General features: G+C 40.3%; 9 protein-coding genes across 15 annotated transcripts in view; 4 read left to right on the forward strand and 5 right to left on the reverse strand.

Moving 5' to 3' along the window:
* Positions 1-9,519, forward strand: part of etnk2 (ethanolamine kinase 2) — a 20,610-nt gene extending 11,091 nt beyond the window's left edge. The window contains exons 4-8 of the mRNA XM_072666307.1: positions 996-1,138; positions 1,371-1,454; positions 2,673-2,833; positions 3,130-3,203; positions 5,732-9,519. Of these exons, the coding sequence (XP_072522408.1) occupies positions 996-1,138; positions 1,371-1,454; positions 2,673-2,833; positions 3,130-3,203; positions 5,732-5,804 (535 nt within the window). The 3' untranslated portion in view covers positions 5,805-9,519. The remainder of the gene's footprint in view (positions 1-995; positions 1,139-1,370; positions 1,455-2,672; positions 2,834-3,129; positions 3,204-5,731) is intronic.
* A 3,508-nt stretch (positions 9,520-13,027) lies between these two features.
* On the reverse strand, positions 13,028-51,249 carry sox13 (SRY-box transcription factor 13). Of its 3 annotated transcripts, none has more exons than XM_072666099.1 (14): positions 51,014-51,249; positions 35,203-35,425; positions 34,731-34,836; positions 34,017-34,103; positions 33,248-33,420; positions 32,318-32,386; positions 32,027-32,138; positions 28,875-28,951; positions 28,471-28,612; positions 26,137-26,258; positions 24,359-24,461; positions 23,643-23,810; positions 20,195-20,411; positions 13,028-16,947 (listed from the first exon to the last, which is right to left on the reverse strand). In XM_072666099.1, exons 2-14 carry the CDS (start codon positions 35,422-35,424, stop codon positions 16,707-16,709), a joined length of 1,839 nt encoding a protein of 612 aa, XP_072522200.1. In that variant the 5' UTR covers position 35,425; positions 51,014-51,249; the 3' UTR covers positions 13,028-16,706. The 3 variants fall into 3 exon arrangements, with proteins under 3 accessions (XP_072522200.1, XP_072522201.1, XP_072522199.1); XM_072666100.1 differs by having other exon boundaries at positions 32,036-32,141; XM_072666098.1 differs by having other exon boundaries at positions 32,027-32,141; positions 51,014-51,248.
* A 16,084-nt stretch (positions 51,250-67,333) lies between these two features.
* snrpe (small nuclear ribonucleoprotein polypeptide E) lies at positions 67,334-72,324 on the reverse strand. The gene is made up of 5 exons (XM_072665902.1): positions 72,150-72,324; positions 70,193-70,219; positions 69,887-69,949; positions 67,637-67,715; positions 67,334-67,546 (listed from the first exon to the last, which is right to left on the reverse strand). The coding sequence occupies exons 1-5, from the start codon at positions 72,201-72,203 to the stop codon at positions 67,491-67,493; spliced, it is 279 nt and encodes a 92-aa protein (XP_072522003.1). The 5' UTR covers positions 72,204-72,324; the 3' UTR covers positions 67,334-67,490.
* A 766-nt stretch (positions 72,325-73,090) lies between these two features.
* Positions 73,091-76,334, forward strand: yod1 (YOD1 deubiquitinase). Its single transcript, XM_072666026.1, has 3 exons — positions 73,091-73,143; positions 73,929-74,153; positions 74,337-76,334. The coding sequence occupies exons 1-3, from the start codon at positions 73,095-73,097 to the stop codon at positions 75,032-75,034; spliced, it is 972 nt and encodes a 323-aa protein (XP_072522127.1). The 5' UTR covers positions 73,091-73,094; the 3' UTR covers positions 75,035-76,334.
* Positions 76,335-81,849: 5,515 nt separating this feature from the next.
* Positions 81,850-86,379, forward strand: LOC140543268 (specifically androgen-regulated gene protein). Its single transcript, XM_072666330.1, has 3 exons — positions 81,850-82,523; positions 82,659-82,854; positions 82,945-86,379. The coding sequence occupies exons 1-3, from the start codon at positions 82,425-82,427 to the stop codon at positions 84,141-84,143; spliced, it is 1,494 nt and encodes a 497-aa protein (XP_072522431.1). The 5' UTR covers positions 81,850-82,424; the 3' UTR covers positions 84,144-86,379.
* Positions 86,380-88,140: 1,761 nt separating this feature from the next.
* kif17 (kinesin family member 17) lies at positions 88,141-100,396 on the reverse strand. 3 transcript variants are annotated; one of them, XM_072665709.1, is made up of 15 exons: positions 100,273-100,396; positions 98,736-99,012; positions 97,993-98,139; positions 97,677-97,778; positions 96,615-96,804; positions 95,585-96,037; positions 95,358-95,458; positions 95,076-95,232; positions 94,142-94,221; positions 93,940-94,043; positions 93,283-93,511; positions 92,673-92,931; positions 91,415-91,497; positions 90,247-90,367; positions 88,141-88,766 (listed from the first exon to the last, which is right to left on the reverse strand). In XM_072665709.1, exons 2-15 carry the CDS (start codon positions 98,964-98,966, stop codon positions 88,609-88,611), a joined length of 2,415 nt encoding a protein of 804 aa, XP_072521810.1. In that variant the 5' UTR covers positions 98,967-99,012; positions 100,273-100,396; the 3' UTR covers positions 88,141-88,608. The 3 variants fall into 3 exon arrangements, with proteins under 3 accessions (XP_072521810.1, XP_072521809.1, XP_072521808.1); XM_072665708.1 differs by having other exon boundaries at positions 91,415-91,494; positions 94,142-94,224; XM_072665707.1 differs by having other exon boundaries at positions 94,142-94,224.
* A 222-nt stretch (positions 100,397-100,618) lies between these two features.
* Positions 100,619-110,689, reverse strand: sh2d5 (SH2 domain containing 5). The gene is made up of 10 exons (XM_072665869.1): positions 110,544-110,689; positions 108,086-108,161; positions 107,844-107,924; positions 107,659-107,733; positions 106,325-106,471; positions 106,030-106,230; positions 105,058-105,238; positions 104,540-104,645; positions 102,945-103,101; positions 100,619-101,682 (listed from the first exon to the last, which is right to left on the reverse strand). The coding sequence occupies exons 2-10, from the start codon at positions 108,134-108,136 to the stop codon at positions 101,488-101,490; spliced, it is 1,194 nt and encodes a 397-aa protein (XP_072521970.1). The 5' UTR covers positions 108,137-108,161; positions 110,544-110,689; the 3' UTR covers positions 100,619-101,487.
* Positions 110,690-114,931: 4,242 nt separating this feature from the next.
* hp1bp3 (heterochromatin protein 1, binding protein 3) lies at positions 114,932-121,527 on the reverse strand. Its single transcript, XM_072665722.1, has 12 exons — positions 121,461-121,527; positions 120,440-120,512; positions 119,830-120,061; positions 119,542-119,692; positions 118,999-119,145; positions 118,829-118,897; positions 118,526-118,674; positions 118,216-118,306; positions 117,849-118,008; positions 117,570-117,681; positions 116,458-116,652; positions 114,932-116,263 (listed from the first exon to the last, which is right to left on the reverse strand). Exons 2-12 carry the CDS (start codon positions 120,501-120,503, stop codon positions 115,924-115,926), a joined length of 1,710 nt encoding a protein of 569 aa, XP_072521823.1. The 5' UTR covers positions 120,504-120,512; positions 121,461-121,527; the 3' UTR covers positions 114,932-115,923.
* Positions 121,528-128,864: 7,337 nt separating this feature from the next.
* The window catches only part of znf831 (zinc finger protein 831), a 14,201-nt gene continuing 2,237 nt past the window's right edge, over positions 128,865-140,828 (forward strand). Inside the window, exons 1-4 of one of the 3 annotated variants that reach the window (XM_072665819.1) lie at positions 128,865-129,660; positions 132,101-134,871; positions 136,276-136,719; positions 140,816-140,828. The exon at positions 140,816-140,828 is cut by the window's right edge and continues 154 nt beyond it. In XM_072665819.1, the coding sequence (XP_072521920.1) occupies positions 132,147-134,871; positions 136,276-136,719; positions 140,816-140,828 (3,182 nt within the window). In that variant the 5' untranslated portion in view covers positions 128,865-129,660; positions 132,101-132,146. Of the gene's footprint in view, positions 129,661-132,100; positions 136,720-140,815 lie in introns of all 3 variants that reach the window. The other 2 variants (XM_072665818.1, XM_072665817.1) reach the window with 2 other exon arrangements.

Consider the following 140,828-nt stretch of genomic DNA (forward strand, 5'->3'; position numbering starts at 1 on the left):
ACAGTCGTTTTTAAGGTTTAAGTCATTGTGTTTTGGCTGTGTTTTGTAAGATGGGCTGTATGTTGTGGAAAGGCGAAATAAGCTGAACCCTAGCTAATTTAACTCTCCTTCATTGTTGGGTAACAATTTACTTGGATGGTCAACTGAATGTAAATGATAATCTATTGAATCTAACCCTAACCCTAACCATAACATTACCCTTTTATGGTTAAGTTCAGGGTTGGATTTAGATTTAGGTTAAGGTAAGGGTTAGGATTTTGGGTTGATTCAAGGATAAGGTTAGGGTTGAGTGCACACTGTTAAAAGTATAAATTCCTTGAGAAACTTTTAGGTGTTCTTCAATTGGAAACTGTGGATGCTTTTTCTTTTAAAACCTTTTCTTACTCCACTGTTTCAAATGAAGGAATCCATAAAAGGTCCTCAAGAAACCTTTACTTTTAACAGTGTGTGGTTACATTCAATAGACCGTTATTTACATTCAACTTGCACTGCTGTTCCATAGAATATGACAAAATATTTACCCACATGTCAATTTGCACGCCATTCATATAACCTGAGGCTGTTTTTACGGCTTGTTTTAAAAGGCACCAGAATCTTTGTTGGTGTGGGTAACATTTATAATCACTAAGAAACTCTCATAATTGCGCTACCCCAACTCCCCATGTAAAACCAATTCTGTCCAAAATGAGCTTTACTGTAAGATAGCAGTAGGAGAACTTAAAGCTAAAACCCATTTTTCTTAATTCATTGAGACTGTACATCTGTATCATCGTCATGTTTAATTGCTTAATGGTCCTAAGTGTCTCTCTTTTTAACTTGAATTAGCCAGCATTTGTTTATGCGTGAAATTTGAATAATCGGCTTTGTCAGCCCGCAGTTCTGCCGATATCTGCAGCCGATATTCCAATGTTTATTGCTGTCTGGCCATATCCAGGGAATCTCACTGCTGGTGGGTGCCAGAAAAGACTCAACTGTTTATGTATTCCCTTCCCTAGAATCCGTCAGGAAGTCCCGAGTAAGGAAGTGCTGGAACAGGAAATGACGTGGATGAAGGAACACCTGTCCCAGCTGGGCTCTCCAGTGGTTCTCTGCCATAATGACCTGCTTTGCAAGAACATTATTCACAATGTGAAAGAAGGTGAGCAGTAAACACGGTTACACCTCTGTTAGTGAAACACATTGTTAGATGGTGGTAAAGCATGCTGTTTCTTGTAAATGGTTTTGGGTGGGTCATGGCCGTTGGTTGAGTAGCGTTTGCTTACTTTATTTTAGACCACCTATGGCTGTATAATGTATAACATTAACATGTGGTTCCCTCTGCTGAAACGTCCTGTTAAATGTTTTCATCCTGTTTTCTGCTGCTTTCCTAGGTCACGTTCGGTTCATAGATTACGAGTACTCCAGCTACAACTACCAGGCATTTGACATTGGGAACCATTTCAATGAGTTTGCAGGTGAGGGCACACAGAAAGAGTGACCAGGAACTCAATGAAACATGGTTATTTTATGTAGCTGAACAGATCCAAGTAGAACCTGCTTCTGTATTGATATTACATCCTCCAAACTGCAGGGTTAGTTTTAACAGTTAGTTAGTTGTAAAACTTCTAAGGTTGTAAAAGTAAAGCCTTCTAAAGTGTCCATATCCCCATAAAAATGTGAGACGATCACCTAATTAATTTAATTAATTATTAAATTAAGCTTTCATGCACTGATTGGAAAACATACTAAAGCTGACATGTAAATAAATATAGAAAAATATGTGCTGTTCAACCTGACATATTCAATTGTGCAGGGTGGTGCAGTATAATTGTATAGCAAGGTATTTAAAATATTAACGGTATCTCCAAAGGAAGAAACTCTAAATTATGACTGTTACAACTAGCTACCTTTTTTATTTATTTAAACCAAAAAAAAATAAACTTTAGATACTTTAAATATTAGTTATGAAAAACTATATAAAACTGTGTTTTCTGCTTGTACTGCTCCTTCGTATCAAGATTTCGATGACATCCCAGACATATGCAATGTAAACTAAATAAAAAAAAATAAAAAAAACAATATAAAAGAGCATGATTTGGGTTGTTCGCAGTAATGTGCACTATCAACAGTATTGGAAAGTGACGCAAGTCATAAAAATAAAAATGATGTAAGATATAAAGTGCTTAGGGAAAAGGGCTGTTCAGTTTGCAAACAAAGGCAAAGAGGTTCTGTGCTTCAGACCATATGTAAAAATGAATATGTGACCACACTGTAAATGCTCAGGTTGGAATTCAAGTGCTCCAACAACGAACAGTTGAGCACTGTTTGGAGCCAATTGTCTTCACGTCAGATTTAGCTGCTACTGAGACAACTTCCTCCTTCCTGCATAGAGCATTTCATAGGTTGTGAAAATAGGGGCTTGTGAACAAAGATGGTGCATTATACATCTAACAAAGAGCCATTTGTGATTTACTTGGTGCGCATAGATCTTTACTGGACCTATAGTGTACAGCCATAGTCTCATTACTCCGAGTGCACTAGGACGATGGGAGTCATTTGAGATTCAGCCGTAGTCTGATGTTTTATCACATAGTTTGATGGTTTAATTGTGAGTTTATGTTTATATATATATATATATATGTGTGTGTTTGTGTGTGTTTGTGTGTGTGTGTGTGTGTGTGTGTGTGTTACAGGCATGAGCGAGCTGGACTACAATTTGTACCCCAGTCGGGAGATGCAGCTGGACTGGCTGCATACTTACCTGAAGGCCTACAAGCAGTTCAGTAAGAAGGGGGAGGAGGTGAGCCAGCGGGAGCTAGAGACCCTCTATGTGCAGGTCAACAAGTTTTCTTTGGTAAGTAACTTGATAGTGGGAACATGCGGAGGGAAAAAAGACACTGAAGTAGAGCGGGAAGGTTTCTAATTGAAGCGATAGTTTGACAAAAACTCAAACTGACAAACAAACAGACAAAATGCAGGACTCAAGATGGCTGTTACTATTGTACATTTAGGCTTTGAAACATACCTTTGCCCTGGAAATGGCCTGTGCCTTGGAAATGAACGGGAGGGTATTATGTGTGTGGGAGAATGAGAGAGAGAGGAAGAAATTAGATTAACTTTGGCAGTAACCTCTTGTTCCTCTCTTGACAGGCGTCACATTTCTTCTGGGGTTTCTGGGCCCTCATCCAGGCCAAGTATTCCACCATCGACTTTGACTTCCTTGGGTAAGCAGTCCGCTCCAAAAGTAACCAAGTTTTCTTTTAGATAGAAATTATTTTAATGCAGAAAAATAAAGATGTAGAGAGGAGACAACCTTGTGATGTCTTTCAAATGCCTGGGTTGGCATTTTAGTGTTTACAGTGTCCAGCCAGTCGTCTAATTTGCTCTGATAATACTGTTTGCATCAGTATTGACCACAGTAATTGCCCAAGACTTTTGGCTATACAATCAAAGGTCCTTTGCATCTCCTTTAATAGCCTTGCAATGCCAGCTCCCGCTCTGACCTGTGTATGTGATCAGGATATGTAAATGGCAGCCATAGAGTTAAACACTCGCACTGAGACTTTCCTGTATAATATTCTCAGTTAAACTCTGCAATGCAAATAAATCAAAAGCGTGTGTAAATGACTATGATAAAGATGCAAATATCCTAAATAAACAAAATGTTTTTTTAATATATATATTTCCATAAAGCACATCTGGTGCAGACCATGTTTGCATTTGTGTACAATTGTCCTTACCAAACACCTACTGGACGAGTCAATAAATCCTAGAAAGCATGCATGTGTAGATAAATTCTTTACTAGCTAAAGGTGTACTAGCAGGAGAGACTCAAGTTCAGGATGCCCCAGGATTAAATTCACCCCCCACCCTTAAACTAAACTTCAGTACTTCAGAAATAAGTGTACTCCAACCAAGCCATCTACGGGACACCTGACCTGAAGTGAACCTGGCCCCTCCTGTGTTAATGACGGCCAGCGAATGTAACATTAATGTCTTTTTTTCATCTTAAAAATGCATTGACTGGATCTGCACTGTGGGATAGTATTCATGAATGAAGGGCTCAATGGGGGGGTGCTGCTTTTCTCTGAAGCACCCCTGTGGCTGCAAATAAAAGGGGTGTAGACTGCTGTGGCTACTGTCAATAGGTACCGACGGTGTCCGTTTGCAGGCCGAAACACAGAAACGTGAGCCAACAGAAAGTGCAGACATTGGCGCGCCACCCCAGCGTGTCCATGGCAGGGTCAGTGTTGTCATCTAAAACAAACTCTCAGTGACGAAAATAGCCCCGCATGATTCCACACGCAACATAATAGCTCTCTCTACTGGCCCAGCAGTGACGTCAGCTGTCCGTGGTGTCAGGATTTGAAAGTGCTGCCGTCGTAGGAATGAAATGTGCTGTTTTAGGTTGTTATGCAAGTGCTGCGTAGCACAGGATTAAATGGGATTTGGTGATTTGTTTGTTTTTTTGTTTTTTCCATCCAAAGGAACCTACTGCCCCATCATTGGTTATTGGTCATTGTATTGCTTTTTAGATAAAAGATCTCTTAACAAAGAAAAAAAGTGGATGAGAATTGGTTCAAACACTGGTACCAACGTTCATATCTTGACCAGGTCATGGCTCGACAATCTGAGAGGAACAAAAATAAATGTATAAAAAGGTTATACTTCTCAGCAACAGTCATAATGTTAAGTGATTTTACATAAATAAAAATACATAAAATTAATTAAATGAAGGTTTAATAAGCTATGATGATTACAGATTAAGAAATGGATCCTAAAAGAGTAACCAGTAACCAGTGTAGCTTTAACTAAACAGGTGTAATGTGACTCTTTTACCTAGGAATCATGCTGCTGTATGTTGTACATGTTGGGGGACATAAAGTCTAATGCAGAAGTTTGGGCAGGCTGGTCAAATGCTACAGTTTGCTGATTTTTCAAAGCAAAAATAAGTCAGTTAAAATATGTTGATGTCACCTACCTTGAAAAAGAGAGTGCTTTCCTGTGTGTTTGGCCGGACGTGATGCAGCAATCAGCTTGAACTCCACTAGTTCATCTAACTTGCTTTCCCTAGAAAACAGTCCCTAACTAAAACACACTGAAATATTGTCCACCTTAAATGGTCCAGAACTTACAGAAGGCAGAATGCAACTGTACCACTGTTTTAAGCACAGCAAAGTGCACAGCAAACTTGTTTAATTCTTTTAAATAATTTTATAATGTATATTTTTTTATATCAGTCAGGTCGAGAGAACGCATAATTTGAATCATGAAGTGTCACCACTTTATTAAAACATGCAAAAAACAGGCACTGCCAATTATTCTGCGATCTGACACGCACTCACAGTTCTGAGCAGGCTGCAGCTCCCAATTATCAGCATTTAACTATGAATAAACTGCCTTAATATATAAATATATATATTGAATACTACAGTGGTAAATGCTTATTCTGTGGCATATCTATATCTATATAGTTTGAATTATATTGTCAAATTTTTAAAACCAGGAATCAGGCTTTAATATTTTCATTTCATCACATCAAGGGATGTGACCTTTTGTAGAAAATCAAAACAAGTAATTAGATCAGGAGTGCCAAAACCTTTGCATCTGAATATTGTATAAACAAAATGTTTTGTTGTATTAATGAAAACTAAAACATGTATAAGATGATTTAAGCAAACCAATTAAAAGAATTGGTGCTCCATTAATGTTTAAACTAATTTTACTCTGTTTTGCTTTTTTTTTTTTGTAGTTACGCTGTGTTGCGCTTCAATCAGTACTTTAAGACCAAGCCCATGGTCATGGCCCTCAAGATCCCAGAGTGAGGAGTGTGGAGCAGCAGCACTGCCAATAGACCTTTGACCCTGGAAGCAGAGGCACTTTTTTCAGCTTGGTTTGGGTGCGGGGTACTGCAAGGGTGGGTACTAGGGTGAGTCGAGTTTGAGTCAGGCGAAGTTTCTCCACCATACTGACAAAAAAGCAATCCCCCTTTTTTGATTTCTCACTGACAAACTCGATCCACCCCACTGTCTTTACTTCCAGTCGATCAAGATTCCATCTCTAATTAAGGCACTTTTTTTGTTTATTTTGTTTTCCAATGTATCTTTTCTTTTCTTTTTTATTTCTCCTTGCTTTATTTATTGTGGAGAGCAGTTGCGCATACGTGTACCTTTCTTCCCAGTCAAAGCAGCCTATGACGACGCAAACGTACAGTAGATTCTATGCAGTTAGAATGGCTTTGAGTTTGCCGTGGGCCTTTGCGGTGTGCGCACCTTGGAAAACATTTAAAAAGAGGTTTTCAGAGGGGCCATCGTGGAAACTGTGCTTGGAGCAAAAAGAATAAAGAATCAGACACGTACAACTCGTAACAACACATCTCTGCTGCGTAGGGGGGAAAAGAACCAAAAATGAGTCAGCAGACCTGAAGTAGCATTTTGTAGGTGTGAGGAGGCCGCCAGGCTGATCGACTGACCGTGACTTTTTTTTTTTTTTTTTTTTCCTCTCTCTCTCTCTCTCTCTCTCCTCTTTTTTTTGGACATCTTTCCAGAACATTCCTTAGAAGTTAGGGCCACAGGGGCCATTCGCACTCCACTTTCTAAGGACCAGGCCTTTTCTGCCTTTTAGGCTTTTATGGTAATTAGCAGCTCTGTTGAATTTTCCATTTGTCACAGGTGGTGGAAAATCCCAGCCACCCTCACCTCTTGCCCTTGCATCACCTGGCGAGGAATGTACCGGCTAACTAAAAAGCTTCATCCGTTCTGACGTCCACAATGCTTAGCGCTCTTGGCACGCACTTCTGAAGCCTGAGCCCTCTCCATAAAAAGTGTGATCTGGCCCGCAGTTTCCCAAAACAGGAAAAAGACTGAAATTATATAAGGATGTTGCATAAGTTGATCCAGGTCAGCAGATGCTGAACCTTCGCGTTGGCTCATCTTCCTCAAGCATTAAGTCCAAGATTACTGTTTCTATGGCATCAGAGACAATGGATGCTCTCAAATTTAACCCCTTGATGATCCAATCCAATCCAACCAATGATGCGCAGAGCAGCCTGGTGTAAAAGAAAAAAGAAGTCATCCAGGCTTTAGAGTTGCATCAGGTTTAAAATGGTCTATGTGTTTGGAGCCATCAAATCACCTGGAGTGCAACCAACAGTGATAGTTCCAGCTAACTGTTTTCACTGTCAGCCTTTTAGTACCTTATTTTAACGGTTTTGTTATTTAATATTTCACTAAACATGTTTTTGCACATATTTTTATTTTTGTTTTATTTCCTCCCTGATTAGAACATTCCATCATGTACAATGTTGTGAAAAGTCAGAGACCACCCATCATTTATTTAATATCCCGTCATAACAACTGTTTGGTACGAGTTATTCATTTTTCTAAGGAGATTAGATAGAAGATAATCCACTTGCGTAAGGAACAGAAAAGTTAGCGGAAAATAAAAAAAAAATAAGTCTCCAAAACTGGAGCTTAAAAACTATTTTTATTTTCTTCTATAAGACGAGGAGTTAACACTGTGGTTCTGAAAAGATGTGGAGCAAACGGTGAAAAGAAAGGACAACCAAGAGTCCAGACCTCAACATCATTGAATGTGTTTGGGATGTCTTGGATGTTGAGAAGCTAAAGAATGCTTCAGCTTCTAAGAAAAAAAAACAGAATGAAATGAAGGGTGGTCTCTGAATTTCACACATCTCTGTACTTGCTCCACAAAATCGGCTTCGTTAAAGTCGATTGCTTTGGAGCAGTTCCCAGAAGATCATCTCCAGTGTAAAAGATCTGTGGTGGTTTGACCAGGAAATGCACAAATGTAATTTCTCCTGATCAAATGTAGGCATGCGTCAATCAATGTTAATCCTTGTTTTTGCACCCCTCACTCCCTTCTTCCTGACCCCCCCAAGCTGCATGTTGAAGTGGTTTAGAGTCTGTAGTCAGTTCTGTTTTACACTGAACCCTTTGCTTTAGGCAGTTTCTCCAACCCAAGTGTCCTTCCAGCTGGAGGCCAGTTCAAATCCTGTTCCTGCTAAAGTTCAATGGCATTGTTTTGAAGGTATATAAAAGTGTTCTGATTCTGTAGGCACATTTTAAAGGCTCTGAGCTCAAGCTAGCCACGCTTTGCTGCTCAGGTGCACCCACACTGTCGTACGTTAATGGTTGATGATGCTAGTTAATAATGAAGCAGCCAAAGCTCCCGGCAATAACTGGAACCAAGAGGCACCATGAATAATTTTGTAGCTAGTGAGGCACTAAATGATCCCGAACGACCTGACGGCGCGTTGCAGACGGTTTAGTCTGGCTGCTTCTTCTCTGTGCTTCTGTTCCCATTTTATAATGATTGAAGAGCTTTACAGTCTGCTTTCTGAAAGAGGTGGCCTGTGAACCCTGCCCAAGGTTCTAGATTCCCTCAGGATTTCTCATGAGTGAGTTCAGCTTTGAATGAGGCTTCCACATAATCGAAAGGCAACAGCATTGCTTCAGTGTTTCCTGTAGATGTACATATGTGAATGTGGCCCATGAGGATTTCCCAGAAAGGAAAATACTAAAGAAAGGCTCCACCTGAAGATGCAACAATTGCTGACGGTGAATGACAGCTAATGGGGACCAGTCTGTATGATTCTGATGGACATGTTCTAGCTTTTGTTAATTGCTAGCAACCTATTTAGAACTTTAGGTGAAGCGTTTCTGTAACGTGAAACCTAAAAAGAAAGACCCAAAAATGAATCAATCAACCGATCAGTGAAGGTGTAATTGGGGCACCGGATCGTGGCTATTTTATTAGTTCACTAGCTTACGGTTCGCAGCTCAGCGTGCTTGGCCTTTTCTACAGTAGACATTTGATTAAGGTGACACGTTTAGTAACGAAATGGGAGTGTATTCTGAACTTCATGAAGGTCCAGGTTTTAAAAAAGCCAACTTGTACATGAAGTAGCAGTATTTTAGTAGAGTGTTAAAATCATTAATATAACTTATTATATTTTATTTTTTTAAATAACCTTGTAAGCATTTATTTTCCATGACCGTGTTGGGAATTATCACTTGGGTAGGTCGTTTGTTTGTTTGTTTTTGTTTTTTCTTGCCTGTTTGTTTTCCGAGCATACCAAATGAATTAGTTTTCACAGCTTGCAGTTCTTTTGAGATTACTTTGTGAATGTACTGAACTGACTTGAAACCATGTACAGATAACAGTTGTGTTTCTTTAAATCTCTAGAGACATACACACACACACACACATATATATATATATATATATACATACACACATTTTTTGCAGTTGCCTGAACTGGACTGGACTGAATGGTCTCTGGTTTGTTGCATTGATCTGGGCATAGGCTGCTGCGTGGCTTATCATCCACCAGCAGAGAGCGCCATTGTTTTAACTGTGAAGGGCACAGGTGGTGGAGAAGGGAATGTAAATACTGTGAAATATTGTGAAAAAAACAATACTGTACTGTACAATGACCCTTTTCACTTCTGCTTAAGTGCTGGGGAGAGTAACATTTTGTTCATGAATATTTCCATTAAAAATGCTGTCTAAATTAAAGTATTTTTGTCTTTTGTTCTGCCAAAATCTATTCATCATAAACCTTGAGAATTAAGAGCCACTGCCAGATTCACATTATGAGGAAAAAGGTAAAAAAATGTAGATACACATGTTTTTGGGGTTTTTTTTACACAGTAGTCTATATTTATACATTAGTATTGTGTGTACACTCCTGGCCAAATACCCATCTTGTTGATTTTTCAAAATAGCTTAAATATGAAAATATCTTAAATATGTCAGTTTTGTGGAAGTTTGTGAGTGTGTGTGTGTGTGTGTATATATATATATATATATATATATATATATATATATATTTGGGGTTTTTTTTAGTTTTTTTTAAGAATGCGAAAAATACTATGTATTTTTTTCCTCCCCTCAAAGGTCAGTTATTACTAGTTGGTTGTTTATATCCGTAAAAATCCAACTAATTAATCACAAAAAACAAGGTTTTCATTGTGCCATTACCTTTTACTTTTTTAAATCAAACTGATAATATTATGCAACTTAGTTCTATAAGTCAGAAGTTTATATATATATATATATATATATATATATATATATATATATATATATCTCATATCTCATATCTTTGAAATGTTCACATGAATTTCTTAGTATCTGGTGGTGCTTCCCCTTTTTGAATTTGAATATTTACCTAGAAGCTGTTCTTTATCTTAATTGTGCATGTGGAGTTTTAGACCCCTTAAATCATCCCATCTTAAATGTTAGTTAGAAATACATTTGTATAAAACTAGTTTGGACACCCTGTTCAAACTGCTTCTTTTATTGTTTGTAGATCATGATTTCAGTCTATTTGCTGTAGTTCACTGGCTTACAGTTTTGCAGCTCATGATAAAAGGCTTTTTTAGTTGTAGTTAGTAACAAAATGGAAATTAATAAAGGTCCACTTTTTCATAAAGTATAACTATTTTAGGAGTATGTTCAAATCTTAACTTATTAAATTTTATATGTATAAATACCTTGTAAGACTGGGGGAATTGTCAGTTTGATAGGTCATTAGTTTTTTGGCTTTATGTTAAAATTTCTTAGTATTTGGTGGTGTTGCCATTTTCATTTGAATATTTACCTATAAATAGTGCAGAATCTGGAGTTTTTCTTTTGATAAAAAATTGTTTTACTTTTTAATACTTTCATATTTCATATATACGATTATAATATATTTTATATATATATACTATTTTCATATATAGATATATAAATAATATAGGACCACGGTGGAAAAAAGAGTAAAATCCAACCTTTAACTCAAGTGAATTTTAAGGGGGAAAAAAAATCCCTGACTAAGAAAGAATTATTCTTCATAAAATCACCTGTTCCACAATTATTGGCACCCCTAACATTTCTTAGGAAATAAATGTAATTAAAGTATTTCTGTCAATTCTACAGTAGTTTACGAAGTTGATCAGAGTATGTAGGAACATTTAATTAGTAATTCACAACTTTCGATTTCCCTGGGGTATAAATATGACGTGACAGAGGCCATTTCTCTTCAACATAGGAAAGACAAAGGAACATACCATTCAAGTAAGGCAGATGTGTGTTGACCTCCACAAGTCAGGCAATGGCTACAAAATAGCCACTCACCTACACCTGTCCATATCTACTGTCAGAGGAATTATTAAGAAGTTTAAAACAACTGGAACAGTGGTAAACAAGCCTGGACGAGGACACAAGTTTATTTTGCCACCACGCACAGTGAGGAGGATGATAAGAGAAATAAAAAGGTCTCCAAAGCTCACTGTTACAGAATTGCAACAAATGGTAGCTTCTTGGGGTCACAAAGTCTCCAAAACAACCATCAGGCGCTATCTATAAATATTAAATTATTTTTTTATTCATAAATATATTAACTTCCAACTCCATGATCAATAAACCCTGCTGCATGATAATTTATGTAAAGCTTCTTACAAGTGTCAGAACGGTCCACATCAGCCGTTTAATAGCATTTCCGAGTAAACACTTTAGTTTCCTCATTGAACTTTTGCCTGTCTCCCCCACCTGATGACCTGTGTTCAGTCCCTGCGGCTCGGAAGGAAAGCAGGGGAAGTCTCCTATTGAGGATATCCTGAATAAAACACATGGACACACAATCTAGCATCCTCAATGCGAAGGTTGCCACTCGCCCACTTTTACACCCACTTGGTTTGACTTATTACAACAAGAAGAATTAAAACATTGTGAGTTTAGTGGATTATAGAATTAAGAATATGTTTTAAAAATGGAGATAGAAATGTCCTACAGCTAATTTCAGTATTCAACAACCATGAGATCATAGTTTCTTTAGAATGCCACATCGATGCCAGGAACCATGTAGGTACACTTAATCTTTAGCTGCATGACATTACCCTACAGCAACAAGTGCTTTCTTTTAATGTTTTAATGTCTAAATACAGTACGTTTTCTGTTTCTTGTGAACTAAAGGCATTGTGTGTAAATGTGGTCTAGGTTTAGGGTGAGAGCAGCGTACTTGTACATTTAGTTTTTTGCTGAATCTTTTTTTTAAAGCACTGAGCAAAAAAACAAACACAACAAACAAAAAAAACGCATTGACTCATTCGGAGTAGTTTGGTGTGAAATGCACCCTTCTAGAGAAACTTACCCAGTTAGAATTGTTCACAATAGTGGTGAATGGAACCACATGCCTCAAGAGTTAAAGTTACATCACAAAGTCATTAGATTAAATGGTTATAAATATGCTGCCTTGGCCTTTTTAATTCTGGACTTATTATTATTATTGTGTGTGTGTGTGTGAGATATATATATGTCATGGCAAATACACCATTTGTTTCTTTGGTAAACTAAATGCATTTTGTGTAAACATGGTCTAGATGTAGCACCTTTCCTATAAAATGATTAAAGACTCAATAAAGAAAGAAGTTTACCTTGTCTATTCTCTTACAGAAAACCATCACTAAACAAACTGAATTTCCCTCACTTTATTAATATAAAGTTTGAAGTGATGTACAGTAAGTACTATTAAAAGTTACAAAACACACAATTTGCTCCCCAGCCCATTCAGTCAACATATGTAAGCTAAGCTGTAAGAATTTGTTATTACTGATTTCACAAGAACCAACAGTGCCTCCACCATGTTTGACATATGATATGGTATGAATTGGATCTTGAAGCCTTCCTTTCCTTCTTCATACTCAATTAAATCATGGTTTTATCGGTCCAAATAAATGAATTGAGAAACACTGTAATTGTGATGCTTTCAAGAAGAAAACTCAGCAGTAAAAACCGAAAGAAAAAAAAAGCACCAAAGTGAAGAAACCCTACATTTCCACCTTCTGGATGGGCTGACTGAAAATGAAGAGAAAGCTTTCACTTGTGGTAAACTGGGGGCCACATTTACATTACCACCTTCTACAGTGTGAGACACTGTTGTGCATTTCCTTGAGGTAATGTGAAAGTAGTGAACTTTAGGCTTTGGCACCAGACGTTTACTTTTAAGAATGTGAGTAAATACCACGTAACCAAACCAGAGTGCAAAAGGAACACGACAGTTTTATTATGCTTCAAAAAAACAAAACAAACCACAAAACAAACAGGGAAAATGTACACCTTTAAATTATACACTTTTATAAACAAAATAAAGTCTATCTATATTTACAACAGCTGGTTTTCCAACAGTAGACCAAATTATGACTCTTTTTTTTGTTTCTCTCATTCAACAAGTAAGATACAAACGTTATCAGTTCCTATTTGAAGTTATATACACACACACACACACACACACACACACACACACACACACTTCCAGCATTTTGTTGTAAATGCCAGCTGATGATAGTCCATTTCCTCTGCGTTGCTTTAGTCACTTAATTTAAATTATGCTTTAAAATCTCATGGCATTTTAGTCAAACTTTAGCTCCCACAGCTTGGGCACAGTCATGAACGATGAGGTGGAATGATGATTCAAACGGTTACATACTTAAACGCAAACTCACACTATATACACACATATAAAGAGAAAGGAAAAGAAAATGCTGGGACAAAAAAGCTAGGCCTCAGTTTAGAAAACTTTGCATATTTACATCCATGGGAAATTTGTACTCGAAGTTGGGTTTTGCGGGTCTTAAAAACAACGATTCAGGGGTTTTTTGACTAAAAGTGCATTCTGCATGCGTGCCTCAGTTTTCACACCAGCACTGAATCAAGATGGGCTGATAAGAAGCGATCACAGATTGGCAGATGAGTAACGAGCCACTTTCAGTGCAGTACCCATTCTGAACAGCAAGAGGGCGCCATTGACATTGAGACAGATGGTCACTGACAACTGACTGAGGCAGTTTTGAGACAGAACTTCTAGACAGAGGATATATATATATTTCTTTTTTACAGAAAGCAGCTAGTTGAAGCAAGGCTCCAAAATTCTCCAGTTTAAAGTCAAGGGGATTTAATGATTCCTGGCCAAGACCAGAAAGAAACCTCCATTCCCTTTTTCTGCACAGAAAACGTGTCTGGATGTTTATCTTTCTGCTCTCCAGGCGTGGAAAGTACCTCGGCTCACTCTTAACAGGAACTCTAAGTTAAGGCAGGGGAAGTGTTTGCCGGAAAGCCTTGGTGGCATTAACAATGGTAATAACGCAGGACCAAGCAAACCGTAGCTTTAACAGCTTCATTTGGCCCAGCATATCTTAAAGGGGAGTTCCACAAGTGCTTCAGAATTTTTGTATAATTTAATTATCAAGATGAGAAAAAAAACACAACACAAAGAAGTCATTCAGAGTAGGTTTTTTGTGAAATGTACCCTTTTAGAGAAACTTGTCCAGTCTGAACTGTTCGCAGTAGTGGTGAAAGGAAACCAAACGTCTGGTTTGTGAAATGTTTTTTTGCCTTTTTCTCCCAATATGGTTCTGCCAAACAGCGCACCCATTCATAGCTCCCCCTGGCACTAGAAATGCTCCCAACTGCTCCCAATTTGGAGGGTAAGGACTTAACACGTCTCTTCTGATGCATGCAAAGTCAGCCTCTTTTCGAACTGCCGTCGATGCCGCCAAACATCCCTTTAAGACTAATAAGGAGAGAAGATAAGGGGGCATGGCCCATTGTGCTCTCTCTGACTCTGGCCGCTGATGGCAAAGAAGCATGGCTTGGGATTCTAACTTGCGACCCCTGGGCCATAGTGGTTACATAGTTCTTGAAAGCTACATCACATTACAGAAAATCATTAGATTACATGGTTAAATTAATATGCTGCCTAATTCCTGAATCAGTATTTACAATATTTTTTTCTTATTAAGATTTGGACTAAAATTTTGTTGTTTTTTTTTTAAATCAATCACGGCAATAGGTACAAGCAAGGCACTATAAAGCAAAACCGTTGCTACAGAAACCCATTTTTTGTGATTGATCACTTTATCACTATCGATCTGACATATAAAAGCAAAGACATGTAAATTCACTGGTAATTTTGCATAGATAAATAAAATATCAGCATTTGTGTTGTTAATATCACAACCCCTGGTTCCTGTCACCACCACTGTAAAGAAACCAGAATCGATAAGTTTACCCACAATTAACCCTTTCACATCAACCCACTCTGAAGGTCTCTGGTTGCATCTCCACTGAAGTGTGTAGAAATGTAACAAAAAAAAAAAAATACTTTTTAAACTTGTAGATCACTCTTAACTGTTTGTAGGTTTGGAAGTTTTTGCTTTTGTTTTCAATCTTAAAAAAAGAAAAAGAAAAAAGGTGATATTTCACATACTGCTGCTCAACCTCCTTTTACGGTCAGATTTTTGCATATATATATATACACCCAAGGGAAATTTGTACTCCGATTTGGGTTTTGTGTGCCTAAAAATGATTCAGGTGTTCATCACTGAAAAGTGCAATTTGCGTGGTGTGCCTTAGTCCTAACTTCTAAAGGTTCTGCATGAAAGTGGCGAGATTACTGAAAGTTTAGCGCTGTGGTCGGAAGTTTACTTACACTCATCATGAATATGAATGTTACAGCATTCTTGGGCTTTCAATTACGTCTCTGGGTGGATTCTTGGGCAGATGAGTGTACAATGTACATCTTTAATAGAAAAAGGTACAAGAAGTTGGTGTTATTGGGGGGAGGAGGGGGGGGGGTCTGAAACCTGGCTGGATATTTGGTCACTTTATCCATTCCATAACCACCTTTGAGGTGTATCTGTCCCCTTCTTTATTACTCATTCCACTAGGTGCAATGTACCAGTTGTACTGGCAGCAACATAGCCCCAGAGCATGATGCTACCACCACCATGTTTAACAGTTGGTAAAGTGTTCTTGGGGCGGAACGCCTTACCTTTAACTTCACCTTTACCTTCACCGTGGCCCAACAACCCAACAATCTGATGAGTGCTCTCTATATGGTCACAGAGAGGCTACCAGCTGTAGCCAATCATGATCACTAACAGGAAATTAAACATTCAGTCTTCTGACCATATGTGTATAATTGTGATTTTAGAAAACCGAGAAAAGTAATAACACAGCGCCATATTCATTACTATGAATGCTGTGCACTCATTCTGGCCCAGAAAAAGAACAGTTCAAAGAATCACAGAAAGCCCAATATTGCTATGACATTCATGTCCATGATGAGTGTATACAAACTTTTGACCACATTAGTAAATTAAATGGCTACTGATGTGTGTGTTTTTACTCATGTGATTAAGATCTGAATAAAACAACTCATGGTACAGTGACATCCTCTCAATGTACTTCCGTATCAGTATATTATACAGTACTACTGGTTGCCTGAATTGTTTTTTACTCCATCACCACTAAGCCTGAAGGGTTTCACGTTTATCCCTTTGACAAAATAAACAAGAAAAAATGTGATGGTCATCTGCATTTTAAAGCCCTCTTAACTGAAGGTCTTAAAAAGGCTCAAGAGCTAGCCATAGTCAACAACAGGTGCAACTGAATGTTTGATAAACGCAGTAAAAACCAAACCTTGATTTAGCAGGCTTTGGTCAGGCTTCTCGGCTAATTACAGCTTCCCTGAACATCGGTCATTGCTGCTGGAGTTTAGTAACATAGTCTACGTAACGTGAAGCTTCACTCCTCGGCGAACTGATCCTCAAATTGAACCACTTCAAAAAGAACCCCCCACCAGCCACCCAAACCAAAACATTTCCTCACAGCATGTACAGAAAGTCTGTTTCCTTTTTCTCTCTCTATATATCTCTCACTCAGTCAGTGAGGACCACCAGCTCTCCTTCGCTCCGTTCTCCACCGTCGCTGTCTTCTCCCTCGCTGTAAGGCTGTTTGGCTCTGGCCTCTGGCTCATCAAGGCCTCGGCTATGCGGGGGCTCCAAGGGACGGGGCAGGTAGTGCTCCAGCAGCGCTGGGTGCAGAGGCAGGGCCATGGAGACCGGGGTGCTGGGGTACTGACCCTCGGCTGATGGGTAGTGCAGCTGCTGCTCCGATTGGCTGGAAGGACGTGAGAGAGAGAGAGAGATAAATTATAATATCCACCCACATGCCTTTCAAGTCTTTACTTCAGAGCAAATTCAGAGTAGTGTATGACTGATCCAACATTTACTACATTTGTAGTGTATACAACAGAAAGTGTTTTTTAACCTGTGGGCTGCAGCTCCCTAGTGGGATGTAGTGGTACTGAGGTTTTTTTCTTCTTCTTTTTTTCAAAAATTTTATTGTTGTGATAATTATCCAAAAAAACAAAACTACCTAGAGGTTTATATTTTCAGAGCAAGTCAACGGTTCATGTTTATTTAAATAAATACAAATATTTAAATGGTTATATTTTTATATTTAAATAAAAAACACAATAACATCAGACATAAAAACAGATGTCAAATATTGTAATTTTTCCATTCTGCTAAACAGATACAAACTAGGGGTATAACTGTTCACCTCTTTCAAGGTTCAATAGGTTGGTGCTTGGCAGTGTTAATTTTGGCAGTCAAATTAATAAAAAATGTTGACTAAAATATTATATTAATTTTAATATCTGTTTGCAATTTAGTAAGTTTTAGTTTTAATCAACATTTTAAGGTCTAGTACAGTTCTTTAATCCAAAAAAATATTTTGGCTAACCTTTTAATCTAATATCTAATATTCAGTGGATATTTGCATTTTGCCCCTCCTAGGTTTCAAGACTTTATAACAAAATACCAACAGGCTCCTCATCTCTGTGCATGCTTCACGTTTTTAAACAGTCCGCATGCGATTCCGCCTGTTTTTATTAAATGTACTTACAGAAATGGAAAGATCTGGAACTAATGATAATGAATGTAGTTTGTTCTCTGTTTCACCAGATTTAGAAAATGTTTTAGGATGTTGTTTGTGGAGAGGACATGGAACACAAACATCCAGTTTCTACATTCTACATTCTACATCCAGTTCTACATTTTCTCATAGTTCTCTTTTATGTGAATGTGTCTCTTTCAATGTGAAATGTGTCGTTTGCAGACTAATAGACTTATTTCTTAATGCTCAGTACAAACTGGGTACTGTCAGGACCTTTATGACAAGTTCCAAGAAACTATGAGGTTCTTTATTGAACATGTGTCGGATACCAGTCCTAGTGGGTTAAAACACTGCAGACTTTAGTGTTCCTCCTCATTTCACACACCTATTTTAACTCATCAGCTAATCAGGGAGGCTTTTGTGGAAAACGCTAATCTCCACAGTGCTGTGGCTTGACAAGAAACCACAGTTTGTCACCAGAGATGTAATGCTTGTTCAAATTGTAACTGTTAAGTTTTATTTGTTTTACAAGATAAACTATTGGGTTGGTTAAATCTTGGGAGGCCTTTTGTGGCTGTGTGGGCAGCAAGCGGCAAAAGGTTAGGAACAGTGGCCTTAGACAATAATTTCCATGTAAAAGCTGTTGACTCAAAATTCACTTATAATAGAAGCCTGTAGGCACATGCTTCAGTACCTGCTCATTAGCTTCTATTATAAGTCTGTTCTGAGTCAAATGTTTTCCCCCCCACTGTTTTTGTGCCAAGTACATGGAAATTCTTTAATTTGATCATCAGTGGGAACAGGGGTTGTGCTACAGGTGTAGCGGATAGAGATGTTTAGGAGAGGTTTTACGATATTAAAAGTACTCCTTTAAAATACTGTCTTAAATTAAATTTACACACTCGTACAAAGCAATCCGTCAGTCAAGCCATGTTTGGTTAGTTAGGTTGGCTGTGTCTGAACTTTGCCCATTAACTTTTGCACTGGAGTTTTAAGACCAATGTAGTCATGAAAGTGTATGTCCCAGCAATAAATTGTCATGCAAACTGCATATCTAACTCCATACTTGCCTCAAAAGACACTGTTTGGATAAGTAATTCATTTGTGCATGAACAGGAGGACATATTTACTTGGACAGAAGGCGATTACTCCTTCATCAATTGGGGAGTCTTCAAACAACTGATTACATGTGCCTTGCTTGGCTGGAATGAAAACCTGCAGCCACGCCAGCTATAGCCAAGCTCTTTGCGGATAAGACTGGACACTCCTGATGTAGACCACAAGCAAGCCACATTTACAGTGTGTGGAGCTTATAAGACCATTAGCATCATGAGGTTTCTCACCATAACTTCAGCAGCTTACTGTATGCCCTTCGTGAACTTGCTCTGCACATGTATAAGATGCATTACCAGCCCAAAGGTCACATCAGACCTATGAATCAGTTTAACGGGCTTTCATTAGGCATAAATCCCACCTGCAAACTGATTTTATTATTTATATATTTATATCTTCTTCCTTCATTTATTATTTCGTGCCCCCCCCCCCCACCAAATTACTCAGTCAGGCTAAACCCAGCCTACGTCTCACACTACACACAGGTGCTAACACCATTTACGGCACTAAAAGCATAGTTTATGTCCAATCTCAAACACCATTACACAGCTAAACATGTATGTAAAGCAGTATGCTAGGTATGAGAGAGAGGAGAGGGGAGGGACGAATCACTCAACGCCGCTGAGGTCTGTCCCTGCAGCAGAACTGTTTACTGAGCAAAAAATAAAAATATGATGCAGCAGTTGAGGCAAGCTGTGTGGTGAGCGAGCTCATCACGAAAGCAAGTCGTTTACAGAGGGACAGTTTCTGAAAAACTGCATGCTTCAGGCTGTGCATATCCTGTACATAGAAAGGTGACTTTACTTAGAAGTGTAAGCCTGACCGCAAAAACAATGGCAGTGCAGATCAGCGAGTTGTCTGGTGACATTTATGATGTGCATTCAATTCAGTGCCTTTTTGCTTGCACTTAGTGAGAGTACAGATGCGAATGCTAATGATCAACTCGCTATATTTGTCAGAGGAATAAATTACTTGCCACGAAGAACTGCTATCTTTATGTCCAGAGCATGGAATGTCTTGGAGTACCACTAAGGACATGAATGAGGTCACTGATTGTGCATCATGGAAAGAGAAGTTGGAGAGAAGTTTTTCACAGAAATATTTACTTCCAAAAAGACTCCCTTGGTGTTGGTGTTTTGCCTGGATAACTGCCCCGAGGAAATCCGAGTTGGAGACCCCTGCTGTAATGTATGAAGTAATGAATTAACTAATAAACCATATGTGAAAGTTAGTAATTAGGATAAATTAGTGAATTGCTGCCCTGAGCCACTCTAGATTTGTCTTGTCTGAGCTCCTGAGCTCTTCTGAGCTAACAAAATGTTCCTTTAGCAGAACCTATATCCAAATCTCTCACCTGGGTGGGTATGAGGCGCGCTGCTCCTGTCTCCGGCTCTTCATCATGGCCTTATACTCGCCCACGCGCAGCCGCCTACCCTCTACGATGCAGGTGCGCTTGGGCCGGGGCTTGTATTTGTAGTCCGGATATCGCTCCAGGTGCTGCCGGCTCAGCCTGGCCTGCTCCTCATAGTAGGGCTGCTTCTCCTGGTTGGACATGGACTTCCAGCGTGAGCCTGAAGAGGGTGGCAGAGAGGTGTGAGTGAGCGAGGCCAGGTAAAGGAGGAAGGGACCTCAGAGGAGGAGTGCTGAACATTTTTCTATAATTATACTAGTCACTTAATAATAACTATAGTCACTGTTGTGCATAAAAGTCATCTTTCTAGGAGGAGGAAAACAATCTTTAAAAATTGTATACATTCAAGTCATTTCAAAGTATTTCTATTGGTCTGTTCATCATAAAATCTTGGTGCGATGTAAAGAACAACTGCCAGATTCACATTATAGCATCATTATATATATATATATATATATATATATATATATATATATATATATATATATATATATATATATATATATATATATATATAAATAAGTGAAAAATGCCAACAATGGAGATATAAGGTTTTGGGCGTGACAGCAAAGAGATATATATATGCACAAAACAGTCATGTGACCTTTAGCACAGCAAGCTAATTAATAAAGAACACAATGCTGGAGAAGAATGCAACAGGGAGTGTATCCACAAAGACAGACACACAATGCGCGCTCCGGGACAGATGAAAAATGCGCTGCAGGCTAAGAGTGAAGATGATTGAGGGGACGATAGATAAGTAAACAGTTCAAAGGATCTGTATAAGCGCAGAGGCTCTGGGACTGTGACTCAGACGTGCTAGTAGCGGGGGGAGGAGGTTTAGAGGTGGAGGGCTGGCGTGAGTGTTTCAGCTTTAGCACAATGGAATGGAATGTGAGTGTTTTGTCAGAGGAAGAAGGGGAGGAAGGCACCGGGAGAACAGGGGGGTGGCTCTGGGTGTTGTTTTCCTGTTGCCCAGGGAGCCAGGTGGCAGTTCGTGCCCCTGCTGCCCCACCTCTGTGCTCTAAAATGAACTTTTTTCTTGCCACCTGCCACTGAAGCAGGTAACTTTCCACTCTGAAATCTGGTTAACAAGTTAGATGCTGTCCTTGTCTCTTTAACTCCTTCCCACTCTCCATTTGTCCAGTTTTTCTTCCATACTGTCCCATACAGTTAACTTCAAATGTATATGTACATGTAAATTAAGCATGTTTGTTGTAGTAAAACATACCAATTCTGTACAGTGGTGGTGATTGAAACTAGTTGTCAAAATGTTTTGAAATCAAACACAGCAATTTTATTTACTATCCAAAACTACCAGTAAACCCACACATGTCTTTGAGGACAATTTTGCTTTTAGGCCAAAAATATTGTCAAAACGATCATAAAACAATTATTCGTTCATCATTTTTTATAGCTTTTAGAGACATTAAACCTTTGCGTAGGTGAGCTCTGGCTGGCAGTGAAGTTCTGCACAGGGTGAGTTCTATTGGAGTTCTACAATGTGACGTTAAATCAGCAATTCAGCTGTACGTCATCTGTAGAACGATGTGGGGAATCAACAGGCAAAAAAGAACTGTGCAGAAAAGATCAGATTATCAATACTGTGGCTTTTTGTTTTTAATTCTTCTAGATGTTTTTTGCCAAGTTTTATAAATTAGTGAGACTTCATGACTTTGATTCATGTATTCACTGGATCTGACTGATGTATACAGTTTAAAATGAGATATAAAGATATAAAGAATGCAAGGTTTGCCATGATTGCCTTATTTTGCAGCATGAAGCTGACATTCCAGCTTAAAACACGTTCTTGCGCCCATAGCTTCTGCACAATTGAAGGTGGAGCTACAGAATGACTCCTCGTGAAGGCAGCCGTGTTTGTTTACATCGTCCTAAATCAACTCTGAATCAGCACTTTATTTCAGAAATGTTCTACTGAGGTTGTGTGACGGGGTGGTTAAATGATCACAGGGAAAGCAAAAGTTTTCTGTGCTGTTTTAGCGAATAACGAGAGAAACCCATCACTTAAGAGTATCCTCGAGCACACAGAGGTCAATTAGCATCTTAGATAAACTTCTTTAGCAAGTGTGAGACCGGTATGACTGGCAAACGTCTGTTGAATAAATCAGGTGTTTGATGAACCAGTGGAGTAAAGCTACGCCGAACATGCCAATCCAACGAACAAATCATGGTCCCACTGGCGAGGCCGTATTTGCTAAAGGGTTAAAGACGCTTTAGACGCCTGATTCCATTCAGCACCTTTGTGAACAATTCTGACTCATTTCCGTTCTAGAGAAACTTGGATGGAATGACTCTGTAAAGGTCTTATTGATCTTTATTCATGCATAATGCGTTTTATTTGTGCAGAAACTGAATTGTGGAATTTCCCTTCAACATTCCCCTCTATATCCTCATATTTAGAAGAAAACCATTTCCTGTAAACACTGTTAAAGTTACTCACTGTAACAGCAATGATATAGAAATACATACCCTCATATTGGCCAAGTTTGAAGCAACAAATATTTCAAAATTTCATGACTGCTGATCTAAGTGGCAACACTTGCAATATTCAAAATATTGCACTGTGGTTTGACTTTAAGTAATACAGAAAATGTCTCCGCCTGTGTAGCGGGGGACAAGACTTGCCAAACCCCACAATTTACCCACACTGGGCAGGTGGTGGGTGTTCATTTCATACACTGCCCACCTCCCAGTCTCGAATGCTCAGTCGGTTTTAAGGCGGCAGCAGGTGACACGCCAAAATAGAGGACCATTTACACCCAGATCAAACAATCAGCAGGCAACAATGTGGGGCGAGAGGTGTGGTGGGCGGGGGTGGGGGGGGGTAGGTGGGGAAGAGAAAGAAAAGATATAGAGATAGAGAACAATACATTTAGCTCTACCAAGACGGAAATAAAGAGATGGAATGTGGCCAAAACAGGTGCTGAGGTGAAATTCTTTCAGGGTTAATACGCAGCAAACAATAAGGATGAAAGAAAGTGAGAAAGAAAAACAGAAAGAAGACCGCAACTACTTTTAAGGATTAAAAACTTTAAGAAAATAATTTCGATCAATCAGTAGAAATGTAATTTTTATAAATTAATAAAATAAATAAATGTTTCTATCAGTTATTCAGTTAATCAACTAATTAGACCATTATGTCTTCTGAAGCTGCTCTCTGTGCTTCTGTGATCATTCTGTAATCAGTTAGAGAGCAACAAAATATATAAAGCTTCTTCCTCTAGCAGACCGCAATCTGTCGGAATCTGTCTCATAGATCACCTAAATGTTATAAATTATTCCAAATTTTATCACACTGTCAGATAGTCGCTGCTGCCCTACTTAAACTAAATCAACTATGCTTTGACCACGCTGTACTTCAAGTTCTTACCCAGGATTTTGCTGATGCTGGAGTTGTGCATGTCTGGAAAAGCCTGCAGGATGCGGCGGCGCTCATCTTTGGCCCACACCATGAACGCGTTCATGGGCCTTTTGATATGTCCAGAAGAGGTGGTCCGGCTGTCACTGTAGCTCCCAACTCCAGGAACGGTAATCTGCCCTAAAGGGACATGGTGAGAGAAGTGAAATCAGTCCCAGGTGCCTTTTTTGTAGCACTTTATGTTCGTTCAAAGCCTCAAACTGAGTCTTTAATTATCACCCTAAAGCCTGTCATAAATTCCAAGGCAAATTACAGGTTTTGAGGTTTACCCTTTGTTTTGCTATTACGAAATAATAGGGTACTTGAGTTAACCCCTTAAAAAGGTTCACATCTTGTTTTTTTTTTCTCCCCCCAAGGCCCACTAGTCCTAATTCATAATTTTTTTCTATTTTTTTTTCATATTTCTTTTTTTTAGTCCTTTAAAATAAAACAGCCTGTTGTTATTGTTACTGTCCCTTTAAGTATGTAAATTAATTATGTTCTGGTTGGAATTATTCAGTAACTGCTATGGGACAATTATGTAAAGGATGTTGTTGGACAGGGAAGTCGTTAAGAGTTTAAGGGGTTTATTTGGAAAGTCTAATCAACAAATTGGACTCGGACCAGAAAGCAGAACCAAGGGACTGGTCCCCCAGCTAAGCAATATGGTAGCTAGGACTATTCTTTACCCTCAGAATCACTGCTGAGGTGCTCCTCGTTCGTTCGCATGGACTGCCCATCTTCACTGCGGTGGGGAAGACGGTCAGCTCTGGACACCTCCTTATAGTCAGTCTGCAAAAATGCCAGGAAAAGTATTATTAATATACAGTCATGAAAAGTAAAAAAAAAAAAAAGAAAGAAAACCAAACACGCACAACTTGAAGATACCAGGAAGACGTTTCACAAACTTCTACAACTCTGTCATACAGGCACACCTACACTCGATGACTGATAGAGCCCTGAGGGGGAAAAATGCTCAAATATCGTATCAAAGAATCTCAAACAAGCAGCACACTTTTTTCCTGCTAAGGACTTCGGCATATTTGGCTCAGCATGGCCACATTGTTTCAGGAGGGCTTGAAGACATTGTCTAAATGGTGACGGGCAATAAGAACAGGTTTGAGAGGAATGCTTAACAACCCCCATTCACGACAAACAAAGGGTAAATTATTGTCATATCTTCCTGCGGTTAAAATTGAAAGCACAGCGGGAACAAAGTGTATTGCTAACAGGTGTCAGGGCCTTTAGAAATTGCCACGCCAACAACAACACAAAAAGTAGAGGCTCAGAGTGCGGAATAGGACCAAACCATTTGCGCCGCGAGGTTTAAGAACAGCTGGTCCTGCTGGAGCTGTGCAGACACAACCCCTATTAAAGAGATAATGTGACCCAGTGTAAACTTATATGCAACCCTGACCCCAACCCAAGATTTCTCCAATGGTGGCCTGGCCTAGGTTGCGTGTTCAGTGAGAAAGGCATTAACACCATTAACACATTCTTGGCTCTGAGTATTGGTCTTCGAGCATGACCAGCAATGACTAACTGAAAGCTCCAAGTGTCACTGATGAGTCTTGGAGGGCTTGGAGTGTGTGTGTGTGTGTATATGTGTATATATATATTAGATTGTGTGTTTGTTTTCATACATTTGCAGGACAAAATTTTCTGACAAAACAATTGAGACCTTCAGGACCAATAAAATATATATATATATTTTTTTAAATTAAGGGCAAAAACTAGTTATTTGCTTACTTACTAAAATTTGAATTAGGTTTAGGATTAGGCTACACTACACTACTACACTGTACAGACAAAAGTACTGAGACTCATATTTAATGTTTCTTCTTAAATAAAGGGTATTAAAAGAGCTTATACTGCTTTTGTTGGAGTACCTTTCTCTAGGCTTTCTACTACATTTTGGGTCATTGCTGTTAGGATGTGACTGCAATCAGCAACAAGCGTGTTTGTGAAGTCAGGATCATCCCTAATTCAGCACAATTATTCCAGAGAACGCAGTTCCACTGCTCCACAGCTCAGTGCTGGGGGCTTTACACCCCTCTAGTCCATGCCTGGCATTAGGCACGGTGCCCATAGGTTCCATCTGCTCCAAAGAGTCATATTCTATTGGCAGGACTTCTCTACTGGGACTAGACAAGCGTGTGTGTGTGCATTTGCACATCTGTGGCAGCAATGGGTTAAAATCTTAAAGTACGTGAATGCATTAATTAGAAGAGGTGTCCACAAACATTCATCCACTCAACACTGTTAGCATTGTGTGATATAAGAAGACACACACACACACACACACACACATATATATATACACATGTACATGTACACACACACACACACACACACACACACACACACACACAGACCTTAAACAAAAACAACCCCCTGTGTGTATCTGGGTGTATAAGACAGTGTGTGCATGAGACACAATGCTTGCCACTTTAAGATGCTGACTCACCAGCCTCGTGCTGCTGTCCCTATCTCTGTCCCTTTCTCGGCCTGCTGGGCCCTGGCCTCCACGCAACAGCTGCTGGGCATCATGGATGGCTTGGGTCACAACATCCCCCTCACCCAAGAAGCCTGGAGAAAGGAGAGAAGAAATGGGGGGCGGGGGGTTAGTGGCAGAGAAAGAAAGAAAGAGAGCAAGATTTACACAAGGTCACTCTCCCATCCTTTCCTTCCAGCTAATACCTAATGAACTTATCTTGTTCTTCTTTAGGTAATGCAGGGGCACATGTTGGCGCACCGTCAAGCTTGTTGTCTTTTAACACTTAGAAGCCCGGTGTTGTTACTGCTGCTGTGAAATGCAATTTCCCAAATAGATTCCTTTTATTTACTGTACTGTTGATTTGTTTCAATCTACGATGGCGCATCAATCTTGTGCCGGTGGTGGACAGTGTTAGCACAATTAAACCAAACAACTTCCTGGTGGTCCAATCACAACTTTGGTGATGATTTCTTTAACTCCCCTTGAAATCCACCAGAGGACAGTAAAGTAAAACTGTGTAGAGTGTAGAATTCGAGTTTATAAAATATAACCAGGTCTACCTTTATAGTTGGATGCACTTTCCCCCCTTAGGTCAGTATGCAGGCTTGTTCAGAACGCAAGGAGGAACACTAAGCACTTACTATTGTTCTGTTGATTTAGAGGAACTATAAAAAGTTGACTGACGTGACCTATTTATGCGTTTTTCTGTTGTTCAAAAATGTAGTTTAAGACATAAACCATTTTGTTATATACATTTTTGACACATTGTCAGCTTTGTTGACACAGCACTAAGAAATAACTGACCCCCAATCGCTCTTATGCAGACATTTCTTCATAAAACAGACTTGTTTGCACAAAGTTTCTAATAGTCACCAGTGTTTTCTTTAACATTTGTTTAAATTTTTTACATTTTGTTCAATTTACAAGGACAGTGGGATCCATACTTACAAGAGCAGAGCTGTGAACAATTCTGCGCTTCAAAAACACTTAAGAACTCAGACAAACATTTTTTGTTTGGACTTTTCTCAAGAGCAAATTCAAGACACTTCCTAGAAAGATATTAATAAATGAGGCCCAGTGTTATTAATATAGAAGAGCACATTAACAGGCAGAAAGATCCCTTTTGTTGGACTTGAGAGGTAAACAAGGCATGCCCAAGGAGAGCGGTGCATTCTCGTCAAGCTCTGGAGCAGGTTTTCTGGGGAGCTGACAACTGCCTGCAATGCCTCAAATACAGGCATGTGTTGTAGTGTGAGGAGAATAGTGTCTCCTCCAGGGGCCCCAAACACTCCTCCAAGCCCAGCCCTCAAGGACTAAACACTTAAGCTTGGGTACAGATGACACTTGGATAACCTCTTGGGTAGTATCAGATGGTGAGGAGATATTTTTCCATGTCCCTCTCTCTCTCTCTGCCTCTCGTTCACTCGCGCGCTCTCTCTCCCTCTCTCAAGTACAAATACTGCTCATCAACTAAGATCGCACAAAGAGTAGGAGTTCGACGAGCCGTTACCTTCTCCATCTCTCCTGGGTAAAAGAGCATGTGCTGATGGAGAGAGGGAGCTCAAGAAGACGAAACAAAGAGAAACTCAATACTGATAATTCCACATGTCAGACTAAAACGGCTCTTTAGATCAGAACAACAAACAACAATCAACATCAATCAATGCCCTGATCAATACGTGATACAATACAGTGAGGAGGCAGTAAGGACACTCTTATTGATTGTGTATGTGGACTGCTGCACTTCTGCTGTGAAGCTGTAATCTTTCAGGACTGCAGAGCTTTGTGCAAGTGAGTAAGTGAGTAAGACTGATTTGCTCGCTTTGCAGCATTAGGCGACAATTGTTTTTTCCCCTCTTTTGGTCTCCCCCTACGGTCGAAAAGTCTAAAGGACATGCTTTACACTAGCATTTCTGGACAAGTGGAGAGGTACAGAACCATACCTAAAAGTGGAAGGATCATGTGGAAAGGGATTCACAATAGAAAAAACTAATTCTGACCAACATTTTAAAAACTGGAAAAAGAAGGTAATTTTGTTATTTCAGATGCGGAGTGGTCAGAAATAAGCGATCTTCAGTGGACGTACACAAATTCATGTTTGGAGGGTTTGGATGGAAATTTATTTTCATTTTTTAATTAGGATGTATGGAAGACATGAGTCTAGACTTCTATGCCCTGTAGTTGAAAGTATGATTCAGATGTGACCAATGTAGTTAATCTGATGAAACAGGCTCAGGATTAGATTCAGGAGTTGGTATGCTTAGATTTACAGTGGCATTACATGTCTGTGTGTCTGTCACCCACCCAGGCTAAGCGCAGGTCTGGGGGGGCTGTGGGGCAGCTCTCTGGGCCTGTAGCTGGACTGCAGGTGGGCAGAGGTCAGTTCCAGAGTCTGTGGACTGGGAGTCTTGGGTTTAGCTGTGAGGTTCAGGGGCTGAGTGCTCTCCTATAATACAAACAAATATTGGAATTTTAAATTCAACTCAGTAAAAATGTAAATCCCTTAAAACCACAAGGCTTTGTCCTCATAAATGATATATTATTTAGTAACTAGTTAAGTACGTTAAATATGAACAAGTAGCTAGTATGAAACTCTAGTCATAAGATCAACAACTGAATTGTGAGCTGAATACAGTTTAAGTTTAAGATGTTAAACCCATAAATGTGGTGGACCGAGTGAGTACCATTGGAATGAATTGACTCCATACCTGTCGAAAGACTGTACTGCTGGATCTTTTGATAGGAGTGGAGTGGGGGTTCGGGAGAAGCTGCATGGGGTATTCAACTGAAAATGGAGAAGAAGATAAAAGCAAATTATTCAGAAAGTGTTTTTTAAAGCAAACATTAAACTCACAGTGAAATAACATGAAAATATAATTCTGGACCATTTCTGTGGCTCCATTTATTGTGAAATTCTGACCCATATTTCTGTGCATATATCTGTCAAATTACCAATCCATCTGACCAACTCGTAGCCATATCCATCCACCCATCTATGTATGGATCAATCCAACCATCCATCATTCTACCTATCTGTCAATCAGTCTATCCATCCATCAATCTATTAGTTCACCCATCCATCCATTAGCTGCCTAATCATAAAATCCATTTGTTCATTAGTCTATCCATCCATACATCAGTATATTTATCTATCCATCCATCTATTCTCTGCATCGGGTTCCACTTATGTCAGCCAAGAACAGAAAGCTGAGGCTGCAGTGAGCACATGGCTCCCCAAAACTGAACAGTTGAAGACCACCAGCCTGGTCTGATGCATCTCCATTTGACCTTTGATGGTGTGAACCCATGGGTGCAACCTGCTGTGTGTCAATTGTCCAGGCTGGTGGAAGTGGTGTAATGGTTTGGCACACCTTGGGCATGCTAATACCAATCAATTATCTATCTATTAATTCATTAGTCCACCCATCCATCCTTTCAGCTGCCTAATCAGTCCATCTATCCATATGTCTACTAGTTTATACATCTGTCTATCTATCAGAACCTATTCATTCATCTATTCATATATCAATCCATCATCCTATCAGTATATCCATTCATGCATCTATCTAATCACAAGGACATAAATGTAAAGAATAAGGAATAATGCAAGATAATGTGTTTTTTGGGGTTTTTTGAGGGTGTTTCTGTAACAGTGTGACCACAAAGACACCATTAGCTCAATGTAGCTCTAATGTCCATAATACCAGGCCCTTCTGCCCCAGGCATCAGCAACACAAAGCAAAAGTCCTTCAAAAGCAAAAAGCATCGACCAGCTGCTACAGTTGCACTACTGTGTTGTGTTCTTTGAATACATCTTTCAAAACATAACAATGTGCATTTGCTATCCATCAAGATCATGAATCCAGCCGTTCTTATTTGAAGGAACACGCCGTACCGAGCAGAACAGGGATGCTTTAACAATGGCATTCTTGAAAACGGAGCGGGCGGAGCACACTGAGCCCTGCTCAAGCTCCGCGTTGATCAATACACACTCCAAATGAAAAGACAACCCTGGGCCTTTGGTAGGCGTCGCACTGCACATATGCAGAGAAGTGTTTCAACTTTGCTGACCTCTAGACAAGCTTGTCATGTTTGCATAAGAGAACCAAAAGCGGGACACTGGCTTCGGAGCATTAATGCGCACAATGAGCACTTCCATTTAAAAATTAGACCTTGAGATGAATGTGTAGGAGAGGACAGAGAAAGAGAAATCGAAAAATTCAGATGCGCTCAGGTCATAAGCTCAGATCATTGTGAGATTTTCGTTTTTGTTCCTGAGCAAAATAGAATGCCTACGAACACCTGGGGGACGTAGCTTGTGCCGAACGTTGCGACATGCTAACAAAAGACGCAAATCGCAGCCCATGACCTTTGCCCATGAGACACCAGTACAAACAAGAACTTTAAAGGCTTGGGGGATGTTAATATTTAAGGTCAATCTCTCAGATCTTTTAAGGAGAAAGCATTTGATCAGTGCGAGAAGAACAGGCCGCTGAAGCCGGTTCCTCCGCGGACTTGCAGTGTGAAAGCTAACAGTTACACAACAAGGCGGTCAAATATTCTTTGACATGAACAGTATCAGGATGTGGGAACAAAGGACATTTATTGAGTGATGGGGAAGTAGAAAGAAAGATAGAAAGAAAGAAAGAAAGAAAGAAATTGTATCTTGTAGGAACTGAGAGTGTTTCTAAACAGCCTCTACACTGTGTTTGCAGTAAGATACATCAGTCACGACTAAAATAATGCACCATGATAAAGTCACATTCATTTTGTGTATTTTGTATCAAGTCTACCTTGCTCAAAGATTCAGATTTAGGCAGTTACTTTGTTATAGATACATGACTGGACTGTTCATATGAACGTCACTAAATTTCCGCAGAGTAAATTGTTCCATAAGTTGCCAGATGTCACCAACCTCAAGTGAGAACAAAATGTACCAGTAGATGACATCACATCATATATACAGTCAGTGGCTCAGCTCTACAGTCAGTGTTGCTGTAGCAACTTGTTAAAGTGTTAAAGTGGAGGTACTAGAGTGCTTTATAACTGTTGCCTTTGTAAATTTTCTGTTCATTAATTTATCCATAGGTCTCTGATGAGTAGTCCCCCCATAGCCTGCCATAGGGTTCAGAATTTTGAGTTTGGTAACCAATACAAACTGTGTTTCAAATAGTGTTTACTATAGCACACAATACATTGCAGTCATATTAATTAAGAACATATTAAGTCTATTCATTGACTAAATTAACCATTATTATTAATCAATCATCATTGGTAATCATTTTAGTCTAGCCTAAACCCTGATCCAGGGGTGAGACTGGCTAAAAATGCTTACCGCTTATAGAACACAGAAAAATATTTTTACAGTTGGACACACTCACTCAAAAAACTTAAAAATATTAATAAAGTGGTCTAGCAAATTTTCCCAAATTGGAATTTTCCCACCCGTTTATAGCCCCACTAGCACTAGCAATGCTTCCGATGCTAGGAGGGTAAGGACTTAATACGTCTCCTTGGATGCATGCAAAACCGGCCACCATCTCTTTTTTAAACTGCTGCCAACGCAGCACCACTGGACAACCGACACACTCTGAGGAAAATGCTGAGTCCCCAGCTGTATTGCACCAGCTAACAGACGTCTGTGCCAGCCAACATTGCTTAACAGTGATGAGAGGACAAATGTGCTCTCTCCGACTACAGCCACTGATGGCAAAGCAGCATGCATCAGGATTCAAACCTGCGACCCCTGGGCCACAGTGTTTTTTTTTTGTTTTTTTTTTTGTTCTGTATTGTCTTAGTCTGGGATGCATTTCAATCAGGAGAAGCTAAAAACCCAATGTCCCGTATTAGAGGCGCTCACCTGGCTTACATGGAATGGGCTGAAGGGGCAAGCCCATCTGTGCATCAGAGGACACGGGCAGTGGCTGTGTGTTCGGGTGGAAGGCAGGGATCATCACATAGGGCAAGTTCACCTGCTGAGGCGAGGGTCAAAGAGCACACAGTCACTTCAAACCAGTGCTTTAAAACATTTAGTGACTACTAAGACGCTATTGTGCTGTAAGTTTTTGTAAGTTTTTGCATTTGATTGAGGAGATAAAGGCCCACAGTCCTGCCTCAGGGTGTTTTGGTGAGTAAATGAAGCAGGTCTTACCTGGATCTGCTGCTGTAGAAGGTTGATCTTATGCTGCTGCTGTATTAGCTGCTGTTGCTGCTTGGCAATCTGGAAAACATTATGTAATATATCTGAAAATGAGCCTGTGTGTGTCAATCTAGGATCAAGTTCCTTCACTTGTGAAATGCACCTGAATGCTTCAGGTAATGTTCACATAAACCATCATAAAGGGGGAATAATGTGATCAACAATCATGCCATCTTCAAAATGACTGAGGTGTCAGTCAGGTAAGGTGGTTTGGGTATTTCTAGAACTGCTGTTCTCCTGAAATTTTCATAGCAACGGCCTCTAGAATATACTCAGAATGGGTTAATTAATGGTGGTTCGAGCCACCTATACAACCGAGGTGAGCATAACAGCATCTTGTAATGCACAACACATTAAACCCTAAGGTGGCTGGGCTACAACAGACCATGTCAGGTTTCACAAATGTCAGCCAAGAACAGAAAGCTGAGGCTGCAGTGAGCACACAGATGTAGCCTGGTCTGATGAATCTCCATTTAACCTTTGATGGTGTAAATCCATAGACACAACCTGCTTTGTGTCAACAGTCCAGACTGGTGAAGGTGGTATATTAGTATAGTATTCCTAATAAACTGCTTGGTGCAGTACTGAAAAGGGTTATTTGACCATATAGTAATTTAATCCCACAACAGTGGAACCCCTTTTTGGTCCGGTGTAGAACTATTTTGAAAAGGTTATATACTGAAACATCTACATGATCATTTAAATGGTTATTGAAGTTGTCATACTGACAAATACTCAATTAAACAGAAACAAAACAAACAACAGATTACTCAAATAAATGAATAAATAAATAATAATTTGTTGATACTATCCCCTTATTCACTCCGCTCATGCTCCACACTCCTCACTTCACCCATTCCCATTGTCACAAAGTTTCCTCACCTGTTCCTGCTGCTGCCGTGCCAGCTCCATCTGCTGCTGCTGTTTCTCCAGCAGCAGAGCGGCCATGTTCCTCTGCTCTGAGTGCGCTCCCAGCAACTGCTCCCTCAACCCAGACAACTGGTTAATCATCAGCAACAGCTGCAGCTCCTTCTCAGCCAGGCTCTCTGGAGTGCCTACACACACACACAGACATACATGCATACACAGGTGGTCAGTCGAAAAGGCTGATTTAAAGTCAGTGCACTAGCTCAACATATTAGACTAGACTCATCCCGATACATGGACTGTCTGAGGTCTACTGCTATTAAAGGAAAGGTTCAGTGAATAAGCACATTATCTGCCATACCCCAGATGCAGTCTATCAGCCAAGACCTATTTGGTATCTGAAATGTGCTTCTTCTTTAAGTTTAGAACATGCAATGCTAGGTTAAGACTAGTCTAGATTTAGACTAAACTATATTATGTGGTTTGAGCAGGAAAAGCATAAAACCATGCAGTAATCCAGCCCTCCAGGACGGGAATTGCCCAGCTCTGCTCTGAAAGGATATTCAGTTTTTTTTTTTTTTTTAATTATGTGTCTTCTAACAGTAATTTAGAAAATAATTATTTGGAGGAACCTGTCCATCAAATTGTCCGTTTAATAGCAAAAAAGGTTGACCGGTATCGTTTTCTTGCTCAACACAAGAAACAATTAACAATTTAAAAAAAAAGGTCTCCTAACCATGTAAATGTAATGTATTTCCACAGCACGTCTGGAAGTTTGATTCACCTTTGACATTGGCAGTGCCTTGGAACCCCTTCCCCAAAATCTTCTCTCTCCAGTCTGCATTCAGGAGCTTCTCAATGGTGGGTAGAACTGACCAAACAAACCAGAACAAAAACAGATACTAAAGATCAGGTCATATGTTATTGTTGTTCAATGTTTTAATGAGGGTCCGGCTAGTGTCTTCATAATGAAGGAGAAATCTGACCATAAGACATTTTGTTAACTTCCTTCTAATGAACATGGCCTTCAACTTAACCCTCTGTTATACAATAAGCAAACAAGTGACAACAATGCACTGAGCTTACTGAGCTCAAAAAAAGAAAAGAAAAAGAAATTCAAAGAGTTGAGCATGTTGTGGTGCTTGCTTCAAAGACGGTTGGCTATTCACCACGACCTTCAAACATTTTGTACAGACTGTAGTCCATGAAAAATAATTTAAAAAAAAACCTAAAACAAATGGAAATATGGACCTTTTTTATTATCCTTTAGATTAAACTCACTGCCTCTCAACCTGCCACTGACATAAACAAACCACTTGATTCCACAAGTGCCTGTGAGCTAACAGAGACAATGGGCTTTCAATTTAACTCCAGATGTCTCTTGAAATTCTCATGCTTGTGGCCTTGGTTCATTGAGGCTGGAAAAATGCACTTCTTTTACGAATGAAAATTAACAGCACATCAAGATCTTCTTTTAATTGTCAAGAGTGCTACTTACCTTCGCTGACGTTCGGCTGGGCTTCAGGCCTGTCCTGGACCCTGTTCGCTCCATCCAGACTGGAAGGACTGAGTGTGTGAGGTCGCTCTTTTCTGGGAGAACTGGCCTGTGTGTGGTATAGAAACTGTAAGTTTAGTCTTCAGAAATACCAGTAACCTCATACAGTGCAATCATGCCTAAAAAGGTCTAGTTAAATGAATTTAGAGTGTCGGCATGAAATCACCTGTTGGACAATTAAGGGTCCCACCAGGGTCAGTGACGGGACAAGGGAGGGATTAAATATGGGGCCCATTTGGGAGGCCCAACTGAGTTAGTAACAACACAACACATGTACAAACTCACTCAGTGCCCATGCCCACTTGGAACCCACCTAGCCCACATTCCACCCATGTGCAGTTAGCATCAGTTGTTGTATTTTTCCTCCTTCAAACGAACAACCTAAAGAGAAAACTCTGAAAAGCAACAGCCTTACCAAAGGAGATCGAGAGATGAGGGGAGTTGGCTTTTCGCCGTCGCCTCGTTCGGTTGGTTGCCGTGCCGACCAGTCCGAAGAGGGTGAAGATTGGCGTGACTCGCGCTCTCGGACTCCACCTCCCTCTCCAGACTCCTCTTCCTCCAGCTTGACTCCGACGCCCACCATGGTCACATTACCGTTAGCATGGGGATGTAAAACAGGAGGGCTGGGCTCACACATCCTGCAAAAAGTAATGGAAAACCGATGATTTAGAATATTAAACATGTACAAGGTTCCGGGGGGTGGGGGGGTGGGGGGGCACACTGTCGGTACAGGTAGGCGGCAAAGGTTACTACTGTAATTTCAGGGTGAATTATTTGCAAACAGTGCAACAAACAACCACGAGAGTGAGGAAGTTAAGCAAAGATAGGTTTGTTAAGAGTTTAGAGGGGTAGAGCAGGTAGACAGCGAATGGTTCCTTGTGTGATATCAGATTGAAAAATCTCTAACGGGGCATTCCAGTGCTGTAACCCTGGCTATCTGAGAAAGAAGCCAAGCCAACAGCTGACTGTTTTGCATGAGCAACAGAAGGGCTTTGTGGGCACCAGCACAGGCCACCCCATTCAATTGCTTTTCAACAAAGCCCAGAATAAGGTAGCACTTCAAGAACTCCAGGGCTCTGGAGCATGCAGGGATGGAAGGAGAGCTGTGTGTGTGTGTGTGTGTGTGTGTGTGTGTGTGTACTTCTCAAGGACTCAAGTCTATCAACACAGTGGCAGAAGACAGATGGAAGACTCAAGTTCCACCTAAAACTCGTCTCAAGTAGCCCGCCAAGTCTGACCGTGATGAAGGACAAGGGGGAAGACACAGAGAGGGAAGGACTGAGCTTGAAAAAGTGAGAGATTTTTGAAGTGGCTAAACTCTACAGTGCTGCTCCTTCTTCCTTGCTTTTCTGGTTCTAAAGAAATGAAAAGACAGGAGCGAAACAAGACAAACGCAAGATACATAGATAAAAATACTACACGTGCACATAGATGGGTATATACAAAAAATAAGGCTGTGTTGTTGCCTAGAGGGAACAAAGGAAGCCCGAACAATGGGAAGGAGACGGACAAAAGCAATAGGCTGCAGGGAACGGCGCAGGGTAACAATGCAGCCAGAATGTGCCGATGGGCCACGGCAGGGGGAGAAAAAAAAATAATGCGGAAGACTCTCAGTGCTGCCAAGAGCACAATGACTCCAGTTCCTCCTGCACTTTTTTCCCCTTAACTCTGCCAACATAAAAGCTACCTATGTGTTAACGCCACGGCGTGTGTACAGGGTCTTGACCGATGGCTCCTGAGAAGCGGCTCTTCTGCAGAACAGCACGCCTGTAAAATGTAAAGAGGCCTTTTTAAAGAAAACTAAGAGCATTCAGTGCAGACAGCTAGGACCATTCAGGTATCTGCAGCATTGCTACTAAACTGCACAGGAAGCTTAAAAAACAGAAAAAAGGAAAGAAAGGGGGGGGAGGAAAGCTCAATAAAAGGGTCTTTGACTTTCTGAGCATTTCTTACACAATCTGAGAGATACAATCTAAGACCGGGGATGACAAATGCAGATACCTCAGAAAATGACGAGTGGAGGAGGTAGATTTTTTACAAATCTTTAACTCTAGCCCAATTTTTCAGTTTGTAAATCTTAAAGGGAGCCCTAGGTCGATTAAATTTAGCTTGATGTCCCTCAATCAGCAGATGAGAGACAGAGTAAGAGCATTTTATCTGGTTTGCTCAACTGTATTGGATGTATACTCAGTGTTGAGGCACCATACTGAGCTTAAAAGTCAGGCTTTAAGGCCTAATATCCAGGAACTACATTAACACACTGCTGCAGTCTTAAAAAAAACAACAAAAAAAAAAACAACAAAAAAAATATCTGTACAATACTAAAATTATGTTAAAAAATGAAAAAAAAAGTTTAGAGATTATGGGGTTGACATAAATAAGACAACTGGAAGAAGGTACAGACCACCCTCCTTCCTCCAGGCCAGAACGGACACTGACTGGAGGCACTTGGGCAACTCTTCGGAGTCTGTAATAGAAAAGTATATACAAAGGAGACACTACCATTAAGTTTCCATTGCTATGCAGTTAAGGCTATTCCGGTTCTTTCCCAGTCATTGGAAGCAGTGGTCCTTCGCCAGGTGCGGGGAGTGCGGGGACTTAACGGCTCATTCCAAGTGCACTTGCAGCTAAAGAGGCATGCTGGGTATTTATTTGGAGGGGGGAGGACTTAAGCTGTTGAAAGTCAGAACAATGAGGCTACAAATGGAAGGGGGGGGGGAGACAGAGAGAGAGAGAGAGAGAATATGCTCTTTTCAAGGTCCTACACAAACTCTTTTCAGTGCAAATTGACTCTAGGAACAGGTGGACGGTCCTGCTCCAAAAGTCTGCGAGATATGATTTATGACGAGTTGACTGACAGATATGCAGAAGACCAAGAGAAATTGACCACCCACAGTGCTCACAAACGGCCATTCGCTAACTTTCAAGAGTGGAACATCCTGTTGCAGCAGAGTTCAATATTACTACTGGATAGACAAGACTCTGTGGGCAGAGGTTAAACAATCTCTACAGTTGTCTCAGGTCCTGACAATGGGAAGCATGAACGGAATTCTTTGAGTTGTTAAAATCTCTGCTGTTAGAAAGGCTTTGTCTTGCCTGGCTCTCAAATTCCGAGAATGTGCAATCAGTCATGAACTGCAATACAAAATTAAATATCAGATTAGAGTCAGAAGGCTTGGCGTAAGCAAGTCATGTGAAATTCCGAAATGTGAAACTGTGAAAATTGTGAAAGTCAAGAAGCACAACAGCAAAGCAGCTGCTCCATGCGGACTGTATAATAATAATAATAATAAATAAATAAATAAATAAATAAACAGCCTAAACGAGGCAAGTTGATTTCAGTTCATCTTACCTGTTGTTGGGATGAGGAGCCATTTTTTCCTTTATTTATTTATTTATTTATTTTTTCAACGCAACTTAGAAGAATAAGGAGTCACGCTTTGCGAAGAGAGATAACATCAGATTCAGTGGCTTTATGAGCTGCTCAGCTGAAGCTCTTCTGAAATTGAAGCCTTCCCACGGCCAAGAGGCGCACGAGTGAACACCAAGTTGCCAAACAAGTTGTAACGCGTTAACCTAACATTCTGCCCCTGGCACCACCAATGCAAATGCAGCGTTTGCACCACCCCCTCTCTCGCCCCCCAACCTTCATCAATTCCCTCATTATAACATGTTTAGTTTAGAAACAAAGTCAAAACAGCTCGGCCAAAAACTGTGCAGAGAACAATTCAAGAAAATGAGCCTGAGCTTAAGAAGAGAAGTTGGTGATCAACTTGAGTCAAACAGTGTAGAGTAGTAATAACACAATTAACACACGGCCTGTTTGAACTTGCACTGTGAGCAAGACGGGATGTTTTCTTTTTTTTCCCTCTCTCTCTCTCTCGCTCACTCTCTAATACAAGAAACAACCCTGACATTTCGCCTCCAGCAAATAACACGAGAAACACTTCTCAGGCAACAATTACATGCACTTGAAACTTTTTAAATACCTGTTTGTTTGTTTGTTTGTGTTTTTTTTGGTGGCTTAAATATGGGTTCCCCCATATGATTACAAAACTGACTTGGACTTTAAAATAAATAAAAAAATAAAAAGATCTGACGTTTGAGCCCATAAGCTTGCATTGCCAACAGTGTAAAGCCCAATCAGCTGTTGAAGCCCAGCAACAACTCCACCTGCTCACAAGTGCACTCCAACTGGGGAGTAATTCAAACCATTCATCGGCCTTGACCCACGCAACGGGTCTGTGTCCACCAACCTCAGGAATCCGCAGTCAGCTCTCATGGCCCATGGCTTGTCTTGCAGATGTAGCGCTATGCGCCGGTGCTGGAAGGTGGTAGGGCAAGTCATGCTGTGATCAGGCACAAAGTAAGCCCTCCCTCCACTACCTCTGCCACTACTACTGTGCCCCCCAAATAAAAAAAAACAAAAAAACAAAACACCCGACCACCTCAAAACGGAGCTGCTCTTCAGCCCTCAGCTTTCTTCAACCTCTGCCTCGTACACTATGCAGGATGCACTGAACTGTGGTCGCGAAAGCATGCCTTTAACCAAAGCAAACAGCGACATTTGCATGAAGTGTTTTTGCCAATGTGACTGATGTGAATATTATTTGCAGATGGTTATCAGGCGCTATAACATAAATGGTACTTATTTCCAAGTAAACTCTGCCTGAATAGAATTGAATAGAAGGAAATCTGTCAAATTTTGCACAGCGATTTTATTTTATTTCATTTATTTTTTATTTATTCTGTATTTTTCCGCAATCTGCAAAGTACTGCCTTGCCTCGCAAATCTACAATGCCGTTTAAATTTCCAGTTAAAACAAGACATGCTATTTTCCTAGCTTACTCAAAGGAAGTATTTAAAGCTGTTTGTATAGAACATAAAAAAGGGACAGAAAAAAATGTCTTCCTGCTTATTTAAGCAAAATTAATTAGTCATTAAACCCCTTTCCACAAATACATTGTAAATGATTACAAACATTTATAGTAATTATTCATCAGGTGACCTTTAAATCAAACACTGCTGCCAGTAAAGGCAACCCAGTCGTTATGTCAGCTATGTCAAGAACGAGGGCGCTTGCACTTCGCTTTAGGTCTGTAAGCACATTTCTCAGAAATGTGTGATTTGTCCAACCTTTTTAACGCGCGACTGACAAACCCAGGGCGGCCCACCGAAATCTAGCCTGTTCATCTAATCTATGCCATCACCACACGTGTGAATACAAAAATGCATCGGGAGAGAGGGAAATCAGCTCAGCATTATTTGACACTGACGCACAATAGCGGACATTAGTGACTCTGCTTTAGGCCATAATGGGCCCTTTTTTTCATGGATTTTCCTCTTCCCTGCCAGGGACAGCCCCAAACTGTCCCCTCCACACAGGTACGGGAGTTGTGTTTTGAATGAAGGAAGGAAAAAACAAATGCAAATCAACAAGGATCTGAGGGGAGACAAAACCCAAAAGACAGTTGCCTTGTGTAGAAAAACAAACAAATTTTCCATTGCTGCTTTAAATTTACAAGCGGGGGTGGTTGTGGTGGCGAATAAATAATAAATTAAACAAACTAAACCAACACTGTTGGAACAAAGGCTTGGAAATAATAATGTTATACTTTTTAAAAGGATTAAAAGCATTACTTTCATGCAGAAACATGGTATCTCCATTTTTCCCCCCATTTTTCACGTTTTTTTTCTGGCAGTCGTCTTTACATATTGGCGAACATTCAGGACAAATGGATCAATATAAATACTCCAAAATGACCTGGAATAAACAGTTTTTTACATTGACTTCCCCTGAAAGTTAAGAAGGGGGGGAGGGGGGGTGCACACATTCTTCTCCTGTAAAGTTAGCACTTTGGAGATTCAGAGTTTAAGTGTGACAGCAACAACTGTGATGGTACTATACAAAGGTCTCATTTCATAAGTGTTTTTTGAGCCATTTTCTAAGCTCTCCTCAAGAAGGCACAGCACTTCCGGCTTTCATTAAGTCAGGTGAGCTGCTGGTGGAACTCAAAACCAATCTATACAGTGGTTGGAGTTCACAGAGCCAAACCTGTGTTCTTCTAACAACACATTCAGACTAGTGTGCTTATGTTTATTCGTATTTATTCTAATGTGAGGCAAAAAACCACACTTACTGCAAAGATAAACAAGAATTTCCCTGACTGCCTAGGCCCTGTGCTACTGTATATCCTCCATGTATATCGTCACAATGTCCGAAATGGAAAGAAAATAATAATAATAATAATAATAATAATAACAACAACAACAATAAACATCAAGCTGCAAAGTTAAGCAATGTAAAACGATTTCATTCCAAGACATTAAAGGTTTCTAATAGTACATTCATCATGACATTGACACAATATTTAAAATAATTAAATAAATAAAATAACCACCAGATTTAAATAATACCCAAAAAGGGAAAAAAATATTTTTTTAAATAAAAACCCACTGCTTAAACACCTCAGCCAGCCTGCGTGCGAACCCATCTACATACATCTAATTAAACTTGTACAGCACTTTGCGTTAAACACCACAAGTAACAATAATTAGCATGTGCGTTTTTCACCCGCCCACTTCATAGACAGCATCCCAACAAATCAGCATCTCCACCACTGCCTCAATTCAGCCATCCGTATTTATTCCGTATCGTCCCCCAAACAAAGCCCCGATCAGATCTTTGGGCTCGTGTTCTTTTGAGACCTTCTAAATAAGACGTCTAAACAGGACGATGACACAAGCGCGGTCTGAACACAAAAAAGAAGGGTTGGGGAAGGGAGGGGGGGTTTGGTGGAGAAGAAAGGATTGTAGCGCTGCTGCTGGGTTTTTTTTCTCTCCTCCTTGTGCTTTTCAGAACCTCGAGGTTAAAAAGCAGACTCTTTCATCGTGGCTCTCCGGGCCTGAAACAGTCCAGTTATTGTGCCGCCGAGCGAAAGGCTAGTGTGGCATTTATCTGAGACACAAGAGGGGAGGGGGTGGTGGTGTGGGGGGAGCGGGGGGCTAGTGAATGAGGGGAAGGCACAAACACACTCCGAATAAAGAAACATAACAAGAGAAAGGGAATAAAGGATGTTTGTGAAGGGCCCCTTTTCAAGCAAAAAAAAAAAAGCCCCACAAAACCAGCCCTCCACCACCACCACCACCCCTTCAGGCAAAGCAAAGAAAGAAAGAATGAAAGAAAGAGAGAAAGAAAGAAAGACAGACAGAAAGAAAGGGATAAATATTAAAAATGCTGTATTCTAAGGGAGGCACACTTTTATATCCAGGCCTGCATTAGATGCACTACTTTTGTTCTGTGTGTTTGTGTGCATGTGTGTGTGTGTGTGCGCGCGCGTGTGTGTACGGACTGGTGCACAGAGCTGAGAACTGGGTTGTCGGAGAGAAGGACCATAAACAACGCAGTCACTACCTTCATAATACTCGACCCTTTGCCGGCGTGTCCTTGAACCGCAGGATAAACAGAGAGATCTTTAAGACAGAGAAGCCGTGCATCTGTGGCGTTGCCATGGAGACCAGGCCATCCTCTTTTGTGCGGCGAGGAACACAACAGGTAATTCTAAGCAACTGCTGGTCCCAGGATTGAACCCGCTGCAGAGTGTGGTGGGCAGGAGGAGAGAAAGTGAGGCTGAGGATAAGCTCATGGTGGCTTCCAACAACAACAGCAGCAGCAAAATCCTCCAATAAGTTGCCGGGAGGAAGAGTGCTGATGTGTTTGCTGACCACTGAGAGAGTGCAAGTGGTAATAAAGGGCTTAATCTTTTCAAATGAAGGGTAAGAACATGAATATCAATTTCACTGCAATTTGAATTGACCAAGATCCAAACAGTATTATTACATCTACCAGAGCAATTCTCTCTGTATTACACATTATGGCTTATATACAGTGTATTTGTATCTTAGGCCCCGTTCACACACAACTTTGATATTATCGAATCCCAAGAAGCGTTTCTGAAATTCTCTGTCCACACGAGAACGCAAAAAAGACTTGCACTTTAATGTCTTATTGAAATTGTGATACAAGCGAGTGTCTTATGGATATCATCAATGCTTAAAGAACACTGACCAACTGCACATTTCCTCACAGAGTGTAATTAGTGCTGTTTAGATGAAATGCTTTCTTGATGGATTTTTTGCTGATTTTGACTGTAAATCAGAATAGGAGAGTACTTCAATAGCAGTTTTTAAGAATCTACAACTACGGATACATTTTATTTGCCTGTCAAAATATTGTGATATATATTGTGTATCGTGAAACTGTCTTTAAATATTGCGATAAGATTTGTACCATATCGCCCACCCCTACTTCCATTGGGTTGTTCGCATTGCCTTGTGGCTATCCAACATGCAAAGTTTTGGACTATGTTTTTGTAGCGCGGTGTGTTCTCAATAATCTCATCCGACTAAACCTAACACCTAAAAACGTGTGGACAGGTCCTTAGAAATGAAATGAGGCTTTATCTGACATTTTTCAGATTCAAAAAGAAGCTAATGAAAGTCTCCCACAACAGTCAGTCAGTGTAAATCCATCATATACTGTTTGTATACAACCAGACTTTACGTCTTTAGCGTTGGATGCCTAAATGGGAAATGCTGAAAAAGAATCTTCTCAAAGAAGGGAAAAAAATAGTCTTAACCACTCTGAACAATAAAACATCTGAATTAATGTGGTAAGATTGAATTGCACAGAATTCTGCATTTCTATTGGTCATGATGATATATTATAATGAGAAAACAAAAGACATGACTTCCAGGACCAGCATCACTTGATTCATGTTTAAATCCAGGGCTTTTCTAAACCAAATCAAAACATTCTGCGGCTGGTTAGAACAGAGCAGAGTGAGCGGAGATCCAATTCTCTGGAGAAGGTTTTTGACGTAGGGGGGTAGGGGGTACGCCCGGAGGAAGAAAAGGCGAAACCTTCACCTTTCAGGACATCCTGAGAGCGGCCAGCTCCCTCCCCACCCCTACGCACCATCCATTTCTCCAGCACGTGTTGGCCTCCTGCAACAAAACAGGATACATGCTCTCCACAAGCCTGGGCAGGGAGGCCGAGAGCAAGAGCCGGGCCGAGAGAAAGCGAGGGACTATAGAGGAAGAATAAAAGGCCACTAAAGAAGATTAGAAAGGGCTAAAAGGAAAAAGAGAGGTAGCTTATGAGAGGAAGGATTAAATAGGCGAAGGCGGCTGATGCAAATCAACTGGTTCCACGACAAACCTTCTTGTCAGTTGAGGGAACAGGTTTATGCTCGTTTTCTGCAATTACAAGACGAAAAAAGAAGTAACTACATCCACTTGGATGAGCATTACAGTGGAATGCAACTATTTTTTTGCATGTTTGCAGTACAATGAATAAAAGACATGTATTTTAGTGATTTAGCTTAACAACATCTAAACATTCTGCTCTTCCAGAATATCGAATACCTATATCAATGATTTCATTTGGACCAAACCTAGTAAACCTATTAAGCAGGTAAAAGATGAGAGCAAGTAAACACACAGACTTGTAGTTTCTAGAGATAAACTAAAAAGTCAGAACAACTCTGATAGATTAATGAGATGAAGAAAGGTTCAAGAAAATACGATATTTATATATATATATATAAAAAAAAAACACATTTGTGTAAGTGTTGAGACAGTAAAAATAGAGGGAGAAAAAAAAACAAAAAAAAAACAAAGCCGATTGGAAAATATTTTTTTCTGCGAACGGGTGCGAAGTTTGCACTTCTTGACCACATCAATAAGGGAAAGGAATCAGTGTAAGAACATCTCCGCTGACGCACCCCAATGTCATTCTCATACACACATAGACTCCCCCAAACATCCTCAACTTTCACATATCGCCCCCAACGATTCTAACTTCTAAGAAGGCACAGATATTATCTGACTTCTGAACCGTTTTCGCATTACTTCGATGAGGCACATAATGAACTTCCTAAACACCATACGAGAAGCGCAACGACCAATGCCTAAATAGCTAGCACGCTGACTTTCCATTCAAGAGATGTGGGCTAGAATGTTTAAGCACTGCCCCATACTTCAGAAATCTGTAGCATTCTTGTCCCACGTACTGTAGGAACAATCTTTTTAAAAAAGTACCCAATTTTTGAAACCGTACTTCCGCAAAAGCACACCGAAAAAATGCAGATTTTGTAGATTTCAATGACGCACAACTATGAACTATGAAGGAAGAATTTCAGCCCACACTTCTCCTCGATTTTACAATGAATTTTTCGCCCTTTCACTTGACACACACTAATGATTACATGCTTCAATCACAGTGTCGGATGACTCAGTCGAGGCTGTCTAAGAAGCGACCAAACCAGTTATTTCTTATTCACTTCGAGTGTGATATTAAGCCAGCAAAGTACAATAATGGGCACGTAACTGTCACTCTACAAATCTAATTGATATGATGCAATAAAGATTTTGTAATTGAGTTTAAAGGATATGATCAGAAAGGAAAAAAAATATATATTTACAATAACAATAATTCAGTCGTCTGGAGGTCCCTATTAGCAAACTACAAATTGAACTCCCACATTCTCGAAGTGAAGCCTATTGCGCCTAATGATCTATGGTTCATTTGAACCAAATCATGAGGCTCTAGTGGTTTACTAAGTTATTAGACTATACGAATAGTGTTCTGTGTTTTGGTCTGCATGCAAATCCATGCGGTGATATTTCCATGCCGCATTCTTTCTGAGTGAAAGCCCTTGCTGTACTAAAAGGACTGTTGTGAATTATTCAAGTTTGCGAGAGGGATGAATGCACAAAAAAAACGTCTCATGTCAAACCAAATGAAGGCCAAACAAATCTGTCTGTGAAAAGTCGCACTGACACCCTTAACGATCTAAATCAGAATGATTGCGAGGTCTGTCTTCCTTATCTTATCGGCCCTAACAGTGCCGGGCATTGTGCAGTATTTTTGCCAGATGAAAAACAGCATATTTGTTTGCGTGTACGCTGTTGGGCAAAATACAAGCCCATGCAGCAGGTTATCGCATCTTCATCAGGTAGAGAGGTGTGTTTTTCTTCATATAGCAGATACAAAAGATGAATTGAGGGGAGGAAAAAAAAAAAAAAAAAAAAAAAAAAAAAAAAGCATACACCTAATCACAATACAATTTAAGAAAAAAAAAAAACTGTAAAATTGGCCCACCTGTAAACTATAACAGATAAAAAAATGAGAAGTCTAGTACATGTTACAGTATATTATAGAATGCACTGTGGCTTCATTAACAGATCTGAATACTGATCTTTATAAGATGAAGGATTAACATCAGCAAGTTTTTCATTAAAAAGAAAAGAAATCCACATCGTCCTTATATAGCTACAAAAGAAATTACTGAAGCCCTCCAAAGTCATTCTGCAAATGTGCTGCACTCTATTCAACTACATGGTTTTCATTTAACGTGCAATCACGCAACACACCCAAAGCTAACAACTTCAAAATCGTGTTCAAGCTTGCAGGTTGACTTTCACAAACCTTGCCATCACCTTTGCACACCTAAATAAACTAAAAAGCATGGGGCATGAAGGGGAAAAAATGCTGAGTAAATTGACCAGTCCTGCCTTCTTTATTTGGACAAAAACTTGTTTGGCGGTTGCGAGTGGAAGCCATAATTCAAAGGGATCAGTTTCCTTTCATTCTTGTTCAGGCAGATTTACGGCTTTTAGTAAATACTACGCTACATGAACGTACCCGCAGTACTCTCCCATGCGTAGAAAATCGAGAATAGTTGCTGTGAAGTTGTTGGTTGGACTGCTCATTTATGATGACAAATTATTTGCAAGACCAGTAAGCTCAGAATGAACACATTTACAAGCATGTAAATCTCGCAGTTTCTCTACTGCATTTGCATACAGCAGTTTGTGAGCATTAAAAAAAAACAAACAAACAAACAAAAAAACTAGCCCTATTTTCTTTTCTTTTGTTTTGGCAATATCAATGTTGATGGTTGTACATCTGAAGTTTGGTTAGCAGTTTGCTTAATAAACAACATCGTAACTGTTGAGAGTTGGATTATAAAAAAGAAAAAAAAAGAAAAATGTGCAGTTCCCTATTCTGAGCTAAATTACTATCAATGAACATTTAGTAAACTACCTGTTCTTGCAGTGCAACAATATCTATTGTTCTCTCTGAAATAAAATCCTCTAGAGCCACAGCCTTAGTAGGCCTCCAAAACAAAATACAGCATAAAATCATCAAAACAACCTGACAAGTGTTATGATGCAAATATTCACAAAGTCTGTCAGTAAAATTGAAAGACTCAGAGGCTTACCTAATGCAGATACCTTTCTGCTGACAGCGGGACAATAGCGATGGGTTAGTTTGGCAGCTGCCTATTTGTTCACCTTTTCTGCAGCTACTCAATGAGCTCTATTCTTATGGCAGGCTGTCTGATTTCCGCTGCGGGTCTGCCTTCGTGTCACTCAACTGTGGAGAGATATAGTAGGTGGCAGTGGAGGCCGAGTGTTTGGGAACATGTGGGTTGAAAAAGGAAAAAAAAAAAAAAAAAAAAAAAAAACTTTTTTGGTTGTTTTTTTTTTGACAGCACTTTCCAAATTCAAATGAGGAAACCATATATTCCCAAACTGTATATTCCGACCATTTAGAGCTTGTTTTAAAATAAGTGCAACTGCAAATCACAAATCTTTGATTGTGAGTTGATTGTGGGGCGGGTTTTCCTTCTTGTTTCTAACTGGAAAGAACTTTTTAAAAGTTCAAAGTCATTTACAGCATTACAATTTCAACAAATGCAAAAACCATGACATATAAGCTAGTTATCAAACCTGAACTTTGCACAGTTCTTGAGAGCACAAAAAAAGGAACAGGTTCTTAAAATCACACACAATGCCATACTGTGGGTTTACCAAGGCCTGACTCCACTGAGGTCTTAAGTTCATACTTGAACAGTTGAACAAAGGGAACTCAGTAAGGACATCACAGGATCTGATGGACAGCAACAAATGAAGGAATGCGTCTGTCATTGTGCAGTTTTTTAAAACCCGGCTCGTTTGATTTCACTGACAATGTGGCAGGCCTGAGGAAACACACTTCACAGACCATTGTTTCTTTGCTCTTGTTGAACCTCTGGTTCAACAGGACACCAAAAAAAAACAACAATGCGAGGCCAAACAGATGAAGTCAAGACAGAATACACTTTTGCTGCTAAGTGTAATGCATTGGAAATGTTCTCAGAAGGTATGTGGCTCATTAAAATGTGCAACATTTCTACTGTAGAGCTGTTCCATACATGGCTTGGGCTGCTGCTGTTGGGGCCTTGAGCAAGGTCCTTAGCCCTCTCTGCCCCCCAGGCGGCCCAGTAATGGCTGCCCACCGCTCTGGGCATGTGTGCTTACAATTTCATGGTGTGTGTTTGCATACTAGTGTGTATGTGTATGTTCACTGCACGGATGGCGGTACAACCAAACCCCATCCGTGTCCTGCACAAATGGTGAATGTCTTTAATACTGCAGAAGACGTCCAGGTTGCGTTTTAGAAAAACTACAGGGCATACCCTGAAAGAATCTTCTGTGTCAAATCTTTACTGACCTATGGATCTCCACTACCCTGTACTGACTTCTAATTTCCTGTTCAAACTGGTTCAACATATGGACTGTTTGGCACTGTCAAACATGCCTTGTCAGAGGTTTGCACTGGGAAACCACCAGAAGGTAAGGTGTCAATGGTGCAAGCAGATTTTGTCGAAAGTGCAAAGTTTTGATTCTTTTTCATTATTAAAGGTGATACAAGCAGAAGTTGTAAATAATATACTGGAGGGCCACCAAGGACTGAATTTGACTTGAGGGGGGGTGAGATCGGCATGTCAAAGCAGCAAAGCAATGATGAACCTTTCGGAATGCAATTCTGGCCCATTTTTGAGCAAACCAGCAATAACTACAGGAAAGTGGGGAAACTGCACAGCATTACAGCTACAGAACATTACAGCACTTCACAAAAGCATTCACTGGCAGCAGCTTTCCATTGTGTTTCACAGGTCAGGATCTACTAGCCAGTCACAGGCAAGTGTGAGAGTGTATTCATCAGGCTGCACAGAATAGGCTGTACAGTAATTGACATACAGAGAAAAGCCATGATCCTGTATTTCTTTCCACTACCACACTAATCAGCCCTTTCTGCCCTTTCCAGAACAGCATTACAGAGGAACAAAGATGCCAAGAAGAATGGAAGAAAGACTGAAGAAAGGGAAGAAAGGAAGAAAAAAAAGAAATGGAGGTAAACAGAGGAGGAAAAGAAATGGAGAGAAACAGAAAAAAGCAGAGATGTAGAGATGGAGAGGGGGAGAAAGGGAATGAAAGAATGGCAGAGGGAAAGGTCAGGGACTCCCCGCTGACAGGCAGCTTTGTGCGCAGTCAGCCACTGTGAAGCCAAACACTTGCAGCCACTTTGCCAACTTCCCCTTTAATGAGCCGTCAACATGCCCGGCCACAATGGTAACGGGAGGCTCAGGTGCTGGAAGCTGGAGGCTGGAGGCAGGAACAGCTCTTCAAACCTGCAGTGCAAAAGGTGTCAGTCATCAGACCAGACAGTACCGCCTCACTCAAATGCACAGCCAAGAGTAGAATTAACTCTTGCAGCGAGTGACAGCCTTCAAAATACACACAAACACACTAGTGCTGGACAGTACTGACTGAAAAAAGGCAATATTGTCTTAATATATGACCCCATCAAATGACATTTAGCTCAATTTTAGCATTAATTGCCAAAACTGTATCAGTCAATATTGTTGTGTGTCTCCAGTACTGCCACACCTTTTATCTGATTTTTAAAAAGGACTAATTAAAACGTGCATCTTCCACATGTTGGTATTGTCTTGCTTCAACACAAACTTTAACTTCACTAAGGCTTTAGGAATAACCCAGATTTGAATCAGGTGTATTAGGAGCAAGGAAAGTGAACCCCATGACTGGGACTGAGAAACAGCGCTTTTCTACAGTCATCGGTTTAAATGATTACATCTGGATCAATTGCTTGAAAAGACTTTTAACCTGCTCCTATTGCAGCAAACGACGGCGTCTAGTACCTCCATGGAATCTGACAGCCGGCTCAGCAGCTCTCTGCAGGTGTGCAGTTCTTCACACTTTTAACAAAACCTAAAACGAGCGCAGTAATCTGACAGGTCACTCCATAAGCCTGCGCCCTCCCAAAAGAAATTGATTCTCAATATACCTTTCATCCTGAAAAATGTTCTCTACATGGTCTCACATGCACTTTCCAGTCCATGACAGCCTCCTTTCTTCTTCTTCTTCTTCTCCTCCTCCTCAAAAATTCAAAAGCTCATTTCCCCTCAGGATAGGTTGTTAAATAAGCAGTTAAACCATGCCGGGCACCTCGGGAATCATATTGCTATTGCTCCTGTTTTACACTGATACCAATACTACAGGGGTTAGCTAATGGCATTAAAGAGTTAAAGACAGTTAGCAGACATTTAGCTGCTAAAGATATTTTCAAGAAGCAATGACATTTAGTTTGACAGCTCTTGGATTTGGATCCCCCCCATCTCTCCTCTCCTCTCAGCCTACCCAGTCCATATTTACCGTGGACAAACTTACAAGACGGAGGAGTGTGAATGGGTTAGTGTGGGAGAACCAGCAGGGGTAAAGTCCACTAGGAGCTCCTTGAGCACAGAGATCAACATTAATAGAGTGAAAGAATGTCTCACAAACCTGCCATGTCTTATTTTGACAGAAATGCGAATACAGTTTTATGAACTTTGATCTTATTCAGAATTAGCTGCAGCGAGCTACATCATGCTAGCTAGCTAAATCAGTCCATCGATAACATTTAATGTTGTGGTGTGACATCACTACCGGTATACTGGCGTAAACAATATCGACCGGCACTAACAAATATATACATTATGCCCCCTTTTGGTCAAATTTCTATTACTTAATAACGCACTGGCGGCGAGGAAACACGAACACAGTAACGCTTCAGTCGTACGGACACTTTTCCCAAAGCCCTGCCTGAAGCGGTGGCCCCTCAGCCTAAGGAGCTAACGCTAACGTTAACGTCAACATTCGCCGAAATGTCCCCAAACTCGACACTACGGGCCAAGTTTCCCCTTTTTCAGTCAGAATTAGTTCGAAGTTAGTCAGCGAAGTCAGCGAACACCGTGAATGTCGAGCTAGCCCGTTTCAACCCGCTTCGAGCTCAAGTTTGGACTCGAGTTGGAGTTGTGCTGTCTTCACTCACCACTGCAGTTTAAAAACTGGGAAGCCCAAACTTCAGAATCCTCCTGGTTGTCAGGGAGACCGCAGCGGCTCTTCCCGCCAAGGTGAAAAAACACGGTTTATTAGTCAGTGACATACATCCAAGTCAGCGACGATTACACGGCACACACACACACACACACACACACACTTCGCGACGCACACACGGAGTCCTCTCCCAGCGCTGTCCGGTCTCCCTAAACACATGGGAGTCACTTTCTGCCGTTTTGTTTCCCCACATTCTCCGTCTCCTGCCATTCACCTCCCCCTTAAAGGGAAAGCTCTTCGGAAAAGCAGCTGGAAGGGGACATCAGCACAGTTAGCAACCGGCTAACTTTAGCTTGCTCAGCTAGGCACTGATTTTTCATTTGTTTAATTTATTCATTTAGTTTGAAGCTAGTTTGATTTTTTTTTAAGTATTTAGATAAATAGCTATAATGTCTATAATTACTAATTAGGTTTACAGTCGACTGTGGAAATGATATTCAGGCTGAAAATGATTAAACAAACTAACAAAAAAGGCTAAGTTTCAGTCATCTGGAATACAATTCATAAAGGAAAATTTGGACAGAGTTTACAGAGAAATCTTTAATGTTTAGCAGCTTCTTGTTGCTGTTTTATTATTTTGTTTATTAATTTGTTCTTATTTTTATTAATTTCTTATGACTGTATCATCATCATAAGAGCACATGAACAGAAAGCCCTTGCTAACATAAAGGCTCGGTAAATGTAAATGGTATAGATAATGTTTTAATATCTTTAAATACATAAAAGCAACTTTTAATTTCAGTTTACTACAATATACCTGTTGCCTTTTTTGTTATGTTTGTAATGCCTGACAAAACTGGGAACATTTGATCAGTCAGATGACTATTGTTTTTACAGTATTTATACACTGAACATATTTCCGTTGTAATTTATCACATTTCATTTTGATCTCAAGTTAGTTTGAATGATTTTATACAAGTTTTTTATCCAATATATTAATCACTATTAATATTAATCACCTTGTGTGATAAAATACATGTACTGTCCCTCGCTAAACCATCTGAAGAACTGAGGAAGAGCTAGAAAACAGGAACAGTGCGTTATTCACACCAGCGGAAGCTGAAGTGCATTCATTAAAAGGTATTGTGTGAGTTAATGGAATTAATCACAGATGCTTCATTCCTTTGCAACAATAAGATATTTGTGATATTTCATTCCCTTACAGCAAAAAATAACAGTGGTGTACCCCGATAAAAGGGGTACTGTGGAGTGCTGAATGATACAGAGTGATTATTGAGTAAATCCTCAATTATAACTCCCCCCCCCCCTCCCCCCAATGCTGCCTCATTAGACTTTGAGCCTCTTTCGCCCTGCTTTGAGCCCCACTTGCTGAGCCCTTTTACCCTGCTTGGGACACGGGGATGACATCTGCATGGGTGGGTGGGTGAGGGGTTCCAGGGGACGCTGGCCAGAGTGAATTATCCAGGTGAAGGTGCCAGTTACCCTTCAAAGCGCCCGGGCCCCAGGGTTGTGTTACGTCTCTTTCTATCACTTTTTCCCCGCCGGTCTGTGCACGGCTAGCCGCAGCCTCGCAGGGCCCGGAGTCTAAAGCCATTGTGCCATTTCTAATCCCCTCTGTTCCTGCCTTTGTGTGGCCGCCCAGCAGGAAGTGGGAGCTGGGCAGACAACAATTAACAAAAGAGCTGTGAGGAATACAATTAGCCATCAATAGGAAACCACAGGCCTTTGTGCCTGTTTCCATGGCAATGGTCGACAACCACTATTCCAGGATTACAGAAGCTTTTTTCCCCCCACTTCTTCTTCTCTCTCTCTCACTCACTCACTTTCTCTCTCGTACTCTCTCTCTCTCCCTCTCTCTCTCTGCCTTTCTATCTCTCTCTCTCTCTTTTGCCTTTTTTTTCCTTCTATATCTTTCTTTCGCCCTTTCCATCTCTTCTTTTCTCTCACGGCCCCCTTTTTGCCCCCCCCCCCTCCCACCTTCTTTCTGAGTCCATCTTTTCTCCCTGACCACTCTTTCTCCCTTTCTTTCTGTGTCACTCTCTTGTCAGTAAGCAACTCTCGGGGCTTATCCTGGCCGCTTGCAACCTTTGTTCGCTCCTGTGCTTTTCAGGTCTTCCACCTTTGTCTCTCCTGCTGGGTTGAGTTGAAGCTGGCGACTTTTTTCTTTTTCCCTCAACCCCCACTCCCCCCGCCCTTGTTCGTTTGTCTTTGGCCCCAAGGATTATTGAGCTCTGAGCTTTGTGAGGTGGTGAGCGAGACTGGCTGATACACTGCCACCACAGTTCTGACCTCACTGAGAGAGAGGGCTTCTCGGAAAAGAGACTTTTATTGTCCACTACAGTGCAGCCTTCACCCTTGCACAGAGGCACACTTATCAAATGGACATATGGACCGAAGAATAAGGTTCGGTCTAAAGTGCTGGAGCATGTGCATAGCTTTTAAACGGCGAAGACATTACACTGTAAAGTTGAAGAAGTTGCTTTTAGAATTACAGATTGGACATAATTAATTTTAAAACTTAATTAAATATTAAAACTTAGAGTATCGGCTGATACTGATTAGATATTTCTTCTTTCAAAAACTGGTGTATGATAACTGATATGGTTATCATGTTCAAACTACACACCCTGCTACCCCACAAAAAGAAATCCACAGCTAACAACATGACAGCTCACACTGTAGGAGTGTGTGCTATGCTAGGCTAGGTTTGTGACAAGATTGCATTCCTTTTTTCATCCTCCAGCATCAACTCTGGCATTTTCTGCAAATATCAGTCTGATACTCGTACCTGGTTTTGCTTAGTTTTGTGCTACAGTAGTATGGAGTAACGTACATCTGTATACGATTTCACATTTTCTAGGCCTCAGTACATCATAAAATAGGGCAATCTATACACCTTTAAAAGCCACAGGTACCCCATAACATTATGTGCATTTCATTACAAATAGATCACTAGAAACTGTCCGAAATGTCATGACATACCTTAAAATGCAATGTCAGCCTATCCGACATACAAGATTTTGTTACGACAGCAACAGTAAGCACATATATCTTTATAAATTACATTTTTTGCCAACTACTAGAGTTCCAGCATTCAACATTAAACACAGTTTAATGGCAGTTTATAGGCGCTTTCCACCTTTGCAATCAAGTGCCATTCACATATCTTAAGGACAGAAAAGTGCATAAGTAGCAATTAGGACAATGATACAGAGAGTGATTCAGGAAGCCAAAATTAAAAGCTGTTTCCAGCATAACTGTGATGCTCGTGGGTTTAGAGCCTTATCGCTTCACAACTAAACAGTCTGTGCGTTCTCTTCCTGTCTTAACCCACTGACTCCAAAGATCTTTATCTCAGCGAACATGCATTTGTTGTTATTTATTTTTCACTTTGTTTTATTACTTCATGACATTGTGCGCTTGCAAATCAGGAGGGAAGCAAAGGAACATATTTGTAATAAAATATCTGTAATAAAATCTAATGTAATATAACTGTGCAAATAGACACTTGTTTCCCAGATTAATATTTTATATATTATGTATCTATGCTGTTTTTCTGTATTTAGTCTGCAAAACCTTGCATGTCCCTTTTTACAGTGAAAATAAGTAATTAAATCCTCTACGGGCACATTTTAGACACAATTCCTATTTGTTGCTTTAGAAACAATAAATTACAACTGACACTGTGATGTTTTGTTGTTCTGCCATTTATATTACAGTACTAAACAACACAGGATTAAACAGGATACACCAGGATCCAAGTAGGATTCAACAGGTCAGGATATTAATGATGCCCTCTGTGTATCGACGGTTGGAGTAAAATAAATGGTATTGGGCAGATATTATCTGCCTCTGGTAGATACATCATGGAAAATAAGAACAATAAGAATTTTCCTGTTGTATCAAGGAAGCTGTAGCATGAAGTCTATGACTTAATTTGCCTTATTTGGCATTGCGCCCCCTGCAACGTGACTATTGCACATGCACACATTGCAATGACGATAACTGCAATGGCATTATATTACAAAAGAATAAATGAAGTAAATAAATAGTAACTAGTGCTTTACAGTGTGCACAAGTGTTTTCTCTGTAGAGAATGAGAACTTATTTTCGTCTGGCAAGTCAAAGACATAGAAATGCCCTAATGTTTGCATAAAACAGTGTTTGGACACCCTAGTCAACATTTCTGTTACTGCGAATAGGCAAGTTAGCAGAAGATAAACTGGAACAGGATTTTTTTTCAACATTTAAGCAAGAGTAGTTTATTATTTTTGGTTTTTCTAAAAAGAGTAGAGCCTCACAGGAAATCATTGAGCATTCACATATAGTTAACCAAATTAATTTGTTAGGGCTATGGATTGTTCACAATCATTAGAAAAGGCCAGGTGATGCAAATTTCAAAGCTTGACTCCTCACACCTTGTCCCAACAATCAGCAGCCATGGCCTTCTCTAAGCTGCCGCCTGGCAATCTGAGGATTAAAGTAGTTGATGCCCACAGAGCAGCAGAACGCTATAAGAATATTTTGTGCCCTTAGTTGGTATTAAGAAATGGCTTGTAGGACTGCAGGAAAGTGAAGGCAAATAAACCCCCCATTTTAATTGCAAGGACCTTCAAGACGTAGCAGACTCTGGTGCTCCGTTCTTCTGTGCAATGACACCTGCACAGATATGCCCTTAATGGAAGAGTCATTAGAAAACCTTTCTTGTGTCCTCACAACAAAATTCTGCAACAAAAGGTTTTCAAAGAGACTTTCATGAAAAAGAACACCTCAAAGCAGAATTTCATTTAAAGAACACCTCTCCAACTGGTAAGCATGGAGGTGGACCAATCATGCTTTGGACTTGTGTTGCAGCCAGTGACTCTGAGAACATTTCACTTGTAGAGAGACAAATAGATTCAGTTAACAACCAGCAAATTCTGAAAGTAAACATCACACCACCTGAAATGAAGATGGCTTCTTTAGCAGGATAATGATCTTAAACACACAATATATATAACAGACTACTTCAAGATAAGGTTTTGCCATGGCCCTCACAGGCCCCCGACTTAAACATCATCAGAAATTTGTCAATAGACCTCAAAAATGCAGTCAATGTGAGACGTTCCAAGAATCTCACAGGACTAGAAGCCTTTTGCAAGGAAGGATGGGTAAAAATCTCCCAAACAAGAATTGAACTCGTATATACAAGCTGTGATTCTGACCAAGAACTGACCATGCATGGTGGCCATTAGCATAGCATAGTGTCATTAGCCGATCTTTGCAAAAGCACTCTTGAACAAAGCCTCCCTTTTTAAAGGGTATACTGATACTCCTTGTGCCTGTGATGTCTAATATAAACTGTTACTTTATATTAGACCTTCCATCAGTTTGGAAAAAAAGGACTTAAAAAAGCAGTAATATTGGACTAAATACATATAACATTCATATGTTTCATTGCTGTATATTTTTTACATTTGTTTAATATTGTGCATGATTTGGCTAATAAATCCCTAGAGTAATATCAGAGCCAGAAATCTAGAACCAAACCTGTGCTCTTCTAACAATCTGTAATATTACATTAAAAGACATACAATATACAAGATATAGAAGACATAGAAGACAAATTCCCATTGAAGGCAAATTGAATCTTGCTGTTTGCCCCAGTATAAAAATATCCTTTTATCCAAGTCCAGGAGCACCAATATCCACTCTACACTGCCAACCTAACTGTGTGTTATTGTGCGAGTACATGCAGGTGAAGGAACACCTTGCCTAACTCTCCATAGTGTCTAATTTGTGGAAATATCGCAAGGAAAGTGAATACAGTCTGTGCCCACATTCAAACAGCTACAATTGTTGCAATAACATAGTGAATGTGCAACATGGAAATCAAATGTAATTCAAGTAATTGGCACGCTGCATGACCTTTGATATCGACCTCAATTGGATACCAAGCCCCCTGAGTGCTGCCGCATCAGACATACCACTGTGGCATGGAGAGGAAAAAGCAGGAGAGTGTCAGAAAACCACAGTGAAATAACTATTTTGCTTAGGTGTTGCAATTTGTGATCACACCCAACCCAATATAGATGTTTTGCCTATGTGAGCATTTCACAAACTAAACCCACGGTGCCCTCAGCCTTAACTGTGAATGCAATGTGGAAAGTATACAGAGTAGGCAGATGCATTAACCGCATTGGATCTGGGTTGATAGAGAACAGCAAACACGACAAATATTCGCTAAAAAAGAACACATCCGATAAGATCGAGCACATTATTTCTGAGAAACCCTCGGAAGACCGCAACCTATTCCAATTTAACTTCCGCTAACAAGTGTTTTTTTTTTTTTTTGCTCGCTTGTGTGACTGTTTGTGGAAAATGAACGAAACAAAACCTTTCGGGCCGCAGAATTACAAGAAATGGGTCCGGGCAGTTTAATTGAGGTTAAAACCAGCAGCAGGTGTCAAATAACCAAATTTGTTGAGTGACATATAGAGGCCTCAAATGTTGCGTCTCATTTGAAGGCTCTTTATGTGATGTGTGCGGGTGTGTGCCAAATAGGTTTACATCCTGATACAACGGTCAGAGTTTCATAAAGTACAGAACGGGGACATGAAAAAGACACACATGCAAATAGAGCATCATGCTCTGCGCTGAATTCTTCCCACATGTCCACAAATAAACAGTGCAGAATCTACATTCCTAGCAAAAAGGGTTCTATATACAGTGCACATCTTGTAAAAGAACAGAAGGGTCTCCATCGTAGAGAGGTATTAAAACGCTATCTTTGAGTTGTTGGAACCTGTGCCTTTACTAAAGAACCTCTGAAAAGCTTCCTTTTTTGAAGGGTATATAGATTGTGCGGATTTCTAATCTGATGACCGTTACTGCCAGTACAGTATCTTCCATCAGTTCCTTTAGTGCACTGACCAATGTCACATCTGACCTAAAAATATGTTAAGTTGAAACAAAATGGACAAAAGAAGGACCTAACGAGTGCTGACGTTGCCTATTAGGCAACATCTACCACACTTCCCTGAATAGGAGGGGATGCTAGTTAGTTTGGGTCAATTAAAATAATAGTCTTTTGGTCCATTGATAAAATGTTCACACAATGTAAAGGACAGCTGCCTTTTTTAGATACTGTAAAGAAAAAACCCCTGAAGATTTGAAAGAGGTCTTCAGTATCATTTTGAACTAACACTGAATGGCCCTAATGCTCTCCCTTGTGGTACTCCCCACAAACATAGGTTACTTATAGAGCGTAGTAAAGGAACACTGTATCACTGTATGTTTGTTGTCAAGACACAATGCACTGCATGGAGCGCACCATATGTCAGGGAAGCCGTATGAGGCCGGCTCCATCGAGGCTTCTGTCAAACCCAAGACCACCCAAAAGCACTCAGCGTGAATTAAAGTCAGAACAGATCTGTTCTCAGCCCACATTTAATCGGTCCGATCAGTTCAGGTGGCAAAAGGCAAAGGTAGTTCCCCCATCTCCTCATTGCCCCTTTTTTTTCCATGGATGCAGTTTGCTTGAAGCCACCCACAGTTTAGCGCTGAGCGAAAAACAAACAGTGGCAAGAATAAAGGGCCGGCTCGCTGCAGGGGCTGAAGGGAATATTGGCGGTGCCCCACACAAAGCCGGCCCTGAAAATAGCCCCCCAGCACAATGCGACCTGCCACTCCGTGTATGAGATAATGTCTAATTGAAAACAGTGTGGCCATTGTGCTGCTGTCACCGGCCCCATTGTCCACGGCCCCCCCACCTCCTTTTTTTTTTCCATTGACGCGGCACGATTGTTCCCTGCCATTGTGGCTCTCGCATCCCTCTCTCTCTCTCCCTCTCTCTCTCTCTGTATTGTTATAATTTCATTACTCGTTTGTTTTTTGTTCCCCATCTCCTTTCGCTCCCCTGCAGATCTTTTGTTCCAAACATTTAGGCACTCCGTACTGAATTGCCACCATAGTGAATGTGTATGTGTGTGTGTATGTGTGTGTACCATCTATTTCATGCACAAATAAACAGGAAACTAGTTATAAAAAGGTGAAAAATGACCTATTTTAGCCACACCAAGGGTGAGAAGTTGTTTGGTCGTTTGCATAAAGCAATAAATACAGGTTACAATGAAGTAGGCCTGTTTGACTGCTCGTGTAAATGTGGTTCCAGGTTATGCTAGTAGGAACATACATTGCATGTTGACTGCAGTCAACACTAAAGCAACTGCATTGCAACCACCTGTGCCAACGCCATCCATCAACCTGGCATTGAGATTAAGCAGTGGCCTGCATGCAGCTCATGTAATCCGCACTGCTTTTCTGTGGCGCACAGAGATCGCACACACAAACTGGACTGTTCGACCCCGTCCCTCAACATTCACTTCTTAACTCCCTCGATGGTGCTGAAACACAGGCCCGCTGGAACCCGTTCATTATTTGGGCAGACAAAGGACGGCCTGCCGTGGGTACGTTTCTCACTTTCGGTTGGGCCCTGGCCCGCTGCCCGCCTCTGCCGCTTTTGCATTTTAGCCAAAGAGTCCGACAATGAAAAATACCGTTCCGTTTCCTCAGGCGAGCATTCGAACAAAAGGCCTTATCAGATCTGCATATTATTGTACGTGTTAATTGGAGAAATATGAAGGTATTATGTGTTGCCGCTGCACTGTTAAAACAAGATAAGAAAGCGGCACAGGTCATGGCCTGCTTACTCAGGGTGCTTTTGGTGGAAAAAGATTATCACTTTTCTAAAGAAGGCAACGTATTTGGACATTACGTGCGGTTCTGTAAAAAAGTTCGCTTAACAAAAGATTTTACAGCCAATAAGGTTTATGAAGTTATCACTAAGCTTCAAAAGCATTCAACCTGGGAAGGATCTCTTGAAAGTGTGATTCATCTCAGATGAACAAAACGACTTAGTAGCACCAAACTATTAGATTCTCAAACTGCATTTATTGTTGTAAATCCCTGTTGTGATGAAAGATTCGCAAAGTAAATGCAAGCCTGCGTAGTTATGGATCTATCATACATAACAACCAAACCACTAAAGGTTAGGAAGTGCAGACTAACTAGCACTGCTAGCATATCCTTATTACTTTCCTGTTAAAGCTTAGTCACATGTTCAATAAAATGATTTAATTTTGCATATTTTTATTTTAAATAGTTGTCCTTTGTGTTTTCACACAAAAATAATGTAATATGTTTACATTTGTTCAAAGTAATTATGTAATTAAAGTTTTATTCATTTATAAATTCATTTCAACATGCTTAATTTATTATTTATTTGAAAATCAGTAACAAGAAACAAGACTTGTTACTAATTTAAAATATTAAATAATAGTAAAATAAGGTGTCATGCATTTCCAAAAAAATGAAAAAAACTATTACCTATGCATATACAGTTGTGGTCAGATGTTTACATACTCATACATAATGGACATATTCAGGCAATACTAGGTTTTCAATTATTACTTTGAACTCATCTTTTTTAAAGGCAAAATGTATGTATTTTTTCCATGCATTTAATTGATTAATTCAGTGGTTCCAAAATGTTATTGAACTTGCCATGGCCAAGGCCTCGTACCTTCTTGTTTGGCAGCAGCACTCATTAGATTTACCAACACACAGTACAGAGAGTATGTCTGAGGAGGTGAGTGCAAATCTGAGAAAGATATTCTGATGTACAGGAAAAGTTAGGAATTTCCAAACAACTAGAAATTCCAAGATCAGTTTGCCATGAAGTGCAAGTGGAAGCTGCTGGAACGCCAGTGTTGCTGCCTACAGTCTAGAAAGTTTTACATCTTAGCACCCGACCAGCACAGTAACCAACCTTGAGAATAACTTGCCGACAACCTAACACCTGCAATCTAGCTGAAAGGGCTGAAAAGGAATAGGAGTAACAGGGATTTTTACAAATAAATTAAAAAAAAAAAAAAAAAAAATTACAAATAAACGAGTGCCAGACGAAATAACTACATTTAAATTTTGCGTGCATTTGATCTCTGGGACCTGCCCTGAGATAGTATTATACAAAATGGTGTGTATCAGTTGAGTAGAACTACCTGTAGATGGGCACATGTAAAATGTGAGAAAAATGAAGATTCCCTACTGCAATCACACTACTAAAACTTAAGAAAGGTATTCCAGAACTTCCATGTCGGTGCATCCCTTACTGTAATACAGTCAGGAAAGAGGGAAATAGTTCTAGTTACATATTGCTTTAAAACCTTTAGCATCTGTAGGTGTTCAGCACATGGAAGGTAAACTGAAACGTCCAGAGTTTCTAGCATCCAGAGCCAGTTGCTTGTGGGTGGTGAGATATGAGCTGGACAGCCACCTGGCTGGTCGGCGCTGAGGTAGGAGACAGGTCAGGGGGAGAGGCAGAACAAAGGCCCTGCTCATAACAATGGCTCCCGCAGGAACAGGAAGGCCTCTGGGGGGCAGGCGGGATAGCCATCTGACCCAGGCCGCGTTTCCGCCGGCTGAGACCCGAGTACCACAGAGAACCGACCGGGCCGCCAGAGGCTGGTCAGGGCACAGAGTTTTCCACAGAATGTCTGCGGCTCTGGAGCCCATGGGTAGATAAAGGTGACAGAATATGTGCATATATCTCTGCCAAACCTCACAGCGATTCAGTTGGATTATGATTTTGTCCAAAAAAAGATCATGATCAGTGCATCGTGATTCAGTGCATCTCACCATTTCACTGCAGTTTGATTTTGATGTGTCTAAATAATTTTTAAATATTTCCACAATATAAAAATACATTTAGATATAAAAAAAACATTACAACAAACTATACTTGATTTTTCTGCATAATTAATAGCGATACACGTCATTTAGAGTGGGTTGATGTGAAATGCTTCATTGTAGAGAAAGAGTCAGAAATGGGGATGTGAGTGCTAAAAGCTCCCTTATTACATGTGATGGTTATTATCATGCTGCTTGATGCCTAAAACACAATACTTTTCTGAACTAAACTATAATTTAATCCCTTAAAAAGCCTATGGCCAGCCGGAGGGCCGAAATTGTTATTACAAAGCTCTATTTCCAGGGAATAGCACCACCAGTTTTTACAGAGGTCCATGTAGTTACTGAGTATTACGCTGTAGTGTATAATACGTCATGGAGTGTTAAGGGCTTAAGGGGTTACTTGTGGAATTTATATACAGAATGTTGCACTGGTGGATTTGGAGAGCCAACATAGCTATTTTTTAACATTGTAAACATCACAATGTCTGGTTCCTATCATCACCAGTATAAAGAAATCATATATAGTTTCTCTACAGTTAACTATTTTTACATCAAACTATGCTGAAGACTTTGTATATGTATCAGTAATAGTAATAGTGAAAGGGAATTATGTAGGGCATGTGGAGAGAAGTTGGACGTATTCCCATTTTACTGAATATAAGTGAAAGTAATTGTAAGCTTCTAAGATTCCAAAATAGATGCACATCAACAAGCTCTGTGTCAGTTCCTGAGATCAAAGCAAATGGAAGTGTCAGATGTGCAAACCTCAAGTGTCATACAGAATGTAAACAGAACGTAAATATAATTAAATACATAACTGTGTGATTATGTCATTGCATTTAGACAGCATTGCAGGATAAAAATAATACCTATCATTCTAAGCAGTTCATTCTGGAGGGAATCTGGCTCTACTAGACAATTCGAAAAGATCAAGAAATGTGAACTGGAAGACGTGGAAGCTTAATCTCAAAGCACACTTGATTTTGGTGGGGCATCGATCGCAACTGGTCATGGTCTTGGGCTCATCTTGGGCCTAATAAATGTGGTCTGGACTACAGATCTACTCAATATCTTGAAGCTTCTAAATCTAGGCTACCCCCCATTTAATATGTAATTACTGATTTTCAGTTATACAACATAAATTCTAACTCAGACCCTCTCATCCTGTATGGCCTTGAATAATCAGGGCCTGCAAATTTCGATGAACAAAGCAGAATTTAATGAAGCTCAAGCCGCTAATAGCGACTGCTCCATCAGAGAAGTCACAATGTACTCTCGTCCCCACAGAGAGATAAAAAAGAAAGCCTGATGCAATAGATCTATCTCTGTGGTCGCAATCCACAGGCAGCTAGTGAGCGCTTGCGGCTGCAGTTATGAAGTTACTCTGGCGGGGGGTCTGGAGTCAGCAACTGACTTCCTCCCCTAGAAGCTTCAAAGCTGCATCTGGCACTCCTGCTTTCCACACAAACTTGCAAAAAACTTGGTTAAAGTGATTGAGATACCGCTTCCTTCTCAGGTTGTCAGTGAGTTCCTATCTATAAAGCTCCCCCACCACCAGCAGCACCACCACCACCACCTCCTGCCTCAGAGATAGGGCTCGTCTATGGAGAACTATGGCATACCCTGCCCTCGCTGTTTTTTGCTGACTTGTGGCTGTTTTCATATTGTCAGATTTTTATCAAACTTCCCGTTGAGGAAGGCAGCCGTTATTAATAGTTGAGGCTTTTGACTTTTCTTCCTTGCAATTGATGATCTCTGCGACACAAACAAAAAGGATCCCAAAAGAATAAACAGGTGCATATTGTGTTGTAGTGGATCGCACAGAACCTAGTCAACAGTGTCAGAAATCCTTATAAAGTTCTACGGCCTCCATTACCAGACTCCTTACACTAAGCACTATTAGTTAAAAGTCATTCGGGCAATGATGATCATGGATCCTTCAAAACTAAGCACACACCCAAATGCTTAGATACCAGCTTACCCAATGGTTCTTCTGTAATCAAGGTTCTTTAATAGGGGCTTTGTCTCTGTTCGTCTTATAGGCTTTACACTAGATGATAGAATACCGCTGTGATTACATTAGTTTGCACACAGCCATCAGAGCAATTCTGAGGTCAGGTACTGGTCTTGGATTAGTTCTGCAACATCCCTCCAGCAATGGAGCTTCATCAATTCAATTTAGTAAACACAGTTTCACTGATCCACACAGCTCTGTGCTGGAGAACCTGAAAGACTCTACATTCCTCAAGTTGATGCTTGACATTTGGCGTGGTGACCTTAGGCTCATGTGTGGCTGCTTCAAGACGTCTAACTCTAATGGCAGCATTTTTCAATGGGGATTTCTATGGATTCTAGGCTGATGGGTTTGGTTGCAAACAACCCCATCAGCAGTCAGCAATGGGTGCCCCCAAGCAGCTGAATACACTGAATTTAAAGGGGTGTCAGGATCCCTATGGCCATAGAAAAGTAAGTCATTGCTCATATGTTGTATTGCTCACAGCATGCAAGCTCCAGGAGTCTGGAGATTTGTGCATGTACTGCCCTCTTGTGGTTTCACAAAACATGACAATTGTGTCACATATGGGGAAACAAATAGACGTTTGTTTTCAGTCTTTCAGTTTTACACACTGGTTAAGGCGCCTGTGTAAATTAGAATAAAAAGCTCCTTATCTGAGGAGTAACTGTTTATTTCCTCTAATATTTACACTAATATTGCAATAAAAAAAATAGTGGTTGATTTACGGTAGGGCAAAAAAGTATTTAGTAAGCCAATGATTGTGCAAGTTCTCCTATAATTTTCATTATAGGTACACTTCAACTATGAGAGACACAATGAGAAAAATAATCCAGGAAATCCCACTGTATGATTTTTTAAGAATTTATTTATAAATTATGGTGGAAAATAAGAATTTTGGTCACCCACAAACAAGCAAGATTTCTGGCTGTCACAGACCTGTAACTTCTTCTTTAAGAGGCTTCTCTGTCCTCCACTTATTACCTGTATTAATGGCACCTGTTTGAACTCGTTAACAGTATAAAAGACACCTGCCCACAACCTCAAACAGTCAGACTCCAAACTTAACCATGGCCAAGACCAAAGAGCTGTCGAAGGACACCAGGAAGAAAATTGTAGACCTGCACCAGGCTGGGAAGAGTGAATCTACAATAGGCAAGCAGCTTGGTGTAAATAAATCAACTCTGGGAGCAACTGTGAGAAAATGGAAGACATACAAAACCATTAATCTCCCTCGATCTGGGGCCCCACGCAAGATCTCATCCCGTGGGGTCAAAATGATCATGAGAACGGTGAACAAAAATCCCAGAACTACACGCAGGGACCTGATTAATGACCTGCAGAGAGCTGGGACCAAAGTAACAAAGGCTACCATCAGTAACACACTATGCCAAGAGGGCCTCAAATCCTACAGTGCCAGGCGTGTCCCCTTGCTTAAGCCAGTACATGTCCAGGCCCGTCTGAGGTTTGCCAGAGAGCATATGGATGATCCAGAAGAGGATTGGGAGAATGTCATGTGGTCAGATGAAACCAAAATAGAATAGTTGCATCCCAAGAACACCATACCTACTGTGTTCAGGGAAGAAGTAGATCTACATGGAGGAATGGGCCAAAATACCAGCTACAGTGTGTGCAAACCTGGGGAAGACTTACAGGAAACGTTTGACCTCTGTCATTGCCAATAAAGGTTGTTACAAAGTATTGAGTTGAACTTTTGTTATTGACCAAATACTTATTTTCCAGCATAATTTACAAATAAATTCTTTAAAAATCCTACAGTGTGATTTCCTGGATAATTTTTTCTCATTTTGTCTCTCATAATTGAAATTTACCTATGATGAAAATAACAGACCTCTCTCATCTTCTCAGAAGAGAACTTGCACAATCAGTGGCTGACTTAATACTTTTTTGCCCCACTGTATATGTATATCACTGCATTCATCAAAACATCTCCAGAGCTCTCCTCATGGGAGTCTAGTACTATTTAAAGTTCTCCTCCAACACCTGGTTTGGTAAATCAGTGCATAATGATGGTTAATCAGGTGAGCTGGTGATGGAATCGAACACATCCAGTGGTGGCTGGACTGGGGCGTCCAGGAGAAACCTGGAACCAAGCTCTGTTCTTAAGACTAGCTCACGGTGTCAACTAGTTTCTTCAGAATGGGAAACTCTTGTTTCTTTCTACTGGATTAATGTTTACCTGCATTTGTTCTAATGCCATCAGAGCTTAAACCCCCGTGACCCATTATTGTAGTGTGTTTTTTATTAATACATAAGATGTAATGCAAAAATGACTTCCCACTTCCATAGTATATTAGGACATCAACATATTCAAACGAGTGTGCAGCAGAAAAACTGCCCCAGGAGAGTTATAAAACTATTTCTGTTCTGTTCTTTATCATGTAGGATGGAAATAATAGCAACATCATAGAGGAACATTATGCTACTGTACATGAGGTTCATTTATTTGTAAAAGCAATTTTGCTGTTCTGTGCTCAATCAGATCATGTGAGCCCATTGTTGTGGCGTAATAAAAGAGGTACATTAAACTTCCCTGCGAATTTAAGCTTACCAGCCCTGCAAATAGTGACCCACTTTCCCCTAAACCTAGCACATATAAGCCAGTCAATCTGATGGCCCTAAGTAAATAAAGGTAAAGGTAAAGGTGCACGTATTCGTCACTGTACAGTGTGGACTGTACAGCGAAATGTGTCCTCCGCATTTAACCCATCTGGTAGTGAACACACACTCACACACACACACACACGTGTTAGGGGCAGTGAGTACACACACACACCCAGAGCGGTGGGCAGCCAACTCCAGCGCCCGGGGAGCAGAGAGGGTAAAGGGCCTTGCTCAAGGGCCCAACAGTGGCAGCTTGCCGAGCCCGGGAATCGAACCCACAACCCTGTTATCGATATCCCGGCGCTCTAACCGCTGAGCCACCACTGCCCACTAGCACTCTTCCAGACGTTTGTGAAAGTCTGGCTTGTGCAGCAGACTTTGGAATTACCCTATATTCCTACAGGATATGGACTCACAGTATCAGTAATACACAACATATGTGCAAAGGAGCATTTTTCTAACTTTGTCAACCACTGGGTCAGCTGAAGTCTCTTCTTAGTAGCATGCTTAGTGGAAAAAAGTGCACTTAATTGTATTTAAAACAGAGATTTGTCAAAGTATGTTGTGAAAATACTAGCAAATGTACTTATTTAAAATGTAAAAAAATACTTAGATTACACGTTATATATATGAATTATATAATAGTACAGATCTGGGCAATATGATGATATTTTATCATTGTGATACATTTTGTTAGTGATATGCTTTTCTAAGCATATCGAGGATACTGCTAGTGCTTAAACACTGATCAGCTGCAGGTTTCATTACAAACAGTGTCATCAGACTGATTTAATTAGATAAAGAGCAGCAGATGTTGAATAAAAAAATAGGACTGTTCAGTCATGTTCAGACAGGATTTGCTGACAAATGTGAACGTAACTTTCCTGGCAACACCCACATTAGATAAAGGCACACAGTCAGACGTATAGAAACAAAACGGTCTTTAATTTGTTTTTGTAGAAAAAACATCACGCATAAGGAGCATTGCTAAGGTACAAGAAGTAATAGCCTCACAAAAAAAGAAAAATCACATCCATGAAAACAAACAATATTCCAAAATCACTCCGCAGAATCTGAACGTTTAATTTGAGACACTCTGCAGCAGCGTGATGTTGTCTCCTTTCAACATGATCCTCCCTGTTGGAGAGAGGGGGAAAAAGTGTCAGTAGAACTACCAGACTTGGTACAGAACATGGGACAAATCAGAAATGTCCCAACACTCCTTACCCAGGGTCTTTCTGTTCTTGGTCTTCATGTGGACTTCCTCTGCATCATCCAGAACTAAGTTCATGTACTCATCGAAACCCTGCAGCATAGGGCAACAATACATAGCACTTAAACAAAGGCATTAAAAACAGACACAAGCCAGATGTACAATCACACCTCTTAAGTCTGGTGGCGTTTACTCAATACAACTGCTGCATACCATACCATTACTATACCCATTACAAAAAGGGAGGGGTAGTGGTAAAAGAAATACACATTTATGCATCATTATTATATTAAAATGTTTTGCATGTAGCAACATTAGCCTAACATAATCCATTCTAAACTAAAGAAGCTTATGTCAAATATGAAACATCTTGGCAAATTGACTACATCTGGGGTCAGGGATTACTGATGTCAGCTTGATTGGTGCATCAAACTACTCCTTTAAGAAACACAGGCACAAGTATTCAACAGAACACACATGGCTTATATCTATATATGGCAAAACGGTATCAGGCTAATATCAGTCCTATATCAGCATAAAACAGTTTATTTTGGAGGGATAAAAAAAAAAGAGAAAAATAATAAATAAATAAATAAATTAACACACATGCGCGCAGCCAAGTGTTTATCACAACACTGACATCTATTGCTTATATTTTAATTGTTCGTTGAAGCCGTGTCAAGTTGTTTGCAGTGCCCGAGCTCGTCCACTCACTCATTTTGATCAACTAAAGACGCTCAATGTATTTATTAAGGGGCCACCCTAGAATTTGGGTTTTCGGATGTTCGTTAATAGACTGGCTATAGACAATCTGCAATAAGGACAATAAAAACTCCAGTTTTCAATGCTGATGCCGTCTCAGTCAGATTATGAGGAGGAAGAACACCACCATGAAGACCTCGCAACAAAGAAACGGAGCAGCATTTGACAGACACCACTAATGTTCAGTCTGGCCCATTGGCATGGTGGAGGAGAAACAGTGATTACTACCATAAACTGGCATTTGCAGCCAAACACCATCCAAACACATTCTTTCAGGTTGGCTACCTTATGAAAGACCAGTACTTCCCTTTTATCATAAATTGCAGACAGACTCATCTTCTGGGCACACACCACACTGTATAGATTACACACCCTAGAGTCAAATTAATCAACTAAGATGAACACGTTTCTTTGTGAAAGATTGAAATTGTACGGCTTTATTGTACAAGGTAAATATTTATTTGTAGGGTTAGTGTTAAATTATGTGGTCTTTTTGTAATCAACTTCAATTTTGAAACTTTTTTTTGTTAAATAAAACTAAAAACGACAATCCTTTTTTTTTGTTCCCCTTCCACATTTAAAAAAATAAATCAATCAAATAACGGCTGTAACCCTAACAGCCTGTCCTAAACAAAGCTTCGAACATTTGTTGTAGGACGGGCCAGCCCTAATAACCATAGTACAAGCCATTTTGAGGACGCTGGCCTAAGGGGTTTGTTGTTGTGTGCCAAGTTTTAATGAACACTGAATTTGATCGCTGATATAACTGTTCAGACAGAGGTCACACCACCACTCGGTCATTGGGGCAGTGGTGACTCAGCGGTTAGAGCGCCGGGTTCTCGATAACAGGGTTGTGGGTTCGATTCCCGGGCTTGGCAAGCTGCCACTGTTGGGCCCTTGAGCAAGGCCCTTTACCCTCTCTGCTCCCCGGGTGCTGGAGTTGGCTGCCCACCGCTCTGGGTGTGTGTGTGTGTGTACTCACTGCCCCTAGCTCACTAGTGTGTGTGTGTGAGTGTGTGTTCACTACCACAGATGGGTTAAATGCAGAGGACACATTTCGCTGTACAGTGTACACTGTACAGTGACAAATACGTGCACCTTTACCTTTACCTTTTACCTTTAACACCACATAACATTGTGGCCAAGACTAGTGAAGAGATGTTTATTACATTCAGTGCATTGTTCCTGTTCACACTGCCACGCAAATAAGAAACCTGCCACACCTATGACAGAACACCTGCAGTGTGAATGCAGCCAAATGGAAGCACTGTCCAACAGGAACGTTGCTGACTACTTCCCATATCGTTTAGGCTCAGCTCCTGGCTTAAGCTAACAAGACAATTCACTAAATACACACTGCAACACTGATGAATCTGGGAAACCTGCGGTGTGTGTATTTAATGTTTTACTGCACTAAGAACCTGATTAACAGGCTGATTAAGTTGATTTACTGCACTGAACAAGTGATTTTTGATGAGGAGGACAGTAAAATGTTCACTCACAATAATGCAGCCTTCTATCCGCATGTTGACCTGCTCATAAAGCCACACCTGGATACGAGATCGCTGCAGAGAGGAGAAAAAGATCATGAGCGAGAGAGCAAACAACAGTATTTTATATAAAGTATTTTTACAAAATAATAATGATATTGCTGTAACTCAATGAGAGAACAGCACACTCTGCATTGTCTGAACAACCACTTAAAAAGTTAACCAAATTCTTCATTAACATTATTAATCATGTAACCACACACAAGACACATGAGGGCTGTTGTGAATTATTAAGATTAAAAAAGGAGCTGTACTTACATTCTGTAGATACCTGAAAATCAGATTCTGAAGTGAAGTCAAGGACAAAAACATCTAGCAAAGGCAACAATCACAATGTAGCAATTCAGCCATTTTTCAATAACGTTCTTACTACTTAACCAATTTCCAAAACGTTTACTCTACAACATTGACATTAATTAAGGACATCTCATAGTCTTCGTTTTCTACCAAAAAGTCTTTAGTGACCCTAGTCACTGCAGCTTTGGTCTTTAAACTAAGGCCAGTGTGAGCATTGAGGACTTGTATTACAGAAATTAAAGATGACCTTTAATATTAAACTGATATATATATATATATATATATATATATATATATATATATATATATATAAAAATAGGGGGCTGTAATTTCTAAAAGGAAAGTATTGTTGTTTGACGCCTTGAATACAATCTTGATTGCTTCATTTCAAATCAAATAGATAATTGTGTCTCTGTCCAAATACTTATCTGGCCTGATTGTATATGCACACATCAGTAATAGATGTAATTCTGCACTTTGTGTACTACTAAAATATTACTCTACTGCATCAGTCCACATGTTTCTTTCACTTCAGATGCCAGTTGTGTATCTTTCTGCTTGTTCAGAAATGCCTGTGTAAAGCATGTTCTTCAGTGGTGGCTCAAAGCACAAATTACACTTCCTAGCTGTTGGGGGAGCCCAGGAGCCAAAAATACCAATTCTTGCATAATGCTGCTTTAAATCGACCACCAAAAGTTCAATTTATGGCATCAAGAGACAGAAGCCAACATAAATATGTACGCAAGCCAACGATCATCAGAAACAGAACCTCTTTGGCTTCATGCCGTAATCATCGTACCATTGTCCGGTTATCAGGGCACCTATGATTTGATATGGGACAACTTTGAGTCTTTACAATGATTGCCTGATTACGACCACAGGCAGAATCTGTGCAAGTTTTTTTAAATGGAACAATTACACTATACAGAGCTGGACGATGTGGTAAAAATACATCATTATATTTAGACGAGAAGATATTTATCATGATGCATATAATTATGGACTACATACATCAGTAGCGAATTCTTAAAACTACTGTTCAGATACTCTCCTGTATTAAACACAGCGATTTATATTATTCAACACCCGCTACTCTTCCTCTAACTAAAGCAATAACACTTCAATTACAGTCAAATTACACGGTTTGTAATGAAACATGCAGTTGCTTAGTGTTCTTCAAGCACTTACAATAACCTCGATATGCTTAGAAAAAAATAGTGTATCACGATACAATAAAATATCATCATATTGCCCAGCTCTTATTACACTTTATATTTTGTTTTTTTTATATATATATATATATATATATATATATATATATATATATATATATATCTGTTTTTTTTGTGTGTGTCAGGTTTGGGCAGAGCTACACTACTTATCAGATTTAATTTTTTGATATTTCATTATTAGTTAAAAACCTATGCCAAAATAATGTGGCTGCGTTGACTTAGCGACATGGAAAATTTGTTTTCTCATAATTATGACTTAATACATCAAAATAGGTAATTAATTTTATTATTTTTTATTAAGTGTGTATATATATATATATATATATATATATGCATATATGCAAATGTGTAGCTAGCTATATAAATAATTCTGGATGTAGGCATCGACCTAAAACTCACATATCAGCGCATTACTCAAACAATTAGGCTGTACAGAATTCACGATATTTAATATTACAATATTAAATCATACAGTCCTCAAATGTACGGGTGAGTCTTTTTAAAAAGGCCACAGTGGAAACAACTGTATTTTACTACTGCTGTAAACGCCTTTAACGATTTGTACCACAAAGCAACACCGTAAACGAGTTAGTAAGAGAGTCAGGGGCAGAAGTGAGACACAGCTAAGCTAAAGCTAAATGAATGGAGCTCAGCTACAGCAGAACACCTCCAGCAGGAAAGGATACGATCGGCTGCACCATCACCTTCTGCACCTTCTGTCCTTGTCCTCTGTACGCCATCGTCTTACCGCAGTAGTGCTTAGACCTCTGTTTTAGCTGCTTTTCTGAAATAGATGTAATTATTATTTGCCGCGGTAACGAAGTCCTCACGTTGGTGAAACGGCGATGGCGGAGGGAAGCGCAGAGAGAAGGCGGTGAGCTTCACTACAGCGCCGCACAGCGAGCAGGAGGACAAACCACAGCCAGACCTCCGGTATTACAGCAGGGGCAGCAGCCACATGCGGGTCGTTTTAGCATTAAATACCACCAGCGATACGAGTTTCTGTTATTACAGACTCAGATTAAATATATATATGTAATGCAGTTTTTATAGTAAAAATGTAGCTACATTTCAGATATCAACTACGACGTTCCAGTTTTAGTAATAATATCAGATCTATGACTAGATCAATAAAGCCATCCTGACTAGTCATTACTTAAATTTGGTTTAACTGGTCATATGATACCATTTATTTGCATTAAACCTCGCGCTCTTCTGTTCAAAATAAATAAATGTGTAATATTTTAAAAATGAAATATTTTATTATTTATTATTTATATTGTACTCGCAGACACTTTTCGTTTTAGATGTTGATATCATTCCTTAAACCAATCAGTATGCATCTAAAACTATATTTTAGAGATTTTAGATATCTGAACATAACTTTAATGTTAAAAATCTAATACAAATATTTTTTTTGAATAAAATGAATTAATTTAAAAGTCATGTTTGAGCATTTCTATCGGTCTGTTTGTCTTTATATGGTTCACATATCCACTCAAAAAAAAAAACAAACGTTTAAATAAATAATTATAATATAGTAAAATTGTCAACTCGGACAAATGTGTGACAGGAAAGTGACGACGGGCGACGTCATCGCTGTTTTGTGCTCTCTTTGTGACGTAGTCCGCATGTCACTTGTTGGTCAGTGTGTGTGTTGTTGTTGGAAGGCGCTCGGAGGTGAGAAACACTACAATAAAAGGACAGATACGGCGAAAAACGATGAAATACCCCTGTATATATTCACGGTCTATCAGTGACAAATTCACGGGGTTAACTAGGGTAGCATATCCGCATGTATTGCACGATTCCACGCCAAAACTGACGCCGAACAGGAGCTAAGCTAGCTTACTAGCTAGCAGTCCATTATTATGAATTAAGACTAGTACAGCTAGCCAGTGCTAGCTAGCTACGTTGGCTTGATTGCTTAGATAGCTAGCTATGTTTAAGACGGTTCTCGGTACAGTGAGTACAGTGCTATAGTTATTGAGATCTACATAAACTGATCTAGATATAAAGCTAGTGCTATGTAGCTAGTAAATTCTTCAAGGACTGTTTGTTGCTGGCTAGTATAGCCTAACATAATAATTATTATGATCAGCCTGTAATGGTCAGTGATACCTCGATGACTCGCAGCTTAGCTAACGCAGGGTTTGATCGGGTATGGTAAAGTTTAGTTACACTTCCATGGGTTTGCCAAGCTGTTGCATCAGTTTCAGCACAGTTAGCTAGCTAGCACTAGCTGTCTCTCTCAGACAGCTTCATCAGCGGCTGTCGGCGGACAATGGCATGCAGGTGTCTTTTGTTTCTTTCCCTTTTGTGTCTGGTGCAGTGGTCAGCAACTTGGTCAACATGTCCCTGCGTTGAGTTTTCATTAACTGACAGTGGGGCCATTGGTGAACGAGCCTAGAAACTACAGGCAAAGTGATATTAGATCTTTGAGTCTTTTGTTTGTTCTGAAGCAGAACTGAAGGGACTCAGGATGCTGCGATTGAGGTGCAAGGCCAAGAATGGGACCCATCTGATGCAAGGCCTCACGCACCAGTCCTGTGTTCAAGAGCTGAAAGACAAGGTAGAGGAGCTAACTGGAATACCGTGTGACGTTCAGAAGATCATGGTGGGCTACCCGCCATCCAGCTTGGACCTCCGCAATGGAGATGCCCATCTGAAGGACTACCCTATAAAATCAGGTGAGGGCTTGTATATGTGCATGTGGGTCAGTACATTCTTAGTTTTAGCTGCTCATCCTAAGTGAAGAGCCTCAAAGCTTAGTAGATTCAGGGCAGAAATATCAGACAGTACTTAAGATTTCAGATTGGAGGAACACTTACAAAGTAACCCCCTCTTCTCTCCCTTTATACTCCCTCTGACAGGAGACACTCTGATTGTAGAAGAAGAAAAGAACAAACCCAAAGTCCAGACTAACGCTGCTGTAACGAAAGTCCCATGCCTGGACACCTCACCTGTTCTGCAGCGCCGCGTGGTTCCTGCTGACAACTCTTGCCTCTTTACCAGTGTGAACTACGTGGTGGAGGGGGGTGTGTATGACCCGGCTTGCGCACCAGAGATGCGTGGCCTCATTGCCCAGATCGTGGCCAGCGATCCGGCTGCCTATTCAGAGGCGGTCCTTGGCAAAAGCAACGACGAATACTGCACCTGGATTCGACGCGACGACACGTGGGGAGGTGCTATTGAGGTGTCTATCCTGTCCAAGTTCTACCAGTGCGAGATCTGTGTCGTGGACACGCAGACTGTGCGCGTGGACCGCTTTGGGGAGGACGCCGGTTATCAGAAACGTGTCTTGCTTATTTATGACGGTATTCACTACGACCCTCTGCAGAGGGTGACGCCCGGCTCGGATATCCCGCCGCAGACTGTCTTCTCCACTACCGACGACATCATCCTCGCGCAGGCCCTGGAGCTGGCCGATGAGGCGCGGCGCAAGCGGCAGTACACGGACGTCAACCGCTTTGCGCTGCGCTGTATGGTGTGCCAAACCGGCCTGGTGGGACAAAAGGAGGCGAGGGAGCACGCCAAGGAGACGGGCCACACCAACTTTGGCGAAGTGTGAAAGCTCACTTGGGATCACCTTTACCGTGCCCCCCCCCTTTCCACTGCCACTCTATGCGTGTTCTTACCCTAACCCAACAAATTTCACAGCTGTGTGTCTCAGCTTGGTGCCGTTTTCTACCTCACAATGTGTTTAACCCAATCCCCCAACTTCTCAGTATTAATTACAACTCTTGGTCAACACTGGGTTCTTGACGTTCTTGAGCATTACGTTTTGGTGTGTACTCTCAGCACAGTATTGCAACGACACAACCTTTTTATTTTTGATATGTAGCAATTGAGTTTGTTTCCTAACAAGAGGTGTGAGCTTTTATTCAAACCAAAATGTTGAACAATGCCTTCTTTATCAGTGTTTTAAACTTGCAACACTATTGGGTAGTGGATTGAATCACTTCATTCATGTGATATATATTTTGTTTTGTTTTGTTTTGCCCCTCCCCCCTCTCCCTCCCCCTACCTCCCCATTTTAAGGTTACATTGCACATTTTCAGAACAATCGATGGAACTACATGGTCTTAAAAGCTCACTGGCTCAATAATAACTGTTACTTGAAATAGTTGCGTAGATCAGACATTCACTAAGGAGCGCTCTGTAATATTTTGTTTTTAACAGGTAGCTTCTCATGTTAAGTACTTGATAAACATTGGTTGTAGAGCTACCTAGGCTTCTGAGAGAGTGAATTCTGTAACAAATGGTGCTGGTTGTGGACTCACGTACATATTAAATAGCGTAGTGGTGTGGATTTCTGTTTTAAACAGCACTGTTTTTATTGTTTGTACGACTGGCCATGCAAAACACCTTTATGCAAGCGGCTATGAGATGTGTGTAGTTTTTTTTTTTTTGTTTTTTTTTTTTTTTTTGGGGGGGGGGTTTGTTTGTTTGTTTTTTCCCCCCACTCTTTCCTTTAGTGGAGAATTGTGTCATATCAGATTTTTCTGAACTGTTTGGAAACACTGGGGCGAAAGTCGTTTGATGACTTAGCCTAGAACAGTATGTAGGATGAGTGCGAGTGGTTAAACAATGCATAGAATGTATTTTAATGCTGGTGATGAATAACCATGGGAACCCAATACATTTGCAGTCAGGTATTGTCCACGCAAGGCTTTGTACGTCATTGTATGATTTTACTAGAAATGGTTCTGCTGTGAGGCCAAGTTTTCAGACAGAGCTGGATGATGTTAAGCTCTACTCGCTTTCTTGTTGTTAATGTGAGCAGCGCTGAACAGTAAGTTGACGAAAGGCCTGCAGTAACTTCATGAAATGATGGTTACACCAGAAATAAAGGTTAAGTTGATATACAAGCTTGTTTGTTTCAACAGGAACGAGCATTCTTCCAAGCTTAATCACATATGGTGGTGTTCTGGGCTTTTCACTATGCTAACCCTGCCAAAGTTGCAAACACATTCAGTGACATTATTGGTCAACAGAATTTATGATCTAGGTTTGGCTGGTGTTTAGACTGACAGTCACACACTATCAACTACCTCTCTATGATAAATCCCATTCAGATCAACAGGATTAAGTCTCTACCAATTTACATGGATTAAAGTGGTGCTATTTTAAGAAGTCTTTTACCTTTAGTAATAGGATTACCCAGGCTTTGGTATGACAATGGCAAGCCTATTTTGGCAGTTGTTGTATTCAGCAGTCTGCCATCTGGTGTATGTAGAGAAAATGACAAGCCTAGAAGGAAAAGGCAAAGTAAAGAGAGCACCCACTCTGTTATTTCTATTCTTCAATTCTTCAAAAATCTTTTCTCCATGACCCCAGATTCCCTATATAGTGCATTAAATACATCAGGAAATAGGTAGGCGTGTGATTTGGAGTTGGGTGTGTTTGAGTTGGCTCCTTCCCCACTACATAGGGCACTGAATAACAAACAGTGTAATTAAGTCTGATAAGGAATTAATTTAGGATTCATGCTAAATTGGGCCCTATTCCCTAAATAGTGCACTACAGAGGGTGCTGAATAACAGTGCTGTGAAAGTGTGTTAAGGAACCATTGTATTTATTTTTATTTAATTGACCCCTACTCCCTATATAGGACATTAAATATGCTCCTGCCTACATCCAGATACTAAGTCCAATAATACGTCCAATAGTGCACAACACAGTACAACGTTGTTGGTCAGCCAAAGCAGAAAAGTTGTCTTTGGCCTTCCCAGCTACAGCAATACACCCTACAACACAAAAATGACCACCACCACACAGGCAATATACACTGTATTGCACTAGTAATGAAGATCTCGCATTTCCAAACGTCCCCACTCTGTGCATAGTACACTATACAGGGCATGGGGGGAAAAGCCTCTGTGCCCAAATGGCCAGTTGCACCTATGGCCTTCCCTAGACTGGCAGACTTGAGGAAATGCAAGGGTTCTTCTTTGGCTGACATTTTTCTAATTGAAGTCCCCTTGAGACATGTGAAGCCCCCCTAGGTGTGTGTCGAAGATTCAGATGTTACTGTATTGATCCCAGAACAGTTAAGTGTACACTTTTAGGCTCTGCCTGAATGCCAGGCTGCTCCCTACTACCTACATAGCGCACAGCACAGCTCAGAAAAGAGCGGCTGCCCATTTAGTGCACTGACAGTCCAAGGGGATATTTGGGATTGAGCCCTCAACACACGCCCACTCCCGTACACGTCACCACGATTGTCTCGATGCTGATTGGCTGTTGTCTGCTAATGGGCGGGACATGCAGTGATGGACTGTGATCCCTTGCCCATAATCTCACCTGGACCAGAGCGCAGGTGCTTCACTGCCTTAGTGCTTCACTGCCATCGTGGTCGTGTGTAGAAACGGGTATCAGCTGTGAAGACCCTCAAAACGGTGAGTTTCTGTTTACGGGCAGTGTCCAGTATTAACAACGATTTTAATCATTAGACATTGATAGATAGATAGATAGATCACTGGGATAAATAAAGTGATCTATCTATCTATCTATCTATTAGAAAACAAGGTAATCAGAGGCGTCGAGACGGTTATTGCTACTCTATCTGAAGTGTCAGAAGTTCAGAGCTTTAGCTGGTAATGGATATTCAGTGGGGGGGGGGTGTTTTGGCTGTTCCTGCTATAGTAAACTGTGCTTGAGGTGAAAGAAAAAGTGTGTTACCGTAGTTAGGGGCTATTTTTAAGGATTCATAACCTGGAAATTGCTGCTAACCACAAAGTTGAGTAACTGAAATGAGACACAATGAGAAACACTGGAAGCAGGTAGCTACTACTACTAACATTACTTGGCTCAGGTTCGTGCAGCTGTGGTCTTCAGCAGCTCCCCGTGTCACTGATAGTTCTGAGGTAGAAAAGCTTTCCTCAAAATGAAACTCGACTCTTGTCAAGATTTGAGAGAAGTCCCCAGTAGTTTGGCACACACAGAGAGAGAGAGATCACGGATCAGTTTTCTCTCTTGTGTAACACAGTTCAATGAAACAACTGGGTTAAACGGCGGCGGTCATAAACAGCTAATGTCACGGCGATGGTCAGGGCTGTCACGATACCAGAGCTCTCCTTTTGATACTGATACCCAGTCTACACTGTTATATAGGGTATATATAGCTAGGGTCCTTTAAAACTGTGGAGAAACCCTCAATGAACCTTTCACCTTCCCCTAAAAACCTTTTCTTGAAGCTTCCTCAAAGCACCTTAAGAGGTTCCTCCACAGTCTCATGCTGAAGACCCTCCAGAGGTTCCTCAATGATCTTCTACTTTTAGCAGTGTAGTGTTGGATACTAAAAGATATATAGTGTGGCAAATATTCAAAAACACTCAAAAGCATGCTCTGAACACCAACGGCCAGGTTTCCTAGACATTGATAAGCATAGTCTTTGAATGTGAATCACCACTGGAGAATATCTAGCTTTAATATGGGCCTGGATCCAAATATCTATTTAGTTAAACACGTAAAAAAAAAAGTATAATCATTTAAAGTTAGAGTATTCAATTGTTGTAAATGGTTTTACACAGAGGACACGGCGAGGGATTTATTTGGGCCCCATGAGAAGATATTACACTGGACCCAACAACAACAACTCAAAATTCTGCCCAAATACTCAATTAATACATCTTTTAGGACCCTTGTCAGTCACAGACCCTTAGATTCGTCCTAATTTCCCACTTCCGATAAGGCGGCCCTGCTTCTACATAGAATCATGACAACTCAAAGAACAGTCAGGATGCTTAAATGGTTCATTGTTCTTAATACACAATAAATAAATCCTGTGAAATGGTACTATATATAACACTGAAAGGGTTCCACTATTGTAATTAGTTAAAGAACAATTTGTCAAACAACATTACAACAACATTAAAATCACTGACAGTCAGTGAACTGGAGACTGAGGTTCATGGGTGCCGAACTTCATAACTTACAGGACTTAAAGGATCTGCTGCTAACGTTTTGATGCCACGTACCATCGGATACCTCCAGGGGTCTAGTGTAGTCCAACTTTTCATGTCATGGCTGATTGGTGTAGTGATGGCTGTGAATTCGTTATTAAGTTTGAATATATTAATTCAAAATTTATTTTGATTTGGAGTCTGTCAAGCATAACATTAGTAATGTGAGGTGCTGCTTGGAGATGTTTTACATATATTGCTCAGCCGTGTTTAATGAAATGGCTCTGGCTTGTCTAGTACCAGTTAGCCACACCTCACCTGGGTTAACGTTTTTCCACTGTATTCCATCTTCCTGAAACAGAATTTCTAGGTTGAGGACATTTGTTTTCATCTTTTGACAAGCCTGTCATAAAAACCACAACTCACGTTACTTATTCTGCTTCAGGGTGCGGCACGGTCATAAACATAAAATCCCTTTTTGGTGGTAGGCAGATATCAGTGACAAGGTAATCACAGGATCCTAAAATCATAAAACAGTTTTTAATGTTACAGTGGAATAATGGCCGACATAGAAGTAAGCACTGGCCATCATAAACAGCCTTAAAAAAAATCAGGGAAAACACATATTCCCTGTAGAACTGCAGAGGAACGGCCTAGTTCCTATCAGCATAGGAACGGCAGTTTGTTAGGAGCTATTGTTCTCTGTTTGGGATCATTTTCATGTAAGATAAAATGTTAAAGCCTCACATTGGGAGCAGGGGCTGAACTGACAGGGTAAATATAAAGGACTACAATGGAACAAATTCACTAAATGCCCAAATGTTTGCGGACACCTCTTCTAATGAATGCATTGGGCTACTTTAAATTGCACCCATTGCTGATACGACTTGTCTAGTACTTGTAGAGAAGTATTGCCAATAGATTAGAACTCTCTAGAGGCGTGGCCTAGAGGGGTATAAAGCCCCTGGCACTGAGCTGTAAAGCAGTGGAACTGTGTTCTCTGGAATGGTGGATGGTGCTCCATCCAATACTATTGGGATGATTTGTGGAGTTGTGAAAGAGGTGTGGTGGTGATCATCCAACATCCTCACCTCACTTACGCTCTTGTTGCTGAACGCAGTTAAATCCTCACAGCAATGACCATTGATTTCAGAAGAAACAATGAATGAGCAGGTGTCCCAATACTTATGTCTGTATAGTATAGTTTCCTCTCCTCACAAACATACAGTCTGAGTAAATGTTTTGTCATGTAAACCTAAATAAAAAAATAGAAACATGTTTTAACATTGCTTAGGGACTTAAGGTAAGACTGATGTGGTCGTTGTGAGTTTAACCACAATGTGAGTCATCTTTCAGCTCAAATCTGCACTCAGAAACTCTAGGCCTCGCTTTTCTATTTGCATGACACTAAGCAAGATTGCCCTACGGTTAGAATAGTCTTATCTTTGAACACGTCATATTCAAATACAAGGAAACTGGGAGAGTTTCACCTGGAGAATGACACTGAATAAATGCTGGAACCATGGAGGCAGACGTAGATCCAGGGACTGTTTGTTCTGTCATTGGTGTCCTTTTTTTTTCTTGTCTTCTTTTCTTTTCTGTTTAAAAGCCCTTAGGAGACACTTCAGAGGTGCTTAAACCAAAACTGCTGCAAGCTATTTGTACATGTCAGAATTTGTATTCAGCAGGAAGTATCTGCTCTGTGTGAGTGTTTAGGGCTTTGTGTAACCTCAAATTTCCAGATGATTCATGTTGCCTTCCATTCATGCTGAACATGATCTCATTAGGGGGGCTTATTACAGCAGAGTGTGCTGTAATCCGAGTCACCTGATATGTCCAGTGCAGCAATCAGGTAAATACGTTACAACTAGACACCTCTACTCTCTGCCCTTTTGAACTGATCTCAGACCAGTTAGTTACCTCTACTCATTAGGCGCCTTCTGAAACTTAGGACTACACTGCAGTGGACTTTAGATTTGTTTTGGATTTTTTTTTGCATCTAATCCTGCGTTATATGTCCAAATGTTTGTGGACGTCCCTTCTAATGAATGCATCCATTGCTAAAACAGATGTGCAAATGCACACATACACACACAGCTGGTCTAGTCCCTGTAAAGAAGAATTGCCAATAGAATAGGATTCTGGAGCAGATAATCATGAACCTTTTGGAGGCGTGGGGTAGAGGGGTATAAAGGCCCCCAGCATTAAGTTTAATTTATCATTATTTTTTGCCAAGTATTACCTAATAAAACAAGGTATTAACTATTTGTTCATTATGCTGGCTAATACACATACATAGACTTACATACATACTTTTGAAGGTGTATGTAAACTGTGGAGGAACCTTAAGGTGCTTTAAGGAACCTTCAAGAAAGTTTTTTTAGAAAACTTCTTGAGTAAGTTCGTCTTGCTTGAGTTTATCTCACTGAAAAAACTTTTGCTTTTGCAAATGCTGTTGTCCTTAAGAACAGGTTCCTCTAAGATTCTTGCGAGGACTTTAAGAGGTTCCATCACAGTTTTAAGCAAAGAACCTTCAAAGGTTTCTCAAGGCTCTTGAAGTGGTCTGAGTGATCAAATTTGTATCTGTTTTAGATGGGTCCGTTTGGACTTTCAGAATATTTTTTTATGCAGCAGACAAGGTAATGATAGCTCACAGCTATATGTTTTAGTTAAGTCCACTTATAACCTTATAGCCTACAGAAATACATATTACACCACTAAAGCAAAGGCATTAGCAAATTAACCTAGCAAAGGCATCAATTATGTTAGCATAGGCTTTTTTTATGCTAGCTGGTAAACATAAGCCAGCTGCAACATAAGCGTCATTATATCGGTAATATAACAATAAACTACTCATTTTAAAAGCCTGTTATCTAACTAATGTGAATTAGTGATGTAAAGACAAAATCAATATTTTTGGGTCAAATCCACTGAGGGATAATCCCACATTATTACTACTTATGTTTTTATAAGTGTGTGTGTGTTGATTATTATGTTTTTTAATCAGTTCCAGGAAAAGGCTTCGTGGTAAGCCCAAAGCCTGAGTAACTTGCAATGCCGAAAAGTGACACGTGGCCAGGTAGCATTGCCAAGGAGACACTGGATGAGATGGACAGTGCTGACAGTTGTGACAGCGTGCTCAGCTCTTGTTTTGTGAGTTTCACCTTTTTTCAGTCTTTTTATATTAACATGTTCATTTCTCACATTTTCTAGGCAGATACAAACACAATCTTGTTCCTGTGATGTGAAGCATGATGCAAATCTTACTGTGATGTGTATCTCTTGCAGAGTGATGATAGCCTGCAGTACCTCTCTGCAGAAGAGAAGGCTTGCCTCATGTTCTTGGAGGAGACCATAGAGGCTTTAGACACAGATGATGACAGTGGCCTGTCCAATGATGAAGCCGAAAATCTTCCTGCCCGTGGAAATGTTGCCACCAAAACAGCTCACCTTTCTGCTTCCATGAACCAGAGCAAGCACAAAGGTAAAGATATTGAGACTATTTATTGAGGTTTTATTTTCTAATCTTTTACAAGCAGTCTGATGTAAAGGACATTTTTTGTCTACATTTCAGATATCCCAAAGCGTTACATTGATGATCCTAGGATGTTTGGCAGCTCAGAGCACAATCAAATCCTGAATTACTTGGTTCCAACGCCTTTTGTTCTGGCAAACAGCAGTCCTCCCATTCCTCCCAACCCAGGAACAGCGGCATCCAAAGAGAAACCGTCACCCAAAGAGGAGACAAAAGAGCAGAAACGTGACAAGAATGGCCCTCATGTTCCATCAGAGGTCAATGTAGTTGTGATTCCTCCTCCATTGATGGTTAAAACCAGTAATGCCATAGATCAAGGATTGCAGAATGACCGGACCCCTCGGGGGCCTTTGACCTATGAGGGTTTGGTACAGCTGCGCAATAAGGTATCCTCAAGAAAAAGCAGTGAAAACACTGAAAGGCAGATTTCTACACCTCAAGCTCCCGTTCACTCTAAAGACAGAACCCAAGTGTTCCCTCAGAACATCCAGCCCAGTGAAAACCAGCTAAGTAAGAACAGTCCTCCTGCCGTGGCTCCCAAACCCAAAAAGATGCCTTCACGCATAACTGTATTGAACCACAAAGGAACCACCAATCCCAATGGAGACTCTTGCTTATCTACATCTCCTGGAAGTGGAGGTTTGATGAAGCGAGAGCAAGTGAGGCTGGAGGCTTTATCTAAACTGGGTCTTCTGAAGGAATCTGACGCAAAACAGCCCAGCAAAGCCCCTAAAACTCACATATCTAGTCTCCCACAGCCTTCTTCTGGCTCAGTTCCAGATGTGTCCCAAACTAGGCCATTTCCTCCTTGTGCCGCTGTAAGGAACCAGGACCCGAGGAACCAGTCAAACCAACGTTCAAGCAGCAACACTCTCCACCACCGCTCCCTGACTGACCTACCCATAGCTCCTTCTCATTTACAACACAGCAAGTCTGCTACCCTGGAGAGGTCCGGAATGGGTTTGGGGAGCAGCATGTCCAACTGTGAGCTTTCAGACAGTTCAGTTTCTCAGAACCACCTACAATGTTCATCCACGGTGGCTGGCAAGAACAACCTTGGAAGTATCCAGAGAGGGACAACCCCCCTGTCTGCTGGCAAAACAGCGGGACAGTCATCCTTTGTCCCTCCAGTAGCCAGCAAACCTTTACATGTTCCAGGCTTAAATGTGCTGATGGTTCCCAACATGGGTGAGGACCGGCGAGAGGCTCTAAGAAAGCTAGGATTGCTGAAGAACTGATTATTGCGAACTCTTTGCAGCACTGAATAGAAGCACTTTTTTTTGACTGTGGCCCTGCCTCTCTTACACAGGACCGAGAGTTTGTCAGAATCAACTAAATATCACCCTGATGCCTTTCATTAAGATGACACTATTGCAATATCATAGTTGTCCTTTGATTCAGAGATCAGCTTCTTCATAGGATCTTTTTTACCATTTCACTTAGTTTTCTTTAGAAATAATGTATGTGTAGTCCTAAAGTGTTTGATAATGTGGTTGACTAGTGATTCTCTCACCACCTGTTGGACGTCAGATTTCTCTGACCAAGAGTTAGCCTTATGCACGGATTTGATTTCAAAATTATGCCCAGTGTGCCCCAAAAGCACATTCTTGTCACAACAGTGACCTGCACCTGCACATGAATAAGCCCACAGTCTGCCGGCCTGACTGCTGAACGTTGGGGCACCTGACAAAGCCTGGACTTCTTTTGGTGCACTCTGCTCTCCGATAGATCACCTATCAGTCAGACTCCTCATCTTACCACTAAGTGAATGAGGGTATAGTCAGTGCTCTGTGGATTAGTAGATTATCTCAGGTTGTGACCAACACCTGACCACACTTGCACAAAAGGCCGCTGTTCACATTACCCAGCCTCTCGGATTCATCACCCTTTAATATCAGTATGGGTCTGGGGCGACAAGACTCTTTTGTTAAAACAGACAGTTCCGGATCTAAAATCTGATTGGCTAAACTGTGTTAAAAGCCATTGTAAAATTTGAGATATACACAGTCTTCTCCTACTTTTATGATCACACCTGGTTTAGAATGAATGAAAGCCCATTTTATCAGCATATAGGAGCACTCTGTAGTTCTATAATTACAGGCTCTAGTCCATCTGTTTCTCTGCATACTTTGTTAGCTTCCTTTCACCCTGTTCTACAATGGTCAGAACCATCACATCACGTTCTCTGCACTGCAGTAATACTGACATATACTTGACTAATAGAGTGAACAGTTTAAACATCGTGTCCAGTCGTGAACTGCAAGGTGCTCCTATATGGGAAGTAGAGTTGATATAATGGGTTCATTCTGAACCAGGATGGTCATAATATGCTGATATGACTGTGTACATACGACTGCACACATCGACTCTACTGTAATAACATTGCAAGATATTGAACATTGTGCTATTCATTGAAATAATTGTTGACCATTAGTGATGGTTGCCAAGCAGCCTGTTAACAAACTATGTTGCTTGCCTGAAAAATGCAGTTCATCAGTAGTTCATTCTCATACAGCTTCATATACATTTGTCACTGCTTTCATACAGAATTCTTTAAATGTACATGTAGAAATACGCTTATTGTGTAAATCACTACAGGAAAAACAGACAAGCACATGTGTAGGCACCCCTGGTTAAAAGATTAGATTTTTTTTGTGTGTGGTCTCCAACCCTGTTTCTGAAGGTCAACCTTCCTGCAGATTAGCTCTTACCCTAACCGAGTGGCTTAGCAGTTAGAGTACCGGGCTATTGACGGCAGGGTTGTGGGTTCGACAACATGTTTGCTTACTAGTGCATATGTTTGTGTGTTCACTGCAGGGATGGGTTAAAGGCAAAGGCCAAATTCCATCAATGTCCAACACAAATGGTAAATATGGGGGTCCTGTCTTGATGCATCTAATTATTGCTGACTTTAGAAGTCCTTGAATAGCTGAATGAGGTTGGTTTGGCTTGGTTGGGCAGTGAAACCTGCAGGAAGGTGGATCCCCAACAGGAGGGTTAGAGACCACTGTCTATAAAGAACACACTTCAGTACATTGTAATGAATCATTACTGTTTATTTTCTTTATTTTAACAAATCACAAACAAAATAAAATGTGACATGCAAACATTTTGTTTATTTTTACATATAAAAACACTGTACATTGCAGTTCTCTAAAATGTGAATAAAAAAAGATTTATTTCCTGTAGAGGATACGCAAACAACTTCTCCCACTCTACTACCATTTCTCAGTTCAGTTTGCTACATGTAGGAAGTTGAAAATATCTGCTTTTTTACTGCCAAGACAGAATATCAGTGCTTCTTGGTTTTGTTTTGTTTTTTTACAGTATTGTATTGGCTTTATTTTCCGTTTTACATTATTGTACAAACACAAACCACAGACATTTTTTGTTCAAATTAGTATTTATGTGATTGTGCAAAAAAATGCCAGTGCTTTTTGGTTTAAGCAATAATAAAGGGACTATTCTCATTAATCACATTGCACTGATAGATGTACTTAATGTTGGGACAAGCTATATATATATATATATACATATATATATATATATGTGTGTGTGTGTGTGTGTGTGTGTCACCCCTTCTAATGAATGAATTCAACTACTAAGTTGCACCTATTGCTGACACAGCTGTGCAAATGCACACACACAGCCTGTCTAGTTCCTGTAGTGAAGTACTGCAAATTCAAAAGAATAGGACTCTGGAGTATTTAGCTGTGGAGCATTAGAACTGCATTCACTAATGCTCTTGTTGCTGAATTCAGTGCCCCAGAAACACAGAAAGCCTACTCTGGACAGCACAGTTCCTCCAACAAAAGCAAGGTAAAGATTGTAGAAGAAACAATGAATGAGCAAGTATCCATATACTTTTGTCCACATAGTGTATATCGTCACTGTCATGCAAAAACCTAGACTGTGATAAAATCAGCTACGTGTGGCCTTGACTGCTTTATTATTTTGTGTTATTCAAACATTTGGCTGCAGAAATACTGTTACTACACTGACAGTGTTGTTTAATCTGATAAAGCAGTGTTATGGCTGCTGTATCTATACTTGCACCAAGATCTTTGCATACTGACAGCTACAGCTCTTCAAAATGACAGGTTTGTGGTTGGAAGCTGTACACGGCTCAATGTGATGAAAAACTGGGGACATACAGATGTATTAAGCATTAGGATGTAGTATTAAGAAAGTGGTGAGTTATAAAATCAATATAGTTTAGCAACAAAAAAACGTACACCAGTATCACCTTAGTGCCAACACAGTCGTGTTTAGTGTCTGAGGTTCACTTCTTTAGTTTTGAGCTGCAGCGATGTGGTCAATGTAATTAATACCTTAAGGAACAAGTTGGTGCTGGGCAAACTACATACCTAAATCACCACACACTTGAACTGTCTTAAACTGGGACAAGCTGTTAAGTCATCTCAAATAGACTTGCTTATGCAGTGTCTGACATTGTATGCCACACTGATATTTACAAAAATGGTCAGAACTACAGACAAAAGTCATATTTCAAGATACCTGCTAAGCTAACTAAGGTCATTTTGTCTGGATTTGGAATTAGATTTTTTGTCATACATTTCTCCAAAGCACAAGTATTTTCACCAAGGGTGGTAACACAAGTGGTTTCACCAAGGGGGCATGACAGAACTACAGTGAGATTATCATGTTAAGAATTTCATTAATATTGTGTTTATTTAATGTACGGGCTGCTTAATTTCCAATAGAACATGTTGTTCAGTATGTATAAATTGCAGTAGTTTGTACAATAACAGGTTTATTTTGTGGTGTGACCAGGGACCCGAGATCTCAAAACACTGACACAGGGAGCTCATATAGGAAAAATGCTTCAATACATCTGGTAAAGTCTTTTCTAGAGAGAGCCTGTTGTAATGTTTTCAGATTGTCATTTTGGATTTGACACCGACTTCCACTTTATTTTCACTCCCTAAGGCTGAATAGCTAAGCAAGATTGTACAATAATAGGTTGGATCATTTATTGCATTAAGGCTGAACTGTCAAACAGAAACGATGACATGGTTAGGTCACCACAGAACTACTGAGTAGATGCTGAAAGGCTATTTGTACACAGCATTTTGTAACTCACCCTGTCTTGATGTTTCCTTTACACAAAGCGTCTGCAGGTTTCACATCCTTCTGACCTTTGGTTTCTTTTTACAAAGCAATCTCTGCAAGAGCGAAAGTATAATAAATGTATGACTAAATAACAAATGTTGCACTTTTTAAAATCCCCCTTTATTTCGCAATAAGAGCAACAGAAATAACAAACAGTATATTCATTTGGTCGACTCATTCACATTAAAGGTCAGGGTAGGCAAAATACTACTGCATGTCCATAGAAATAGGTAGCATCTATATTAGAAAGTATCAATTTAGGACCCTTCATAAATCCACAGTGGTACAATATTACCATGGTAAGCTGACATACAGTAAAAGTTTGTGAAAAGTCACATTAAAATATAGTTCATTTAGAATCAGTCAAATATAACATGTAGCTGTAGAGTTAGAAGAATAATCTACAAAAATAAAAAACTAGGCATTAATTGAGACCTTCAGTCTGCACTTACAACAGAAAACAGCTCCTTAGCAGCAAACTTTGAGCTCTACAGCTCTGACATTACAAGGGCTCTACAGAGGTCAGCCACATGGGGTGTCCCTTGAGACAAAAGCAAAAATCATCACCGGTCAGTTGCCATCACAGAGGATCTGTGTTTTGCTCTTCTTGCGCCTGGCTTTGCCACTGACGGGCAGGATACCCAGAGACTCCAGACGAAAGGGACGGGGCAGGAGAGCCTCAGCTGCAAGGTTGGAGCCGCTGGACGTCTGGTGGGACGACCCGTTCCCTGCAGCAGAGTGATTGTCTGTATATGTAGGATCCATTGATGTAGCATTTCTCAACTGATCCTGCCTCAGAACCCACATTTGTCCTTTAGTATTAATATTTATTCCAAAAGCAATTAACCTTCATAACATGTTTTTTAATACAGCTAACTATACACTTTTTATTAGGCTAGTGTTTTTTTATTAGGCTAAGTTGATTGAGTTAGTGGTTTTATTAGGCTAAGTTTTGCAATATTTATTTAGGTTTATGTATCAGAAACAAAAACAAATTTTTATATTGTCATTTCCAATCTCCGCAATTAAATAAACTGGCCTAGTTTCTTGGGAGTGCAGTAATGTGACTGCGTGCAGTGGAGTAATTGGTATATTTTGAAACTTTAACAATGTTTATATTCCATCAAACCCATGGTATATATGCTATAAAATGTAAACAGTATATTAAGTTTTTTATACTATTTTAAGGATAAATAGTAAGTGCATGACTTTGGCTGGACCTAAATGCTCAAATACAATTTTACACACTCATTTACAATCCTGTTGATCGTGATTACAAGTCTATTACAAGTGTAGTGTTGCAGTTCTCTGTGTGTGCTCCCAGCAAAGAGTTGCAGTTAGCTAGTTAGCTAGTAGCTAGGCATTTAGCGTAGCGCAGATACCCATTCCCTTCCCCAGGTTTAGCTTCCTCATACTGCATTTTGATTTTCCTATATTGGTGTATGGCTAAGTCTACTCTGAGATGGATTCCGTTTATCTTAGAGGGACAGCAGATGTCGGAACGAAAAGTTGGTTAAAGCCAGTGAGCTAGGTTAGCTTTTAGTCTAGCATGGATACTGGGTTTGAGCTCCCCTTCTGCAGACACTGGCACAGGACAAAAAGCTGTGGGCACAAGGCCTGGTTTGCGTAGCAACCCATTTTCTGATTACTAGCAGAGTCTGGTGGTACTGATGTACTGCTTACCTCAGATTTCACAAACACAAAGAATAAAGAAACAACAGTGTTTGAGGTTCATGGTTGCCATTTTCATGTAACTAACAGTTTTTCATTGTGGGGTACCATATAAAAAATGTGAATTTGGTTTTGGCCATTTAACGTGAACACACATGTAAAATCAATTGATCAAACATCAGCCGAATTAAAGCATCTTCTTCTGTGTGAGATCCTCAATGTTAATCGTAGAGTAATACTGTAAGAACACTGAATATTACTACTTGATAATGTTATCCCATGTTAGTTGCTACTGTGAGTGTTGCGTGACCTGACTGAGCAGAACTCTTATACAATGCCACTTTCAACAACAGCGTGCCTTATCTCAGAGCTATCAAGCTGACCTGTCAGTGCTGAAACTGATAAGTATGACCTATTTTTGAGCGAATCCACAGGCCAATAAAAAAGGAATGCACTGTATGGGATAGGATTTATTATATAAGCAGTCAGGAGTGCTGTAATGTGTTTAATAGAGCTGGCGGGTGCTCCTGCTCTTACCCAGGCTCTTGCTAGTGTCTCCTACGAAAAGTGGACTTGTCCTCTTCTTCCTGAAGTAGTTACTAGCAATGTGCTCGCTGTCACTTCGGTTCAGCATTTCCTTATAGCGGTCCTCCTCCTCCTACAAAGACAAACACACTATAGGTGCTTGTCTATCTGTGATGTGGAGTAATGTGCTTTTAGGCTTGTACAATGTATGTCCAAAAAGTTTACAGACACCTGCACATCCAGTGTTTCTTCTGGAATGAAGGGTTTTAATAGAGCTTATAAGCACCTGTAGTGTCAGTCTCTACTTTAATGTCAAGGCTTTGCCTTAAATGTTGGAATACTGCTGGGAAGATTTGACTGCATTTAGTCACAACAGCATAAGTGAGGTCAGGTACCAATATTAATGAATTGTGGATCACAAACACTACATCTCATCTCAAAGGTACTGGATAGAGCTTTATCACTCCAGATAACACAATTCCACTAGTCCATATTCCAGTGCTGTGGGGTTTTATAGCCCTCGTGATGATACTTTGGCACTGGGCATGGTGTCTTTAGGCCCGGCTAGTCAAACTAGGATCCCTCCAGGCTACAGCACTGTAGATATTAGCATCCTCCTCATTAAACACATCTGATTCAACCAATCAGTTAATTAGGCTTTAGTGAGTTGAATCCAGAGACTGCAGAGCTATGGCCTGGAAGGAGCCCAATCTGACTCCTATTCCACTTGGCACTGGGCATGATGACCTTAGGCTTATGTGTGGCTGTTCCAGAGCGTCCCGTTGTACAGTTTTTTTGTTTGTTTTTTTAAAGAGAGATTGTCACGCGCGTGGACAACTGAACACCTGTGTCAGCAATTGGTGCAACTTAAAGTAAATTATTTTACTAACAAGAAGTGTAGATACTTTTGGACATTTGCAGTGTATATGCATAGTGCAAATTTGTTCATATTCAGGGTAGGGCTGGGCTACTCAGCAACAATATAATATTACAACATTCAAAAGCATTTTTTAATGATACATGAAATGTATCACACTATTTCAATTATTGCTCTCCAACAGGATTAATTTTCCTGGCTAAATCAGGCTTTACAGTATTGATAAAATCAACAATATGCTAAGAATTTCACCACATCGTCCACCCCTAATCTCAGAGCTAGTATTGCAGTGAGTGCAAGTACCATGAAGGGCTCTCCTGAGTCTGAGGCAGAGTTCCTGCGTGCTGGAAGTCTTGAGGAGCTGCTCATGGCTGAAGGAGGAACTGCTAAGAGCAAGAAACATCCTATCATCACTAACATCAAGCACACTCACAAATAAATCTAACATAACCTTAGATCCAAAAACAGAGAGCTAAATGGTCTTGTCACTATCGACAATATTAGTAATCAAGAAATTTGAGTAATCTTGTTTTAACACCAAACTATCAAAATGTAAATGGTTTAAATTTAAATGAAAATGTATGTATTTATTTTTTTGTTTGTTTGTCAATCATTTTCCTTTTTTGGTAAAAAAATCCCTTCCAATGTGGTAACCTACCATAGCTCTAGCAATGCTCCCAACATTAGGAGGGTAAGGACTTGACACTTGCCACTGAGGCAAGTTTAAAGTGCAAGTTACTAAGTACACATTTGTTTTTTATTTACAGTCTTTTGCATACACACTCCCTGTAGCATTTTGTTAAAACATTTGTCCAACAAAAGCCATTTTATACTCATAAATGACAATTTTGTTATTCCAAACTTGACTATTGTGCCCCCAAGAGGTTGAAAATTCAGTTCTGCTGTGTCTGTAACTCAATTGAGAATGATGATGAAACAGAATTTTCAATGATTTTTCCCATTATTATGTAGAGACGGGCGCAACCTTCCAAATTGTGACACTGTCCCTTGTCGCGACAGGGACAAGGGACAGGGCTCCTTTTTACCCTGTCCACTCCTCACTAAGCCTCTAATAACACTCATTATCAACCCTCTAATGTGAATTTTTTCAAATGTGCTAAGAGGGCAGGAGACCAGCAAATAGTGAAGGTTGATGTACTCGCTAAAAGTTGTATGCTAGCAAGTTAGTGTTGCAGTGTTTCCATACTAAGCGAGACATGAGTGATTTTCTGTCTGCTGATAGAAACAACATGCAGTTATGATGGAAAGCAGAGAGATATAGGCAGAGTCGGGAGCAATTTGTTGCTTGTCCTGTGAAAAGCCCTTTAACTATGATTCTATGATATTCCTCTCTCATTCATGGAAGAATAGAATTTGATTGTTCAACAAACGTTGGAAATTTGTCTTATTTCAGATGCATTCCAACATTTAAAAAGTGATGATTCAAAATGCCAAGACCTGCTACATTCAAGACTGAAGGTAGTTCATGTATCTGGTGAGTGAATGGTGACTAATTTGTCCTTTAGACTGGACACCGGCTCTGGTCTTGCAGCAACCTCACCTGCAGGTAGTGCTGTCTTCTGCACCAGCACCTCAGGCACTCTCCACATGCCATTCTCCTCATCCCACACTGCTTCCTTCCGCAAGCGGTCCAGGTTGCTGTAGTTGCAGTCTCTACGCACCAGGCCCACCATGCGCTCCAAGATGGTCTGCTGCAGTTGTGTCTCGCGCTCCAGGCGCCTGATGGTGGCCAGGTAGTCGTCCCGCTCTGTCTCAAACTCCGCTTGTAGGTCCCGGATTTCTAGCTTGGCAGCTTTGAGCTGTAAAATGAAGAAATATGGAATTTTGTTTAGTTCCAGTTCAACAAAAATCACATTATGGGAGCCACATTTATTTGTTGCAGTGCACATTTTTCAAGCAGGATTGTAAGCATTGCAGGACACTATGGAGGTTGCTGTTTATGAGGTTTATGGTTGAAAACTAGTCCACAAATGGACCGTACATCCTTTGGGTCACTTTCCATGTCTGATGTTTTTAATATGCTGATAGTACTAATGAATGATCCGCAGCTATAAAGCATACTCAACATACTTTATTAGCAGCTATCTATTAGATTAATTTCAGCATTTATTTTTTAAACCCCTGTCTCAGCAATACCCCCAAGGTCCTACCTTGCTCTGTGTGCTCTCCAGAAGTTTGTTCTTGGCGTGGACCTCCTCTTGAATGGAATCGTAGACATTGAGTAGCACACTGTCACTGTCCTCGCTTCCTTGCTTTAGCGCCTCAATCAGCTGCTTCTTCCTCTGATTGGCCAGAGTTTTCCGCTGCCTCCTCCTCTGCCTCAGCTCCTCATTCCGCGCCTGCTCTCCCCCAACAAACTCCTGCTCCAGCTGCTGAAGCCTGCCAGACAATAAACAGTAAAGGTTTTTTTCTGATGGCTCTTCAATGAAGGCCATGTTTGGGCAGGTGCCGCTGCACAGTAGAAAAGTGCACCACCACTCCAGAGTCTGCTAAACCTTTCAAGCAATCCTACGAGCAGATCTTGGCATTAGGCTCACATCAGACAGCTGCTTAGAGGAGCCCATGGAGTATGTATAAAGCTTTGGAATTTGCATAACCAAGCCTTTGCTAATGGTAATTGTGAACAAGCCATGGCCCTACAAGCTATTATGGCCTGAGACCTTGGTAAAAGGTTTCTGAGAGCTTAAACCCTGCACTAATATAGCCTAAAATGTGGAAAATATTTTTTTTACGTTTGCATGTCACTGTATGTACATTATACTGCATACAAGTTAAATCATTACTATTCAGTTTTTATACCCACTCACCTTTCTAAAACATGTTGCTGGTCCAGTGGGCTTGGCGTAGCAACAACTTCTAGCTCTCCCCCTGGACCCGCTCTGATGCTGACCTCATGAGAGTGCTCGTCCTCCTGTGTATTCAGTACATTACAGTAAGTACTTTTCCTGACATGACCCTTGTTAGGTCTTGGACTCCAATTTATCAACAGGTGAAAAGATTGATCTGTACCTTGAGTCCATTTGGGGTTGTGTCTGGGGGCTCGGGTGTTGACTCATTAACAGAACTGATCTCCTCTTTGTTAGTGGTCTCTGCTAGAGAACAGCAGGGACATGATTAAGGCGGTTAAATAAAGTACTACATTCAACCAACATGTTGAACTAAAATTAAAATATAATTTTTCAATGGATAGCTGACAGAAAAACATTTTATACTATATGGGCAGAAGTATTGTACCACAAATTATACATGAGCTTTGAGATATTGCATCCTAAATCCATAGGCATTCATTTGGAGTTGATCCCCCATTTGCAACTCTGACAGCCGGTTTTAAATGCTGCAGTTATTAAGTCTGCAAAGTGTTGGCGACTCAGCGTGTGCACCTCAGCACGCGGCGACCCCGCTCTGTAACTTTGCGTGGTCTGTCACTTAATGGCTGAGGTGCTGCGGTTCCTAAACGCCTCCACTTTTCAATAATACCACTAACAAGTTGATCTAGGAGGGAAGAAATTTCACCAACTGACCTTACAGTACCTTGCTGGAAATTAGTAAGTTTAGAACAAGCCATTCTTTTACAAATGTTGTAAAGGCAGACTGCATGGCTAAGTGACTGATTTTATACATCTGGGATGTTTTAATGGGACTGAATGAAACACCTGAATTCAATAATTAAAGGTGTGTCCCAATACTTTACAATACAGGCCAATACTAGAGGGCTTAGCATCATGTGCAGCTGCTCTTGAGCATCTCGATTTATTGTCAGTGCTTCTCAATGGAACTGATGCCTTGCTGGAACAGCAACGGTTGCCTCTTAAAGTAGTTGGTTGAATACATTATTAAATAGAGTGTCTAGATACTTTTGAACATACGCTGTAGCAATGTAGCTGACTAGTACTACCAGTTATCCTGTTGTTTAGAACCCTGTAAAAGCAGAACTGGACACTACCAGTCTTATGTGCTTGATTAGCTCTGGACCTCTCCAGACTGGACAGCTTGATCTCATAAGATGCTCTCAAGAAAGTGATGTCCTCTTGCAGCTTAGCTTTTGATTCCTGCTCTGCATTGTACTCTGCCTGCAGCCTGGCAAGCTTGACTTCATACTCCTGCACAAACAGAAAGCGGACAGAAGAACTACTAAAGCGTTTTAGACTGGGTAAGTAACAAGGTTAAGTGATTAGCCAGACGTCCCATTTGAAGTGACAGCTTCTCTGTTTAATCTGCCACCCACCTGCTTAATCTTCTCCTTTTCAGCTTCACTCTCCACAGTGCTGCTCTGTGGTCTGGACTGGACAGCTAGAGTCCCCTCTGACTTCTGACCTGCTAGCAAAGCTAATGGTACAAAAAAAGAAAAAAAGTTTTAGAATGTACACTACAACAAATCACTACACTTAAATTTGAGACGGAAGGTAATGATGGTAATGTTTAGGACTTCATTATATGCCATTATAAGCTTACAGTTGAGATTGGCAGGGCCCAGCTGGCCAGAGATGAGTGCCCGTAGTTGTTTGATCTCCTCCTGGTACTCTCGCAGCAGTGCCTCCTTCGGATCCTCGTTGATGCGGGGGCGGTTCTGGATGCTCTTGGCACGGTTAGCATAGCGCAGGGTGCTCAGGCTCTCCTCGTAGTTGTTGTCAGCAGGAGAGAGGCAGGCCACCATGAGGGTGCGTGTATTACCACCCAAAGAGTCCTGCAGCAATCGGGTAAGCTTGGAGTCGCGATACGGGATGTGCTTGGAGCGGCCATCAACCAGCGCCGAGATGACGTTGCCCAGGGCAGACAGAGACAGGTTGATTTTGGTGGCCTCCTGAAGGCGGTCACCTGTGGCACCGGTCTTGGACTGCCGTTCACTGCCGGCCAGATCCACCAAGTTGAGCTTGCCAGCTCGCAAGTGGTCTTCACCAGCAGCATCTGAGTTTATATCAGAAAAACAGATTCATGTGGTTCTTTGGAAACTATTCTGTGCTTTATACAGTCTTTTTGAGATCTTAGTTTTTCACAAATGTAAAAACTGTTTAGGCAGTAGTAGAGTATAGGTGATAAAAACAATACAACGAACAATTTATCACATTTTTACATTTGAAAATGCCACTGGAAGTTTATTCTGAAGCCATTACTAGGAACTGACTTAATATTAGTTCTAACATTTTAAAATCACACCAGTTGTTTCACACTTTAAAGTTGCCACACATTACAACAAATCAAAACATTTTTATACCCCTATTTTTATATTTTTATATCCCTAGTCCCCAAGTTTTTTTTTTTTTTTTGAGCATTTCTATTGGCTCATTTATCATGATATTTTGACACAATGTAAACAGCTGCAAGATTCAAATTATATCAAAACATAAGAACACAGCACAACCTGATAAACAAGATTTCTATTTGACCGTGACAATGTGTGTGTGTCTGAGTCTATTTTTTTAGTAAAATATTTCTTTAGGAAGGTGACGTTTCCTGATTGTTGTGTGATTTTGGTCTCACTCACCTGTGTTGCAAATCTCCAGGTGGATAGTGAATATAGAGTGGGAGCGAGATGAGTCCTTGTTCATGAGCGTGTATCCCACTGAGCGATTTCTCCAGCCCTGCTCCATAATGCGCTCACACTCCCCCACGCTGTGCACCGTGTGCATGGACAAGTCTCGCACATACACGCCCCGCTCTGGATGCTCTTTCAGCTGTTTAATACACACAAACACATAGCTGCTTTACATCCAATCTTCAAGTTAAATCCCTCTTATATACATTTCATTACTTGATATCAAAACAATAATACAACAGCAACAGTATGTAGCAATTTTACTTTAACATTCACAATCATTTTGCTGCTCCATTGGCTTGAACAAGTAAGAATGGTGCCAGTACTGTTGCCACTTTGGGGTTGGTACGGACGGGACAAGAACTGGGTAATGCTGTTTTGTATCTTTCAGTATGTCCAAAAATGCATGTGTAAAGTGTATTCTTTAGGGGTGGTTGAATTCAATTTCCTGACTGTAAGGGGAGTCCAGGAGTAGGAAATACCAATTCTCACATAATGCTGCTTTAACATGGCATTAAATGAGGTGTGTGCAAACGTTTTATTTTTTGCAATATGTTAAATAAAGAAAATAAAAAGTGTGCTCTTAAATATTTGTAGTGTCAACTTTAAATTGGAAAAAATGGAAAGGAGCACCACGCAACAGTTTGGCCACCCCAAGAGATTTGATTTCTCAGATACATTTACCTTTTCCTTTTCAAGGTCATAGACATCAGTCATTTATTAGGAAAGGCCAGCTGATGCAAATTTCAAGCTGTATCAATACACTGACTCTTCAAACCATATCCAAACATTTAGTAAGGATGGTCTCCTCTAGGCAGCTGCCTAGCAGTCTGAAATGTAAAATAATTGATGCCCACAAAGCCGAGAGGGCTATAGGACAGCAAAGCATTTTCAAATAGACATTTTTTAAATATTTTGACGAAGGACGGCTGCCTTCAGATTGTTTTCGTTGAGAACATCACACTGTAACACAGTGTGATGTTGTATTATATATAGTAAATGTCAGCCTACCTCCAGCTTCTGTTTGCTGTCTTTCCCAAGAAGGTCCCTTATTTCCTCTTTGTAGATCTCAAGGTAGGAGGCCCGCACAAGGAACTTCGTGTTTTCTGCACACTTAAACATACATTGTATTATTTAACCCCATTTGTGAATTTTCATCTATTCTCAGCATTCACATTATAATTTAATCAAAATAAATATGGATGAGAAAAGAATTACGGCTGAGCATTGCATTTGTTGGTTTGCTGTTTATGTTCTGCATTAGACGTTATGTTTTAGTAGACCCACTGAATATTTCAGTTCTTGTCATAATTCTTAGGTGCCTTACCTGAATAGTCTCGAAGATGTGCTCGAAAGCTCTTGGTATGACCCCTCTCTGAGCTGGGGGGTCCGTCACCCCCTGCATGGTAAATGATTTGCCACTCCCTGTTTGTCCATAAGCAAAGATTGTCCCATTGTATCCCTCGGTTACCCCCTATCGTTGGAGCAAAAATACAAGTAATTAGAAGCAGTAGCAGTAGTAGTTTTATGCAAAAGTTTGGACACCTCTGTTCAAATGTTTTGTTGATTTAATAAGTAAAATGCACAAACAAACCTTCATGAAACAAAACAGAAAGCTAAGACATTTTTGACTAATATTAAGGCATGAATTATTTGCTAAATTTATAGGAGAAAATAAAAATAAATTTTGTGCTTCATTTTTTTTTATATAAAAAAAAAATGTGTGAGAATCTGTCTCTGTAAAAAGGTGTGAACTTGTCAACTAAATGTCATTTCAGCAGAGGTGTGCGGACTCTTGTTCATAAGTTCATAAGATGACACCTTTCAGGACCTGCTCCTCCACTAACACTTAATTTAAGGCTCCTCCTTTGTGCCATGTAACTTGATCTTGATTACAGTAAGTCTAGCCACATTCTAATAGATACATGGTCCTATCTGCTGTGGGCTGAGTTTTCTACCTGTGATGGTATACTGTTTCAGATAGGGCATGGAAAAGGAGTCAGATAACTAGATGCATGGGCATTAGGGTGGTCTGCCCTCATATCATTGATCCACAATGGGAAGAGTCACCTCAACCAGAGGATATGCAATCTCGTTGTACATCTGCTCGGTGGTTTGACTGATGAAGTAGGTGCCATCAAATGTAAATTGTTTGGGTGGCTCCTCAGAAACTCCTGGTTTCTCAATGAAGCACTGACAGCGGCTAGCATCAACAGACACCACCGTCTTACAGTTGAGGGTCTTCTCCCGGTCATTTAAAGGCCGGCATCTAATAACCACCTTCACAGACTCGGAGGCCATCTTGAAGTGCAGGACCAGTCAGCCAGCCAGCTCAGTTAAGGCTTTTCTGCAACAAACATCACAGTGATCTTTAAACAGGTACAGCCTAAAGACCTAGCAAGCTACTTTACTGAGGAAGTCAGAATCAGACCAAGTCTGAGTGAAGCACTTATCTTATGCTTAATGTTTTCAGGAACCAATTGAAATCATTAAAAAATACATATGAACATTTACTACACCTTTCATTCATTTTGTATCCATAGTTTGCTGCTACTGGTATTCCTTCGATTTAATAAATAGTTTCCTCCATAAAATAAACTGTTCCTTAGGTTTAATAAATCAGTCACTGGATTTAATAAATGAACCCCTCAATTTAACAATCCGTCCCCTCAGTTTAGAAAGGAAGGTTTAGTTCAACTAAGAGAACAATGAGGGAATACTGTGCAATGGGCAGTGGCAATGTTTTTGAACCTTGCTAAAATAAATCGTTTCCTGTATTTAGCTAATGTTAATATCACTCTCTCAGTTTAATAGCGAACTTCTTCCATTAATTGCCCCTTCAATTTCCTACGTTTAATCAAATCATTCGATCTTCAAGTATTCCCTTTATTTAATAAATCGGTAACTCCGCATAATAAATTGTTCCTTAGGCTTAATAAATCATTCACTGGATTTAATACATTATCCCCTCAGTTTAGAAAGCATGCGTTAGTTAAACTAAGGGAACAAGGAGGGAATCATTTATTAAATCGAGAAAATGAAAACATGCATTAGCATTAAGATATTTTTTATTTATATTAATTATATTTTGTACCTCACAAAAATAAATAGCTCCCTTTATTTAGCTTATGTTAGTTTAATAGCTAGTCAACCTCTTCCCACAATATCCCTTGAAAATAGTTCCCTACATTTAGTAGCTAGCCAAGTCAGTCAGTTTAAGTATTCCCTTGATTTAATAAATCGTCTCTCTCTCTCTCATTATATATATATATATATATATATATATATATATATATATATATATATATATATATATATATATATATATATATAAAAATCAATAATTCAATGGATTTAAATAAATTATGCCCCCAATTTAACAACCCATTCCCTCAGTTTAGAAAGGACGCTTTAGTTAAATGTGAGAACAATGAGGGAATAATGTATTAAATCGAGAGAAGGTTTGCTAGTCTTCCAGCTACATTAACACTACTACTTACTGCTAGCTAGCGCTAATAGCTACTTTAAGGGCTTCGTAACGAGACGGCACACCAAGAGAAACCTCTATACCAGAGAGCTACAACGTATTCCACAAAACTGATCTTACAGAAACATTAGCTGCTCATCATCCCAGGATGTTCCGCCTGTCCAAGGTGAAGCTGCAGCCAGACGCCACAGAAAAGGCGAGGTTAAAACCCCTGCTAATGCTAACGCACCATTTCTTCTCCTGCCACAGCGTTCTGCGTTGCTTAGCAACATACAACTCGGCCCTCTCCGGGTGGCACTGTTCGCTGATCCTGGATCAGTGAGTCCTTCGAAACTACGGCTTTCAGTTGCATTAAAAATATTAAGAGCTGATCCCAGGTCAGCATACAGCCGTGCCAAGGAATCACGTCTTCAATATTAAAAGCCAAACCAGTCTTGTTACATAAATAATGAAGCTCACAAAGCAATTTACTGTAAAAACGTTTATATAAAAGTCTCTTATGAAAGTGTACAGCAGTCAGGGGAAATCAGAAAGTGCTTTAGTAACATTCGGAACAAAAACAGCAAAGTGTGTATACATACATACATACATACATACATACATATATACATATATACACACACACACGTTAAGTAGGTTTAGCTGCTGGAATCTCAAATACCCATTGCCTGTCCATCAAGTGACCATTACCAACCTGAAGCAGAACTGATCACATTACAGTTCTCTAGAATTTGACACCACTGACAAAACAGACTGTTGCAGACAGTTGCACACTACTGACAAGAGATGTAGACAGCATTTGCTGTCTGTGTCTGACCCGGGAATTCCCTTAAAAGGAAGGTCTCTTGACCGCAGAACAGAGCATTCAACACACTCACCATGATTTGATGTTTAAAAAGGCTTGACCATACACTTGGACATACACAGCACACATAAAATTATTGAGGTGTCAAAAAGAAAATAAACGGTAATGTGCTAATAGAGCATTGTTCGGTCTTCACTGGAAAAAAAGAAGAAGAAAAAAAAGGGGGTTATATTCCTGAGAAGCAAAACTAAACAAACATAGAAAAAAATGATAAACAATTAGGTCATTACACTACCACCCTACCACCCTTGTGCTTCCAGTGCATCTTGTTGGCCAAATGGCAGAACATTAGTGTCCATTTATATCAAAAGGAGGGAGAAGTAAAAGAAGAAGTGTCACATGTTTACAAGTTGATAACGTAAAAAGTGAAAGAGGTCTCTGCTTCGGTCAGGAGATTACCTTTAAAACAAGAAGACAATTCACACTAAACAATTTACACACTAAACGAGATTTTTAAAAAGTAACAGAGTTTAGACCCAGCACTGGTACTTGGCATTTAGTTTACTGCCTTGCTGTGGACGAGGACTAGGGGCCTTTGCGGTGTTCTCGTCCCATTCGTAACAGTGATTGACACGAGCACAGCTCAGCGGACACTCCAGCTCTCCTCTGAACTCGGTGTAGTGCTCGATCAAAGCTGGTAGACTTTCAAACTGAATGTGGCACGTCTGAAAAAAAAAAAAAAAAAAAAAAAAAAAAAAAAGATAAAAACCATGTTAGATCTGAGCACATGTGTTGAAATACGTGCCGTTATCTGATAACAGCACATATTTCCATCAAACTGGAAATCAAGTTCCTTGGTCATTTTTAGCTGTCGGTTAATCTGTAAACATTGCTATGTTTTCACTATCTAATCCATTAAGCATTAAAAAGACAGTTTCTCAGACTTTAAAATGATTCAACTTCCACTGTGAATTTGGTTCATCATCAAATCTTTCTGCTGTTTGCAATAAACCAATTAAACAAGACCAATTTTAATAGCTCCACACAACTCATACAAGTGCCACATTTACTGACGACTGCCGTCTCAGAATTATTTAACCTCTTCACGACAAACGTCGTTAGTACTTAGTAGAGCCCCCTTGAATTGTTATGACCTGCTGCAAATGTGATGCATAGCCAGACATCAGCACCAGCCCTCCACTAAACCAATATTCTTGGGTTTGCTTGTTGACCAAGTTTTCTTGGTCTTTCAGATCACAACTTGACCTTTACTGTTCCTGCCATCTCTTAATTACACTACCAAGTAAGGATATGGCTGAAAATGCATTCCCTATATTCTCATAGCATTTTCCTTCTCAAAGTAACAGATGATTGCTTAGATAAGCCCATGGTTGCTGATTGTTGGGACAAGGTTTGAGGAGTTGGAATAAAAGCATAAAGAATGGTGCATCACCTGGCCTTTCCTATCTCACACACACACACACACACACACACACACACACACACACACACACACACACACACACACACACACACACACCCCCCTTCTTCAAAAGCCACCCCAATATTTTCTATACGGTTCAATTTAAGCGATTGTGACGATCACTCCAGAATCCAGGACTTCTTCTGAAACCAGGTGGACTTTAAGGTATGCTAAGGAGAACGGTCCTTTTGGAAGGTCCAATGACTCCCAAGCTTCAGCATTCTCACAGAAGGCATTAGGATTATTCCTAAGATTTCCTGTTTCTTGATTGAATCCATCTTACTCTCCACACGCGGCAGGCTTCCAGCGCCAGAGAAAGCAAAGCAGCCCCAGAGCAGCATGATTCAGACAATAGGTTCATGGTTTTAAGTTTGTGTCAAAATACCGTTAGGTCATGAGCACTGTTACTGTGCTTACTATCACCAAGTTAAATTGCATTGTGATTCAAGTTTTATTGCTTAAGCATTTATGAAGGAGATTGCAGATTATGGATCCATGACTCACCTCAAGAAAATATTTTCCTTTGGAAGTCCTAATATCCAGAGTGATCAGGCCTGAAGGAAAACGTATAACAAGAGATCCAGGGCTGGGCTTGTTTGGATGGGTACACAGCAAGTAGGAACCAAGGACGTCTTCAGCAAGCAGTGAGGAACTGCTGTTACTGAAATAGTAAAAAGTTCTTCTGTTAAAGGTGTTGTTAATACAGTGCCAATAGAAAACAAGGCTGTTCAATATTTTACTGGGGCCGCAAACAAAAACCTAGTTGGAGACCTAGGTTGTACCCCAATCATACCCAAAAAAAAAAAAAAAAAAAAAAGATGGTTGCCACCTGTGACAAATATCACCGGTTGAAAAGGATTTTTGTCGCAGTCGAGTCAATTTTTATTTGGGGGGAGGAGGGGGTTGCCCATCCTTCCTGTCAAAAGGGTTCTATGAGATTCCTGGGTCTTCTTGAACGTTATGCCTTTTTGGGGCCTTTCCACAGATTTTTGATGATTTTTAAGTAAGGGGACTGTAAGGGACATTGTACTGCTGGCACCTCTTGAGGTAGTCCATAGTACATTTTGAAGTGTTTTTAGGATCATCATCTTTTACAAAAATCATTCCTCTTCTCTTCAGCACTTTTACTGACAGGGATGTTTCCTTTCAGAATTTACTGGCATTTCAATGGATCCATTTTTCCCTCTACTGCGGAAATGTTCCCTGTGGCACCGACTGCCACACAAGCCCAAAGCACGAATGATCAATCAGTGTGCTGAACAGTTGGAAAGGTTACTTTTTAAATAATTATTATTATAGTATATTATTATAGTTTCTTTGAAAACTTGACACTAAATTTTGTGGCAGGGACACAGAAAAATGTTTGTCTGATGTTTTGTCTGATGACTCCATCCATGAAAGTAACATTTGTGCAGGTGCTGCACATTAGAACAGTGCACCACCAGTCTGCTACATCTTCCTGAAGGTTCTTTGATTTGCCTTTCTAGCAATTCTAGGAGCAGTTCTCTCAAAGTTTTCTTTCTTTTCTTGATGTTTAATGTTCATGTCTTTTCTTAATTACACTACAAAGTAGCCTTCTCCTGCTTTTTAAACATAAATTATTACATTTTCAAAATACTAGGTAGTTTACTAGTAGCTTAGATAAGCCTATGACCGGTGAATGTAGGGATACGGTTTGAGGAGTTGGAATAAAAGCATAAAGAATTGTGCATTACCTGGCCTTTCCTACCCAAACACAAACACCCACACCAACACATTGTCACAACTCTCCAGAAAGTGTGCAGTGTAAACAATACATTATGGCAGGTCAAGGTAAGAGGAAGGAACTTTTCAACCTTTATTTGTTGTTAATCTTTATGTGGAGCTATTATTCTTACAAATATTAATATGGCCAGTAATTAACAAATCTAAATTGTATAAGAATGCATGAGTAGGTAGTCAGAAATTGTGTTTTAGTTAGTAGTAAGTATGAAAACTTCCTGTAAACATAATTTATAATAATTATGAATATACATCAAATAGTATATAAGTAGATTTAGGATAGTCCAAAAATAAACTCTTTTGGTCAACATTAATAAGACAAGTGTGAGAATTTTCACCTCGAGACGCCATTCCAGCTCCACACGGCGTGAGCCAATGCTTCTTCGGTTTCGGCCAAGCTTGGAGCGCGCACCCTGAACACTGGTACACTGTCCTGTCCCTTGTCTGACACACACACACACACACACACACACACACACATACACACATACACACATACACACATACACACATACACACATACACACATACACACACTTTGGTTTATCTGCCTAAAAATAGATACGTTTATTTCATTTGGCAAAAGTACAGTTTATTTTAGGACGGCCTAAAGAAACAGAGAAAAACGAGAAGCAACTAAACATTAGAAAACCATCAAGGAAACAGACAAGTGATGTGTTTAGTGTTCAAGTGAAAGTAGCTGCATTAAAAACACCAAGGACAGAGAAAATGCCACCTGTAAAGTCCCTGTGATATAACCCATTGTGGTAAAGTGAATAGCCAGTCATTTCTAAGGGTCTGCATTACCTAAGGAACTCTTTGACTTTTGACAGCGTTCTTTGAACACTTGTCCCACCTTGTGGAGTATTCAGCCGGTCCTGCAGGTGCCGCTGTTTTAGAGGCGTACAAGTAAAGGAGCGGTAAGCGCCTGAGCGCAGAACTTTCTCCCTGATGGCCTTCTTACGTACAAGCGTAGGGGAGGTTAGGAAGACATCCTCTGGACTGCTAGCAGGATCCGGGCTGGGCTTGGCGGGCACCTGGATCACAAGTTCCAAAATCAAGTATCACAAATGACAAGCATTCCTGAACTCTTAACCTTGCTAGAGGAGTGATTCTAGGCAAGCAAGTTTAAGGATGCTTTCTCAAGGACGTTTTGGTATCTCATAAAACAATGGTATGTTGCAGGTTCTGTTTATGGGTGAAGATCTGTTGTTAATGATGTCAAGTAAGAATGGCTGGAAACTAACAATAAGGCTCTTGGATCTGGACATGGGTTGAAAATCTCTAGACATGAGCTGACTGCACAGATTAGTTTCTCTTCCATCTTGCTCAACATCACAAGTGACTAAAGCTCCAACCTAGACTGTCTCCTGCTGTGTGACGCATGCTTGTCAGTGGGTTCATCAAAAGTTCAACTCTTGTCAATACAACCAAGTATAATTTTATGCACATCTGGAAATGCACTGGTCTCACTAAAAGCTATTGCTAACAGTTTTTTTTGAAGGATACCAAAAGGTCCTTGTGAACATGGCCTTCAGTGGGTCGTTATCTGCTCTGCATTTTCCATTAGGCTACATCGGGTCATTATCAGAGGATGGTTTTATTGACTTTCCAGCACCAGTCAAAGTCAGGAACTGGACCTTTCTTAAAATGGAATTCACACTTAATCTATAACTGCGTTGTGCCAAAACATGTCACAGAATGTTAAGAGCTTTCTTTTTCTCCAGTTTATTCCTAGACATAATCTTTTTTCTCAAAGTTGACACCTGAGCGGATATACACTTTCAAATACAAAAAAATGTAATCAATAAATAAAATAAAACCTGACCTTTGCCCCTGGCAACAGACCCTGAGTGGGTGCCCTGCGGAAGGATACAAGGGCGCTGACACTGAGGGGGAAGCCATGGTTCAGTAGGGAGGGCACACGAGTGGGCGTCTTTCCAGACAACTCGCTCTGAGCCTCTTCCGGGTGCTTCTCTAGATAACACAGCTGGAAGCAGCGGCACAGCAGCAGGTTCAGGAACTGGGCCTTTACAGACAGACATTTTATAGTCACCAGCAGGTAAAGGTGTGGAAATTAGCAGGCCGAGTGGGGACAAAGATCTGGTAGTGTGGAGACTTACAGCTCTGGCATGCCGTGCTTTGAAGAGGTGGCAGTAGAGCTGGTTGTCTGGGCTGCCGGGGTTGTGTGCAACGAAAGCGAACTGGGAATCAGACGGCCGAGCGATGGAGAGGGAGACTCGACGCAGGGCATGTGCCATCAGGAGCGTCTGAACACACAAAACATCAAAACACACAATGTGTTGTTAGATTAGGTATTCATGTAGAACGCTTGTTCCTAATACTGGTGGTGGAGCCCCTTGCATCTTGCGGTGCTTTTCTGCTTCAACTAACTTAATTTAAAAACACAGCTTATTGACCCCTTCATGCGAAGTCCACAAATGTGTTCTTCTGTAACAAGTGCTGACAAGTGCGTGTTTGTACTTTACAGAATGCTGGCAAACACACCATTCAGGCATGATTGCATCTACCCTCAATATCTGCTGGTCCCCTGTCCTCTCTGAACAAAAACATTAGGGGGTTGATAAGCATTGTTGATTTAGGTACAGGCGACATGAGCGACATCTTGCTGGGTTGGCACATATGACTATGTAGTGTGCATTGTCCCAGGGTGCCAAATAAGCTAGACCCACCACCGATAAGTGTGTGGAGGCAGGACTTGGCAAGGAGCTGGAAAGGTAGAATGGAGCTAATCTGAGAGTTTTCTGCTTCATACTTCACAGCAGGCACCAACTGGAGCACAAAAGAGGAATATAATCCCCTCTATATAATCAATTTAAGGCAGTTAGGAAGGCTGGTTGTATATTTGCTGTCCTGCTCATGAATTTTCCTTCCATGTTAGTTTGCTTCCCAACAGGACAAAAACAAAGCAAATACTACATCTTATCTATACCAACTATCTAATACCAACCAAAACAGGCCCTCTAAATTTGCCTCTGGTTTACACACAAAGTTTAAAAAAAAAAAACCAAAAAAAAAAACCATGACGGTTCTCCTTATTATCGGCAAATGCCATTTGTTGTTGGCATAACACACACATAGTGTAAAACCTAAAGTAAAGCTGGTGCAGACAATGCAAGTATGATCATGATATCATAAGCTGCTAAGGAGAAATTATTATTTATCAATATATTTACTACAAAGTTATTGGTCAAGCATGCAGCCACTGTTCCCTTTCTGTAAAGCTTTCCCAACCTTTCCGTTGCTACAAAAAGAGTGTGTTTGTTGGTGGAGCCCGGATGGGTCAGCCCTGCCCGAGTGGACATGGACATGCTGAAGCAAGAAAAACAATAGAGAATTTCCAGGACTGGGCTGCTCCAGTATAAAGGCTAGGAAACCACTAATCTGGAAAATGAAAGTATGGATGGACTAAAGAAGCCAAAGCAATACATCTTACCGTCTCATCCTCATTAAACACCTTCACTCCCTTCATGGAGAATTTCAGGGAGACGGATCGCCTTCGTTTGCAGTTCTGTACACATTTGCAGAACACTGTGAAACTGACTGTAAACGGTGTACAGGAGTATGGCTTTAAGTAAGATTTGTACAGCATACAGGCTCTTTCCCTTCAACACACATTACCTTACAAGACTTCAGCTGTGTGTAGAGTTGTTCGATTTGATCATCCAAACAGCAGTCATCAACAGGAAATGAGCCAATGTACTACAGAAATGAGTCAAGAATTCAGGACCTGTTCAGTTATCAAGTGGAGTGCTGAGAAGTCAGGAATGGTAGGCATTCATTTACGACACAAACAAAAGTTTTTTTTTAATAGATAATGAAAATGTGAGAAAATACAAAGATAACTTTTAAGCAAACTTTACCTCTGCTGACCTGGTCACCGCCCCATCCTCTCTTGCTGGTGTCTCACCCATGTTTGACTGGCTGACTTGGTGTTTACTGTCAAAATTCAGTAAAAAAAAAAAAAAGTCACTCTCACTGTCTCACAGTCTCTGTCTAGGACTTCACTGAATATAATGAGATAGACATTAAGCTATTTTAGCCAATTCAGGCATAGTTGTCAACAAGGAACACCCCATGCACAGAGCATGTCTATTGCACCCCTCCCCCCCCCCAATGATTACACCTTCCTGATTTAGTTTAAAGCTTTGTTTAAAAAAAAAAAAAGAAAAAAAAGGAAAACACGTACAGAAGTATGCAATCATTATTCCCAATATGGATTTTGTTTGTATTATGTATTTTTGTAATTTTATCATTCCTGGGCTTTCATGTAACTGGAAATGGTGTGCTTTTTCGATCAAGTGTCCACGAAAAAGAGATATTTTAATCTCAAGGGACCTCTTGGTTAAATACATGTTATGCACTTTTGACTAGGGGTGTGTAACAAAAAAACAATATTGAAATATTGCAATATTATGTTTTGCAATCCTGTACTGATTCTCAAAAACACAGTATGGATTTTTAATGAATAGTTTACATGCAAGTATTGGAGGCAGACAGTAGTCATTGTGTTGTGCTTGACCACTAGATACAGTGCTCTCTTCACATCCCACGGTTCTAACTGCACAAGACAAGCTTTCTTTTACTCAGACTTTATGTAAATGGTGTTTTTATACTATGACAGTGTTATTAAATTTGATTATTTTTTAAAATTGCAACTCGTTTACAGTACTGCAATACATAGAATCGTCCTGTATTGCAGTCTATAGAATCGTCCTGTATCGTGATGCGTATTGTATCGCCAGGTCCGTCAATACGCAGCTCTGTTATTGACCAACTTACTCAAGTACATTTCCAAAAGAAACACTTTAAACATACTCTTATATTCAGGTCATAAACTGTCCAAAATGTCTTAAAAGAAGCATGATTCGTCACTCTACAGAATACGTTTCCACTGCTCCACAGTTCAGTGACTGTGTGCGTTACACCACTCCATCTGATGCTTGGCATAGTGCTTGGTGATGTAAGGCTTGCATGCAGCTGCTCGGCCATGGAAACCCATGCCATGAAGCTCCAGGCGCACAGTTTTTGTGCTGATGTTGTTGCCAGACGAGGTTTGGAACTATGCAGTTATTAAGTCAGCAGAGCGTTGGCAAGTTTTATGCACTTAGCACTAGATGAGCCCGCTTTGTAATTTAGGAGGCGTGTCCCAATACTCTTGTCCATATATCGTATGTCATTCAGATAAAGAGAAAACAATGGGAACATTACTTTTGGTGTAGCACAGTGGGAACCAACATCACTCTCAGACTAGGATTCAATTCCACAGCTGGGCAAGTACACCACACTACACCAACAAACAAGAGTCCCCGGGCAAGACTCCTAACTCTACGTCCTACTCCCATACTTGTAGAACGTGATTTAAATGCAAGTCATTCTGGATAAGAGTGTCAGCCAAATGCTATAAACATGAATGTAACAGCAAAATTTGAGAGATTTCCTTTGGGACCATCTTGTTTTAGGGCCCATTTCATACATCTCCACCTTGATTAGATTTTTAGAAATAGGACTCTAAATACTCTAAGTGACTTTGTACAGCTCTTCGTTTTTTTTTTTTTTTATTGAAAAAAATAATAATAGTGGAAAAGTTTATTCTACTGGTTTTATATGGCTAGGTTCTACTGAGCAGGATTTTGACACAGTCCCATTTTCCCCCCATTTTCTCTGTACACTTTCGACCTCTGAGGAATAACCCAAGCATTTAAAAATAAAAAAGTATGAATATATTTCAAGTTATAATGAAAATTTACATTTTCTTAAAATCAGTCTTATTTTTTTTCCTGAAACAGAAGTAGCTAAGTAAAAGAAAATTAAAATCCCCTCCAAGCAAAAACGTAAAAAATATGAAATACTAGATTTTTTTTCAGAACTTTTATTTTCGACATGACATAAATGTAATGTTTAGTGTTAAGGATTTTAAATCGAGTGGGTTTCTAGTCGCTGAAGTTTCGTTTTAACAGCAGTTCAGGATCGTCCTCCTCTCTTACAGGTGAAAGACGGGAGTAATTATGAAGGATTTGACGCCTCCTCAGAAACCTCTCGGTAAGAAACTTCCCCAAAAATGAACCTCCATTTACATAACCTGTCAAAGTCGGCCTAATTTCGCAGTTCGGCAGCAACATTTGACTAAATTAGCGCTAAAACACAATTCCGAGTGAAAAAGAGAGAAGCCCATGTTTCCCACAGCCAGCGTGCTGAACTCCGCCCTCTTCACTTCAGCTCAGAGTTCAAGTACAACGACGAGGAAAATAAGCCCAGCTTTTCCTCGTCGCACAGGCGAGGTTTATCGCCAATAAACCAAAGGAGAAATAAAACACTTACTGTCAGTAATTAAGTCCAACCGACATGACGGTGTCCGCCCGGTCGTCCGACGCTTCCAGCTGAGATTTGGACAGAGTCTGCCTCACCTTATGGCCTTTTCCCCGCCCCGCAGGCTCACAGAGCGGAGCGCAGCTGAGCTGCTTCAGTCATGCTGCCTCATATCCCACATATCAGCAGCCTTTCCCAATTCCACAACTGCTGGTGGGTGGGACAAAAACAACCCACGAAACGAAACATTACTCTGAGGAGGAGGAAATTACAGACAACAGATAAAGGCTAAGGAGTGAATTCTGTTGGGCAAAACTGTCATCTAGTTGTTTCACAGATACACTGCAGTATCATGTAGTTTAGGCTCTGTTAAATGGCTCACATCTGTATAAAACCCACAGTTCTGAAATAAGGGTTTGATGGAGTATGACTCCTGCAGAAACAGCTGGTTAAAAAGTCATTGTTTTGTGATGATTTTGTATATAACCATCTACCCAGTCTACAGCTTAGCCTTGTCTAGTTAAGAAATAATGAGATAATTTAAAGCAAATTTACCTTTTTTAAAATCTTAAAATCGCAGCTTTAAAATCATTATGATACTCCACACGCTGTCGGTACTCCCGGCTTGCCACGCTTCTAACTGCACATATCTGAGTGTCAAATCCTGTAATATCTTCAGGTGCTGGTTCTGTATCTCTCAGCTTGTCCAGAAAAGTGTTCTTTAGGGGTGGCTCAAAGCACGAATTACACTTCCCGACCATAGGGGGAGCCCAGGTGCAGGAAATACCCAATCTCGCATAATGCTGCTTTAATATATATATATATATAAACGAATCAGGAACGGCCTCTTGTCTAGATGAGTGATTTTTTTACTCGCTGGCAGGTGGAGGTGAAAAATGATATTATTGTTTATTATTTAAATTTTGCATGCCCCCTGGTACATGGTGATGTAATCAAAACTCTTAAGATAAAAGAAAAACAGGATAAAAAAAAATCTGATTTTCGGACTTTAAACGCAGACTAACACAAAAGTACTGTGTTTAATTCTCAGAGATGAAGTGAGGCTGGGACATTGTAGTGTAAAAATGAATAATGACTGTTTTTGGTACATAAAACCACACTGACATCGTAAGTGTAAGGAGCTTAAGGGGGAAAAATGAGATGTAGGATATGAGCACTTTAATGCAATTTAATTAGAGTGAGATTAGAGGCAAAAGCTGAAGCACAGAAGTCAAATCTTTTTGGCAAAACTCTGATGCACATTATGCAGTTTATAGGCTATTCAGTGCGTGTTAGCTAGCTTGCTGTTGTCACTGAAGGTAGTTATCTAATGGTAGTGCTGGATATCAGCCTTTCACACCTTGACCGTGGGTGGAAAACACATTGCATACACCAGAAAAACACTATACACAGTTTAGGGTCAGCAGGACATGCTCTGGAAAATTCTAACCTCATGCAGTTTCGGAATTGATTCAGAAACAAAAAGACCTGGTAGAGCAATCTGTCAAATACAACTACGTATGATTTACACACTACTACAGGAGACTGAATTAACTGGAACAATTTCACCCGTACAAAAACTCCACGTTTAGGCTCAGACATGTTGTGACAGGATGAACGGCGTGCAGTCTGCTGCTGGGTGGGGTGAATTTCAACAGAAGCCTTTTTTTTCACTGGGTGAGCTGAGATATTTTGTAATCTTGAGGTAAATGGTCATATATCACACCAGTGACTCACTAGCAAGTGATTGATTAGCTTGGTCTTTGGGTTTCTCAGATAAGGCATTTTTTAAGACTGTATACAGACCAGGGGTGCTGATAGCCTAGCGGTAATCGAGTCGAGATAGCAGACAGATGGTTTTGGTTTAAATCAAGGGACCGACTGGGTGCCCCTAGGGAAGTGACCTAACCCCCTTCTGCCTGAGGTTGTGCTGCTCCCATATTGAGCATAATTAAGTAACAAGTTTATCAATTACCTTTAAAAGTGGATCATTAAAGTGCAAGCTAAATCAACTTTGACACAAGCTTACATTTGAATATCTAGACTTTCCACATTCCACTGTCTGTACATGCAGCACAGTGGGGTCAGGGGTTGACTCTGAACCTGTGGGTTAACCTTAATCAATTAGTATTTGTCACAATACTTTATCTGAAAGACAAAATAAAGCAGCAGGAGACATACTATCAGAAACCATAAATACAACAACTACATTTATGTGCACACCAATGGCTTGATATTTTGTCTGATAGTCCAGGCTACATTCATGCAAACACTGCAGTTCAGTCATAGTCTGACTGATGTAGTAGCCTAGATAGACTAAGCCCAATTATACCATGCAGGCCAAATTAATAGCAGCCAGACAACTGCAAACTCCAAGAAAGCTGTCATGATGGCGAAGAATTGCCAAGTTCGCAATGTAGTTAAAATAAAAATGATGGAGGTCAAGTTGAGGTCTGGAAGACAAAGAAAACCATCTGAGAGAACTGACAGAAGAATCTGACAAAATCTGACAAAAGTAATAATAAATAAAGATTGTATGAAAATGAACAAATGGAATTCAACATTGATCTTGAACCATTCTTCAGCAGAATTATTTAAAAAAAATAAACTCATGAAACAGGTCTGGACAAAAATGATGGTACCCTTAACTTAATATTTTGTTGCACAACCTTTTGAGGTAATCACTACAATCAAACGATTCCTGTAACTGTCAGTGACACTTCTGCACCTCTCAGCAGGTATTCTGGCCCACTACTCATGAGCAAACTGCTCCAGTTGAAGGGTGTTTGATCCAGACGGCACTTTTCAGCTCCTTCCAAAGATGCTCAATAGGATTTAGGTCAGGGCTCATAGAAGGTCACTTCAGAATAGTCCAATGTTTTCCTCTTAGCCATTCTTGGGTGTTTTTAGCTGTGTGTTTTGGGTCATTATCCTGTTGCAAGACCCATGACCTGTGACTGAGGCCAAGCTTTATGACACTGGGCAGCACATTTCTCTCTAGAATCTCTTGATAGTCTTGAGATTTCATTGTACCCTGCACAGATTCAAGACACCCTGTGCCAGATGCAACAAAGCAGCCCCAGAACATAACAGAGCCTCCTCCATGTTTCACAGTAGGGACAGTGTTCTTTTCTTGATATGCTTCATTTTTCCGTCTATGAACATGGAGCTGATGTGCCTTGGCAAAAAGTTCCATTTTAGTCTCATCTGTCCATTGGGGCAGGACATTCTACCAGAAGCTTTGGGGCTTGTCAACATGAAGTTTGGCAAATTCCAGTTTATGATTTGTTTTCAACAATGGTCTCCCATAAAGTCCACTTTGGCTCTGACACTGATGTTCCTTGAGCTTGAAGTTCACCTTTAATCTCTTTAGAAGTTTTTCTGGGCTCTTTTTGTTACCATTTGTATTATCAGTTTCTTTGATTTGTCATCAATTTTCCTCCTGCGGCCATGTCCAGGGAGGTTGGCTACAGTCCCATGGATCTCAAATTTCTGAATAATATGTGCAATTGTAGTCAAAGGAACATCAAGCTGCTTGGAGATGGTCTTATAACCTTTACCTTTAACATGCTTGTCTATAATTTTCTTTCTAATCTCCTGAGACAACTCTTTCCTTCGCTTCCTCTGGTCCATGTTAATGTAGCATGTCATCAAACAGCACAGTGATTACCTGTAGCCCTATATATAGGCCCACTGACTGATTACAAGATTGTAGACACCTGTGATGCTTAGTGGACACACCTTGATTTATCATGTCCCTTTGGTCACATTATTTTCAGGGGTATCATCATTTTTGTCCAGGCCTGTTTCATGAGTTTACTTTTTAAAATAATTCTGTTGAAGCATGGTTCAAAATCAATGTCGGATTTTCATTTGTTCATTTTCATAGAATTTTATTTATTATTACTTTGGTCAGATTCAAGTTAATCCTGTGAACATTGTGGGTTTTTCTTTCATTAACCAAGGGGTACCAATTTTGTCTACATGTGTAACAGGGGAGAGCTGGCAAAGTTTATGCATTTGGGAAACTAGGTCATATCTTAGCTTAGCGTTTCACTGTAACAGACATGTAACCAAGAGTGCCCAGATCCTTTAGTATTTTTTTAAAGTATTGTCTAAACAGGCCATTTTGTACATCTTGTAAAGGTAGTTTTTGTCATTCAGTGTTTCACTGACCTAAAACCAACTTAAGAGACATAATTAAGCTTTTTGTGTAATGAAACATGTATCCATGCCAGCTCATCTCTGGCACATACTAGGGATTTTAATGGATAGTTTGTGCTTAGACCCCTCAAAAAAGGTTTTGCAGTATTAACCATGGCCAAAATAAAGTCTACAATTCTAATATAGTGTGTAGTCTGCATAAACCCATACTAAATGATAAATCTAGTCATTTGGAGTACAAATATAGTCACTTTATTAAGGACTACAGAAAAGCATATCAGTTACATGCATGCAGGTCATGAGCAATGAGCTCATCAAATAAAATCCAATTCCCTGACTCTCTAATTACACAGAATACCACTGGGTTAACCATTTTACATAATATTCAACTCAGTTTGACTTATGGAGGTTTGTTGTTTTTGTACGTTACACAAAGGAAGAATTATATAAATATTCACCTTCATTTTATGTATTAAAGAAAAACAAAAACAAAAAATAAATCTAAATAAAACAAACAAAAAAACCCACAACCCAAATGATAACTTGCTATCTCGCATGTACAGCCGTTAATCATGGTTGCTTTGAGATTGGCCCCAATTCAGGCAGACCTTGCCAGTCAAACTCAAATCTAGGCACATTACCTCTTCATTTCCATGAAGGAGCTGACAAGTCTGCTGTCTCCATATGTCACTATGCAATTTCACAAAATGACTGAAATGTCTTTTAACAAAAAAAAAAAAAACCCGCAAAGAATAACGTGAACACTTTAGAGGAGGAGATCTCTCAAACACTGTGGACATGAGAATGTGAAAGAAACTATGGTCTATGCAAAGACAAACAAGTTGAAATCAATATTTTTGTGCACAATCAAGACATGATGGCACCTACCATCGCACAAACAGTGTTCTAAAAGAACAGCTAGAACAATGCAAACAAAATACTTTCGGCACTCAACAACTTTGCCAAAAAACCAAAACAAAAACCAAAACAAAAAAAAAAACAAAAAAAAAAACAAAACTGAAAATGCTTTTGTAAAAACTACAGTAGATTGATTGACGGAAAGGGGGGGGGGGGGGGAGAAAAAGTTGAATCTTTATCTAATGGGACGCTCCAAGAAATGGAGAACAGTGAAGCTACTAAAAGAACATGGGGAAAAATAAAAAACAGCAAAAGCACTGCAGTCTAAGGAGCTACAGTTGATCTTTCACCCACACGTAATTCATTGAGCTTATTTCTTGGCTCTAAGGGACTTTCGGGAGGCAGTCTTAGACTTCACAGCAGAACTAGCTGCTTGCTTCTTAGCTGGAGACTTCTTAGGCCCTGGTCGCTTAGACACCCTGCTGGTCATCTTCTTGGCGATAGGCGTTTTAGGTTTGCGGGCTGGAGCGGCCTTCTTGACCGGCGTGGCTTTAGCAGGCGGGGAGGCCTTCTTGGAAGAAGCTGATTTAGCAGCGGCTGAGGATTTCTTTGCCGACGCAGCCGGTCTTTTAGCTGGCTTTCTGCCGCTAGCTTTAGCTCTCTTACTGGGTGGAGGTTGACGGCTTCTGGGCGCAGACCTCTTCTGACCCCTATGGAGAAAAAACAAAACTGCATTTGAAACCAGTTCACACTGAAAACATTACTGAAGCATTTCCAGTTGTTTAAACAGTCATGCTTCCAGTGTTTTCAGTGATTCCACTAGATGCAGATCTTACATTCATTCTAGCTACACTTTTTACTGTAGTCAAACAGTTTTTTTTATAGCAACCACTAATTTCCTGACCTCTTGCGAGGAGGTGGTTCATCATCTTCTGACTCTTCCTCTTCCTCCTCTTCTTCTTCTTCTTCTTCCTCCTCGTCGTCCTCCTCCTCCTCCTCCTCATCGCTGTCCTCAGAATGACGATTCCTCTTAGTTTGGAGCTTCTTTTCCTCTTTCTGTTTGATTTTTTCCATCATTTCAGGAAACAATACTGCTGGACTGTTGGAGAGAGGCAAGGTGAGGTTGTACTGCATACAGCATATAACAAAGTAGTGCTCATTTTAATAATATCAAAATATCATTTTAATAACAACAATAATAATAATAATAATAATAAATGGGTAAATTAAAGCCAGATTCTTACAGGCTTCTAGAAGGCAGCAAATTCACAGGGAAGTACATCTACTGCTAGTATCCCTTAAGTTCAGATTTTCAGTCAGAAATTGCATTTAGCTAAATTACTTTCCTACCATCTTATAGCATCACTAGTAGACACACATGAATTTAGACACACTGTCTCTACTCAACAGTGGCCAATAAAGTACTACAAACAAACAACGCAGAACGTACTAGAGTGCAGACATCAATTAACCTTCCCTTATTCGCCTGGTTAGGACTGTAGCCAATTCTTTAGTTTGATAAGTTTGCTGTTTTCTCCCTAGGTAACAACAATGTAATAAACAATAGGGCTGGGCGATATGGTAAAAATACTATATCATGACATTTTAAGACATTTTTTCGCAATACACAATTTTTTTCCAGACTTAAAAAATAAAAAAGTAGCAACATATCCTTAAAAACTACTATTCAGATAATCTTCCATACGGAGTACAGTGATCTGTTGCTATTCATTGAATTAAACCAGTCTAATTACACTGCAATATCCTAACAAAGCACTAACAGTATCCTCGATATTGCACACCGTTATCAAAATGACAAATTTTATTGTATTGTAATAAATTATCACATTGCCCAGCTCTATAAATGGATACCACAAACTTAAGTAACGTGCTGTCAGAATCCATTTGATTTTCCATTACCTCTGCTTATGTTTATCCTATAAGTTTCCTCATATGGTGTAGTCGACTAGTTTTTACAAGTTCATTACTGTATTATTACTCTAGAGGAGACGGTACCTTGGGTAGTAAGGATAGCTGAGCTGGTAGGATCCGCTGAGGCCGTGACCAGTGATCTGCTCCATCCATCCCATCACCTTGCACTTCTGCAAGGTTCTCTTTAGGTTTGCCACTGCAGAGAGAGAGAGAGAGAGAGAGAGAGAGAGAGAGAGAGAGAGAGAGAGAGAGAGAGAGAGAGAGAGAGTTGTCGACATTACTTTGGTATAAATCATTTTCAGAGTTGGGTGATGAAAGTGGACAGTGTCCAGATATTTCATATGTCTACAGCTGTGGGCATACCAAGGAGATAGACATTCTGGTCCTTGTAGTTCTCTACCAGGAACTTGCGGAGTGTACTTATGCTGCAGGACTTGGGCTCATTCATGGCAGTGATAGCTGCAACAATAGCATCTTCCAGGAGCCCACCACCCAGTAGCACCTTATTTCCAGACTTCTTCAGCTGGTACAAAGAAACAGTCATATTTACCTCATATGCTCCTCACACAAATGTCTCAGAACAAGGCTCGTGTTATTGCCACATGGACATTAACCATTTATACCAGCATAAAATGGCACATTAGGATTGAACTTTACTTTAAACCAAAGTACAAATACTGCAGTCTCTTGGTAACCCACAAACGACATGTACTGATTAAGAGGAAATAACCTGGAAAGTCCCAGAGGCGCCTTTCCCAGTGATCTGCTCCAAATAGCCCCTTTCCACAGACCTCTGCAGGCAGTTCTTCAACACATCAGGCCTGAAGGACATTGAGAAACATCAGTCACATGAAGCCTCAAACACAGCAGTGCTCAATTCTGGTCCACCTTGCAGGCCAATTCGAACCTTGTTTTTGTGGTGTAAACATTACATTTTACTTCATTTCATTTAGGATCCACCAATCTAATTAAAAAGCAGGGGGGAAATCAGTTTTCCATGGCACGACCTCTGTAATTTGAAGTCCAATGTTAAACCTGACCTGTTCTCCACGTTGAGTTGAGGGAAATGCTGCTCCAGGTACTTCTTGATAAGGATGTAAGAAGCCTCTTTGGGCTCACACAGACGCGTCATGATCAACGGCAGACTTTCACCTAGCGTCCCCTTTATTCCTGAGGAGGCTGAGGGCTTCTATCAACCAATCACAGCAAATACATTTGTTTACAGTTGCCACAATGACTGATTGCAACACAACATAGCTAATAAAAAAAGCATATAATGTCACTACCATTTTGACTGTTCAGTGAACTATGCAGATGTAAGCCAATAGCATTTAAAGAAGTACCTTCTTTGAGGGAGGGTTAGTAGGGACCTTTCCAATGGTGAAACTTCCTGAAAAGCCTTTGCCTTTTAGCTGTAAGGTACAAAAAAAAAAAAAAAACATACAAATGAACACATGCTTATAAAAAAAGACATGTACGAACACCGCAAAAAACATTGCCTTTAGGACATCACCTGTTTGACAGCCCCTTTCTCCACCAGCCTTTTAAGGGCCCTCTTATATAGACTTTTTGTTCTTTTGTCTAGTTCCATGGGGGAATACTTCTTCATTACATATTTCATGATGGTGAAAATAGAGGCGCCATTGCGTTCCTTACAGTTCTAAAAAGGAAAAAAAAACAAAACACAACAAACGTTATAGGTTCAAGGTCTCAAAGTTCAGAGATCATCTTAACAGAAAAGAACTGCACCTAAATGATAAGCAGCAAGGAGAAATTCTAAAGATGTTTAACAATGTTTTGGTCATACTTTAAATGATTCACTGCCAGTCCTATGTTTGCCTACAGCTTATTATTCTTTGTCTGTATTGTGTTGTATTGTCTGTCTGCACTTGTGTTCTGTATGCACTGTGTCTATGTTGCACCATGTGCCTGGAGGAACGCTGTTTCGTTTCACTGTGTACTCTGTATGTAGTTAAAATGACAATAAAAACCCACTTGACTTGACTTGACTAATTTACTGTTGTTGGAAAATACCACCAATATATGAAGCACCAACCTGAATCGCGTCAAGCAGGATTTCTTCGACTTTGGGCTGAAACAGAGAGACACTTTTTGGGGCAGTGGCAAGTTTGCTGGCAGACATGGTAGCCCAAGCAGGGATTTTTCTTTTCACCTTTTTGCTCTTCTCATCAGCTCCTTCTTTGTCTCTGAAACATCCAAAAGACATACAAAACAATTTGTTGGTCTACTGTTCTTGTAATTAAGCAATTAAGAGTGAATAACCTCCACTTATTAAAATGCATAAAAATCATCTCATCAAATCTCCAAATGTTTAGTGGCTCACTCTTTTTTGGCATCCTTCTTTTTCTTCTTTTTTCCTTGCTCTTCGGCTCCTTCCTTCTCGGACTTCTCTCCGTCAGCTGTTTTCTCTCCATCCTCTACTTTCTCCCCATCTGTTGCTCCATCAGCAGACTTCTCTCCTGCTTCTCCACTCGCCTGCCCTTCCGAAGCTGCCTGAGCCGGTGCCTCAGGATCCTCGGCTGCAGAACTAGACTCACCGGAGTTGGTTTTAGGCTCTGGAACAGATACCACCAAAGCACACAGATGGACATCAGAGTTAAATATGTAGCATACGTCAGGCTCCGCTTGAAGGTGACGTGTATTGTTAATTAAAGGGTCCTTACTCCTAGTTTATTACTACGCAATATGTACTACGTAAAGTGTTTTACAATGGAAAATCTGTTCCAAGCAGTGATTGTTTAATGCTTGTATGTATATAGGCACTATTAAGCCTGAAGCAACACACTCCAGACTGAAACGTAAATGAAGTCATATGTAAATAAAGATGTAAATGAAGTGAAGCCTCTATAATACAAGATGTGTATCAGACTCCATGCCTTGCCATGGGCTGACGGACACTCATCACTAATTTGCACAAAATGGGCCATACGTACCCGCCTCAGGTGCTGGGGGTGCGTCTTCCTTGGGCGGGGCCCCAGCTGAACGGCGAATCGGCATGATTATGATCTGCAAGATATAAAATACACAATTAAACTAAAGAATGTGGCACTAAAGTTTTCAATCTCAAAAAACTCAATGCCTCTAGGGGTATAGGCAGTAAATTAATTGTAATTATTGGAAATCCACAGGGGACATTCAGTATAAACTACTGGGGGCTGCGGAGAACCTACATAATAAAGTACTATACAAAGTTTTTCTTATCGATAGCAATCAGACTGTACATTTCTGTAGTGTATATCACACTAATCCAAAGACCATGGAAATCCCCCTCAAATTACTCCCGAGTCCAACTCTGAATGAACATACAATGAAAATTTTGCTATTTTAAAGTGACTAAGGTAAACTTGAGTCTGTGGACTTCTCAAAAAGCTGGTAATCACCACCAACCATACCCAAGTACTACAGGAATTTAATTATTTCTATATATTGGGAGGTACTTTGCATTGTTGACATATGAAGTGTACAACACTGCTGCACATGCAGCAGCTATGCAAGCTTAGTCCCAGTCTTTAGACTAGCTGAAGACTTCAACGAGGTCGTGCATGTTCTTCAAAGGAAAGGATGCAGGCTGCTGCCAAACAAGGCCATCAAACAACTGCACTTCATTATCATGGGAATAAGATCATGATTCAATCGAGTCAGGTTCCCCAACTACCCCAGTGTTGCAAAAGCACCTTGAATAAAACGGTTACTACTTCCCCGGTGGGAAAGGCGGTGCAAGGCTCATGAATGCACACGCTGGAAGTTTGCAGGAGACGAAACGAGAGCTCAGATCGAAAATGGCCATTTTGTCCATTTACCCTCCACAGTAATGGCGCTTACACTGCACTGATGGCAACTAAAAATGCATGTGATCTGAAACCCCAGAGGAAGCCAAACCGCCCGTATCCGCACTGCTGTAACTATTAGAGGATGCATACGTTTAAAAACAAGAATTTCATGTTGTTTTCGTACCTTAATGCACTTGCTCGCTGTAAACGTCTCTCTTTGTTCGGATTCCTGTTTACGTGCCCCTCCCCCTTTTACGGCCACGTAAAGACGTAATGACGCGGCGGGCGTGGCCAGCAACGTCAAATCAAAACACAAACACACTTTTTAAATAAAGCGCAAATATATATATATATATAAACAATAACAATCAAACCCACAAACTCACAATACCATCTACAGTGAATTTGTGGGTTTTAAAAGTGCAGGCGAGGATGTTTAAAATCGTAAACGTGTGTAAAAAAAAAAAAGTCACGCCGATGTTTTTACATTTATCTTAGAAAATAAGCTCAAGCTGATTTAAGACAATAAATGATGCAGCATTTTTGAGTGAAGAAATGTGGTATCCAATACTATATATATATATATATATATATATATATATATATATATATATATATATATATATATATATATATATATGCCTGCTGTTTTAAGGCTATGGCCACGTGTTATATTAAAATAAATTCCCTTGTAAAATAAACCTATGCAAACATGTTATTTTTGTGCAATATGATATTTGACAGAAGAATGAAGAAAATGACATACAACGTATATTTGTGATACATATAAATATGTCCCTCACCGTAAGGACATGGCTTAGAAGGCTAAGGATGTTACTGATGACACTCACATACACACACACACACACACACACACACACACACACACACACACACACACACACACAGACACGCACAGTCTAGCTGAACTAGTGCTGCCCTCTAGTGGTCTGTGTGGTGTAGTGGTGTTTTTACATCACCACTAGAGGGCAGCGGTGTAGTGAAGTTTGCTGAATGAATGAGCTGTTGAGTCCTAAACCTTTGCTTCCCTTCGTCAGCTCAGTACATCACTTGTAGCGCACAGGTTTGTGCTTTTCTACCTTAAACACCTGAGTATTCAGCTGTATTTAATCTAATAATAATTCATATTTTTCATCTATTTAAAAGCATCTTCTGTCAAAGGTCTGGCTTGTAACCGATCTGCCTGCTACTTTTATAACATAAAGCGTTCAGGATATTTATTTGTTTTAACTTAATTGCTAATATTACAGAATTGTATCATAGTTTTAGAACCATCTATAACTCATAGGTTCATAATTCTGTGTTCTTTTAAGGATTTGAAACATGTGAGTATCTTAGAATCATTACACATTTATCTGAAACTAAATGAGATTTATGTTTTTAAAAACACTGATTCCAAACTTATGAATGATAGTGCACATTTCAGCGCTGGGTAGCCTGGTGTTATTTCACTTCTAGATCTGGAAAGCCCCAAAGTTTTGTAGCTTCATTTATACCAAAGGCTAATCAGTTCAGTCAGGGTTCAATTCAGGGTTGGGAGGGTTCCTTTAATAATGTACTCCGTTACAGATTACTGATTATTTACTTGTTTAAAAATAACTTAAACATAATCCAAAGGATTGTTTTAAAGTAATGTAATCTGATTATTTTCATAGTATTTTTATAGGCCATATATTAAAATAAAGATAAAGGAAAAACTTTACAAGTAAATTCACATGAAAGAGTCCTGTGTGTCTTCACCAAATACCAAACCATCTCATATCCAGTACCTCCATGAAGCAAATCCCCTATATATACTAAATTATATACACTATAATTATTATATACAGCTGCAATTATATCCAAAATGGGAACTTCACAGAAAATGGAAAAAAAGCGTACAATTTCAAAGTTCATGTAAAAAGTGAAATGAATTTATTGGTCCGTTCATCATGAAATGCTCCTAGCTCGTCTACATGGTTTTAATAGTGATTTTCTTATCATGAGAGGCTTTTGAAACTGGGAGAATATTTACTGGAAGGCCTGGCCTTGCTTTTAAAAATTAAGGACATTTCTATTAGTGAATGCATTTTTACAGCCATGCAGGGAAGGCAAGCTTCAGATTCTCCACCTGGAGGCGCTGTTACACTCAACTAGCTCTGATTGTGTCATTAAAAGGAGGGAAAAGTTACAACGATCAACAGCATCAGCATCCCACCACCATGCTCGATCACTGAATTAGAAACACGGTAAGAATATTGGGCCAGTGAATGTTTTCAGGCCGTAATGTAATCCTGCTAGTAAATTACCCTGTTTTTGAAATGCTGTAACTGTAATCTAATCGCTTACTTCTTGTTTTTACTGTAACAGATTACAGTGTTTTTGTATCCTGATTACATAACGCTGTTACATGTATTCCGTGAGTACCCAGTGATACATATATCTCCCTCACCATAAAGACATGGCTTAGAAGCCTCATGAGGTTACTGATAACACACACACACACACACACACACACACACACACACACACACAGTCTAGCTGAACTAGTGCTGCCCTCTAGTGGTCTCTGTGTTTTTACATCACCACTAGAGGGCAGCGGTGTAGTGAAGTGTGCTGAATGAATGAGCTGTTCACACTGATGAATAAAGATGTGTTAACTCAAAGGATAAGTAACCGGTCACACCTTTGTCCGGTTTCTGCTCCTGTGCTGTTTTGTCTAGGTTTTCCTTCTGTAAGTTTGTTTTGGTTTTGCCATTTTTCTCTTTTCGAAACCCGCCTTGTCACTGCGTCTCCTTTGTAACTCTGCCCTCTCATTATCTTCCCAGGGGGTACTGAATCCCTCTCTGTGTATATGTAGTCCTCTTCCATGTCAGCTCATGGCCGGCCAGCCAGCCAGCCAATGTTACTTGCATTTACATCTGCCTCAAAGCTCCACAACCATGACATAACATAACAGATTTAAAATTGCGAGTTTTAATAAATGTTGACATTATGCAACACACCTAATTATTATTTATTATTATCAATTAACTTATATTATATATAAGTTAATTGATATAACTTAATTTCTATGTGTATATATATATATATATATATATATATATATATATATATATATATATATATATATATATATTGGAATAGGCAGTTTCTTACAAAACATCATTTAACATGTTTAAGATACATGCCATGTTCTCCAGACGCCCCTTGTAATTAGGAAGGACTTGCTGTAAGGCACACTCACCGGTAAAACGTTAAACATTTAATATAACCTCTGTAGAAACACAATAGAAGTTGAAGGAGTGGCCACACAGCTAGCGCATTGGCTAGAACTGTATAAAGCTGGAGTGATGGAGCTCCATCCAGTTCCTTTGGAATTGGAGTATGAGTGGCATTTTGTGATCCAGAACTAATCAGACATCAGTGCCTGACCTCACTAATGCACTTGTGGCTGAATGCAATCAAATGCCCACAGCATCAACATCTAGTGTAATCCCTTCCCAGAAAGTCCAAAGACTTTATTAAATCCATTGCTTTCAGAAGAAGCACTGGATGAGCAGATGACTCTGAATGTTTTATAATGAACATAATCTGTACATATTAGGGATCTACATGGGCAGCTGAAGTGTTTGCATGTTGCTGGTGTGCTGTCAGTCCCAGTATGCGCCTTTCATGCAACACTGTTTCGAGCGTTCTGTCAAAAAAAAGAAAAAAAAAGAAAACAAAGTTTGGCGGCTGCGCAGAAAGCCCATGCATGGCTCCACAGTCAACATCACAACAACACCCACCCACACACTCTCTGGGAGTTGTTCACTTCCTGCACATGGCTCAAACCACAAAAACCCACCCTGTGCAAAGAGGCGTTGTGACCACCATGAGCTGTAGGTTGGCCAGGAGATCACTTTTGGAGAGGGTCCCTTTCTTTTTAAGGCTTTTTTTTATTGTACCTGGTTGATTACAATCAAGCGCAGGCAGCAGACTCTCTTGACTTGTGTCTGGTGCCAAAAGTAGACTTCATGTACAAGCTTGGAGATGATCGCAGTTACCATGCCAACATGAACCTTCATCTCTTTGGAGGATTAGTCCGGTGTTGCCTTGGAGACAAAAAAGTCCAAAGAATCTAGGCCTTCTCATCGAATCTCATCACAAGCAACTGATTTCTTTTTGTTGCTTTTGTTGTTTGTTTTGGTGGCATTTCCAAAGGGTTCGTGACCGTGTGGTCTTACTGCATTGTTCTGTCACCTTCACGTTATCTATTGGTAAGTGCTGATAGGTGTGCTGTTCATGTAGGCCTAGTCATCTCTGAAACAAAAGCGTCCTCAGTTATCACAGTTATCAGTTATCTATAACCACTTAACTCAGCATCAAAGCATTTTACATTTAGTCTACTCACACATTTGGGCTCTCTAAAGTGATGTGGCATTAGCAATATAAATCATGTATGGCATTCAGCTGAAAAAATACCCACCAGTTGCATTATATAAACAGAGCATGTGTGGTTTTGTGATCAAAATAGTGCCTGCAGTGAGTGCTATGGGGGTGAGAGTTCCAGTAAATTGGCTGATAAAACACAGTAGTCAGAGAGCAGGGGCTTCGCTGAAGATGAATAATACCCCTTTGCCATTGAGCTATCTTGCTCGTAGAAACAGAAAGAAGCTATTTCCATTGAAGCCAAAAACCCTCGAGAGTTCAAACAGCACTCTTCACATGAAAAGACGGCACAATGCTGTCTCGAGTCACCTCGAGTAAGAATTTAATCAGATCGTGGATGCCTGTAGGCAGAAAGCACAGAGAATAGAGATGAGGCCTGGGATGTTAATTGAAGTTCACTGAAGCCTGCGGGAATCAGGGGCCAAAGATGTTATTGGCTCTGGTGTAAAAACATTAATGCATATGAAAATAATATTTAATACATGTTTACTCACAACTGCTCTGTCTCATGCAAGCCAGTGCTCTAATGTTGGTTACAAAACATTAGCTACCCAATAACAAAATTGATTAAGTAGTGATATTAGAAAGACATCATGCTCATCACAGCAGTGCATCCAAAAAAGGCAGTATAAGCTTCTTCTTTTATAAGGTGGTAAAAAAAAAATACAAATCTAAATCCTGTGCTTTTCTGTGATCAATAAATCAATGTCACACACCATTATAGCCTGTCGGTTTTAAAAGTATTTAAAAGTAACCTTCTCACACCCTCACGCATGCACACACATTACCATGGGCCTTCAACTTTGTCCCACTTGAAGCCATCCAGCCACAACATCCTAACCTCAACGGATGCCTGTGTGTCCCCAGTGTCCTCTTTTTAGAAAACCAATACATGGTTACTCTAGTATAATATTTGCCTCTACTGGAGTATGTACACATATGGAGTGTGTGTCACGGTACTGTGGATAATTTGAGTTTAGTTGTTTGTAATATTGTCTATATTTAGAAATACACAATGCTGTTGATGGTGTTTTGATAAAAATAGTTGTATGCATGTGCAACTGTCAATTCACTACAAAAAAAAACATTAAATATCAAAACACAGGACTCACAAGTTAGTGTTCTTACTTTTCACTATTGCTGTTCCATCTGCTTCCTGTTTACACTGGCACGTGCATGCCCAATGTACATGAATGGTCATGTGATGGTCATGTTTTCAGACACGTTTGTATGGACTAAGACAATGATTTCTGATATTGCGCTAAAATGCTTATCTGGACAGAGACTAAAATAAAAATGTATGTCACTGCATTGTATGTCAGGTTGATCCTGCAATTGCCCCGCCTGCACTCTTCTCTACTTCTGCCAGTGGATGCAGTGTAAGCTTCATTAAGTTTGCTCAGGACTCTTTAGGGGGAAAGGCCAATTAAGCACATGCAATGATGAAAGCCATAAATAAGCACAGTGTCTCTGGCCACATGAATAGGTTTTGAATAGATGTTGTGCAACTGGGGCCTCACAGAAGGGGAAAAGAGACTGGTGGCTCTTACACACACCACTGTGGTCAAGCTTCTACTCAATGAGGTTTGAATAGTACAAGTAAATAAAGAAAATAGAATGAAATTAATTAAATGGTAGAACTTAGTTAAGGTGTACAAATGCATTGATGTGTTGATATGAGGATGGTGACTCAAATGCATTGATGTTACAGTCTGTTTTAATCAATTACAATAATATTCAATAAATGTCTTTTCCTAGATTATTTCCTAGTACAATTTTATACTAATAAATATTTATATATTTTTATTACAAATTATTATTACAACAAGTTAAAAGTCGCCAAAATATTGCCAAATCTGGCATCGTTCTTCTGACCAAGTTCATTAAATCTGCTCTATATGTGTGTCATAATCTACCCAGATGGTGCTCATAGTATGTATGTGTATTGTATTAGTTGGTGATGTTCCATTTGTATAGACTGTAATAAAGTGTAATTGTTTGAATTACATAATAATGCCTCTTTAAACAAGATGATTAAATAAAAAATGAAAGATGAAAAATGAGACACTGAAAAAATTATACTTGCACAATATCAGCAAATACACATTCTCACAGAACTGTACTGTCTGAAGCAAAAGATTACAAACTGCAGCTTTACAGTGTAACTAGTTTGTAGTTTTTCAGCTGTGTGTTCACATGACAATGTAATATTTGGGGCCAAACTAAATTAGAGACACAGACTGGGAATGTTTTCTGTCTTTCTTTCTGAAGCAAGTGTCAGTGTAGTACAGTTTCGGTTATTCTGAATAGTTACATGAGTAGAAGATGAACTGATCTTCAAAAAGCATGTTGAAACTTTTCTACTGTGGAGTGACACCTACACAAATATGACCTTCATTAAAGTGTCATAAATAGAAAACCATTGCTGCGTCCTCAAATCCCTGTCAGAAGTCCAAAAGAACATCTACACAGGCCCAAAGCATTTATAAATAAAAATATAGAAAATGTAGCAATACTGTCTGAAAAATGTTTCAAGAACGAACAAAGCTCTGAGGAACCCCTCTCCAACTGAAGGTGGCTCAATCATGCTTTGGGCAAGTGTTGTAGCCAGTGGCATGAAGAACATTTCACTGGTAGAAGGAAGAATGGCTTTAACTAAATACCAGCACATTCTGGAGGCAAACATCGCTCTGTCTGTAAAAAGCTGAGGACAGCTTCCTTCTACTACCCCATGAGATACAAGCAGTTTAGCCATGACCATCACAGTCCCCCTCCTCAAAGGGGGTTTAACTTAGTACTTACCATGCAGGGTGCCAAGCAAGTTTGCTTTTGGCCCTTTTCATATTTTGTTGTGTTGAAACTGCACTAGACAGAAATAAAAAGTAATCTGGCTTAAAATGTACGAAAAAACCCTGATATTTATTAGATATTTTGACCAGGTGTGCCCAAACATTTGCTTGACACTGTTTAATGCATATACTTCTTATTACTGGCTTTAAATGACAAAGGAGTAGGAGTGGCTTGTTTCAGTGGTTTGTGGCTGGACTATTGGACGGTTACATTTCTGACACATTGAAATAGAAAAACAAAAAGGCAGAAAAAAAGGAAAAAATTACACCCGCGCATGTTCTACACCCACACATGGCTACACTTCTCCTCTCTTGTGTGTGTGTGTGTGTGTGTGTGAGTAGGGGTGTGTGGGTGTGTGGGTAACTGAGGGAGTAAGATAGAATCAGAGCTAGAAGTCAGGTACTGACTGACTAACAGTGCAGAGTGAGGCTGCCAACGGATGTGTGGAGTGTATGTGCACGCGTGTGTGCGCATGTGTGTGTGCATGTGTGAAATGTTCAGTTTGAGGTAAGTCTGCATGTGAACGCACTTCCTCTTTTGAACACAGATTCTGTTGTCACTTTCGGTTCTGTATTCTCTCTGTCCACCCCGATCCCTGCCCATCTGCTGCCTCTCAATGACCGTCAGTCTGTTTGGTCCTCCTTCGCTTCTCCATCTCTTTGCATGATCTTTTTACCCTGAGCAGCTTGGCTTCAAAGTATTGTCACTGTGCACCCCTTCTGTTCTCTCTCCCTCTCTCTCTCTCTCTCTCTCTCTCTTTCTCTCTCTCTCTCGCACTCTCTCTTTCTTTCTTTGGTTCTTTCTCTCTCTGTCCCTCTCTCTCGCTCTCTCTCTGTCTCTGCATTTGGCTTTGTGTGATCCCCGTCATCCACTCCCATTTGCATGAATGACGTTTTGTATTTCCTCCATCACTTGTGCAAACGGCTGAAACAAAACCAGAAGAGGAACAGGGCCTCAGGCAAAAAAGAGTGCCACACTCTCTGTTATGGTCCCCAAGTGCTCTCATCGTGCTCTTAAGCCAGTCAATGGATTCCCTTTAGCACGTGGATATAAGCAGCCAAACTTCAGCTGAAACAGCTTCTCCAGCAGGCGGACCTCTGGTGAGTAACCTGCAATTGTCTTTGTGTACTTTGTGTTCTCAGTCCTCTTAGTCACACTCTTCTTAATCTTTCGATGAGCTCTGGAGATAGGGAAGTCCTTCACAAGGGGCTGTGGTTCAAAGAAAGACAGATAGCATTTAAAAGAGATCCCCAGTGAGGGTCTGCTACTTCTGGATTCTTCTTGTTATAAGAATGTTTTTATTGTAAAATGGGGGGAATAGAAAAAAAGTGCCATACGGTCTAAATAATGATCCATGGCCTAAGAAGCATTAGTTAGAATGAATTCATATGTCAATCCTGTTAAGTACACTAATTTCGGCAGATATTAAAAAGAACAAAGCGCTCTTTGAGAAGCCATCATCCTTTCACTTTTGGAAAATTGTGGCAAGCACTGTGTGTCAAGCATAGGTGCTCCTGGCATTTTGACTGGTAAAGTAAACAGTGATTTAAGAAATGTGACAGCAAAATGGAAATATTCTCAGGACCTTAATGGAGAGGTAGACTGAAAGACAGAAAAGGAGTTCCTGCAGGTGATAGAAAGGCAAACAAACAGACAAGATCACTGCAAGATATAAGAGAGAAGACATGGTTACTCAAGCATCCTAGATGTTCTGGAGTCTTGTAGGTAGAACTATAGACAGAACTGTTTAAAGGGATTCAAAGTTTTGGTATACAAAAATTATTGTCAACTTATTGTAAGTCTTGTGGCCAATATACATTCTACACATATAAGCCTATGCAAGCTCTAAATAAAAGCCTATGGAAGTCATACTCATTAGGATGAGAATTTATTATGTAAAAGTAAAAATCTATGTTAACAGCTATATATATTTACAATGTAAAAATAGGTAACTGTCCAAAGTTAGGAAATAGTAGTTCAACCAACAGGTAAAAACAATAAGCTGTGCCAGTTTCTGCAGGATTAATAGACTGTGAGACCTCACCTTTTATTTCATTGCCTGAATTGATTACAATGATCAGAGTGAACAATTTTAACCAAATGTTTGGTCTGTCAGTCTCTGATTAGCATGTTCACAAAAATATGGACAGTTTGACTCTGTGTTAGTGATGTGATGATACAGTGTTGAGGAAACTGATAGGAGATCATTTTACAGCATTTTCTATGTCTCTTCTGTTATTCACTGATGGAGGTTTATTCAACAATACTTCAATCTGTTCTGAATTTTTCCTTTATTTTAAAGAAAAAATATTCAGTCCGTAAGTACTTGTCTATACTGTCACTTTTTTGCAACATTTTATTGCAATAAGATCTCTAATTAATTCTACCGATAAATGATTAAGTTATTTGTAATGCTATTGAAGTCCAAAGCATCACATTGTTTTTTGTTTTTTTGTAGTGTTTTCTATCAATGGTTGACAATATGTATGTGTCTTTCAAAAATCTAGTATAAATATATTTTTGCTTACTTTGTACTTACTTACCAAAACAGTGAATGTGACTTCTTTCACTGTGATAAACTGGAAGTGAACTTTTTTAATTGCTTGCACAATTTAGTGCATGTATGTAAATGAGCTAGCTGTAGTTTAAGGGGCCCCAGTACTCTTCAGTATGAGTCATAGCTATACCACACTGCCTTTGATTACATCTCTGTGTGTTTCTGCAGTATGCAAATAGAAAGGATGTGTTTTCTGCAATTGAAAGATTCTTGTTAGCCTTTTAGGTCGGCCCCTTCCTGACTCTTAGCTTCAGCACAGTTTCATTACAATTTCACACTCACAAGAGGTTTCTGGTTTTCTGCTCCTGTGCACCATAATGTCAATTATATGTCCAAATGTTTGTGGACATCCCCTTTAATGAATACATTCAGCCACTTTAAGACACAGATGTGCAAATGCACACATACAGCTTGTCTCGTCAGCTTGTAGAGAATGGCAATAAAATAGGGCTCTCTGGAACAGATAAACATGAACCTAGTGGCACCATGCCTAATGCCAGGGGTGGGCTAGAGGGGTTTAAAAATACCCGCAGCAATGCTTCGATATATAGTAGACAGTCTTTCCTGGACCGTAGAAACAGTAACTCCAGCAAACGCAGGATCAATAAAGTGTTTTAATACTCTTGATTTTGTAAGAAACAATGAATGAGCAGGTGTTCTTTTGTCCATCTGGTGTTGTTAATGCAAGCTACACTCCTTACTGTAACACACTGTATGATTAATAAGCTTTGATAAGCACATGATGTTGCATATAAGAAAACAAAAAAATGGTCTGATCCTCTGTTTTATTCAATCCCTTGAACTTTTGTATTTCTTTGTAGTGATGTTGATTCTCTATGGAATATCACACAGTCTATTACTTCTTTGGAAGCTAGTATCAAATTGCTTACATTACATTACTTGCATTCCTATTCATACAGGGGGAGGGACTCTTTGATCCATCAGAGCAGAGGCCTAATGCAAACTGTGTTTCCTTTTTGCAGGTAATTAGAAGGCTCAGTCTCCGAACATCACGAGGGCACTGTTACCATGGCAACTGGCAAGCAAGGCTTTGTGAGAGCTGCCGAGCCTCAGCATTCGGTCTCCATGCAGAGGGGGAAAGAGATGCGTGTTCAGGCCCCACTGACAGCTATGTACCTCCAACCCATGCCTGGCCTGCCAACATGCTCTCCGGCCCAGCCAGCAGCCATGCAGGACGCAGCAGTCATCCCTCTACCTCTGCCGGTGATGTGCAGCAACCAGGCTCTGCCCATTCTGACACTGCACATAGCCGGCGGAGCGGCTGTCCAACAGCAAAGGCCTGACACTCCAGTGACCTCACCCAGACCCAAGTCTGCAGGGAAGCACGTGTGCCCACACTGTGGACGGGACTGCCTGAAGCCCAGCGTGCTGGAGAAGCACCTCCGCTGCCACACTGGGGAGAGGCCTTATCCCTGCACCACTTGTGGCATCTCCTTCAAGACGCAGAGCAACCTCTACAAGCACAAGCGGACCCAAGCTCATGCTCGTCTCTCCAGTGAATCTGGAAAAGGTGCCTTCAGCAGCCAAGAGAGCACAGAGAGCTCAAGAGAAACGTGCTCGAGTCCTTCCCTGGAATTACAAAGTGAAGAGTCAGGCGACGTAAACAAGAGTGAAAGTGTCGTACCCGCTGTAACAGTGACTACATTCAGTTCAACTCAGGTTACTTTAGCAGAAGGGAAGCCAACATCTGACACAGAGTGGGCCTTACGCAAAGCGGCAGTGGTTGGACTCGTTGCTTCACCAGTGCATGGACAACAGGAGATCTTAAACTCTGCAGGCCAGAGGATACAATTAGCACCTAATGGCAAAAACGAGGCCACTTCCATACACACAAAAAGCCCAGCTGGAGATGGACGTGCTCCCCTGACTCCAAATCGCACTCCTCTTCAAAGGCAGGAGGCCCTCTTCCCCAAGCTTTCCAGAGGGAAGTCTCAAAGCTATGATAGCACAGACTCAGGCTTTAGTGAAAGCAGTGAACAGCACTTGACTTCCAGCCCTGGAGATACTTTACATGAAAGCATGGAGTCTTTGCCAGAAGCTAGCATGGAACTGCAGGAACCTGAAAGCTCCAATAAACCATCTGATGTGACCACTGATGATGCCAAAAGCAAGGTATCTGTTCAGGAGAAACAAAAGCTGGAGGAACACATCTTGAAGCTGATATCTGAAAACAGTGTGTTAGTGGATGACAAACATCTGGTCAATGTGCGGCCAAGGAAAACTGTGCTGTCAAAACAAGGCAGCATTGATCTTCCTATGCCTTACACATATAAAGACTCATTCCATTTCGAGATGAGGAGTAGCAAGCACCAAGTCTCCAGTTTGCAGACGCCAGATCGGAAAGGTAGGGTCGTGTACAGCTCTGTGCCTACCCAGCACTCTACAAACTTGGAACATGCACCATTAACGCGGAGCAGCTCTTTGCCATTTAGCGTGGGCATACAGAATAATGATAGGACTGCTTTCTCCTATCAAGGAGACAGTATTCCATTGAGCAGAAGATGTAGTGCAGGCAACATCTGCCCATTCAAGTCAGTAGATCAACATGCACCCCATCGCTCGCTGGTCAGACAGGTAGCGGTGGACTGCCTATCCATAGCAGAAGGATTATCAACAGAAAGAAGCAGTCACAGTAGTCTCAGCTCAGACGGAGACTGCGGCGACACTTCAACAGAGTCAGGTGTCAAAAGATGCCGTAGGAAAAAAGCACAGAAGTTTGCCTACAATAAATGGTACATGTACGGAGGTGGGACATTTAAGAAGCTCTACAGCACAGAGAAAGATAGCCTCCTGAAGAGTAGAAAGACTGCACCTAGCCTGGAGCAAACAGAAAGCCAGGGGATTCAAATAAGCCAACAGAGAGATAACAATTCATCTGGGTCTTTAAGCTTTATTTCCTGCTCTGCTGCATCTCTGCCCCCTGCTGTTAATGTGTTCACAGCACAGACATCCAGTCAGGTTGTTCCCTCCTATGTACTCCTGCAAAGTCCTTTGATGGAACAAACAACTGGGCAAATGCAGCATGGTTCGACCAAAAAGACAGACGATCAAAAGCCTGACTTAAACACTGAGACAACTCTCACGTCGGGCACAGAAGAAAAAAACAAAGGAACAGAAACACAATTTTCAAGAGGTCCCATCCCTTCAGAAAGAAAGAAACCAAAAACAGAGGATGATCTTTGTGCCAGAATGGAAAATACAGATTTATTGCAGAGGCAGAAATGTGTTTTAACTTCTAGAAAAATTGAGGAAAACACCAACCTACGGGATGTAATCAGCCAATCGTTACAATCAGTATGTGGTGATGTATTTCAAGCATCAAACATAAGTGCACTGGATACGGACAACAGGTTAAATATTCACAGGAAAGCCAGCTTCAGCAATCCATCTACTTCAAATCATTCACAACTCCTTTTCAAGAGGCACAGCTCTCCACTTTTTGGGACCAACGTGAGTGGGGCATCTGGGTCTCCATCTGCCTCTTCTAGCATCTCTGTTTCTCAAGCCAAGACCAGCTTCCTTCCCAAGTACCAGCTGAAGATACCATGTTCTACAGATGGAGTGTCAGATCCTTGTGTTAGTAATCATTCTTCACTGGATCAGTCTTCGCTCAGCCAGACTTTAATGCTGAGCAACCAGTCTGCCCAGCAGTGTGATCCTGGACCAAGTACATCATCTACAACACAAAATCACTTGGCAACAACAATGATGTCTTATGGACAGGAACAACAAGGTACTTCCAATACAGCATCCATAACAATGACAAAGTCTACAACACCTGTTGTATGTACAGAGCAGAATGCTAGTGAAGCCCAGACACATTATCAGCCTAATACCTACACACCGACATCAGTTATTTCAGTTACACCAACACTAGCCTCCTTAATCCCAGAGGACAAGCATGTTAACATGCCAATCCAAAATCAGTGTACTACATACACAATCCACAGCAAGGTCGGAGCTTCAACACCATCAGTTCTGAGTCAGCCTCTTCAAACGTTCACAGCCTTGGGGCAAAATCAATCTGTCGTGGTTGGCACAACGCACAGCTTGGACTCATCACTGAGTCACTCACCTACATCGACAAAACCCATCCATATTTCTGCTACAACTATGGGGTCTGCAGCACACAACAGTCCTGTAACATCTGCAGCTATCTCAAGGCAGCAACCAGGACCTACACTGGACAAGCATGCCACAGCATGTCAGAGCTCAACGGAAAGCATCCCGGTGGAAATAAGCCACACTGCCTTCCAGGGAGCCCAGTTTGAGGGCAAGATGTTATTAGTGAATGACTCACAGTCCTTGGCTCAGGACACTTTTTATGTGCGAACAGCAGACCTTCAGATAGTCATGCAACTCATTTCAGATGAGCAGTTAGCTCTGATAGAACCACAGATTGAAAAACAAGCCTTTCCAAAACTGGATGGGAGTCATTCTCTTGTCAACAAGAATCCTGAAAACTCTTTGGCAGACACAAAGCCAACAGGTGTTCCACAAGGAATACATAAACAATGTCCTGGGCATACAGGAACAAAACTGTGTATGGAACAGGGAAATGTAAACCTGAAGAAGCCAAGTGAAATTTCAGACATAACACGAATTTCAGTTGGATCAACAGATACAAACGAGACAAAGGGTACCAAATCGCTTTGTAATTTACATCCTCAAAATATTTATTTAACAGATTCTTGCCCTAAAGGAGTTATTTCAAGTTTAGGTTCAAATATAGAGCATCATGTTTTAGCTGCAATCGACCCCAGCGTAAATATGTTACAGCAACAGAGTACATTGCTAAGCCCGGAACATGTGGACAGCAATGCTTTAAAAGGCCTTAAGCTTGCGGGATGTTGTCAAGACACTACAGATAACCTAGGAGCAACAGACACATCTATAGCCTCACTCAGCAAACCTGAAACATCCACAGAGAGTCGGTCTATGTTATCAAAGGACATTGTTAAATTCTTTCCAGAAGTTCCAGAGACATCCAAAATAATGCTTGCAGGACAGCACAATTCACTTCATCCTAGAGCAGGTATTTCTAAAACTGCTCAAGGAGAGATGGTACAAACAAAAGCTGAATCATCATGTGTCTTTGAAGCACCTCTGCTCCAACCTGCCTCCTTCTCATCAACAGCATCCAACCAAGAAGAGCCACTCTCTATAGTTCAGCCAAGTCAGCCCAAATCATGTTGGTTATCTTGCACCTCTGCTGCAACTGAGAGACACATCAGCACAGAAAGTGTGTTAACCAACATGGTATGCCAGTACAAACCTCTTAATCAGAGAGGTGTGAGCAAAATGGACACCTCCAAACTGATGCATGAAGCACAGGGAAACCAAGCTTACACTCCAAGCCAAGCTTCTGTGCATTTGTCCCAGCAGCACTGCTCTACCTTGGGAACAAAAATCACGTTGAGTAACAGGGAGGAAGTCACAGCATTGGCAGCCAGCACTGATCATGTGACAAGTGCCTATTTTGAGTCAGACAAGCCAGTGTCCGAGAGTATTCAAGAGAAAAGTATCAACTGTGGAGAGGCCTCTTGTGGTTTGGACCCAGTCAATCAGGATTTATTCACAGGTAGGTTCAACTACATCATTCTTTTGTTGAAAATCATGCACTATGTGACTTAACATATAGTTAGTTTATTAGGTTACCAACCCCACTCCAGCTCATCCTAGAGGTACAGGATGGAGCTCCATCCATATATAAAATTCAGTTCCACTTCTCTATGGTCCAGTGCTGAGGATCTTTTATACCCCCCTTGTTGAAGCGTTCCATTAGCTGTGTGTGCGTGCAATTGAAGATCTGTGTCAACTCACTAATAGGTAGAGGAGTCTGGATAGGTTTGGACATAAAGTGTATTTAGTGTATTGCTGCCATGCAAAAATGTCATGTATTCATGTTTTTTCATGCTCCAAGAGGAGCTACACTGACTTCCATTAAAAATGAAGACAGTTTTCCTTAAGCTGTAAAGTTGCTATTTTGGAGATACAAGGTTTTTGGGTGACAGTGACACTTAGCTAAATAACATTACATTAAGTATAGGAATAATATGGTAGCATTATGGCAAAGCCATCAAAGCAAACATGACGATTACAACACTCATCCAAAACTTACACTGCTCCACAGCTCATTGCTAGGGGGGCTTTAAACCCCTCTAGTCCACACCTGGCATTAGGCATTGTGTCAAAAGTTTCATATTTATCTGCCCTAGAGAGTCCTGTTCTATTGGCAATACTTGAATATGATATGAATATACAGGGTCTAGACAAGCGTGTTAGAAGGGGTGTCCAGAAACATTTGCAAATATAATGTACAGTCATGCCCAAAAGTATTCATACCCCTGTCAAAGTTTGACTTAAATTTACTTTTATTTAACCAGAAATTATATTTTTGCCTGGAAATGACACAGGCATCTCCCAGGAGATAACATGATGATGTACAAGAGGCATCATTGTGGGAAAAAATATTTCTCAGCTTTTATACACATTTGAACAAAAAGTGGCATGTCCAAAATTATTCATACCCTTCTCAATAATTAATAGAAAAGCCTTTATTGGCTATTACAGCAATCAAACGCTTCCTGTAATTGCTGACCAGCTTTTTGCATGTCTCCACTGGTATTTTTGCCCATTCATCTTTAGTGATGAGCTCCAACTCTTTGAGGTTCGAGGGTCTCCTTGCCATCACCCTGATCTTTAGCTCCCTCCACAGATTCTCAATTGGATTCAAGTCAGGACTCTGGCTGGGCCACTGCAAAACATTAATGTTTTTGTCTGCTAACCATTTCTTCACCAGGTCCTTAGTGAGCTCCTTTGTCTTAGCCATGACTGTCCACAAACCAACTGCAGAGAGCTGCTGTTTTTCTCCTGTTGAGTTGATTAAAACAGCTGTTCCCAATGAATCAGGGTAATTAGGATGCTTTAAAACAGCTTGGACTATTTGGAATGGTATAGAACTTTGGATTTTCCCATATACTGTGACAGTTTTCAAAGGGTATGAATAATTTTGGACATGCCACTTTTTGTTCAAATGTGTATAAAAGCTGAGAAATACTTTTTCCCACAATGATGCCTCTTGTACATCATCGTGTTATCTCCTGGGAGATGCCTGTGTCGTTTCAAGGCAAAAATATAACTTCTGGTTAAATAAAAGTAAATTTAAGTCAAACTTTGCCAGGGGTATGAATACTTTCGGGCATGACTGTATATAGCACTCAAAGAATTCAGATCCTTAAATGGTTCTTCGTCTGGTTATTGGAGTTGTTCACATTAGTGGAAAGCCATGTGTAGATCTTTCTATGCAGATCTTTTGGTTCAATATAGCACCAAATGGTTAAACTCATTTTCAGTACCATTTAGAACCATTTTTGTTTACAGTGAAGTGTTAAATAACTGAATAGTCAACTGCAAAGAATTCTAACTTACTCTTTTGTGTTGACAAGTCTAAGGTGAATCTTGTCACCATAAGTAAAATAAACATAACTAGAGATCTCCACAAGGTGGAGACAACAGATAAAAAGTTAACTCTTCCTATTATAATGTAGCACAGGATCACAGAACATGCACAGCTTCCAGATTATAAACAGAAAAAAACCCCAAAAACTCAGGCATCTGCAGGCAATCAGTAAAGTCGACAATAACCTGTAAATAATGTGTGTTTATTGCATAACAGTTCTCTTCCGGTAATTTCACTGCTTTTGGTCTGTTATATAGCTTATAGGCTTTCTGACAACAAGACTGTTGACACTTCACACTTTCATCAGTCTATTGCTCAAATACATTACTCTAATAAGATTTATACTGGATTACACAGTGCAGTTGCATAAACATTGGCAATATCTGCTGAACCTTTCAGAAACCTCAGAGAGACTGTATGACTTCATTAGCATTAACACTGGGGTAACAAATCAAAGTCAATAAACGAAGGATTTGTACAGTTTTGGTTGTTAGCGCCAAAGGAAAAAAACTAAAGACTATGGAACTAGTCTTGAAACCAATCAGTGTGAATGTTTTTAAAAGGAAAGTCCAAGAATGCTGAAAAGCAAAATTTTGTCCAGGCGACCACCTTCTATCACAGTGACTGGTCACTGTAAATGTGTCTCTGGTACAATTTAAACATTCTTTCCCAACCTTTATTTTTCGGTTGTCCAGTTTAATAAAATCTGATACTCTCCTTCACCCAAGAATATCTGCCAAGTCTGACTGTAAAACGTTCATTTATTAACTATTTCGATATCAGTGCATTAGAAATGTTACAGCTAGACCTCAGTTCATCTATATTTTATTTAAAGATTACATTCAACAGTTTGCAGAATAAAAAAAATATGTGTACTAGTACTATATACTAACACTAATGATACGTGTATCAGAATATTTGGAAGGCACAGCCTGGTTTAAATCTCCAGATGAATCATTTAGTTTATCTAACCATTTACTTTGTCCTTTGCGTGTTTTGGTCTCTTCTTTTGCTATGTCCATAAACTGACCTGGCCTTTTCCTGATCATTCACAGTCACTTTGTCAACACCTTGTTTAAAAAAAAACATTTAATCCTTTAAAGTCCTGATAGTGTTGATTGTGCCCTGTGGCACTCCAAAGAGATTCCCTTTCAATAGGTCACAGGCCACACGAATTAGTCACAGTAACAAATATGGGAGAGGTCAGAGGTCGATCAGAAGGGCTAAGCATAAACAAAATGTCTGTCTTTCTTGATAAGCCTGCTTAGTAAAAGCATTCTTCACTCTGTGCCAAAGGATCTGAACATAAGCATCTGAGAAGGCCTTTGGCGCAAGGGCTGACCTCTGTAGTTTAGTTTTCTCAAGGGACTTTATTTTTGCAGTGGCCACATCACACTTAACTATCCTGTCCTAGGTGGCTTTGATTGATCAAATAGTTTCGGAGGAGGCCCCAGGAAGATGGTCCCCCCAAAGACCCTGTGTAGCACAGACCCAGGGGTTAGGGGGATTTTACGCCTGTCTCCATTCCAGACGACTGACATATGATCTGAAATCCGAACGCAGCCTCCTCTTAGAGCAACGTTGCACAGAGGCATGCTCAAAAGTTCAGCCAACCCAAACACGCCCTGGAGGATCTGACCAATAGTTTTTCATCAAGACAATTAAATCTATATCTGCTGCATCGTAATATATTGTCCCACATGTTAATACGTGTATAGGTATACACTGTCAAGCTGTCACAATATTTCTTCCTCATTTGTGAGTTTTTTTTTTCTCAATGAGCCACATGTTCCAGATCAGCCAGAACATCTATAGCTCACATTTGAACGTTGGGCTTCAAAGTTTTTAAAGCTAGTTTGAAACTTTATTTAGGCAACGTTAGGATAAGGAAAGGTTTGTCTGTCCATGTTGTCGTAAAATAGGTCATATTGTTTTTACCCACCCTGCTTTTTTCTCTCTGAGACAGGCAGGCAGGAGGTGTTAAAAACACCTTGTCTTAATCAGCAAGCTAATTACACCTCTACATGTCCCAGCTCTAGCCAGGTGAAAAAATTACAATTCTTGGAATTCAATCTTTGGAGCTTGCATACAATCAAATACCCCGGGGAACCTGTGGGACAAGCTGAGACCCAGCTACAGCTACAGAACTGCAAGCAGAGGAAGGCTTCTCAGCCCTCCAAAACAACTGGTATTCATTTATTGTTCTCCCCCTCAGGGCCTCGAGTGGG

The sequence above is a fragment of the Salminus brasiliensis genome, chromosome 21 (assembly GCF_030463535.1).
Source record: "Salminus brasiliensis chromosome 21, fSalBra1.hap2, whole genome shotgun sequence".
In the NCBI taxonomy this organism is placed as follows: domain Eukaryota; kingdom Metazoa; phylum Chordata; class Actinopteri; order Characiformes; family Bryconidae; genus Salminus; species Salminus brasiliensis.

Excerpts from the sequence above, each read along its gene's own strand:
- LOC140543268 (XM_072666330.1), top strand. The coding sequence starts at position 82,425 with ATGCCGAAAAGTGACACGTGGCCAGGTAGCATTGCCAAGGAGACACTG. Across the intron at positions 82,524-82,658 it reads GCGTGCTCAGCTCTTGTTTT|AGTGATGATAGCCTGCAGTA; the intron begins GTGAGTTTCACC and ends TATCTCTTGCAG. Across the intron at positions 82,855-82,944 it reads GAACCAGAGCAAGCACAAAG|ATATCCCAAAGCGTTACATT; the intron begins GTAAAGATATTG and ends TCTACATTTCAG.
- yod1 (XM_072666026.1), top strand. The coding sequence starts at position 73,095 with ATGTCACTTGTTGGTCAGTGTGTGTGTTGTTGTTGGAAGGCGCTCGGA. Across the intron at positions 73,144-73,928 it reads TTGTTGGAAGGCGCTCGGAG|AACTGAAGGGACTCAGGATG; the intron begins GTGAGAAACACT and ends GTTCTGAAGCAG. Across the intron at positions 74,154-74,336 it reads GGACTACCCTATAAAATCAG|GAGACACTCTGATTGTAGAA; the intron begins GTGAGGGCTTGT and ends TCCCTCTGACAG.
- sox13 (XM_072666098.1), bottom strand. The coding sequence starts at position 35,424 with ATGTGTGAGCCCAGCCCTCCTGTTTTACATCCCCATGCTAACGGTAAT. Across the intron at positions 26,259-28,470 it reads CAGACCTGCGCTTAGCCTGG|GCTTCTTGGGTGAGGGGGAT; the intron begins GTGGGTGACAGA and ends TCCTTTCTCCAG. Across the intron at positions 23,811-24,358 it reads CCTCAGCAGTGATTCTGAGG|GGCAGATTACCGTTCCTGGA; the intron begins GTAAAGAATAGT and ends ATGTCCCTTTAG.
- snrpe (XM_072665902.1), bottom strand. The coding sequence starts at position 72,203 with ATGGCGTACAGAGGACAAGGACAGAAGGTGCAGAAGGTGATGGTGCAG. Across the intron at positions 69,950-70,192 it reads TTTTCAGGTATCTACAGAAT|CGATCTCGTATCCAGGTGTG; the intron begins GTAAGTACAGCT and ends TCCTCTCTGCAG. Across the intron at positions 67,547-67,636 it reads CAAGAACAGAAAGACCCTGG|GGAGGATCATGTTGAAAGGA; the intron begins GTAAGGAGTGTT and ends TCTCTCCAACAG.
- hp1bp3 (XM_072665722.1), bottom strand. The coding sequence starts at position 120,503 with ATGCCGATTCGCCGTTCAGCTGGGGCCCCGCCCAAGGAAGACGCACCC. Across the intron at positions 120,062-120,439 it reads ACCCCCAGCACCTGAGGCGG|AGCCTAAAACCAACTCCGGT; the intron begins GTACGTATGGCC and ends TATCTGTTCCAG. Across the intron at positions 118,675-118,828 it reads CTAACCCTCCCTCAAAGAAG|AAGCCCTCAGCCTCCTCAGG; the intron begins GTACTTCTTTAA and ends ATTGGTTGATAG.
- kif17 (XM_072665707.1), bottom strand. The coding sequence starts at position 98,966 with ATGGCCTCCGAGTCTGTGAAGGTGGTTATTAGATGCCGGCCTTTAAAT. Across the intron at positions 98,140-98,735 it reads TTGCATATCCTCTGGTTGAG|GGGGTAACCGAGGGATACAA; the intron begins GTGACTCTTCCC and ends CTCCAACGATAG. Across the intron at positions 94,044-94,141 it reads CAACCCCAAATGGACTCAAG|GAGGACGAGCACTCTCATGA; the intron begins GTACAGATCAAT and ends CTGAATACACAG.
- sh2d5 (XM_072665869.1), bottom strand. The coding sequence starts at position 108,136 with ATGGGTGAGACACCAGCAAGAGAGGATGGGGCGGTGACCAGGTCAGCA. Across the intron at positions 106,472-107,658 it reads TGTTTAATGAGGATGAGACG|ACGCTCCTGATGGCACATGC; the intron begins GTAAGATGTATT and ends TTGTGTGTTCAG. Across the intron at positions 106,231-106,324 it reads AAGCACGGCATGCCAGAGCT|GCCCAGTTCCTGAACCTGCT; the intron begins GTAAGTCTCCAC and ends CTGTCTGTAAAG.